This window comes from Manis pentadactyla, chromosome 13 (assembly GCF_030020395.1).
Source record: "Manis pentadactyla isolate mManPen7 chromosome 13, mManPen7.hap1, whole genome shotgun sequence".
Taxonomy (NCBI): domain Eukaryota; kingdom Metazoa; phylum Chordata; class Mammalia; order Pholidota; family Manidae; genus Manis; species Manis pentadactyla.
The window spans coordinates 105,742,903-105,887,081 of NC_080031.1; the positions used below are offsets into that span (position 1 = coordinate 105,742,903).

A 144,179-nucleotide genomic window follows, 5' to 3' on the forward strand; every position below is an offset into this window, starting at 1 on the left:
GCGTGGAAGCCAGTATCTCAGCCCCCTCACCTGTGAAATAAGGCCTGCAAAATTTGTACTATGAGTATATTTAAAAAGTACTTTGAAAAATTCTTGTAAAGGCACTATTTACTGTGATGAAGGCAAACCCTGTTTCATTTCTATCATACTAACAGGTTCCTGCCTCACCTTAGGCCTAATCAAATCACTTTTACAAATCTTTTTTAAAAATTCCTTTCATTTTTGAGTTACACTTCATCTGTACAGTGGAAAGAAGAGAGGGGGGAAATGTGGATAAGCATAAAGAAAGAAGGGAGTAGGAGAGAGGAAAGAAGAGGCAACTGTTGGATGTGAGCAACAAAACCAAAAATATTTATTATCCAGCTCTTTACAGAAAAAGTTTGCCTACACCTGCTCTATGTATATATATCTTTTTATTTTGGGGTGGCCCAGCTCTTTTTCTGAGGTGTGTGCACATCAGGTTATCTTTCAAAATATTATTATAATGCATAATCGCATTAACTGTTGAGCTTTCTGAGAGACTCAATTTGTTTTGCTCAATTGAATCCTAGTGCCTTATACAGGGCTGGCATATAGCAGGTGCTCAGTATTTGTTGTTGAATAAACATTCTAACACCAGTGCCAAGTTAGTAATTTCAAAGCTCCAAAAGGAATTTCTCATTTGGTACAAACTAAGTTGCCTATTTTGGTAATAAGATTAAAACAAACAATTTCTGGAACTTTTTTGCTGACCAAAATTCTCCCCCCTCCCAACACACACAAAAAAAACCCTAGTGAATTTTAGACATGCAACGAAAAGAGAATTTTTTAAAATGTTATTGTAGTTTTCTTTCCTAAGCAAAGCATACATTAAAAATACTGGTAAAATCGTAATGGCCTCATCCTTTTACATCCATTTCCACGTTTTAAAAATGACGATTTTTGGACACCAAGGTGTGGTTGTCAGAAACATTGTGTAATTTAAGCATAGCAGCAAAAAATGCAAACGTGTGTCGAGCAAAATGAGTGTGTGAGGAAAAATAAATGTTTGCATTCTGTGTAATGTGTCGAACGTGAACGTATTGCACGATGTGTTACAGCTTTACTACAGCTGAGTCATTTCGGGACACGAGCGTGTGTTTCCAGGAAAAACGAGAGGAAGGAACTAGGCTGAGGGGCTCGCCGGGTTCCCCCAGGCTCTCCGAGCAGCAGACACCGATATTCCGCGGCGGGAGACGGCGTGGTCAAAAAAGGCGCCGCGGCCCCTTTAAGAGGCACAGCACCTTTTCCAAGATACCATCTTGCACCAGGAGTTCACGTGAGCTCTCCACCTACCTTGCTATATCCCTCCTCCTTAACTGGGTACGACCGGCCGGCGGGGCGAGCGAACCTTTTCGTTGGCTCTGCGCGCACGGCCCTCTCTCTCCTATTGGTTCTCAAGTCCGCCACTCGGCACTACCTCCCGCCCATCTAAGCCGTCGGCTAGGTTGAGTGAGGGCTCTTGGGTTAGTTCCTGTTAGGCCCCGGCCCGGGAGTAGGTTGAAGTCTCGCAAGATGCACGGTGGTCTCGGGCACCGGGAGCTGTGAAGACTGTGTGAGGAAGCGGCGAGGGGAGACCCGCAGGCCTGAACAAGAGCGGCGGCCGAGCGCGCCTTCCCTTCACCATGCTCATAGAGGATGTGGATGCCCTCAAGTCCTGGCTGGCCAAGTTACTGGAGCCGATGTGAGGGAGCCGGGCCGCGCCGGGCCGGCTGGCGTGGGCGTTGGGGGCCCGCGGGGGCGTGGGGGAGGGGCGGCGGCGGCGGCGGGCGGAGGTCCCGGCGGCGTCTCGGTAGTACTACCGCCGTGCGGGGGGCGGCGGGGGGCGGGCAGCGCGGGGGCGGGGGCTGCGCGGCGGCGGCAAGACGGGGCGGGCGAGGGCTTCCTTCGTATAATGTCGGGGTGCTTTAGGGGGTAGCAGCAATGGTGACGGAGTATAAAATAATGTGGGAACGGAGAGCGGTAGCAGGGTTATCGAGGGATTTTTAAATGTGAACATTGGGACCTTGAGGACAGGAGCGGGATATCCAGGGTTTTTACAAACCGTGTAATTCCGCGACTGCGAGGTCTGGAAGCAGAGTATCGAGGTAGCCTTTTTAAAAACATGAGGGCAGAAAGGAATAGTAGGGACCTTGAGGGCTTTGTAGCGACGATTGATGAGCTCTGAGGGTTCAAGAATATTGAAGGATTGGAGAAATACGGGGTAGTTGAAAGGGATGGGTGGGCATTCAAGTGTTTGAGGAATTATTGGGGAGCATGGTATGATATAAAAATTATTAAGGGATTTTAACAATAATATTGAGGAGTCAGTCGATAGTGCTAGGAAAACTATGGCTTAAATTCCATTAGGGTTTGGAAAAAAATTGAGATTGAAAAAAAATAAGTTCGATTGAAGTTTGGTCTACCCTGGCTGATATCTAATACTATTGGAGGAGGATCTGAAAGGGGTATGCCTGCAGCACCCAGGGATTTCTAGATACACGTATTGGAGGAAAAAAGGGATAGTAGAAAGAATGAAGAGTTTTGTAAGTATTGTTGGAAGATCGATAGTGCAACTGAAGATATTAGGATGTAGGATTATTGTTGAGGGGCTGAAAGGAATGAGAGGAGCTTGAAAAAGTATTTTGAGTAGTACTCGTAGAAATGTTAAGGACACTTGAAAGTGATAGCAAAAATATAAACTTTCTTGCTTTATGACCATTTTAAGCGGGTAGGATCGTGAAGTGTTTTTTTGTGACACTGGAATATGTGTAGCTAGTCTTTCAAACATGTCTTCTAATAGGAAGAGAGGGAGGGTTGGAGAGAGATGATATCTTTAATACTCTTGGGAAAGAAGGCAACGGGAGGGATCATTTCCCGCCCCCTTCTAATTTCTGCTTCTTAACTTATCTTCCTGTTGGAGGTAAGGGCTTTCCGGCTGCAACAAGAGGGAGAGAGATGGGCAGACTTTGATTGATTAGATCAGATTGCTTTAATGGAAAAATTGGGTTTTTCAGAAGTGGAAATTAGGAGTAGTTTGGGAGGTGTGTAGGTAGTCAAGTTGAGGCTGTTGAGAGACAACGACTTCCCTGTTTTATTTCCTGGTCCTCCTGAAAAATCTTGTTACCTATCTTTTGTTTTGCTACTTTGCTTTCTTGGGATGGGATGGTAACACCTAGGAAGAGAGTCATCTGTGGTCCAGTGTGTCAGCTTTGTGAGGATAGGATGGCTAAGGGAGACAGCATGAGCGGAATTTTGGTGTTTGAAGTGGTATTTGCATATGAGGATGAGCAGTGTGTAAGTAGAGCCACAAGTGTGAATAAAAGTACACTAGGGCTTCTGCGTTTTAGATTAGTGGTCTAGTTAAAGTGAAAATGTCTTCTGGACACTTGAAATTTTGTAGAAGAAGGTGAATCTCTTGGATGTGCATCATATTTTTTCTACAGTAAAATGTTTTGGAGCCCAAAGATGGAGGTGGATTGTGGTGAGGGTGGGAAATAATGAAGTAATGAATTACATTTAATGAAATTGACCATATGTGGAAAAGGCTGAAGAAAAAGGTCTGTTTAAAAAATTCCTTACCTTTGTTATTTAATATTGAAAAAATCCCCTTCTCTCTTGATTTTTGTACACCTGCTGTTCCTGTTGCCTTTTTAAATTTTGTGACAATTTTGCATACAAGCTCTGATTTTGTTGGTAGAGCTCTTTTTAAAAGTATTGAGTACATATTTTTTGTCTTGTGTGGAAGATGGCAAGTTTTCACATTATAATTATTTGCTTTTTTTTGAGCTTCATAAAATGTTTTACTTGGATGTTTTTTTTTCCTTAACGTCAAAATCTGGTTTAGTTTGAACTTAAACCTCATAAGGGTGTTTTCGCTAGGCTTATTTAGTGATTTATACTGATTAAGTTCATTTCTCCCGTAATTTTCGTAGGCAAAAATTACCTTTGAAAATGATTGAGTTTAGTTTCCCCAGTTGTTCTGAGTTACATGTTCAACTTAAAACACACATCATCCTGCTTTGGTTTCTTTTCCTTCTAAAAAATTTTGGCTACATGTTTAGCCTTTTAAAAGTTCTAAAATCACTACTTAAACTTTAAAGTGGCTTTTTCTAGAACTACAAAATAAAAATACTTTACCATAAACAGTAAGAAAGAGCGAACACAGATATCACATATATTTTCGTTGTTAGTATGTTATCACAGGAGATTATTTTTTGTTTAGACCTCCTAAAATGTATTAGATGATATGCTAAAGTGGGTTGTATTGATAGGTTTACTTTTTGCATATTCCAGATTCAAGAAAATGTTCATGACAGATGGCATGTGGCTTCAGTATAGCATTTCAGAGCAGTTGTTAGGCTTTCAGATAATGAAGTGGCAGTGGGTATATTGGAATCATACTATAGCTGTGCACATGATTTCCTATTGCACTTCCTTATTTAGCCTAATTTGTAGCTAACTCAGTTGATAAGTTTGTAGTATTTAGGGGTTTTTAAGCATGTTGTTACATCTTGTCACTGGTGAAACAAAGGCATGGTAAGGGGGTATTTCCAAACCAGTCCAGTTTACATGTGCATATCCCCTGAAGACAAATTAGAAATACTATGTACTGTTGGAGCTTATCTGTTGTGACCGTTCACTCCTTTTGTAGATGGACAAATCTATTACTTTTACTAGAAGAAAGACAGGAGGAGGGAGCCTGGAAGAAATAACTCCTTAACTAGCTGAGGAAAACCCAGTACCATTTTGTTGGCAGTGCAGTAAAGAGGAGAGAAATCGTCTTAGTCAAGGAGTTTATATCTTCCTACAGCTGCATGAACAGACTGAACACACAGATCTTGTTTGGTCTTGATTTCTCATCTTCCCTGACTTTCAAAATATCCTCGATATCCTAGGCATGGAGACTGCATAGGGGTTATGCGCAATCAGGAGATGTCATGGTTTCTTCCTATCAGAAGTAACTGCTTGTTTTAACGGTGAACCCCTTAGAAGTAAGGCTCTAAGTAAATGTAGGGATAAATGTATCACTGAAGACGTTTCTGCAAGTTTAGAAACAGTTCAGGCATTTTTCAAAAACATGGATTTCTACCAAAAACATGCTATCACAGTGGGGAGTGTTTTAAGTTATTTGTATTATATATAAAAATATATATAATTCACTGCTGCTTGTGTGGCTTATTGTAAAAATTTGTCTTGGTATATGTTTTACACAGTGATGGGGTCTGTAATATTTTTGGACAGTTATATCTAGTAGAGCATTGTTAGGTAAATCAGGGTTTTTAGTTTCTAGTTTTGTTCCTTTGTTTGCTGTGTGACTTAATTGAAATTCTTTAACCTTTCTCTATTAAACAGTTAATTATGTTAGTCTTTACCTCACAAATACGGTATGAGTATTAATGATGCAGACTTATAAATAGTACTTTGTGTACCTTAGAATCATTAAATATAAATGAAATTTTCATGGCTTTCAAAATATGAAAATATAATAAACTTTTTTCTGCAAAAATACTTTACTAATTATAGTGCCACTGACCTTTACAAAATAATAACCACTCCTGTGCATGAGAGGTACAGTCTCATTTCAGGCCCTTATAGGCAGGAATAGGAATTGCTAGGGAAAGCCATACACTTGATGTGCAGTTTCTGTGAATTCAGACCATATTAAGGGCTTTTTAAGTGCAGTAGGAGATTAAATATGTTGTCACCTCTGAGTATAATGAAAAAGGCAGTAGTAAGACGCTCAGACAGATCATGTATTGGCTCAGTGGTCGCCGTGGGGTACACTTAGTTGAACTCTGGAGTTTACATGTTTCTGTGGGTTTGCAGTCCTTACCAGGTTAAACTCTGACTAATAATCTTTGCAGTTGCTCAAATGGGAGGAAAAACCATCACTTAGTAGTTGTTAGACCTGACTTGCCTGATAAATAAACAACTACGATGAAATGAGTAGTTTTAGCATACTAAGTTAAGGACATATTTGTTCTTCTGTCCTCTGGTCTGCCTCCTAAATGTGTCTGACTTCATTCTTCCTGGCCCAATTGCTGTAGGCTAGAAGCCAGAATGCTTTTATAGCCCTGTGTTTCTTACCACTCTGTTATCTCATCCTCGTACAGAATTATTACTTCTTTATTAATCTCATTTTTTTTAACCTTTTGTTATTTTGTACTGTAATTATTTGTTTTCATGCCCATCTTTTGGCCACATTACTGCAGGGCAAGGTCTGTCTTGCTCAAAGTAGTTCTTTTACCCAGCAAGATGCTTGGCACTTGGCACACACTCAGTAAATGTTTAAATGAATCAATATCCTGATGTATATTTAGGTTGGTCAAGAGTCTAAAAACTAAGATTTAAAAAAAAAATAGTCTAGTTTTCTGGGTGTACTTAGCTTGTGGCTGCTGCTCTAGTACTCACAGGTCCAAATATCAAAATGGTGTTTGGGAGAATTTTCTTTATTCTCCCAAAATAAATCTAGGGTAATTTTTTGTCCACATCATGTTCATTCATGAAAGCCCTTAATTCATTAAAGGGAGGAGAAAGTTTTCATTTGAAAAGTAGTGTGAGTACCAATATTTGTGTATTTTAAATGTGTGTTAACAGGTTATTAGAATTTAATAATTATTCACTTACACTCTTTGATAAAATCAGCTCAGATTTTATTTTTCCAGTACTGTTTTATCAAAGAAATCATCTGAACACAGATCTCAGAGTCAGGCACTTTTTTTTTCTAATTTCTTTTTTAGTAAAAATAAAAGCATTAATGCATTACAGAAAATATAGAAAGGAAAGAATAAAATTACTTGTGTATATTATTTCCATTTTCTATGTAGGAGCTTTCATTAGCTATAATCAGACTCAAATGTGAAATTTTTTATCTTGATTTCTCCAATTGACATTACATCAGAAGCATTTTTCATATTTGTGTATTGTTTTTAAACCACTTTGGATGCCTAATATTTCATAAACATTAAAAAATAAGAATTGTTATCTTGACTATATTTCCTGTTAAAAATACTGCTGTTTTCATATAATAAATATGTATATTTTTAGTATCTGTTAGGTACCAGTAATATTTTCTATATATGGCTTTATTTCCTGAGGCTAGTTTTCCATAAGTACAACTACTAGTCAAAGAATATGAACATTTTAAATGGCTGTTTATACACATTCAGAACAGGAGGTTTTTTCCCATGAGGCCTAATAGCATATTCATTAATTGTTTCACCTCTGTAACAAAAATCACACTGAAGAAGAACTTAAAATTGAGCTCCTATTGAAAAACATGTAGATTTTTCTGAACATGGGAACGGTTTAAGTATCCTGGCTTTTTCCTAAAACCAGTAGACTGTAAAGGTTTTTTAGCAGTGTTTCTTGCCTTAGGGTCTAAGGTAAAGAAGGACCTTTACTCTTTGACCTTGGGATAGGGCATATGTCCAAAATCTGTAAAGATGGTGTGCTAGCTCAGCACATATATATGTGCAGTGGAGATGTCATTAAGGAGGAAAAACACAAATCTGAGGATTTTACAGGCAAGACATTTTTAGGGCATTATTTTTGTTAACTTCTGATAATTCATTCTAGCTGATTTTTATTTTTAAATAACTTAGAATTGAAACATGTTCTTAGAACATCATTATGCAAGGTGTCAATTTCAAGGAGTCCTCATATTTGTAACTTTCACTAAACTTTAGATAATTTCTTTTTTTGGTTCTTTATTTTAACTGAAAGGTAATTTTTAGTTGAGACTTAGAATACATTAATTGGTTGTGTATATATACATCAGAAAAGTGTACATGGTATAAAATAGATTTAACTCTGGAATTGTAGTGGAGTTTTAATTCCACAGGTGTGCTGTCTGCCTGATCTTGAGTGGATCACTTAATTTATCTTTTTATATATTTTACATATTTATACAGTTAAGTGTTTGTATAAAACGAATAGTAATTCACTGATCATGATGTTTAGATCTTTTAAAGAGTGTAGTAGAACAGTAATTTTATTTTAGATGAGTGTTTTACCTTTTCTATTTCTCATCTCATTGTTAAATACGAGCCCCTTTTTGTCTAGAAGCTGTGGATGCAAACTTTAAAAATCTCTCATTCCAAAATATGCTTGTTTACAGTTAAGTACAAATGAATTTCCACAAGCTTTAGATACAAGTAAATAGCTTAAAAGGGTTTAAATGGTCTTTTGTGTAAGAGGAGTAAGAAGTGCCCTGCATTTGTCTTGTAATCTGTCAAAGATCTTAGTCATGGTCAGATTTTTGTGACATACTTTGGAAGTCTTGTTGGGCTACTACTACTATGGCATTGGTACCATAGCTAGTACAGTATTGTAATTGTCAGTTTTTAAAGAGTATATGGTGAAGGGTCATGAAAGAATAAATAAGAACAATCATAAAGGTACAGGAAATTACATTATAAACTTCCCAGTATAGTTAAGTTTCACCATTCAATTGGTGTGACTTATTACTTCACACTGGCAATTTCCTTCATAATGCACTTAACAGATTCAAGTTAGGAACTGCTAAATTTAAATGGTCCATTCCTTTGGCCATGAATTTCTTTTTTTATTTGGTGCAGAATTCTAACTTTCAGTTATTAACAAGTTCATTCACATTACAGAAATACTCAGAATCTGTGATTACTCTGTTGGTGTCCAGTCTTTATCTGTTCTTTCACCTCTCATAACTGTTCATTTTGAGTTTTTACACCATCACAACAAGGTGTATTTAATCAGAAGCAGCCTAATTCTGCATTTCTTTGTTTTTTTGTTTTTCAGAGTCTGAATATTAAGTTAATGTATAAGATATCTGGGTTTGTTTAATCTACCTCATTTATCCAGTAATCTGAATGTTTTGCCTGTTTCTCACTAGAAAACTCATATCCTTACCCAGCATTATACCTGTCAGGTCATGAGACTCCTCGAAGTTTCTCATAACACTGGAGAAGCATTGCTTCTTTCTGCCATTCTTTCTTTCGTTGAGAAATCCTTTTCTTTCTATGTTTGGAATATCTTCCTTATCCAGGATCTGAACTTTCTAAGTAATGTGATGTGATTTTTTTTTTTTTATTCTCTTCTCTCCATTTGAATGTTGATTAGACCAGTACTGATCAAGTATCTTATTGTTCTCAGGAGTGAAGTTAAGTCTACCTACACATCTCTATTTTAAGGTATTCATGGATTAGCTAAATTGTGTGTGGCGTGTGTAACGTTTTTTGAAAGTAGAAAGGCTATATGTCAGTTTTATTTTTTATTCCTATTTTATTTCTGTATGATAATTGACATAATACTACATTAATTTCGGGTGTATAACAGTGATTCGATATTTATGTACATTACATAATGGTCCCCATAGTAAGTCCTACTTACCATCTGTAACCATTTAAAGTTGTTAATGTTACTGACCATATTCCTATGCCTTACATCACTTCCCCATATCTTATTTATTTTTCATTTTATGGAAGGTTGAACCTCTTAATCTCTTTTGTCCATCCCCATGTTCCCCTCCCCTCTAGCAACCTTGTTTGTTCTCTGTATTTGTGAATATGTTTGTTTTCCTTTTTAGTGAAATCATACTGTTGTTTGTCTTCTTCTGTCTTATTCATGTAGCATAATACCCTCTAGGTCCATTCATCCATGTTGTTGCAAATGGCAAGATTTCATTCTTTTTTTATTGCTGAGTGATACTACATCATGTTTGTCCATTCATCTGTTGATGGACATTCAGGTGACTTTGTTATCATGGCTGTTGTAAATAATGCTTTGGTGAACATAGAGTGCATATGTCTTTTCAAGTTAGTGTTTTATTTTTCTTTAGGTAAATACCTAGAAGTAGCATTGCTGAGTCGTATATAGCAGGTACATTTTAAATTTTTTGAGGAACCTCTATAAAGTTTGCATAGAGGTTGCACTAATTTTGATACCACTCAGCAGTGCATGAGGGTTCCCTTTCTCCACATCCTCACCAACACTTATTTCTTGTCTTTTTGATACTTGTCTTTTTGATTCTGACTGGAGGTGATATGTTATTGTGGTTTTGATTTGCATTTCCCTGATGGTTAGTGATCTTGAGCATCTTTTCAGTTTTATGCCTTATTTGGAAAAATGTCTATTCAGGTCCTCTGCCCATTTTGTAACCAGATAATTTTTTTATTGAACTGTAATATCTGTTTCAGAATTTAGCAATGGATTTACTTAGGTAATCTGTTCATAATTCTCCAAAATGTAATCTTTTATTTTTTACTTATGAAAAATCCTGGCTTTCCTTTAAATTTAATGTTTTCATTAATATGTAATGCATCATCTTTGACAGTTATATTCTCCTAGGGTACTTCAACCCTTGTCTGTAATTTGTTTTATTAGCTCTTGAGTTTTGTAAAATTCAAGATAGTTGAAATTTGCTCTCTTAGAATTTGGTGTACAAATAGGTGTAGATGTTTAAAGAACCAGTCTTTCCCACATCAATGTTAATACTGGTGATGAAAAAATTGTATTTTAATGAATTATGAACTTTAAAAATACAACTAGAAGATAGTAAAGGTGCTGGTGCTTAGTTTTTCTTTTACTTATCTCATGAAGTTGTTGGAAATGTGATGATGCTCTTGAGCTGAAACTTCTTAACTTTCTAGTTGATAGTGTTGGCCCAAGGATTACAGAACAGTATTAGTTAGATTTCAGTAGTGTTCTATAGGGATATGGTGACCTCCCTTGCGTAATGATTTTATTTACTGTCTTTTTGAATTTTTCATTTTACCTTCACAACAACCCTATGAAGCCACAAAGGATATGTGTTACTTAAATGTACTTTCATGGGTAAAAGAGAATGTTACTATATATGTTTTTTGGTTGTGTGTCACACACACATATATAAATTGAGAACTTTCATGTGGTTAAAATGTTAAGTCTGATGGATTGCTGTATGTCAGGAGTTGGCAACTCAAGGATCATGTGCTGCCCTGTCATAGGAGATGATTTTGAAAGTCAAAGTCAGGTTACTACCGGCAAAAAAAAATTGTGAATCAGATAAAGGTTATTTCTGCCCTACCACCACTTCTCTTATTCTTTCTGTTCTAACTCCCAGATCTTTTATTTCCTGCTTATAGCTGCTAAAGTGTATGCCAATAGTATTTAAGGTGCCGTCCTTTCTGTGTTCTCACTTTTTTAAAAGATCCTTGAGATACTGAGATTAGCAGTGGAATTGATTGCCATTTCCCAATGCTGGTGCCTGGGGTAGGGAATGGGGAAGCCGTCCCATCACTTCCCTCTCATGGTCTCATGTGGAACAGATAGTTCCTGAGGATACTGACAGTGCTTCCACAGGTTCAGAGTCAAGTTACCACTTGGGTCAGTTGCTACCAGAGTAAGTAAATGTAGATTGGGCCCAAAATTCTGGGTATAATTAGAATATTGAAAATAGGAGATAGACTATTTTACAAAAATAGGAAAAGGAAAATCTTACTTGCACTATGTATATGCTCTTTGTTTTAATAGTTGCCTGTGTCTGTGGTTGCTTTTAAGAGAGAGTTTTTGGCTTTTAGCTTTCCAAAATAGGGGTAACTTCATTAATGACATCACTGTTTGAAAAAAAATGTTTAAAAATTTCTGTTTTCTCTTTATCCTACTAGATGTGATGCTGACCCTTCAGCCTTAGCCAACTATGTTGTAGCACTGGTCAAGAAGGACAAACCTGAGAAAGAATTGAAAGCCTTTTGTGCTGATCAACTTGATGTCTTTTTACAAAAAGGTAATTATTGTGGGCCTTCAACCAAGTATTAAAGTAAAGATTTTAAATTTAAAGTTTCCTGATAAAATCTTGAAGGTAAAAGCCTGAAAGGAAAAAATTCATCAGGGTCCTTTAAATACTTTAATATGCCCATTCATGCTTAATAATTTATCATGTATTTTGGCAGAACTGTTTTTTTTTCCCTTTCCTTCTCTGCTGTTTTCCTATATTGAGGCAGTGTTAACTCATTCATGCTTTTTAGGTGAGTGGATCCTTCTTGGCTTGTGATAGAGCCTAGTTGGTAACAATCTAAGGATAATGAAGTTGCTTATTTTTGCTATTTATTAGGACAGCGAAGCTGTTTTTTTCCCTCTTGTTGGGGCTTCTTGATAGTCAAGAAGAGATGGGCATGATCTTCTCTTCGTGCCTTTAACTTCCCATATTGTTTACAAATTTCTTTCCATAGTCTACAGAGCTTGCTCCTCTGACCTCCCCTCCTACCACACCCCCTCACTTGTTCCATTCTGGCCACACTGACCACCTTGCTGTTTGTACAACATGGCAAGCATGTTCTCAATTCAGGGTTTTTTACACTCTCTTCACCCTTGCTTAAAACATGATTTCCTCTGTGATAGTTTCTGATCTCTTCTCAAATGTCATCCTCTCAGAGTAGTGTCCCTTGAGTGCCCTATCTATATACAGGGTAGTGTACTCCATGCCCCTAGTCATTCCCTCTTCTTCCCAGCCTTGCTTTGTTTTTTTTCTTGGCACTTGTCGTTTCCTGACATGTTGTATGTTTGTGTGTGTGTCTCCCCACCTTGTTTGTCTTTCCCTTTGCTGAGAATGGAGGCTTGGCACTTACAGTGCTTGGTACATAGAAGATATTCAATAAATATTGTTGAATAGGTGAACAGAAATGTGGATAACACACACTTTGTGGTTTATTTGACAAATGGTGATGAGAAGATGTTCTTTAACTCAAATATCAATACTGAGAAAGAAAAGATAGTAAATGTGGCTTCTCAAAAAAGGATTACATACTTTTTTTGTGCATTTTAAGGCTTTTTATACAAAAAAATCGAACACGGAATTCCTACCCAGTAGAGAAGAGTATTTTCTTTTCTAAATGTATTAATATTTTACCTGGTATACATTAAAGATGAGTCATATGAAATGTAGCACCATGAGGAAGGTAAAGAAAAAAGGGAATCATAGCGAAGACATCTGGGGCAAGATCAAATGTATGTTTAGACATCTAAGAACTTCTTGTTATAAAAGTTCTGAAGATTTTTAGTAACTTTTTAAAAATTACAAAAGCAGTATACGTGAGGAAGAATTCTAAAATATTTTTAAAAGGAGAAGAAAATAAACAGCCATTAATTTGCTACCAGAGATAAAAATCACTGCTACCTACTTAGATATGTGTGAAGTGGAAATTTGTGCAGAGAAGAGAGATGATCTGTATCTGCCCTTTCCAATTCAGTAGCTACCAGCCACTATTGAGCACTTAAAATGTGGCTAATGTGATTTAGGAACTGATTTTTAAATTTTATTTAAATTAAATAGCCACATGTAGTTCTTGGCTACTATATTGGACATCACAGCTCTAGACTTAATGTATATGTTTGTATTTCATATTAAGGTGGTTTTAAATGATTATACTCTTTTGTAATAATGCTTTTTAAAAAGAAACTTAATAGTGTATCTTGAATATTTAATGTTAGATGTTTAGATATACTTTTTTTCTTCATTGGGTTATGTCTTTTAAATTAGAAAAGTAGTATGTTTTAAAAAGTATTTTAGAAATAGAAGCACATGAAGAAAATTTTCTCATAACTGCTTTTGATTTGCTAATCAGTTTAACAGATTAATTTTATTAATTTGCCCCCTATCATTATTTAATAAACTTAGAAAGGTTTTTGTAGCAGTTAATAAGACCTAACAGTTTTTTTTTTTTTTTTTGGTATAATTACTCTACAATTACATGAGGAACATTATGTTTACTAGACTCCCCCCGTCACCAAGTCCCCCCCACAAACCCCATTACAATCACTATCCATTAGCATAGTAAGATGCTGTAAAATCACTACTTGTCTTCTCTGTGTTGTACAGCCCTCCCCGTGCCCCCCCCCCACATTATACATGCTATTTGTAATGCCCCCTTTCTTTTTCACCCCCCTTATCCCTCTCTTCCCACTCATCCTCCCCAGTCCCTTTTCCTTTGGTAACTGTTAGTCCATTCTTGGGTTCTGTGTTTCTGCTGTTGTTTTGTTCCTTCAGTTTTTTTCTTTGTTCTTATACTCCACCTATGAGTGAAATCATTTGGTATTTGTCTTTTTCTGCCTGGCTTATTTCACTGAGCATAATACCCTCTAGCTCCATCCATGTTGTTGCAAATGGTAGGATTTGTTTTCTTATGGCTCAATAATATTCCATTGTGTATATGTACCACATCTTCTTTATCCATTCATCTACTGATGGACACTTAGGTTGCTTCCATTTCTTGGCTATTGTAAATAGTGCTGCAATAAACATAGGGGTGCATCTGTCTTTTTCAATCTGGGCTGCTGCATTCTTAGGATAAATTCCTAGAAGTGGAATTTCTATTTTGAGCTTTTTGAGGAACCTCCATACTGCTTTCCACAATGGTTCCTAACAGTTTTATAATCATGGAAAATGCTTACTAAACAAATTAATAGCATAAAGAAGTTTATGAAAAGGTGCTTTTCTGAAGAAGAATTAATTTGACCTTTTAGAAATATCTGTTAATGTAAAATGTGTAATAATTGCAGTGTAAGAGAGTCTGTGTTGTGTTTTTAATACGTTCTTGCTGTTCCTTAGGGCAGGACTAACAAAAGTCACTTAAATTTGGTTTGAATAACATAATATAAATATTTTGACATTTGTATTTTTAATAAATTCATCTGGTTCTCCCATTCAGTTAGTCTGAAAAGGTTACAAAATAGACCAACCAGAAATCATTCATATCATTCTCATGCCAAAGGTTTATTCAACATATTTTTAAGTATTTTTAATTAATTTTTTGAGTAGGTGGTAAATTTAAAGTTTTAATAAAAAATTTTCCCTTCCCACCTCTAGTACCCAACTTTGTGATTTTTGTGCATATCCTTCTCAGAATTTTTATGCAAATACAAAAATAAATATTTAGTTTTATATCTCTGATATCTGATATTATTGGTACTCATTCTTTTTACTGCTGTTTATTCTCTTGTATGATTATCATGTAATTTATTTAAATAGTCTTTTATTCATGGAAATTTGGGTTGTTTCCAGTCTTCTGCTATTATGTACTCAGATAATCTTGCCCGTGTATCATTTTTTACATGTGCAAGTATGTCCAAAAGATTTGAAAATCCAGAAGTGGGATTCTCCCCCATAAATGTTAGACCCATTTTTAATTCCACCAGCAGTTATGAGATGTCCCATTTTCCTCAGCTTTGCCAGTAGTGTGATGTCAAACTTTCTGTTTTTTGTTTGTGTTACATTTACTTAAATATTATTTCTTCTCCCTAGAAACTTCAGGTTTCGTGGATAAACTATTTGAAAGTCTCTATACTAAGAACTACCTTCCACCTTTGGAACCAGTTAAGCTCGAGCCAAAACCACCAGTCCAAGAAAAAGAAGAAATTAAAGAAGAGGTATGCAAAGTTTTCTTTTGCTTTGGGAGCTTCGTAGGTCCTATTACCAGTGTCATTCTTAGTTGGATGTTGACCTCATTAGAAGTAATTACAGATCGAAGCTTCTGGGTTTTGGGCATAGTACAGATTCTTTATCAGAGTTTCTTAGGTCCTTGGACTTGAAGAGTTGGAAGAATTTCAGGTAGCTTGTTTAGTGTTCCAAGAAATATTTTAATAATACTGAGGAATTCAGAGAAATCTTTTCCAGTGATTTTTAAAAAAAGAAAACTTGGTTAAATACAGAGACTTGACTGCAAGTAAAGTATTGATGAACCTTAAGAGAAGTCATTAGGTTAACACGTTTTCATATAAATAAACCATTTTCTGTTTTAACTATATAGTTTTTAAAATAGTTAATGTAATTATAAACATCACCATTAACATAGTAAAGAAAAAGAATGTTTTTACAATGTTAAAGTATAAATATGCAATTATAGATGGTAATCTAATTATTTGAACCAAGGAGAGAATCTAAAGAATTTATTTGTAATTCTTTTTATGCATAGCAACATGTTATTATATGATAAAAATGAGTTCTGAAATCAAGCTGCATTAGTTAAAATATAGCTCTAAAATAAACTTCATTTCATTTTCACATCTGCAAATGATAATCATACTAGTATTTACCTCATTGAGGATTGAATGAGATTCTACACACACACACACACACACACACACACCCCACCCCCACCCCCCAGTGCCTGGGACACAAATGTTAGTACTTTTATGGAAGAAGTTCCCGATTTTTGTTTTTCTTATCATTGCTTAACTTTTCTGGGAATACTTTTAAACTTACATAAAAATTACAAGAACTGTATAATAAAAAAGAAAAAAAAAGAAGAGTATCCAGAACACCGATACCGTCTATCTAGATTCACCTATTGAAGATTTGCTCCATTTGCTCTCTTTATATATCCATACCCAGAACTATGTTTTTCTGAACCATGTCGAGTAGTTGGACACATCATGACCATTGACCCCTAAATTCTCAGAGTGTATTTCATAAGAATAAGGATTTTCTTTTACATAGTTATTATAGTGTTAATAGTTTTAGTTAATTTAACATTGATAAAAGAATCTATTATCTATATTCCCAGTTTTGTTAATCGATTCAACAGTGTTGCTTTTTTATAGCATGTTTGCTCTCTCTGCAGTAAAGAATTCATTCTGTGATTCACATATTACATTTAGTTGTCATTTCTGATATGTTTTAAAATGCCAGGCTGACTGAATTGATCCTACATTAAAAGAAAACAAGATGTGGCTATGGGTAATTAAGATCAATTGAGACCACTATCACCTCTTGTTTTGGGCTCATGTTCTCCATGTGTCTCGTGAAGTCTTTCTAAAATAAGAGAGGCTCCCAGTACGTTTCCTCAAGTAATGGAAATAGTACTTGATAGTATATTATTTTTGGTGTATGATACAGGTTAAATTTTTTATAGTAAGTTAAAATTTTTGCAGCCTGTGTGAAAGGAAAGGAGCGACACACAGCAGCAATTCACCGGAGAATTCCGCTTTATTAGGGAAAGGTGCTGGGTTATATAGGAAGGGGCATGGGGTGATTGTGGTGTCACTTCTACGGGGCTGGTGGCTATTGGCTAGGTGCGGGGATTAGGGGGGCGAGGGGTGATTGGGCTTCAGGTGGCGCCGGCGGGAACCGAGGACCCGGAAGAGAAGCAGGAATTTCGCCATCTTATGGGTGGGGGCCCTTCATTCCCCCCTTTCTCCTCTATGGGGTTGTGGACGTTGCTTTCTCTCTGACTGCTTCCTGCTGAACGGGGGCAGAGAAGGGAGTGAGGGCTTGAGGACTGGGAGGAAAGGGTTGATAGGACTCCCCACAGTAAGGACGAGTAGATGTGGACTTCTTCAGGTTGGAAATCAGTGAAGGTTCCCTGTAACCATAGGTCGAGGACTTGTTGATTCCAATGGTGCCAAGAGGATACGGGTGCCAGAAGCCAGGCATCTGCGGCCATTGTTTCCAGGAACAGTTTCCAGCGGAGAGAGGGGTCCATCTCAGCGCGTGGTGAGGAGGTTACGTGAGGGTGAGGGATCTTCTGTGGCTAAAAGCTGGTAGTTTCTGAGTAAAAGCTGGTTGAAAGTTTGATTAGAGATTTTACCAACTTGGGATTTGACAAACTTTACAAGGCAAGAAGAGACAGGCGAGGAGAATGATTATTATAGGGCCTGCAATGGGCCACAGCCAGGCGAGGAAGGGGTTTGGTAGTATTGAAGAGAATGGGTTGGAGGAGTAATACTGTGGGTACCGGGAGTTACCCATGTAGTGAATGGCGCAAGACCTGTAGGGACATCCCCGTAGGTGTCTGGCCATCGCCTGCAACAGGCTTGTTTTTGGTCATAGCGGAAGCAGAGGGAGGGAGAATAAAGGCAGCTGCTAGAGAACACTTCGGTGGAGGGAGGAAAGTGGAGGTATGAAGGCTCGGAGCAGCCTTTCAGAGGGCAGTCTGATGTGGCAATGAGGGCAGTAACTTTTGTCTGATGCTGTGTGTAAGTCTGTCTGACTTTGAATCGCCATACAAAGGAGGCTGGGGTGGCGGGGAAGACAATAGGAATGAGGAAAAAAAAGAGAGCGAGCGAGGGAGCAGTAAAGGAGGAAAAAGTCATGATTCGGGTATGGATGGCAAAGGGGGTGAACGGGATTTTGGAGGGAAGAGGACTGTAAGGTCAGGAGTCTGGAGGGAGGGAGAGTCTGTAAACTTTTGTAGGTTAAGAGATCCTTTAGGTGATGTGGGGACAGAATGGTAAGGGGCGCCCCGAATGTCAGTTTATGAGCTTCCTTCTGCAAGAGCTGTCCAGTGGCTAATGCCAGTAGGCAGGGGGCCCATCCCCGAACTGTGGGGTCTAATTGCTTGGAAAGATAAGCTACTGGGGCAAAGGATGGGCCATAATGTTGGCCTAGGACTCCTAGAGCTTGACTGGACCTCTCATGAATGTATAATGAGAAGGGCTTCGACAGATCAGGAAGATGGAGAGCTGGGGCTTCCTCAAGGGCTCCACGGAGCTTAATGAAGGAGTGCTGGGGTGAGGAGGGTAATGGTTCTTCAGGGGGGCCCTTGCTGAGGTCGTATAGGGGTCTTGCCAACAGGGAGAAGTTAGGGATCCATGCTCTAAAATACCCAACCAGGCCTAGAAAGGAAAGGATTTCTGTCTTGGTTTTGGGAACGGGCAGGTCAGAGAGGAGCCGTTTTCTTTCTAAGGTAATGGACTTTCTTTGTTGAGATAGAAGGAATCCGAGGTAAGTGACAGAAGGGGAAGAGATTTGAGCTTTGACAGGGGATATCCAGTAACCTCTGGAAGCTAGAAGGTTAAGTAGGGAGGCAGTGTCAAGTTGAGACTGTTCCCACGAGGGACTGCAGAGTAGAAGGTCGTCCACGTATTTTAATAAGGTGGACTCGGAAGCCTTGTGGCAAAACTGTCCAAGTGAGTTGTTCAGAATGTCTTGTGTATGGGTCAGTCCAGGTGAAGGCGAAAAATTCTTGGGAGGAGGGGTCCAGAGGGATAGAAAAAAAATGCGTCCTTGAGATCTAGAACTGAGAAGTGGGAGGCCAAGGCAGGGATCTGCGATAAAAGGGTGTATGGATTTGGGACTAAGGGATGGATAGGAACAATGGCCATGTTGATGAGGCGAAGGTCTTGGACGAGGCAGAAAGATCTGTTGGTTTTTTTAACAGCTAATATGGGGGTATTAAATGGAGAGTGAATGGGTCTGAGGTAATTTTGTTTGTTTAAAAGATCTTGAATGATGGGTTGGAGGCCTATGAGGGCTGAAGTGGTTAGGGGGTATTGGGCCTGACAGATATACCGAGAGGGGTCACGTAATTTGATAGAGGCAGGAGCACATAGAGCCACGGAGGGGCTTGTAATGTCCCAAACTCTGGGATTTACAGGGTGTATGAGGGCGGAACTGGAGCATTCATTGGGTAGAGGGGGGTCGTCGGCTATGAGGGCCATCAGAAGGGGAGCACTGGGGGCTGTGGGAGTGGATATAGTTATGGAAACGTGGAGGAGAGAAAGGATGTCCCGTCCTAGTAAAGGGATGGGACACTGGAGCATAACCAGGAAGGAGTGGGAGAAAGGTATGGCATTGTCTTGGATTGTGCATAAAAGGGGGGGTTTAATGGGAAAATCTGTTTACCTCCTACCCCGACTATAGGAGTAATGGCAGGCGTGGTAGGGCCCCGGTATTCCCGCAAGACTGAGAAGGTGGCTCCTGTGTCTAGGAGGAAGGGGATGGGGCGACCGTCTACTATTAAAGTAACCCTGGGCTCCTGTTTGGTGATGGAAATGGTCGGGCGAGAAGCCCCCGGGCCCCGTCAATCTTCCTCTGCCAGCCCCACTGTGGAGGGCTTAGGATGGGGGTTGTTCGTCCAGCCTCCCCTTCAGGTGGCTGGGCAGGCAGACCCCCAGTGGCCCTTTTTGTGGCATCTGGGGCATGGGGTGGTAGGAGATCTGGGGGAGGGGCACACCCTTGACCAATGTCCCTCTTGTGCACACTTGAAACAAGCTCCTGGGGGGGCTTGTTTGTGGAGGGGCGCCCAGGTTGTGGTTTTATCAGCTGGGCCAACATTTGGAAATTGGCCTGATCAGCCTTCTGTTTACGGCGTTCTTTCTCCTCCTCCTGGTTATGCAAGACTTCAAAGGCCACTGTTAGGATGTCAGTCTGTGGGGTAGCGGGGCCCCGTTCTAACTTTTTGAGTTTAGCTTTAATGTCGGGGTAGCTTTGAGCCAGGAAGTGTGTCATAAGGACATGTCTCCCGTCAGGTGTTCCTGGGTCCAGGCTGGTAACTGTAATGGGGCTTGAGGGAGTCTAAGAACTCGGAGGGAGTTTCTTCCCTCCTTTGAATTATGTCTTGGAGCTTTTGAAAATTGACTACTTTACGAGCTGCCTTTTTCAGACCTGCTATTAAGCAGCAGGCGAAGGTATCTCGAGAGCGGAGACCCACGGCGGTGGGGGACTGAAGGGTTCTGGCTCAGTCTGTGGGGGAGAAACAGGTGATGGGGGCGAAGACGGAGGAGGCTCCTGGGACTTAGTTAGAGGGGGGCTGAAAGGCTCAGGCTTGATCTGCAGGGGGGTGAGGTGGGGGAGGAGATGGAGGTGGAGGAAGGGGGAGGGGCTGTGGTAGGAGAGGAGGGGGAAGGGAGTGGGCGGGAGGCTTCTGCGGGGGGGAGACGGCTTGCAGGCTGGGAGAACTTGGGGGTACGCGGGAGGAGGAGGCGGAAAGCTTCGGTATAGGGAATCTCCTTCCATCTTTTCAGGCACTGGCAGTAGTTAAAGGACCACGAGTGATGTCAGGATCAAGAGCTCCCCCTGCGGGCCGTTGGTTGTGATTGTCTAGGGGTATGTCGGCCAATCTTGGGAGCAGTATTTACAGAGAAGTTTTGGTTTTATATCAGGCGTCAGGGAGAGGGTGGCTAGATACTTGAGCAGGCATTCAAGAGGTGAGCTTCCAGGGAGGGACGAGGAGGCTCCCATGGCTAAAGGACAGAGAAGGAGACACACAGGGGAAGACGAACGGAGACCCTCGGACTGGGAGCAGACGGCACGGAGACAAAGGGCGTCCCCGATGATCCTTGGGGGTCTGCGGAAACTCGTATACGAGTCGGTTTCTTAGGAAGTGTGGGTCGTCACCCCGACTTCTCTGAGAAGGCAGAGTGCCGGAGTCACGAGGTGCCTAGTACTAGGAGTTTTTGGCAGAAGGAAAGGAAGGAGGGGGGCGGGGAGAAGGGAGCGTTCTCATCCGCAAAGGAGTCACCTCGTGTATGGCTGTTGGAGGGGGGCCTGGGGGTCCCCCGCAGCCGTGAAGGCCTGAGGCGGGGAGAGCTCCCCCCTCGTCCCTGAGTGTCAGGGCCTTGCCGGACGATCACAGTCAATGGCGCTGCGACAGCTCGGGGAAGAGCGGCCCACTCTGGGGGGAAACTTACCCAAAGGCCGGAGAGGAGCGGTGAGTGTGATGAGCCAGCGCCGGAAAAAGAGGACGAGGGCAAGCTGCTGCTGGTGTCGGGGGAAGACGGGGCCCAGTTGGGGTGTCCCGCCTCTCGGGTTTCGGCACCAATGAAAGGAAAGGAGCGACACACAGCAGCAATTCACCGGAGAATTCCGCTTTATTAGGGAAAGGTGCTGGGTTATATAGGAAGGGGCATGGGGTGATTGTGGTGTCACTTCTACAGGGCTGGTGGCTATTGGCTAGGTGCTGGGATTAGGGGGGCGAGGGGTGATTGGGGTTCAGGTGGTGCTGGCGGGAACTGAGGACCTGGAAGAGAAGCAGGAATTTCGCCATCTTATGAGTGGGGGCCCTTCACTGTGTCCTTTCTACAATGATTGAACATCAGTGGATATGCTAGTTTGAATTTAAAAGAAAAATCATATATGCTTGAGTTGAAAGAATAATTTTTAAAAATTGTACTATTTTACTTTGTAACTTTGTAACCCTAATTTTGAAAATTGTGAAAAATAGATACTAGCTTCTGTGTATACCTATTCCAAATGATACTGCCTGGTATTGCTTCCATTTTCTAAGACTTATGTGTAACTTAATTGTCATTACTGACACAAATAATAGGTCATGTAATAGTGTTTAAATGTAATAGTTTATAGTAGTAATTATGTTAGATAATGTTGAAGGAAAGAGGTTTGAGGAGGTACATACCTTTGACTAATTATCTATTTTTCTGGTCTGTGTCTGGTTGGTGCAGTTGTTGCTCTGAGCAGGGCAGAGGAGCAAATCCATCTAAGGACTAGCCATTTTAACTTTCTCCCTTGGTCCCAGGTACATTGCACCATCAGTTGCACAGTTTGGACTATTGGTTACACAGAACAAGGGGAGAGAATTTAGATCATTGACACAACTCATTCTGGTACTGGAAAAACACTTGGTACATATGTGCCATGATTTACGAAGCACAGTGTGTTTACAGATGGAATTAGTTGTCAATTTGTGTAGTTTTAATGGACTCTTTTTAGGCCCTTTACTGTGAGTTCATGAACTTGAAAAAGAACAATCCACGAAGATAACGGATCTTTGATATTACAATTCCTTGTTCATACTATACCATGAGCATCTGAAATGTTAGAAGGTAGTTTTTCTTACATCCAGTGCATGGATTTATAACTAGAAGTATGAGACCTTCTGGCACAGTTCCACCACACCTTTGGTTGGTCTGAAAATATCTTTATTTTTTTTAAAAGCCTATTATAGAGAATTTTCAACATCAGAAGGAGACAGAATAATACAATGAATTCCTATTTATTGTCACCCAGCCCCAGCAACCCATCAACCCATGGCCAATTCTGCCCCATCCACATACCTGTTACCTGTTCAGTACACTTCTATATCTAAAATAGTCCAGTAGAATGGAGTCTCTCAGACTTATGTAGCCGTGATAGTCCGAGATAATAAATAATGAAAACTTCTTAATTATGTGTGTAGTGATCTGACTTCTAATACAGGATGGTTAAGTCATGTGGCAACATAGAGGAAAAACTTAAAATTGGCATGCCTGATCACAATCTGATCTATTAAGAAGTCTATGCTTCTTAGTCTTATAATAGGATGAAAGCGGGTAAGAGGTTTTGGTGAATGACGTCTTCATATATATTACTAATTTAAGAAATAAGGCAATATAATGCCATATAACTTATTTCAGAATAAGTTTAAAGTAACTGTGGAAAAGCATATCATTGCCATAGGAAGTTCTGAAAAATATATTTAAAATAGAAAAGAATGCAGATTATTTTTGTTTAACTCAAGCCAAAATAATATAATGAACTCCCATGTACCCATCATTCAGCTTCAATGGTTACAGATCCATGAGTGAGTAGTCTTCTTTCTCTACACCTTCAACCACTTTCCATCCTCTTAAGTTATTTTGAAATAAATGCCAGGCATCATATCATTTCATTTATAAATACTTAGTATGTATCTCTAGAAGGTAGTATTTTTAAAACCCCATAATAGTTATTTCATATATAAAAATAATAACTCCTTAATATCATCAGATACCCTGTTGGTGTTTAAATTTCTGATTATTCATAAATATCCAATTATATCTCATTCATTTGAGTCAATATCCAAATCAGGTTGGTTAAAATATCTTTTTTCCTTTTTAATTCCCTTGTCCTTATTCTCTCTCACCAGTGCAACTACTACTCTTTTAATACTATGTACTAGTTTCTCCTCTTTTTTCCATTATGTGTAAAAAGAATCCTACAGTCTTTTGTGTAGCTTCTTTAGCTCATTTTAATGTGACACTTATCCTTGTACATGCCCTTTCACTTTTTTTGAACAACTTTATTGAGATGATTTACCTGCCATACAATTTACCTATTTAAAGTGTATAAACGCTATGGTCTTTATTGTATTCACAGTTTCGCGACCATCACCGCGATCCATTTTAGAACATTTTCATCATCCAAAAAAGAAACCCTGTGCTCATCAAGCCGTCGCCCTCCAAGCTTTCCCGCTCCCAGCCCTAGTCAGCCACTAGTCAGTCTACTTTCTGTATGGGTTTGCATATTGGACTTTTCATAAAATGGAATTATATAGTATGTAGTCTTTTGTGACAGGCTTCTTTCACTTAGCATCATACTTTCAAGGTTCATGTAGGTTGTATTAGTACTTCTTTTTTTAGTGGCTGAATAATCTATTTTGTGGATGTATCACATTTTCTTTATCCAGTTATCAGTTGATGGATATTGGGATCGATAGCCAAGTGGCTAATACCTTTTGACTGTTATGAGTAATTCTGCTGTGAACATGCACAAGTTTTTGTGTGGCCTTGTTTTTATTTCTCTTGGATCCTTTGAAATTTTTTTAAGAGTAATTTCCCATTAGAAATCAACACATGTCCATCAAAAAAACCCTTGGAAAATATAGAAAAGCAAAAAGAAGTTGATCTCTAAGTTATGTCTTTTAAGTTTTAATATTTAAATCTCTCTATCCTACCTACCTTTGTAGGTCTCTTGCTCTTCTTTTCCTCAACCCCCCTTTATCCCTTAAATTTTATTTCTTGAAGAAGCTGTTATTTGTCCTTTTAGGTTTTTTTACACTCTGGGTTTTCCTGATTGTATCCCAGGGGGGTAATATACTCTCTGTATTTCCTGTAAATTGGTAGAATGATTTTTAAATACAATCTAGTGACTATAGTGTTTTTGCCAGCACCACATGGTTGCCATATTGTGGCTGTCATTTATGTTGCCTGAGTCTTATTAAATTGTTATGTCTTGCTCCATTCACTCATTTCCAGGTTTGGCTAATTCTAAGGGAGTTTCTCCATTAGATGGGCACTTGCAAATGACTTTATTTCACCTTTTTCTGGTAAAAGCTGTATGTTTTGAGATTAACTTCTGTTTGAAAACAATAATAAAATCACTGGTTCTCTATTTCTGGTCAACTTTGACTGTTTAGCTTTAAAAGAAGCCTTAACATTTCCAGTAATTCCAGTGCGAGTTTTCTAATGAAATAGTTTTGTATAGCATTCAGTAACCATTTGTGCCTGAAACCTTGTCTATGAAATAAATCTGTAGTCCTCACCAAATGAATTACAGGTGTGAATATATTTTATAATTAGGGAAACATAAACCGTTTACTATACGATTCTTAGAAATAGAGATTTTCTATTTCTGCTCTTTCAACTGAAAGAATGAATTGCTGTTTTTCTCCTACACTCCTACTATCTACCTTAAATTAACATTTAAAGATTAACATATTGCTGTTAGATTAATTTCAGCATCTCTTTTTCTTCTCCCTGTTTCTTGACTTTTTTGGTTGTGATTTGACTTCAGTATTTCAGTACATTTATTTATGCCTTCTCAGGCCAGAAAGATTATCAGGTGGCTGTTTCATAATTTACAGAAGAACTATTCTTCTTTCTAATTAATGTTTTCATATAGGTATTTCAGGAGCCAGCAGAGGAAGAACGAGATGGCAGAAAAAAGAAATATCCTAGTCCCCAGAAGACTCGTTCAGAATCTAGTGAACGAAGGTTTGTGTTTACCTTTAATTAGGAAGACATTGATAATTCACTTTTTAGTTAACTTATAAGGACATTAAAGGGATTTTTAACACGTGCATTGACTCCTCTGTCTCTAAACTGATTAAAGAATGAGAATGTTACCTTTCTTCTTTCCATTCCGTTTTTTTTTTGTCTTTGTCATAGTTTCTCTTCTTTTATAAACAATTCCCATTATGTGGTTTCCCCAAGAGCTCAAGGGTGGGAGCAGCCTCCTTAGAGAATATTAATGAAATGTTCCATTTGGTTAGGGGTGCTCAATATGAAAATCACCCACAGCATTTTATACTGTAAGTAATAGTACAATTTATATGTCAAATCAGCAACCTACCATAAAAAATTTAGTCTTTGTTTTGGAAACATTGTTTTGAGCTCTTTTTCTTTTCTAGTTTTAAATTTGTTTTTCTCCCATGCCTCCCTGTACTTTGGACTCACCTTTTTTTTTCAATCTTCCCCACCCAGTGTACTTGAGGGAATGCTTTTTCATTTTACATAATGGATTAGAGGAATTACGTGGTAGTCTTATGGCTTTCTAAAAAAAGCATAGACATTATGAATTGTGGTGAATCAAGGGGTTATTTTGTACTACTGATTTGTTTGCAGACTTGGCTTCTGTAGCATCCGTATGGCTTTTATATCTGTGTATTATAGGACACGTGAGAAAAAAAGAGAAGATGGCAAGTGGAGAGACTATGACCGGTACTATGAACGGAATGAACTGTACCGTGAGAAGTACGACTGGAGAAGAGGCAGGAGTAAGAGCCGGAGTAAGAGCCGCGGCCTGAGTCGCAGTAGAAGCCGAAGTAGAGGGCGCAGCAAAGACCGGGATCCAAACAGGAATGTTGGTGAGTAAGTGAGGCTTCCCCCTGAAATTTCTACAGTTTTATCTTCCTGTATCACAAGGGTACCAGAACGTCGCTTAAAGGTAAATGTACTTTTAATATGTATGAGCAATGTAAAATCTATAATTATCTTGAAAAGCTTAATATTGATTTTGTTACAAGGAGATAAGGGCTCTATTCTCAGGATGGAGTCAAAGGAGTTTGACTAAAAAGAAGCTCTTCATAAGTATATCGTAGTACATGTCTAGACTTAAGTCATTTATGTAATTGAGATAAATGTCCTTTAACCAACAAAGCTATCACTGGAGGAAGAGGATTACCTGCTCCCTTCCCCACCCAGTAATTCAAATAATAATTGAAATAATTCAATTACTGTTTCAGTATTAATTGAATCATTTAAAATTTAAATAATATTTAAAATAATTCAGGTATTTCAAATAATAATTGAAATTAATCCTTTCAGTAATTCAGTAGAAATATTTGAAATATTTTCAGTTAAAAATAATTTGCTTTAAAGTTGCCTAGAGTTTACAACACTCAAAGAAAAAATTTGAGTAGATTACTGGGATCCCAACCACTGATCTGGGATATCAGTTTGGAAGTCAATTCTTGGATAACATTCTTCCTAAATATCAGTGGAGAAGCTGGTCTTTATTATATGTTAATGTTGATGTTATAAAAGATGATTTTATACAAGTTACTGGAGGATGTATTATTAATATTGAGAGTACTTTGAAATACGGGTATTTCAAATATCTCAAAGTTTACTTCAATATTCTCAGCTTTACTTTTTTTTGTAAATGAGAAAAAAAGCATGAATGTCTGATCTCATTTGTTTCTTCTTGTTATTTTGTCTCTAAAGCAGAACACAGGGAAAGATCAAAGTTTAAGAGCGAAAGAAATGATTTGGAGAGTTCCTATGTGCCTGTTTCTGCACCACCTCCAAACTCTTCTGAGCAGTATTCCTCTGGGGCCCAGTCTATTCCCAGCACTGTCACTGTGATCGCACCTGCTCACCACTCTGAAAACACAACGGAGAGCTGGTCTAATTACTACAACAATCACAGCTCTTCCAACTCCTTTGGTCGAAACCCACCACCAAAGAGGCGATGCAGAGATTATGATGGTAAAAATCCTTTTCTTTCTGATGTTGTACCCAAAAGTACTAATAAAGCAAATGTTACTAATACTGCACACTTTTCCATTATATAGTCCACATTTTGTTAAAAGGGATGAATGAGGAGGAGAATCTCTCTTGGCATATGTTTATTGTTTGGTTTAATAGTACGGCTTTTGTTAAGAGAATTGTAATTTCCCTGTGATGTTTGGTGCTGGGAATTTGTTAAGCCTGTATAACCTACTTATAATGTTAATTTGTTGATTTTCCACTTGAATGACCCAATATGTATATGTGTATTTTAATTTTTCATTATGGAATTATTTAAACATTTATAAAGCTTGATAATATAATTAATCCTAGTTATTCATGACCACACATCAATAATTTTCAACTCTGGGCAATCTTGTTCTCATCTATACTCTCACCAGTTCTCCTTGGTCTGTATTATTTGAAGCAAATGGCAGATATCCTAACTTTCCTATAAATATAGAATTTATGTCTTTACATTTGATTTATTGTTAAGGGAATAGAATCACATCATAATTCAAAGGTCACCTTGCTCTCACCCTGGTCTGCCAGCCACATACTATCTCCTTCCTGAGGGAAATTTAATGTTACCAGTTTCTTGTGTAACTTTCCAAACATAGCCTAGTACATAATAAACATAATCAGATAAATATATTCCCCATTTTCTTTTTTATATAAGTGCTAGTATACTATCCAGTCTCTTGCATGTTTTTTTCACTTAGCACTATTTCTAGCAGTCATTCTATATTAATACATAATGAGCTTCCTTGATATTGTTTTAGGTTAGATGTACAAAGGTATGTTTAACCTATTCCTTCTTGAAGCACTTTTGAGGTGTTTGTAATATTTTGCTGTTACAAACAATGCTGCAGTGAATAACATGGTACATAATGCCCACTTGAATAAACTAAAGCTTCAACTTGTAGATGCAGAAAGAATTGTTGCTATAGAATAATATCATGAAAGAATATAGTTAAAATTAGATCATCTAGTCCAAATCCTTTATTTCCCCCATAGCCTTTGCTAAATTGATATTTGCTTAAAATATCTGAGTTTTTATTGTGAAAACTTAACAGCAAATGGGTTATTCTGATAGTGGCTAGTAGCCTGTTTTTAACCCTATTATTTGCCATGTTAACAAAGCATAATCTCATGGTACAGAAAGTAGAGAGTACACCTGCCCCTACTTTAGGGATACGTGATGATTATAACAACACTAAGGCTTTAGACTGGTTGGAGAAAAAACACTTTGTAAATCAGATTGGTGGATTTTTCAAGGACTTGTTTTATTTGTTTACTGAGTAGGTCATAACAAGATGATTCTTCTATTCTTACAGAAAGAGGATTTTGTGTACTTGGTGACCTTTGTCAGTTTGATCATGGAAATGATCCCTTGGTTGTTGATGAAGTTGCTCTGCCAAGCATGATTCCTTTCCCACCGCCTCCTCCCGGGCTTCCTCCCCCCCCACCTCCTGGAATGTTAATGCCTCCAATGCCAGGCCCAGGTCCAGGCCCTGGCCCAGGTCCAGGCCCAGGTCCTGGCCATGGTATGAGACTTCCTGTTCCACAAGGACATGGCCAGCCTCCTCCTTCTGTTGTGCTTCCCATACCAAGTAAGTATATGTTCCTAGGGTATTTCTTTAGGGAAGAGTTATATCTAGAAGAACAATCCTTTTTAGCTGACTTGGCATTAAAGTTTTTGAAAGCTAAATATAATAATGGAATTTGGAATATATGCCCATTATTAAGATGCTGTTCTTTCCTTTTTTCCATCCATTGTTTCATTAGTTGTAGTGCCTCCAAATGTAAATTTTATGAATACTGGCCTAATCTGTATTGACCTGGAGTCAAAATCTTGTTAGTTGAAAGCATCTTAAGAAAGCCAGTGTTTTGAGAATGTTAGAAGAACATGCCAGTAGTTTTAATGCAATTGCGAGTTTTTAAAGAAGATGTCTTCAAGAATATTGAAATAATTTTTCAAACCTTTTATTATGGAAATTTTCAGGTGTACACAGAGGTAGAATAATGATATATATATATAACATGTGTACCATCATCCAACTTAAGTGGTCATCGGTATTCAGTTGTTTTTGTTGGTTTTGGTGTTTGTTTGTTTTTAAATAATGAGCAATATGCTATTACTGCATCTATCAAAATTAAGAGTAAGAAATGTTTAAAATGATCATTTAAAAAGCCTTAACAGTTGCTGGGTTAGCTGACACAGAAGTAAGACTGAATTTTTTTTATGCAATTGAAGTGGTGAACAGTTTATAGATGTGCCAAGATACAAGAAAATACCTACTTGAAGACATTTAACATTATTAAGTGATGGCAAATTGTTATTTTTAAAAGAAGATTGTCATTCAGTTTATGTAAGTGGTACTCAGTTTTCTTTTTTTTTAACTTTTATTTTTGAAATTAGAGACTCACAAGAAGTTGCAAAAATAGTTTAGCATGATCCTGTGTATCCATCATCTAGCTTTCCTGCAGTAGAACATAATTCATTAAAGTTGAAAAAGGGTTGGAGACATTTAACACATATATTTGGTCAATAGAAATATGGTTCTTCTAATAGCATTTGTGAATATTCAATATTGTCACATAAACACTATAATTGTGAAGTTGAAATTTTATTCCCCAGATAAAACATCTTCATATATAAAAATTCTCATAATAAAAAATACCTCAATGTGGAAACATCTGTTTAAAAGTTAAATCCCAGAATGTCATTTTATCCCAGCATTTTTTGCAATGCAAAAATTTCAAGTGATCAGGAGAGCTGAAAGAATTGTGCAATGAACACCCACATACTTACTATCTAGGTTCTACCTTTTACTATATTTGTACAATCACATATCTTTTTGTCTCTCCATTATTATTTTTGGCTCATTTTATAGTCATTGCAGACATCAGTACACACACTTAAATATATTCGTCATTGACTGAAAAATTCTGTAGAACTTCATCACCCCCAGAAAGTTTGTTCAAGTCCCTTTACTGCCATTTTCCCCTCCCACCCCCAGAAGCAACCAATTCTGCTTTTTTCCATTGGAGATTAGTTTTTGTCTGTCCTAGAACCAAAATATCATTTTAATTGTGCAACTCACAGTGCCTAAGCTTGTGTATATCAGATTTCTTGTGTTCCAGGCCAAAGTAGGCATTTTAAGTATCAATATCTATAAATTAGCACTGGTATGTTAAGTATTTTTATTAGGAAACATTAATACGCTACTTTTCACTTTGTGTTACCTGTAGGGCCACCCATAACACAGTCAAGCTTGATAAACAGTCGTGACCAGCCTGGGACAAGTGCAGTGCCCAATCTTGCACCAGTGGGAGCAAGACTACCTCCTCCTATACCCCAGAACCTCCTTTATACAGTATCAGAGCGTAAGTAAATGTTGTTTGACTTAAAATTGCTAGGGTATAGAAAAGCCAGATTTCAGTGTTACACTTTTAAAAATACAATTTCTGTTCTTATGGTCCGTATAAAAATTATATTTGTATTCATAAGGCAGTTTACTGTGTGGTTATACTATATGGCTGTCTTTTGTGAGATAATGGGAGACAAGGCCAAGGCCTTCTGAATTGCAGACGTCTATCCTGCCATAGAGTACCAACATTTGTTGTCTTGTAAAGGAAATTTATTTTGAAGCTCCTTTTCAAAAATTGTTCCTCTGATTTAATTTCTAAAACGTAAGGCTTATCATCTCCTAAGAATATACGAAAGGCCAGATGAAATGTGTGTAATTATTATTTAACTTGGATGCTGACATGACGATAGCACCAAACTAATGTTGAGTGGCCAGGCTGTTTGTAACATTTTATGTTTAACTGCAATGATGTATTTTTCTTGAATCCTAATGGTTTTTTATTGCTTAGGTGTCTTTGTTGTTTTTAGGTTACTAAAGCCTTTTAAAAATTCCATTCTCCAAAAACATAAAAATAAGGCAGTTGGTTGTTAAAAATATCATAATGTAATATTTTTTTGTACAGAGCTAGATAACTTTATGGATAAATTCATCTTTTATGTAACTGTTTATTGTAACCATTTCTTCATTTCTGTCATGTCATGGAGAGAAAGTTCAGCAAATAATTATGTCCAGGTTCAAATCCTAGTTCCATCACTTAACATCATTGTGAAATTGGGCAAGACCTTGTATCTCAGTTCCCTCTTTTGTACTATGGAAATAATAATGTTACTCATCTCATTAAGGTTCTTTGAGGAATAAATGAATTAATACATGTAAAGTATCTAGAACAGTACCTGGCATCTAGTAAGGTATATATAAAGATCAGTCATCACGTATTGTAGTTGTTACTATCTCCTTCAATTTGAACCTCTTTGAAATCAATCCTGTTATCTCCAGGTCTCTACCTCCACCATCCCTCTTTCTCTGTCAGTGGAAATAACACCCACTTAATCACCTTGAATTGAATCCTTGACATGACTTACTGCTTTGCTTTTTTATATCTAGTTTAAAAATCCTTTCTTTTTCTTTAAATTATTCTTTTCCCTGTTCCTGCTGTGGCTTCTGCCCTCATCCACACAGTCACCTCACATTTGGATTCTTGCTGTAATCTTGACTGCGTTATGTTTCACCATGCACACCTTCCCCCACCCACCTAAACCATAGATGAACCCCTCTTTATGGCTTCTAACTCTTTCTGTAGTCTATTCTTCCCTTCTTAGTAATGTTTTTCCTCTATTACCCATATGATTTTTCTCTGATCAGACCGATTGTACCCTGTCTATACCCATGTCATGACTCAACTTTCTTTTCCTATCTTTACTTCTAGTAATATGCCCTCTCCTTTTCTTTCAAGGTCCAGATCTTCTAAGTACATATGAATATAAGTGCTCTATTCTGTGCTACCAAAAAGTATTTATTACACAATAACAAGTAATTGTATAAAGGACTAGTTTGATTTCTTTTCATTTATGTCACTCTTATGTTCAGCTGATCTTCAGAACCACATTTTAAAATCTCAGTCTTCTAATTAATAGTGTCTTTTTATAGTACATGTTTGTTTCAAAGCTTCTCTCATTTTTTAATTATGGGAAATTTCAAACATAAATAGAAAAGGAAGTATAATGAACTTCCATGTACCCATCACCACCAAGCTTCAACATTTATCAGTCCTGTTGCATCTATCCCCCTGAATCTGTTCTTAACATTATTTCTTAATGACTTGGAACTTAAAAATACGAAAGTGGGTTATTTATCTCAGAGTCCATTGCAGATGGCACGTTTTCATATTGTCAAATTTAGCATTGTGACTCATGATAAAAATTCCATTTTTTTTAATTTTTAAAAATTTGGCAATTATCTTATTTTAATATTAAATTTCACAGTACAATTTCGCTTTATAAAAATTTCATTGATTTTAATTTAAAAAATCTGGCAGTTACCGTTTATTTCAGTGACATGGTTTAATATTTATTAAATCAGCAAATATGTAACTGAGTGCCTGCTATGTGCCAGGCTTTGTGCTACAGACTATAGGAAGCAAAGTTGAAAAAGATATTTGACCTTGTTACTTGAAGACTATTTTTCTGTTGTTGTTAAGGCAAGAATATTTTGTGGTATGTAGAAAAGGCCTTTTAGAACAGAAGTTCCAAACTTCTGTTTTTCAGAAGCTGGTAACATTCTAGGAAAATTTTTGAGGGCCAATACACATAGCTTCTTTTCTTGCTATGTTAAAAGACTACATATGAAAACATTGAATATCATTTCAATTTTTAAAATACATTTTTCACCAAAAAAAGACTGTCAAAATACAGGACTTCCTTTTGTATTTGTATTTATGAAATATCAGTTACATTTTTTGTTCCATTTTTGTCACAGACTAATAAAAGGCTATGTAACTTCTTATAGGCATTTGTGGATTACTGCTTAGAGGAAAGTCTTATATGCTGTGTCAGTGTTTATAAAGAGATTTAGTTGGTTGGTAACTGAATATTTTGAAAGTTACAAATTATATCGGGCATTTTAAAACTCTACTATGTAAACTACTTTCTTCCTTTCTTGAGTTAAAACTTAATTCTGAAATTCTGGAGAAATTTGAAAACCTAGGAGATAGACCTGATAGAAATCTAAATAGTAAAAATTTTTTGGTGCAGTACAGTTTGTCAGGTAAAAATTTTTTTTTATCTTGTCTAAAAAAATCGCGTTTTTTTTTTTTTTAGGTTGCCCTTGAGACACAAGTTGAATCGTTCAAATTGTTTGGGTTTACTTTGCTAAATATTGTAATTGATAACTTAAAAAAAATTAGAACTGCTTCACTTGAAGTAAAAAACTGTATGTGTGTTTGCAATGTAATATAGAAAACTTGAGCTATCCTCAAAGTTTAACAAATTGGGAAAGTTTAAATTATGGATATTTTATTGTCGTTAAGATTATCATTAAAATTCACAGCATAGGAACTGCTTATAAGTGAAAAAGAGCATATCAGTGGTATTTAGTTGTGAAAATTTTGTCAGGGACTCAAAAATGAAATCTGCATTTTGGAAGGTTGATTAGGAGTCTGCATAATGCTAGGGACAGGGCGTATACAGATGCATAAGAAATGATTCTTCTAAAGCTAAAAAGCTAATAGTAGGAAAGATATATGTAAAAAAGAAACCACAAAAACCAATTACAGTGTGTTTTGATGTTAAAATTAAATGAACAGAGTGCCTCAGAAACACAAGTGACAAAGCAACTAATTCTGCCAAAAATAAAGCAGGCTTCATCTATTCTGTAATTATCACTTGTTTTGGAAGAGGACAAGTGAATGCTAAAATAAAAGAGTTACCCCACTGTAAAACAGAGTGGGCTGTATGTGGTTCCTGGTAGTGCTATTTATTTTATTTTATTTATTTATTTATTTATTTATTTTTGTCCTGTGTTATGTTTACATTTTTATTGAAGTATAGTTGATAATACAATATTATATTGGTTTCAGGTATACAACATAGTGATTCAACAGTTACCTACATTATTAAATCCTCTGGTAGTGCTATTTTAAAGTCAATGTCGGATAGTAACTGCACTAGTTGGGGTGAGGATTTAACTATATAGGTAACTGTTGAATCACTGTTTTGTATACTTGAAACCAGTATAAGATTGTATATCAACTATACTTCAATTTAAAAAAAAGTTGATTAAGTCAAATGGTTATAGTTTGGAAAACCATTGAAATTTTGTTTTGGTTGAGTTAAAATGACATGGATACTCTGAAAAGGACTTAAATAATGAGGTGTGATTGGAATTGTGTGGAAAGACAGCAATATCATCTATTAAAATCAACTGTTTTATTTCCTCTGTTGTACTTAAACATTTTACCCAAATTTGAAGTCTACCAATTAAATGTGGGGTTTTTTTTGTTTTTTTTTCTTGTTTTCACAGGACCATTTTAAAGTGTACTTCCCTTTTCTGCGATAAATTTGGTCTGTTTCTTCTGATTCTTTGAAGAAGTCATAATAGAAATGTTTTAAAAGTGCTAAATAAGCTCACTGTACTGGGTGTGTGAAAAAGTAGTATTAGCACATGCCATCCTGGATTCTAGAGACTGATTCTGAGGTTGAAGGCATGTGTGTCAATCTTAAGATGAATTTACATAAATCATCTTTATCTTTCTGCAAATAACTTCTACTTTCAGCTGTGCAAAATTAATAAGACACTATATTTTAGGAAAACTTGAGATTCCTCATTTCATTCTGTAGAATGCATAACATTCCTCTGTGCAGAAACATGGATTTTGTTCACAAAAGTGAGTCTCCTAGAGTCATTGTATATTGTCTAGAGTTCATCTCCGTTTGTGTTTTAATTGGATTTGTGTTGCAGTGGTTGTCTGTCATACTGCCTATGGAACACGTAGATACTCATCTACAGAAATACTTAATTGTCTCCAGGATACTTTAAATAAATAAGCTTTAATCCCTATAAGTGACTCTTAATTGAGTTCCTACTATGTGCCAGGCACAACATTTAGGCCCTGGAACTTTAGAAGGTGTGCCAGGGACCTTGGATTCTCCTAGAGAAGACAAATGCTAAATATGGCCAATAATTGGAAGGTGTAGCTTTTTATTTTTTTCTATTTGAGCTTTTAGTTTAAAGCTTACCTTCAGATTTCTTTTCCCTGTGAATACTCTGAATAATCAGGAAAATTACAGAGTAGCTAACATTTCAGTTTGAATAAAGACTATCTTCCACTGACTAGAGTTAACATTAAGTACGTGAAAATGTTGCTATCTACTATGTAAGATACATGAATAACAAGATAGGAACATGAATTTGGGATGTTTGCAGTTTGGAATTACCCAGTCACTCTCTACACTGATCAAAACCTAAATTGAATGAATATCAATTGTGACTAGCTCATGGTCACCATTATTGTAACTTGTTTGATTTCTTAAAACTTTTTATAACAGAAAATTTTAAATATAACTAAAAGGTGAGCAAATACTATAGTAATCTTCACATATTCATTTTCCAGCTTCAGCATTTATAAACATTTTGTTCATCTTCATCCATAACTTACTTCTGACTTGATTATTTTAGAACAAGTCCCAAATAGAACATTTCATCTGTAGAAACTATTATGTATCTCTAAAAGTTAAGGATTAAAAACACACACAATCATAGTACTTTATCCTACTTCCCAAATATTTTAACAGTTGTATCATAGATGTCCTTTTACACCTGGTTCATTTGAAGTGAATCCAAACAAGGTTACGCATTGTTTAGTTGATACATTTAAATCTATAATGATTTACCATATATCTTTTTTTCTCTTTGACATGTGTTAAAGATACAGATAATTTATCCTGAAGAATTTTTTTTACATTCTGAATCTGGCACAATGCATCCTTGGTATCATTTAACACATTCCTCTATCCCCTGAATTTTCCTGTAATTTGAAGGTTAGATCTGAATATTTAATTAGTCACGTGTGGTTTTTTCCTTTTTTTGGCAGAAATATTTTATTGACGGGATTACTTACTTGCTACTGTGGTACATCATGTTGCATGTAATACCTGGATGGCTTCTTTCTGTGTTAGAAATATTGGTCAGTGTGTACAGGAGTTTTCATCCTAATCCATCCCTTTAAAAAGTTGCTCATGGTTTCAGCAGCCATCAGTGATCACTGCCTACATCTGTTATTTTATTAGGGTGTCATAAGCTGTGGTGTTGTCATTCTATAACTTCTATATTTATTGGCTAGCATTCTACAAGGTAAAACTTAAAACTTGGTGGTGTAACCATTTGATTAACTTGATGTGATTTTTATAGGAAAGACAGGATAAGTGCTTGATTCCTTTTACTTACCAGTTTTCAGAATAATGAGTTGGTTTCCTAGCATCTTCCAAGGTGACCACTGTGGTTTTTTAAGTACAATTATGAACTCATGGATTTTTAACATGTTTGATATGTTTCACCCCATTTATAGCCCTTCTTGATGTTCAGATTGTCTCAGCATTGACCAGTGGGGGCTGCTTCATGCTGGCTCCTGTGGGTTGTTTTGTTTTTGACATACCTAATGTTTCATAGCTATGTTAACTTGAATATACCAAGAGGTATTGGGTTCACCTTAGACATTTTCTGCAAAAACCTAGAAGCAGCCTTTTATCCTAAGGAATTGTTTCTTTTTGAAGTTGTATTTAGAGGCCTCACTAGGGGTCGATCAAGAAAATCAGGCTTTATTTGAATAAACAGCCTTCTTAGGTGTTTGAATGCTGTTCATTTGTCATTTATTTTAAAAACACACAATGCAAACTAGCCTTTTAGTTTCTCATTGACTTTGAGACAGTTATTAATTACATATACTTGGTACATTGAGTGCTGTGTCACATTTAAGTTAGTCATATAGACTGAGGTATATTCTTTTTTTCTCTTTAGCTTACTACTTTCTGCAAGGAATTCTCTGCAGTTCATTCTTAAAAACTATTTTCTGATCACTATTCTCCAACTATTTTCAGGTCACTGAAGATATGTTAAATTGTTTTTGCAATGTAATGATTGAGTGATCCTTTTCTACTGTAAATGTTGAAAGGATTGGTGCTGAGTATAGTTACATGGTCTGCTCTGCAGTATGATTTTGTCACCGCCTTGCTCCATATATAGGAAGAGATAGCACATCTGTTTCCTTTACACATTTACTATGAAATCAGATGGTTGTTTTGTGGCTAGTCCTATTAAGGAATATTAACTATCTTCCAGAATTTTACAATTTAAGGGCCTTTCATCAGGTGTAAAAAAAATTCTATATTCATTTTATTTTGTTTTGTATCATAGTGAATGTCTGACTTTAGATGTAAAATACTGGGTAGGCCTTATAAATTGTCTCGTGTGTTAGTCAGTGAAGAAGACACTATTAAAAGACCAACCAAAGGGAAGTTCTGCTCCTTGATGCCTTGTTTTTTCTAATCTTGTTCTACAAAATTTGGCTTTATTGTGTCTGACATTCTTGCATCAGTATATATATAAGCTCTAAATGTGCTTTCTCTCCAAAAGTGGTTCTAAATATCCGTGCTAATTTCACATGTACAGTGGCTGGTCTGTTTATCTGAGGTTTTGTTCTTTCTCTCTTTCTCTGTGTTTGTTATCCACATGCTTACAGGATAACAAATTCTTACTATCTTTTTTCTTTTGAACATGTCTTGTTTTCTGTGAGAGTATGCTTGTGTTTTTTTTTTTAAGTTCCTTTATTATTCTTTTTTTCTGCTCTGAGATACAGGAATATTTTGTGCAAACATGAAATGTGAGTTTGGGGAGGAGTTTTTTTTATTTTTATTTTTTATTTAATGGGTGTGGCAGCCTTCATAACCATGTATCTCATTAGATAGAAAACTCTGCATGAATAATAAATAGCTCAGGGCTCCTTTGTCTAATAATTTGATGTGGTTGATTATTTAGTTTGGGCAAAATTAGCACATATTTATTCCATTTAAGATTATAAAAGATGAAGATTATGCAGTCATACTGCCTAATTCTTATTCTTTCTTCATACCTCAGTGCATCGCAACCAGTTGTATTTCTGTTTCTTGAGTTAGAAAGAATTTCAGTAACATCTTTCTTGACTGGTATGGGTGATGTACTTTCTCTATTCTTGGCTCAAGTCTCAGGAAGTACGTCATTGCCTAAGAGAAGCCTGTGACTCTCAATCCCAGCTGCCCTCCTATTCTTTCCTCTGTAGGACAGCCCATGTACTCTCGTGAACATGGTGCTGCTGCATCTGAGCGACTTCAGTTGGGGACACCGCCTCCTCTGTTGGCAGCTCGTTTGGTGCCACCTCGAAACCTCCTGGGCTCCTCCATTGGGTACCATACCTCAGTGTCCAGCCCCACCCCTCTGGTCCCAGGTAAGCTTTGCTACAGATGGCCATCCACCTCTCTGATCTTTTGTACCATAAGGTGGCCAGTCTAAGAGGTGACCTGGCATCCTGATCTGCTGTCACAAATTCCCAGTAAAGCTCTTAGATAGTTTTATTTTCTCTTCTTCTGTTTCTTTGGTTTATCCCTAGTGGTTGCTAGCTGATTAGGCCTCCTGTGTGTCTGTCATCTCTGGTGTCCTCTGTATATTTACTTCCAGTGCCTCGGTAACAAAAGTTATGCTAGTTTCCTTGAACTAGTTTCTAATCCAACAGATAGGAAGAGAATATCTACTTGAATGTTTTCTAATCAGTTATACATTACAAGAAAAACTCAGTTAATGAAAAAAAAAAACAGTCTGGTTTCTTGCTGATCATGGTTGAACATGTCTTTTTTCACCCCCTCTGCCCCTGGTTATATGGACTGGCTGTATAATGTAGTGATTTCTTGAAAACTCTTCCTTCCTATTGGCATGTACATTTTCAAGATTTATGGAGTATTTTGTGGGTGTCTGATGAGATTTTTACATTCCTTACTTTGCCTTTAGATCTCAGTTCATCATAATTAACTAAAGGACTTTAAAGTTTCTTTGGGTTCTTTGTCATCCCAGGAATTACAGAACAAGGTCATTTGATTGTGTAACTTCTTTAAAACTATAGATGTTCTGTCAATTTTCTGCCAAGAGTACCAAATGGTAACTGAAAACTTTTTTATTGTAATTTGCTGATCTTATACTCTGAGTCGTAGAACTGATTGGCCCGTAATAAAGTACTGAATGTACCTTATCTTATAGTTGAAACTTCACGTGAATGATGTAAGCAATTTTTCCATTAAAAAAAAAAGACATAAGGACTTACAAATCACAATTGAGAAAATCAGTGTCTTCACCTAATCTTAACCCTTTTTTCATTTTATGTAGGATGAAGAGGGTATATGGAATTTGGAGATCTTCACATTCATTCAGAATTTCTTTAACACTAACAAAATAGTCATTTAGCATTAGAATTTTTTAAATGAGATTTTTACTTGTAGAGAAAAAACAGGGAACATGATAAAAGTGGCATTGATGAGGCGGCTGATAGTAAGATAATGATTACATGTATAATATAAAATTTATCTTATTTAGTTGTTAAAACGTTTAAAATATATACGAATTCTGCTGTTATCTCTTCAGTTTTAAGTATAAATAATCAAATTAATAGATATTTTCTCACTAATTAGAGGAATACCTAGAAGTCGCTGAGCCGTGATAGCAGAGGAAACTCAGCCGCCCCTTTATGTGGTGTCCCCTGCATGAGAACTCCTCTTAAACGCGTGCGTTGATGTTTAGGTTAGGTGATTCATATATGGGATTAAAATGACGAGGTAAATGAATCTGGAACTGTTTCAGTAATTAACAATGGATTTGTATTTATGTTTTGTGACAGGAGCATTTTTCTTTCACTTCCAATAAGTCTGTCTGGAACTCAAAACATATGTGGGTTGAGACATTAGTTGAAGAAAATTCATTTTCACAGTTGTTTATTTTATAGTAATAAATTATTTAACTGCTCTCTGATTTTTCATGTGTTTTTTTGTTTTGTTTTCCCTCAGATACCTATGAACCAGATGGTTATAATCCAGAAGCTCCTAGTATTACCAGTTCTGGTAGATCTCAGTACAGACAGTTCTTTTCAAGAACACAGACACAGCGCCCGAACCTGATTGGCCTAACATCTGGGGATATGGATGCAAATCCAAGAGGTGAGAACTCCTTGAACTTTCTGATGATAAGTTTCTGACCTCACTAAAGGTCTGAAAGTACTTACATACTATCTCTTGAAGGGTGCTGTATAATCATCTCAAATAAATGTTTCTTAATAAGTTTATCTCCAAATTTTATTTAAAGATATAATTAGAATATACTTATTCTTAAGTAAAAATAATACTAATGTTATTTAATTGCAATTTTTGTAGGACTTTGAGTTATTTTAGCTCTGTATTGGGCACTGTGCTAGATATTAGATATAGTAAGATAAAATGATACAATCTCTTGCTCTCAGGGAACTGATCATTTAAGGGCCTGCTTTGTATCATAAGAACTGTGCTTCACTCTAATAGCATTGGGAAACTAAAACATTTTTAATTTTTAGTACTTATGTTTACAACCATATATTAGGACCTTTACAAACCATAGTCACAAACCTTAGAAAGAGTGAATGCAAGCATTTATCTTAAATTTGGGTTGAAAATCCTCCCCTCCCTTCAAAAAGTTTGGTTAAAGAGTTAGATGAGATTTCAGTTCACTTATTACAGTTATATTTCCAATATTAATTTCAGTTTGAACAACTGGCCATGAGCCATCCTAACAGTATTTTTCTGATTTAACTATATGTTGGACATTTTCCCATTCTTACCTTCTTTCCTACCTTAATTTGATTAACTTTGCTTTATTGCCATTAATAACACTACTAACCACTACAGGCTGTTTTGTGTCAAGACTAAACCAAATGCCTTTATGTGTATTATTATCTTTCATATTCTTTACCAATAACTTTTTGTCAAAGAGCTTGTATTTTTATTCTCTTTTTACAGAAAAGGAACACTGGGGCTTAGAGAGGTTAAAGAACCTGCCTAAGGTCACATTGCTGATAATGGCAGAATTGGAATTGAACCCATGTCTATCTAATTCCAAAGAATATATTCTTATTTTCTATGCTGTTATGCATATATTATTACTAGTTGACCTAAAACTAAGGGCAAGATCATATTCTCAGAATTTCAAGTCTTCCCTTTGTTACTAGCCAGCTCTGTGTATTCATATAGAGTAATCCATAATCTCTCTGTGAGAAGTCACATGGTTTTTATTCATTGGGCTTGCTTTGTCATTTTGGACAGGTCACCTAACCTCTAGCTATATCTTTTTCCTTTTTTATTATAAAGCATTTCGGTTAAAGAGAAACATAAGGCAGTGTCGGGTGGTAATGATAACTATTTTAGGGGATACATAATAGTGTCTCAAATTTCCAGAATGTTTTGTGCCATCACAATTGCTAACTCCTCCATGAGCTTATTGAAAGTAAAAACACAGACCTAGAAATGCAGGGATCATATTTATTTTAGTCACTAATTTATATTCAATATGTAGTAAAACTGTTGAGCTGTAGCAGCTGCTTAAGGAATACATGTTAAATTAATGAATCTGCATCGTAATTTCCCTGTCACACAGAAGAAGTGGAGCATACCACCCTTTACCCCCATCTGTACCCTAGTGTTCAGCCCTACATATGTTATTCTTTGCTGCTAATTTTACTTTTGGTGGAATTGCTAAAGTTAGGAAAACTATTCAGAGTATAACAGATATTTTGTGTTGTTACTTAACTCTTTTGTTTAACACAACTGTTTCCCAAACCACAGATAACCTATTGTAAGGTCAGTTTCTTACAGTATTTTAGCCTTAACTGTTGCAAATGAAATATGTCAGTTTATAATATTGGCTTTGGATTTTCCTCCTAACTTTTAAGTCAGAAAATTTTTAAACCTATAGAAAATCAAATGAACAGTAAACACCTGAATACATTCACTTAGAGTCACCAATTTTTAACATTTTGTCACCCTTTGGGCATGAACACTTGTGTGTATGCACTCGTTCTCCTCCCACCCCTACCCCCCACACACATTTTTTTCTTTAACCATTTGAAAATATTTTGTAGAGATTATGACACTTTGGATACTTTAGTTTACATCCAAGGATAAGATAGTCCTATATAAGCATAGTATCTTTGCCACACATAAGAAAATCAAAATTGTGTAACACTATTCTATCCAGGTGAACTTTTTGTTGAATCTCATCAAGAGACAGATAATTTCTCTGTATGGTGCTAAGTTTGATTGTTTTCCTAAGGTGATAATGGTTAGATCTCTCCATTGTAAAGTAAGTAATTTATGGAGCAGTACTTTGGCACCAGATAAAATACCTTTTTCTCCAACAGCCTTCCACTGGTTTTTTCCTTCTTTTTTTAGCATCCGTTGATCCTTTCCTGAATCATTTATTACATTAGGGTTGCTTATGACTTTTTCAACTTGAATATTGTATTAATTTTAAAAAGTAGCTGATTATTTTTTCTTGCATTTTTAGGCATTTCTGAAAAGGAAATGGTAGTAGTTGGGTGCCATTCATAGGGCTTTTTAGCTTCTGGACTAAATATTTTAATCATTTGAAATTCCCCAAATATAATGCATTGTATGCATTGTTAGTAACGTTAATTTTTGTTCCCTACAGCTGCAAACATTGTCATCCAGACTGAACCACCAGTTCCAGTTTCAATTAATAGCAACATAACCAGAGTAGTTCTCGAACCAGATAGTCGAAAGAGAGCTATGAGTGGTTTGGAAGGGCCACTCACGAAGAAACCTTGGCTGGGAAAGTAAGATAATTTGCTAATTAGTGACATCTAATTGTATTTTTGTTATTGTTTGCATTAATAAATCTATTTTTAAAAATTGAGAGTTGTAATGAATCAACGATTTTCAAACTCTGTGCCTCAAAGTTAGGTTTCCCAGAGGCAGCATTAGAATTCCTTTAAAATTGAAAAGCTAACAATATTTTTAATAGGTACTAGTAATTTGTACCTATTTATTTCTAGGTCTAACCCAGTATTAAAAATTATTGAGGCATTGGAAATGAATAGAAAAGAAGAAAAAAGTTCTGTACTTGGGCTGAAGTTGAAAATGTGCCATGAAAAATAATGTTCTGGCTTTGCTTTAATGTTAGACTCCTCATAATTGTGGTGCATCTTTTTAGCATATGATTTTTAATCTCAGTTGGGCCTCTTTTTGTGGTCTTTTGCCATTCAGTCAGTATTCTTTCTCTTCACCTGTTCTATTCCCATGTAAAAGTATGATGTGAAAACTATTTAGTAATTTCTGAAGAATGTAAGTGCTTACAAAAGATACTTTAATAAATATAAACTCACATTCTTTGCCAACATATCTCTTAACTAGGAATAAGGTAGGACAATTAACCAAGATCTATTTATACTCTTTTCAGGCAAGGGAATAACAGCCAGAGTAAACCAGGATTCTTGAGAAAGAATCAGTATACAAACACCAAATTAGAAGTCAAGAAAATCCCTCAGGAATTGAACAACATTACCAAGCTCAATGAACACTTCAGCAAATTTGGAACTATTGTTAACATCCAGGTAAATGTGGCTATGTTGGTGACAGAATCCATGTATTTTATACATCTTTGAAAATATTATTATCAGCTCACTTTGCTAAAACGAGCCAGTGATTGTCTCTGCTAAGTGTTTTAAACTCCACTATATAACTGTATACCCAACTTTATGATGGCATTGTTGAGCTGAATTTGTTCTTTTGAATTCTTTTCTGCAACCTCTTCCTGAATGACACTGGGCTAGTTACTGTATTTTTGTTAATAGTTCTGTATCTGGACAAATGACTTTGATCTGCTTTAGTATTCTAACTAGGTAGATGCAATTTTTGGTTGTTTCTAAGATTGTAATTTTGACCCCCTGGCTGACTTTCATATTGTAGGGAAATAGCAATGGCTTAAGGATGATTCTGAGGTTGAGAATTTCAGGGAGTGTGCCATGTTATCTAATGTCAAGTAAATTGTAGCTTTTGTATTTGCAAGAGAGCAAAATAGTAGATACTTGTTAAATGTTTGAGTTTGATTTTGGGTGTTACTCTAACTCAGGGTACTTGAAGGCCTTTTCATGTTGGAATTTCAGTCAGGTATCCCTGATACTTAGTGTTGCCATCAAACCAAAATATGATTTATGTAACTGAGTTTGAAAAGGTAGTATCAGGGGATTTGGTATTTAAGGAATTGAACCAAAGTATTCTTTTTGAGAGGTTTTTAAACAGTTTTTTTCCCCCTGAGTGCAGTACATGTTTAATTTTACAGCTAATTATAAATACATTAAACAAAAGTGGGGAAAAAAATCACTCAAATCTCACTACTTAGCAACAGTAATCTTTTGACGGAAACACATAGTGTATTTGATAATATGGAAGAATACACACACACATCTTTTTAAAAAATGCTTTACACACTTAGAAAATTTTTAAAATGTGATCATACCAAATGTCTCTAACAACCTTTTTTCTTTAAAATTTTTCCTATATCATTATTCTTAATGGCATTTAGAAAAATTTGATTTTTCTGTTTCTTTTGTAAATTCTGTTTTTTATGTCTGTTTTTCTGGTTAGGTTGCCATATTAAGTACTATGGGCTGGGTGACTTAAACAAAAATTTATTTTTTGGCAAGTTCAAGATCAAGGTGATGGCCTGTTTTTGTTCCTGGTGAGGACTGTCTGGCTTGCAGACAGTACCTTCTTGCTGTGTCCTCACATGGTAGAGGGAGAGAGAGAAATACTCGTCCTCTTCCTGTAAGGCCATCAGTCCTTTCTGGTTAGGGCCCCACCCTTATAACCTCAAAACCTTAATGACCTCCTAGAAACTATATCTTCAAATACAATCATATAGGGAGATTAGAACTTAACATAGTATTAGGGGAAGGGCATAATTCTTTCCATAGCTAAGGCCATAATTTATTGAACTGTTCTGTGTTGTTGGGAATTTATGTTGTTTCTGTTATTTTATATAAAAACAATTCTGTAGTAAGCCTCTTTGTGAACAAACATTTCATTATTTTAATGATACATTGCTGAATTAAGGGAAATTTTTAGATTTAAGGGAATTTTGCAGTTCTTTAAGATTTACCTGTCCATTGCCTTTTCCTGTTCCTTATGGCATTTACACTAATGCTTTCCCAGGCCTTTGCTTGTTATATATATTTAAAATGTCTTTTCCATTTGTCAGTTATACTGTTTATGGCATATTTGGACTGACAGAGGTGTAAATTATGTGGTCAAATCTGCTGTTTGTCTTGATGGATCCTACCTTTGTGAGTATGCATAAAAAGACTCCAGATCCTGAGATTACACAGATACTCACTTTTTTTCTTGTGGGTTTTTTATGAATTTTTTTGTTATTATTAAGTATTTTATTTTTCTGGAGTGTATTTGAATGTAAGGTATCAGGGAGGGATCTAACAACTTTTCCCTAAGTAGTTGGATAACAAACATTACTAGGATTATTTGTTAAATCTAACATTCTTCCATACATAATTTTGAAGTGTGTACATCATCTTCTAGGGTATAAAGAACTTTAGAAAGGCTTCACAGTGGGCTTCAGCAGGCTGTTGTCTGCTTCAGAGTTCTTTATCAATGATTTATTTTCATTTAACTGTTTGTTAATTTATTTGTTCTTTTGTTGTTGGTTTTATTTTTTCTTAAAGGTTGCTTTCAAGGGAGATCCAGAAGCAGCCCTCATCCAGTATCTCACCAATGAGGAGGCTAGGAAAGCCATTTCCAGCACTGAAGCAGTTCTGAACAACCGGTTCATCCGAGTCCTGTGGCATAGGGAAAATAACGAGCAGCCCGCGCTGCAGTCCCCCGCACAGCTGCTGCTGCCGCAGCAGACGCTTAGTCACCTGCCGCAGCACCTCCATCAGCAGCAAGTGCTGCTGGCCCAGTCTCCTCCCTCTGCTGTCCACGGGGGTGTCCAGAAGGTAATCTCTGGGTGCACAGGGAGGCGCAGGGCCTCTGGTTCCCCGCTCCTGAGCAGTGTTCCCAATCGGTGCCCTTGGGTCTTCTCCATCAGAGCCCCTCGGTTTGGTCTGCACACCAGCAGCAGCAGGTCTAGGAGCTGATTAAATGTGCAGTTTCTTGCGCTTTCCCCCCAGTTCACTGAGTTAAAATTGCCGTGGGTAGGGTCTCGGAATCTGCGTTTTAACAAGCTTGGTGGGTTAAAGTGTGAGAGTACTGTTCTACATCAGAATCACTTACCTGGGTGCAAATTCCTTGGCTTTATCTTCTCAGACTTATAGTCAGTCTCTAGATATGGACCCATAAATCTACTTACTTAAGAAATAACCATTAGTCATTCTTCTCAATACTATAATATAACAGCTGTCTACCACAGAGCAACCCTGAATCTGGCACTTCTTTGTTTTGTGTTAGAATCAGTCAGTCTTGTACTTACCCTTTTGAGCTACCCTTTACCCTGTAGAAAATTTCAGTTCCTTTTTGAAACTGGAAGGGAAGCTCTAAGAAAATGGGATTTTTAAAAAAAATTCATTTTATCCCTAGTGCCTCTCACCAGAGCCTTTCAGATATTGATGATAATGATAATATCCTGTCCCTTGTTTGGGTTGAGTGCATTCAGCTTAAAAAAGATAAAGCAGTTCTTACAGTACATTGTCTTAACTCCATTCATCATCGTGCTTATTTGCACCTATGTCTACATTTCTTTTATCTATGTCCCCCTTCATGTTAGGCCCAAAGGCGAATGCTCCCCCTAGGTGTTGTCTGAATGGTATGTAAAAGTGTGATACCGTCATCTCTGTGATCCATTAGACTCTGTTCTGTTAAAGCAGCTCAAGACTGCCTTGTTTTTAGGGTGACCATGTCACTGTTACTTGTATTAAGCTGTTGTCAGTTAAAATCCTTCAGTCTTCCAAAGCATTACATATTGACAGGAGCATAGAATATTAAATATTCATACCTGTATCAAGTATATACACATATATGCATGCATATTGTTGTGACCTGTTTCAGACATCCAAAAAAGCATGGATAATAGCAATCCTTTGTATATCCACCACTTCACTTAAGAAGAAAACCTTACAGATGATTGAAGCACCCTGCTTTCCCATTATCTTCCTCTCCAGGGTAATCCCTATCCTAAATTTGTATCATTCTTGTGCACTTTTGAAATTTTTACCACGTATGTGTTTATTTTGTATATGCAGATCATGAGCAAACCACAGTCTTCAGGTGCATATGTTCTGAACAAAGTCCCTGTGAAACATCGTCTCGGACCCGCGGGTGGTGGCCAGAGTGACGCCCCACACTCACTGAGCCAGCCAGCTGGTGCTGGGGAGGGTGGCCAGGTACGTGTTTCTGCGGCCCTCACATGCAGAGTTGTTCAGTGATACAAAGAAATGAACAAATTGGTTATCATCCAGATTTGTAATGTCTTGTTTCCTCAATCAAGGTAAGTGTGATAGCTAACCCAAGTGTGGTACATATACTTCCTTAATTTTCGTGATTCAGCCAGAAATTTGCTAGTTAAACTTTTTTTTCTATTCAAAGCTAGTAGGAACTTGAGAATTTTAGCCAATTTATTGCTAGGTAGATGTCTTGATTAGTCCATTTCTTTTATAATTTTTCCACTTTAATATAATTAAAAACATAAGTAAAACTTTGAAATATGGTTTGGTAGTTTCTTTTGCTTCTAAGAATATATATATATATACACTGACTCTCCAGCATGGTGATTATTTCAAAGAGAGGCAGAAGAAACTGGAGAAGAACAAGGGGGGCCAGTCCTACTAGACACTGATAAGTACTATGAAGTCTGTAAGACTAAGTGGTCTGATACTGGCATGTGAAGAGGCAGACCAATGGAACAGAATAGAAGATTAAGGAATAGGCTTCCTTGCAAATAGATGTCTATTATTTGCCAACATAGTATCTCAGATCATTGGAGAAAATAGGGACTTTTTAGTAAATGGTATTGGGATAACTGGGTACCATAAAAAAGATAAAATTAGTTCCATTTTTAAAATTACATAATAAACCATTTCCAAAGGACCTAAGATTTGGATGATAGAAGTGCTAAGTGGTATAACCCCTATGAAAAGGAATTTATGCATTTACAAACCAGTGATCCTCCTTCTAACAATCTGTGTCAGAGGTACAGCTGTGATAGTCTGTAACTATGAAAGACACATGCAAGGCTAGTAATCGTAGACTCTTTACAGTAGTAAAAGACTGAAAACAACCCGAATGTCCGTCAGAAGGGGACTGGCTACTTAAAATGTAGCACATCCACAAGATAGCATATGTGCACTTTACAGAGGAATGAGAAATATATATATTGTTGGGCAATTATCAGGATATATTAACTAAAAAACCAAAATGAAACAAAAAAATGAGTTGTTAGTCGTTGTTATAAGAAATAGGGGCAGTGAACTCATACAAGTGTTTTCTCAATTTAAAGAGAAGTACGTGCAATCACATTCAGAAACACATTACTGCTAAAAATTAATTTTTGTCTTATCTGCAAGGCAGTTGACTTTATAAAAAACTAGTTTTATGAATGAGGTTTTTGAATAGAAGACTTAAAAAATGAAATACATGCAGTCTTTCTAAAAAATTACGGCAAAGCATACCTAAGATTTAATTTAATCATATTTGTGTTTCATAGATATTTTCAACTCCAAGCCATCCAAAAATGATTTACAGCTCCTCAAACTTAAAGACACCATCAAAACTTTGTTCAGCATCGAAATCTCACGATGTTCAAGAAGTTCTTAAAAAGAAGCAGGTAACGTGTTTCTTCTTTCTGTAAAGAAGAAGGGACCTATACAGTTCTTAAATGATTGTGCTAACACCTTTGAACAGTTCCTGTTGTTATGGAGCTATAGTATAATGTTTACTTAGCTGCTTCTGGATGCAGAGTATGACTGAAAAAAGATGAACAAACAAAAAACTTGTATACTTGCCTTTCAGTGGCTACCTCAAGCACAAGACATTTTTTTCTGTGTACAAGTAAACAGCACTAAGTTGTCCTAATATTTTTTTCTCTAAGGAAGAGAGGCAGATATTTTTATTATTTATTTTCTGTTTTAATCCTTTCTCACTTTATTCATTATCTGTGTTTCACATAAAATATAACACATGTAGTTATTCATAAGTTTCAAATTTATGTTTCATTATCAACTGAAATTTAAACTCACCTAGAATTTTTCAAATAAAATAAAGATATTTATATATATTAATTAAATTGAGATTTAATTAAAAGAGAGAGGGCAGGCAGCATTTTCCTGGCAAAAATCCATAGATTTTGCTATCAGTTCTAAACCACAGCATCCCATTTTTTTTTAACTTCAGAAATAAGGATATATCTGATTACATTGGCAAGTGAAAACAGCTACTTTTATTTCATAAATACATTCAGTTCTTTAAGATGCTTCACATCACTAATCATCAGGGAAATGCAAATTAAAACCACAGTGAGTTATCACCTCACGCCAGTAAGGATGGCCAGCATCAAAAAGACTAAGAATAACAAAACAAATGCTGGCGATGATGCGGAGAAAGGGGAACCCTCCTAACACTGCTGGTGGGAATGTAAGCTAGTTCAACCATTGTGGAAAGCAATATGGAGGTTCCTCAAAAAACTAAAAGTAGAAATACCATTTGACTGGAATCCCACTCCTTGGAATTTACCAAAGAATACAACTTCTCATATTCAAAAAAATATATGCACCCCTCTGTTTATCGCAGCACTATTTACAGTAGCCAAGATATGGAAGCAACCTAAGTGTGCATCAGTAGATGAATGGATAAAGAAGAGGTGGTACATATACACAGTGGAATACTATTCAGCAATAAGAAAGAAACAAACCCTACCATTTGCAACAACATGGATGGGGCTGGAGGATATTATGCTCAGTGAAATAAGCCAGGCGGAGAAAGACAAGTGCCAAATGATTTCCCTCATTTGTGGAGTATAACAGTGAAGCAAAACTGAAGAAACAAAATAGCAGCAGACTCACAGACTCCAAGAAGGGACTAGTGGTTACCAAAAGGAAGAGGTGTGGGAGGGTGGGTGGGGCGGGAGGGAGAAGGGGATGGAGGGGTATTATGCTTAGTACACATGGTGGGGGGGGTCACAGGGAAAACAGTGTAGCACAGAGAAGGCAAATAGTGAACCTGTGGCATCTTACTACACTGATGGACAGTGACTGCACTGGGGTATGGGGGGGACTCGATAATAGGGGTAAATGTAGTAACCACATTGTTTTTTCATGTGAAACCTTCATAAGAGTGTATATCAATAGTACCTTAATAAAAAAATTTTTAAAAACAGTTCATTTAAGTAAGTAAACCTCATAGATACCACTTATTAGGGTTGAGTATTTTAAATATTTTTCAAAGTACAGTTATAAATGCAAACTATTTTATACCATAAGTGCTGGGAAAAATGTATCTAAAGGTTTCATCTCTGGTTTCAACTATTTTTTGATTAAGAGGAAAATCTATCTTATATAGGGGTGATGCAGGAGAAATGAGGTGAAAATACAGTAGTCTTTGTGTATCACTGGCAAGTTTTGTTGCCATTACTAATTTTTTCTTCACCTGTTAATATAGGAAGCAATGAAGCTACAACAAGATATGAGGAAAAAGAGGCAAGAAGTATTAGAAAAACAGATAGAATGCCAAAAGGTAAAATAAGAGCTCATTATTTGCCTGCTGGAATTGATGTATGGAATGGATTTGTATAAAGATATCCCAAACAGTGAAGTTTTTAAGGGTTATGTATATTAAAATGTACTGAACACTGTTTTACTTCTTTATATTTATTTTATAGATGTTAATATCCAAGTTAGAAAAAAACAAAAATATGAAACCAGAAGAGAGAGCAAATATAATGAAGACTTTGAAAGAGTTGGGAGAAAAGATCTCACAGTTGAAAGATGAATTAAAAACATCTTCTGCAGTCTCCACACCCTCTAAAGTAAAGACAAAAACAGAGGTATCTACATTTGTCATTAAACGTAGTGTTTGTTACTGAATGTCTGCTATGTGCTTGGCACTTTGAAAGTAGAGTGGAACTCTTAGGGTGTAAGTCTAATGGGGAGACAGTTATAGTAACAATTTTTTAAATGTTTATAAAGATGCTATGTACTCTCTGAAGAATACATAAAGGTGTAAGTAGATACATAGAGGTATATATAGAGCACAGAGAGGTGATAATAACCTTATTGAGCAAAGATGTGTTTTCCAATTGAATTTTTTGGTTCTCTGTGCTAAAGATGAAACTGCTAGAATGATGGCAAGGAAAGAGATATTTTATATTTCAGTAGTTGTTTTTCTAATTCTATAATAATGATGTAATAAAACCATCCCTTTTAATATTCAAAAGGTATCATTAGCTTTGGTGTAGATACAAATATGACTTTCTGTTGAAAAGAGTAATCAGAAGTTCTAGATCCATTTAAATCTGATTTTGTTTTTTCCCATTTGCCATCAGCGAATACTTGCTTTACACACTGGTTCCATTATACCACCGACCTGTAGTGGGATTTTAGATTAATTTCTGGGCCTTAGGAGAACTGGGAATAAATTTGTCACATACAAAAATGCAAATTTTTATGTAAAACTATTATATTACATTTAAAATTGTGGTTTTCTATTACTATAAGAATGTAAAATGTTTTGTTAAGATGGCTTTTAAAAATATAATTAAAACTTTGTTGAAATTTTTTCTAATTATAGAAAGAACATGTGTACATTTTCTACCTGAAGGCTGATATTATCTCTAACCAAAAAAAAGAATAGCAATAGTTATGGGGTTCAAATATGAAAACAATTACGTAACTGTTATGTTTGTACTAGTAATGAAATTTTACTATGTAATTAATTTTGCCCCATTGTATTTCATTTATGATGCTTTATTATATGAAAATTATTCTCATCTCCCTCATCTCAGGTGATTGTTGGCAAGGTCTGATATTTAGGCCATCTTAAGCAGCAATATTGCTGATTATTTTTACTGATGTCATTATACTTTCTTATGTTTTCCATATGTTTATCTATAAAGTTACATTCCCTAAAGCACCCACATTAATTGCATCCTATCACTCTTGTTTTCCTAAAAGAGATGTATGTCATTCTGTAAGTGTACTATTCTGAAGAAGATCTTGGAAATTATCTGAGAAATTCATTTTTACTCTTATTTCCAAAGGCTCAGAAAGAACTATTAGATACTGAGCTGGACCTTCACAAGAGGCTATCCTCAGGAGAAGACACAACAGAGCTACGGAAAAAACTCAATCAGTTACAGGTTGAGGTGAGATTTACGAGTAACCACTATATTTAAGTAGTCGGCTCAAAAAATAGTTTTCTCTTCCTGTATTTTCCAAGGCTTAGTCTAACAATATTAATTATAATCTATCTTAATTCAGGCTGCTCGGTTAGGTATTTTACCTGTGGGTCGAGGAAAGACCATGTCCGCTCAAGGTAGAGGAAGAGGCCGAGGCCGTGGAGGAAGAGGAAGGGGCTCACTGAATCATATGGTCGTGGACCACCGCCCCAAAGCACTAGCAGTTGGGGGATTCACTGAGGAGGAAAAAGATGAATTACTTCAGCATTTCACAGTAAGTTTTTAAAGTAGCAAATGTTAACTCTTAAAAACACTGTGTTCAGCATTTTCTTGCTGTGTTATGTATAAATAACGTCAAATGTTTCACAGATTAGAAAATTAAGTTGTAAAAAAGTGGATCTTCGCAAATTCTTATTAATAGGTTTGAGGTCGGGAAGCAGCTCATGCCCTGTGATTCCATAATACTCCCATGAATGCATGTGTAGTGATGTTTCTCCAAAGCTGTCATTTTTGTTTTAGAGTTGTTACATGTTTTATCAGATGTTTATAGTCAGTAAGTGAAAATAATCTGGGATAGAGGCAGAATTCAAAGGAAGAATTTCTTAGGGTAAGACATGTTTAGTTACACTGTGTATATAGTGATGACCACTTACTTTTAGATAAACATGCAGATTTACTATAGGTAGATGTCTACTATTTTGAGCATAAATAGACTCCTCTTTCCAACTAAAAGCATTTTCATGCAAGATCTCATTTAATCCTAAGTAACTGTATAAAGTACATGTGGAATCCCATATGTACAGATGGGAAAACTAAAGCTTAACAGGAAGTCATTTAAGATTATACCGTTAATAAGTGGCAGAACCAAGATAAAAGTACACATTCGACTGTTAATATCTATTCCTCAAACAACTTTTTTGAGAGGGAACATTTTTAGCCCTATTAAGTGTTTAAACTGATGAAGGGAATCTTAAAGAACAAGACTACACTCTACAGTTCCTTACTAGTTTGATGGCCATGAATCCTTTTTCACCCTGACTGTTGGAGAATGGGGGGCTGTTGTCAGGTGTCCAGATTTTTTTTTTTTTTTTTTTTTTGTAGATAATTATTATTTATTGAAGGGTAGTTGACACACAGTATTACATTAGTTTCAGGTGTACAACACACTGATTCAACATTTATATACATGGTAATTCTAGGTACCAGCTATCACCGTACCAAGTTGTTACAATATTTTGACTATATTCCTTATGCTATACATTACATCCCGGTTACTTATTTATTTTACCATTGGAAGTGTGTACTTTTTTTTTTTTTTTTTTTGGTGAGGGCATCTCTCATATTTATTGATCAAATGGTTGTTAACAACAATAAAATTCTGTATAGGGGAGTCAATGCTCAATCATCAATCCACCCCAACCTTAATTCTCGTCAGTCTCCAATCTTCTGAAGCATAATAAACAAGTTCTTACATGGAGAACAAATTCTTACATAGTGAATAAGTTACATGGTGAACAGTACAAGGGCAGTCATCACAGAAACTTTCGGTTTTGCACATGCATTATGAACTGTAAACAGTCAGTTCAAATATGAATACTCATTTGATTTTTATACTTGATTTATATGTGGATACCACATTTCTCTCTTTATTATTATTATTTTTAATAAAATGCTGAAGTGGTAGGTAGATACAAGATAAAGGTAGAAAACATAGTTTAGTGTTATAGACAGCAAATGTAGATGATCAGGTGTGTGCCTGTAGACTATGTGTTAATCCAAGCTAGACAAGGGCAATAAAACATCCACGTATGCAGAAGATTTCTCTCAGAAAGGGGGGTGAGGTTCTAAGCCTCACCTCTGTTGATCCCCAATTTCTCACCTGATGGCCCCCCTGCAACTGTGCCTGTCTTAGGTTGTTCCTCCCATGAGGAATCTTACCCGTCTCTGGCTAACCAGTCATCTTCCGGGGCCATACAGGGAAATGTAAAGTTGGTAAGTGAGAGAGAAGCCTTATTGTTTGAAATGGTTAGCTTTTTACTTCTTTGCATATTTATGCCCTGTGGCTTCTATGCCCAGCATTTGTCTTGAGGTATCTTTACCACTTGGAAGAATTATGATACTCGGTAAATTTGATATGAGGCACGAATTCTATTTAAGGGTTGTAATTAGGAAGGAAGAAGAAAAGCTATAGAAGTAGCAGACGGAAGAAAACATGGGAAAATTGATTATTTCTTTGACATATCTTCTTGTAGAGTAACTTCAGCATGTATGGGTTTTAAACTACTAATTAAATTGCGCACACACATTAACATAATAGGAGTATAGTTACATAACCAAAGCATACCTGTAATTACCATCCATCTCCAGTGAAACCAAGGAAACCAGTTAGGCACCTTAGGCATTTGTGAAAACTTATCTATGATATGGTGGATATTGTCCAACTGAACTTGAACAGTCCGAGAGAAATCAGACAAATTAAAACAACCCATTCCTGGGGACTGTTCACATCCCATATGTTCTTTTAACAGTAGATAGTCTGTAGTTGTAAGATTTTGGAGCGCTACAATTTGCACTTCTAATTCTTGATTGAGTTCCAGCAGTATAGATCCAGTCAAATTTGTTGTTTTACTGTATGCACAGGCCAGCTTAGATACCTCCTTCCTCATTCCCATGGCAAGTCCAGGAACCGGTGGGATGAGTGCATCTACAGCTGTAGCAGTGCGTGGATCTTTGTTGGGGTTTTTTGATGATCATCTTCTGGCATGAGTCTTCCAGAGAGTGCTGATGTTGGAAGTTCTTTTTCATATCGTATCTTAGTTGATTTTCGGGGTAGCCAAATTAGGCTTTGACCCTCTGTATAAACACAAACAGGCCCTTTGCCTACACTTTTATATGCCCTTTATACCCTTGTGTAGAACTCATTGGAGGTCACCACACAGGAACTGCCTTTTTTTTTGGTATCATTAATCTACACTTACATGACGAATATTATGTTTACTAGGCTCTCCCCTATACCAGGTCCCCCCTATAAACCCCTTTACAGTCACTGTCCATCAGCATAGCAAAATGTTGTAGAATCACTACTTGCCTTCTCTGTGTTGTACAGTCCTCCCCTTTCTCCCACCCACCCCATGCATGCTAATCTTAATACCCCCCTTCTTCTTCCCCCCCTTATCCCTCCCTACCCACCCATCCACCCCAGTCCCTTTCCCTTTGGTACCTGTTAGTCCATTCTTGAGTTCTGTGAGTCTGCTGCTGTTTTGTTCCTTCAGTTTTTCCTTTGTAGTTTTATTCCACAGATGAGTGAAATCATTTGGTATTTCTCTTTCCCCGCTTGGCTTGTTTCACTGAGCATAATACCCTCCAGCTCCATCCATGTTGCTGCAAATGGTAGGATTTGCCCTTTTCTTATGGCTGAGTAGTATTCCATTGTGTATATGTACCACATCTTCTTTATCCATTCATCTATCGATGGACATTTAGGTTGCTTCCAATTCTTGGCTATTGTAAATAGTGCTGTGATAAACATAGGGGTGCATTGGTCTTTCTCAAACTTGATTGCTGCATTCTTAGGGTAAATTCCTAGGAGTGCAATTCCTGGGTCAAATGGTAAGTCTGTTTTGAGCATTTTGATGAACCTCCATACTGCTTTCCACAATAGTTGAACTAATTTACATTCCCACCAGCAGTGTAGGAGAGTTCCCCTTTCTCCACAGCCTCGCCAACATTTGTTGTTGTTTGTCTTTTGGATGGCAGCCATCCTTACTGGTGTGAGGTGATACCTCATTGTAGTTTTAATTTCCACTTCTCTGATAATTAGCGATGTGGAGCATTTTTTCATGTGTCTGTTGGCCATCTGTATTTCTTTTTTGGAGACCTGTCTGTTCAGTTCCTCTGCCCATTTTTTAATTGGGTTATTTGTTTTTTGTTTGTTGAGGCGTGTGAGCTCTTTATATATTCTGGACATCAAGCCTTTATCGGATCTGTCGTTTTCAAATATATTCTCCCATACTGTAGGGTTCCTTTTTGTTCTATTGATGGTGTCTTTTGCTGTACAGAACCTTTTCAGCTTAATATAGTCCCACTTGTTCATTTTTGCTGTTGTTTTCCTTGCCGCGGAGATATGTTCAAGAAGAGGTCACTCATGTTTATGTCTAAGAGGTTTTTGCCTATGTTTTTTTCCAAGAGTTTAATGGTTTCATGACTTACATTCAGGTCTTTGATCCATTCTGAGTTGACTTTTGTATATGGGGTTAGACAGTGGTCCAGTTTCATTCTCCTACATGTAGCTGTCCAGTATTGCCAGCACCATCTGTTGAAGAGACTGTCATTTCGCCATTGTATGTCCATGGCTCCTTTATCAAATATTAATTGACCATATATGTCTGGGTTAATGTCTGGATTCTCTAGTCTGTTCCATTGGTCTGTGGCTCTGCTCTTGTGCCAGTACCAAATTGTCTTGATTACTATGGCTTTATAGTAGAGCTTGAAGTTGGGGAGTGAGATCCTCCCTACTATATTCTTCTTTCTTAGGATTACTTTAGCTATTTGGGGTCTTTGGTGTTTCCATATGAATTTTTGAATTATTTGTTCCAGTTCATTGAAGAATGTTGCTGGTAGTTTCATAGGAATTGCATCAAATCTGTATATTGCTTTGTGCAGGATGGCCATTTTGATGATATTAATTCTTCCTAGCCACGAGCATGGGATGAGTTTCCATCTGTTAGTGTCCCCTTTAATTTCTCTTAAGAGTGACTTGTAGTTTTCAGAGTATAAGCCTTTCACTTCTTTGGTTAGGTTTATTCCTAGGTATTTTATTTTTTTTGATGCAATTGTGAATGGAGTTGTTTTCCTGATTTCTCTTTCTGTTGGTTCATTGTTAGTGTATAGGAAAGTCACAGATTTCTGTGTGTTGATTTTGTATCCTGCAACTTTGCTGTATTCCGATATCAGTTCTAGTAGTTTTGGGGTGGAGTCTTTAGGGTTTTTTATGTACAGTATCATGTCATCTGCAAATAGTGACAGTTTAACTTCTTCTTTACCAATCTGGATTCATTGTATTTTTTTGTTTTCTCTGATTGCCGTGGCTAGGACCTCCAGTACTATGTTAAATAACAGTGGGGAGAGTGGGCATCCCTATCTAGTTCCCGATCTCAGAGGAAATGCTTTCAGCTTCTCGCTGTTCAATATAATGTTGGCTGTGGGTTTATCATAAATGGCCTTTATTATGTTGAGGTACTTGCCCTCTATTCCCATTTTGCTGAGAGTTTTTATCATGAATGGATGTTGAACTTTGTCAAATGGTTTTTCAGCATCTATGGAGATGATCATGTGGTTTTTGTCTTTCTTTTTGTTGATGTGGTGGATGATGTTGATGGACTTTCGAATGTTGTACCATCTTTCCATCCCTGGGATGAATCCCACTTGGTCATGGTGTATGATCCTTTTGATGTATTTTTGAATTCGGTTTGCTAATATTTTGTTGAGTATTTTTGCATCTACGTTCATCAGGGATATTGGTCTGTAGTTTTCTTTTTTGGTGGGGTCTTTGCCTGGTTTTGGTATTAGGGTGATGTTAGCTTCATAGAATGAGTTTGGGCGTATCCCCTCCTCCTCTATTTTTTGGAAAACTTTAAGGAGAATGGGTACTATGTCTTCCCTGTATGTCTGATAAAATTCCAAGGTAAATCCATCTGGCCTGGGGGTTTTGTTCTTTGGTAGTTTTTTGATTACCGCTTCAATTTCGTTGCTGGTAATTGGTCTGTTTAGATTTTCTGTTTCTGGGTCAATCTTGGAAGGTTGTAGTTTTCTAGGAAGTTGTCCATTACTGCTAGGTTTCCCAGCTTGTTAGCATATAGGTTTTCATAGTACTCTCTAATAATTATTTGTATTTCTGTGGGGTCCGTCGTGATTTTTCCTTTCTTGTTTCTGATAGTGTTGATTTGTGTTGACTCTCTTTTCTTCTTAATAAGTCTGGCTAGAGGCTTATCTATTTTGTTTATTTTCTCGAAGAACCAGCTCTTGGTTTCATTGATTTTTGCTATTGTTTTATTCTTCTCAATTTTATTTATTTCTTCTATAATCTTTATTACGTCCCTCCTTCTGCTGACCTTAGGCCTCATTTGTTCTTCTTTTTCCAATTTCGATAATGGTGACATCAGACCATTCATTTGGGATTGTTCTTCCTTTTTTAAGTATGCTTGGATTGCTATATACTTTCCTCTTAAGACTGCTTTTGCTGTGTCCCACAGAAGTTGGGGCTTAGTGTTGTTGTTGTCATTTGTTTCCATATATTGCTGGATCTCCATTTTGATTTGGTCATTGATCCATTGATTATTTAGGAGCGTGTTGTTAAGCCTCCATGTGTTTGTGAGCCTTTTTGCTTTCTTTGTACAGTTTATTTCTAGTTTTATGCCTTTATGGTCTGAAAAGTTGGTTGGTAGGATTTCAATCTTTTGGAATTTACTGAGGCTCTTTTTGTGGCATAGTATGTGGTCTATTCTGGAGAATGTTCCATGTGCACTTGAGAAGAATGTGAATCCTGTTGCTTTTGGATGTAGAGTTCTGTAGATGTCTATTAGGTCCATCTGCTCTACTGTGTTGTTCAGTGCTTCCGTGTCCTTACTTATTTTCTGCCCGGTGGATCTATCCTTTGGGGTGTTAGTTCTGTTAGTATTTGTTTCACATATGCTGGTGCTCCTGTGTTGGGTGCATATATATTTAGAATGGTTATATCCCCTTGTTGGACTGAGCCCTTTATCATTATGTATTGTCCTTCTTTTATCTCTTGTTACTTTCTTTGTTTCAAAGTCTGTTTTGTCTGATATTAGTACTGCAACCCGTGCTTTCTTCTCGCTGTTGTTTGCCTGAAATATGTTTTTCCATCCCTTGACTTTTAGTCTGTACATGTCTTTGGGTTTGAGGTGAGTTTCTTGTAAGCAGCATATAGATGGGTCTTGCTTTTTTATCCATTGTATTACTCTGTGTCTTTTGATTGGTTATTCAGTCTATTTACATTTAGGGTGACTATTGAAAGATATGTACTTACTGCCATTGCAGGCTTTAAGTTCGTGGTTACCAAAGGTCCAAGGTTAGCCTCTTTAGTATCTTACTGCCTAACTTAGCTCGCTTATTGAGCTGTTATATACACTGTCTGGAGATTCTTTTCTTCTCTCCCTTCTTATTCCTCCTCCTCGATTCTTCATATGTTGGGTGTTTTGTGCTGTGCTCTTTCTAGGAGTGCTCCCATCTAGAGCAGTCCCTGTAAGATGCCCTGTAGAGGTGGTTTATGGGAAGCAAATTCCCTCAGCTTTTGCTTGTCTGGGAATTTTTTAATCCCGCCATCATATTTAAATGATATACGTGCTGGATACAGTATCCTTGGTTCAAGGCCCTTCTGTTTCATTGTATTAAATATATCATGCCATTCTCTTCTGTCCTGTAGGGTTTCTGTCGAGAAGTCTGATGTTAGCCTGATGGGTTTTCCTTTATAGGTGACCTTTTTCTCTCTAGCTGCCTTTAAAACTCTTTCCTTGTCCTTGATCTTTGCCATTTTAATTATTATGTGTCTTGGTGTTGTCCTCCTTGGATCCTTTCTGTTGGGGTTTCTGTGTATTTCCATGGTTTGTTCGATTATTTCCTCCCCCAGTTTGGGGAAGTTTTCAGCAATTATTTCTTCTAAGATACTTTCCATCTCTTTTCCTCTCTCTTCTTCTTCTGGGACCCCTATAATACGGATATTGTTCCTTTTGGATTGGTCACACAGTTCTCTTAATATTGTTTCATTCCTGGAGATCCCTTTGTCTCTCTCTATGTCAGCTTCTATGCGTTCCTGTTCTCTGGTTTCAGTTCCATCAATGGCCTCTTGCATCCTATCCATTCTGCTTATAAACCCTTTCAGAGTTTGTTTCATTTCTGCGATCTCCTTCCTGGCATCTGTGATCTCCTTCCGGACTTCATCCCATTTCTCTTGCGTATTTCTCTGCATCTCTGTCAGCATGTTTATGATTCTTATTTTGAATTCTTTGTCAGGAAGACTGGTTAGGTCTGTCTCCTTCTCTGGTGTTGTCTCTGTGATCTTTGTCTGCCTGTAGCTTTGCCTTTTCATGGTGATAGGAATAGTCTGCAGAGCTGGGACGAGTGACGGCTGGAAGGACTTCCCTTCTTGTTGGTTTGTGGCCCTCCTCTCCTGGGAGAACAGCGGCCTCTAGTGGCTTGTGCTGCGCAGCTGCGCGCAGACAGGGCTTCTGCTTCCTGCCCGGCTGCTATGGAGTTAATCTCCGCTGTTGCTGTGGGCGTGGCCTGGCTCGGGCAGCTGCTCCAAAATGGTGGAGTCGCGTTGGAGCAGGAGCGGCTGGGAGGCTATTTATCTCCGTAAGGGGCCTCCCTGCTCCCTGCAGCCCAGGGGTTAGGGTGCCCAGAGATCCCCGGATTCCCTACCTCTGGATTAAGTGTCCCGCCCTGCCCCTTTAAGACTTCCAAAAAGCACCCGCCAAAACAAAACAACGACCACCAAAAAAAAAGAAAAATGGCCGCTCGTTCGTCTTTATTCTCCGGTGCCAGCCTCAGGCATCTGCTAAGTGGTCTTGCTGCCGTGTTTCCCTAGTACTGGGGTCCCTGTCCCTTTAAGACTTCCAAAAAGCACTCACCTCAACAAAACAACAACAACAACAAAATGGCCGCTCGCTTTTCTTATGTCCTCCGGCACCCGGCCTCCTGTGCCCGCTCACTGTTCTTGCTGCCCTGTTTTCCCAGTATCGAGGGCCCTGCACTCTGGCCTGGATGGCGGGGGCTGGGTGTTCGGCAGTCCTGGGCTCCGTCTCCCTCCCGCTCTGCCTGCTCTTCTCCCGCCGGGAGCTGGGGGGAGGGGCGCTCGGCTCCCGCGGGGCCGGGGCTTGTATCTCACCCCCTTCGCGAGGCGCTGGGTTCTCTCAGGTGCGGATGTGGTCTGGATATTGTCCTGTGTCCTCTGGTCTCTATTCTGGGAAGAGTTGTCTTTGTTATATTTTCATAGATATATGTGGTTTTGGGAGGAGATTTCCGCTGCTCTCCTCACGCCGCCATCTTGGCTCCCCCTCAGGTGTCCAGATTTGAGGGCTGTCTGGGCTGCAGCCTGTTGACTTTTGAGCCAGTCCTTTCATAAGTCCGACCCTTACTTTCTGTTTTTGTGAAGTGGGGGTCTGGCTTTAGGTGACCTCTGAGGAGTGAAGCAGACAACCTGTGGAGGAGCACTCCTCATGTGAAGGGTATTCTTGTGCAGGCTGGGGGATTAATTTTTGTCTTTTAATGCTGATTATATGAAATTAACAATCTCCATATAAGTTGAGCATTTAGACTCAGTGCCACCTTTGTAAGGCAATACTGGATTATGTAAAGCAGAATTTTATAAATTTGATGCTACAGAAAGTAGGTAATTCTGTTAGGTAGGAAACTGCATGCTTTATCCTGAGGGTAACTGGAGACTATATGTAGATGTTTAAGTTTTAAAACTGAGTCATGCTCAAGTGGATCTCTTTCCTTCTCATAAGTAGAATCACTCTAGAGCATCTTAATAATTTCTAAAAATAATACAGATTTATGTACATACATTTGATAAGTCTGAAATAGAGTATTTGGTTCACAGAAAGTGGCATGTCCAGGCTTTTGGGGAAGGAGAAACAAAAGCCAAAGCAGATGGTGTAACTTCAAGAATGAGACACTGTCGATATTTTGATGGTGTTTTGTTTGTTGTTTTGATAGGGCGCTATCAGACAGTATTAAGTACAAGAAGCACACTTAACGCTAATAATTGATACTTAGGTAGTGTAGTACGCTTTATTTAAAAGAAAACAAAGCCTAGACATTATTGATAGACTTGGCAAACTTAAAGAGGAGTAACTCTTTTTCAAGAGTTCTTTTATATCCCATAAAGGCTAAGGTAAAAATGCATACCTTCGATAAATTTTTGGACTTTAATGATTGTGAAAGGATCATTGATGATCCGTATCTATTTTAAAAGATGATAGATGCATTTTAGTGAAGCTGTTCTGAAATATAAGGACTTAATTCTGGAGTACTTCACTTTATTCTTATATTCAGCAGTCCACTCCTAAGAATCTATCAAAAGGGAATTCTTACGGATGTGTCCAGATGAAAGCTCTGAGTATGCTGAGTGTAGCACTCTTTATATAATAGTGAAAATGGGAACAAATTAAACGTTCAACATACTTTGCTGCTATTAAAAACATGTCTTAAAGAATAATGACATGAGACAATTCTCAGGACTGACTTTTAGGTGGGAAACAAGATTATATGTAAACTTGGAATGAAAATGCATTAACTTTTTTATTCTGGGTGGCAGAATTCAAGTTAGTTTTTCTTTTTTGTTGTTACCTTCTAGGCATTTCTCTATTTTCCATGCTGTCAAAATGGACATGTACTACTTTTTTTAAAATCAGACTTTTTAATCTCACATTCACTTAGGATGAATGAAGCATCAGCATTTAATACTGTGTATTTTAAAACCAAATTTGAGAATTATATGTTAATTTTGGGCTTTTAGGTCCCAGGTACCTATATTAAAAAATGTGTGAATTAAAGTACATACAAATATACAATATACAATATACAATTGGACAATACAATAAAACAGATATTATGGTATATAAATATTTTAATGGTATATGTATATCAGAGGTCAGTGGAGTTTTTCTTTAAAGGACCAGATAGTAAATATTTTGGGGTTTTATGATCTATTGTCACATTTTCTCCTCCTCCTTCTCCTCCTCTTCCTCCTTCTGTCCCTTCACCTGCCCCTATCTCTCACTCTTCCTTCTTTACTTTTAATAACCTTTCAAAAACATAAAACCATTCTTAGCTCATAGGCCATCAAATACAAGGTGCTAGGCCACATTTGGCCTGAGGGCTATATAGTTTGCAGACCCTGGTATCCTGGTATATGTTATTGTATTACTTTATATATTAAACATTTAAGCTCACAAATATGAAATTATACGTAAATATAATTTTATGTATTTCAGAGATAAAAATCAGTGAGTGCAAAAAGAACTTTTTTTTAAAAAAAGAATTCTTATTTGTGTAGCTTTCATTTGACTGAGATCTGAGGATATGAAAGACCTTCATGAAGAATTCCCTTTAAGTGTTTTAATAATTGAAGTTTAGGTCGCTTTGCTTAAAGGCAAGAACTAAGGCACATTCCTTGACCCGTGGTTAAAGAGAAGTTTAGCTAGTTTCAACAGGAAAAGTTATTTACTCTAGATATTTGGAATACTTGAACTATATTTTAGCATATTTCAAGTAGTGTGCATCAATTAACTGTAAGATTTTTGAACTGTGGTAATGTGGTTTAGCTGTTGTACTCAGTGATATAGGGTGGAATGTGATTTTTTTTCCCCTTTCCTTATTATGAAGGTAATAATACATGCTTCTCAGGATGAATTTGGCTGCAAGTAACAAATAAATAACCTGGGAAATGTGAACATTTATTTTCTTTACCAGAAAGTATTCCTCCCTCTGTCCCATCCCAAACTACCCCCTCACCCCCAATCCCACTCAGCAAATGTGTTCTTATGTGTCTAATCTCTATTCCGGGAAATGGAATTACCATCATTGAATTAAACCAGTCATGGTTCACCACGTGATAAAAATCAGGTTCTGTTAGAAAGGAAAGAGGTTAAGTAGTTGTTGGTTAGACAACTGACAGTGTCTTCCATAAAGTTCTTTGAAGAAAACTTTGAAAGTATGCCATTATACAAAGAAGAAAACAGCAGCTTTAAGTACCTTGGATTCTTTTGATGCAAATTTTTAGTTTTTATTTTCTTAAAAGTTATACATGCGCATCATTCAGAGAGTCAAATGAACTTAGCCACAAGGTTGTTAAACTGTCTCCTGCATTCTGCCATTTTCTCTTCTTTAGAGATCCCCACCTTTAACTCTTGTAGCTGATTCTTTAGGTATTTTTCATTTCTAGATACTTAGATTTTGCTGTTACATCTTGATTTTAAAATTTTAAGCATTACATATTGATTTCTCAGTAGTACTTCTGCTTCCTAGCTCCTAAGGTTTTCTGGCTTTCTCTTTTCTAATGGATTTTTGCCCTTAAGGAATGAAGCACTTTACTATCATTATGTACTATGGATAGTCAGTCAGTCTTCCATTTGTAGTCAGAGAGCCTTTTGAGTTTTAGGAAAGTAAGAAGTTTAGAAGATTGAGTTTCTATGCCCCCCCAAGTTTATGTAATTCATTTTAATTTTTATGTTCTTACTGGCAAGAACCTCTAGTTCACTCATGCTTGTCATTCCTGGAACTTCATATAAGGAAACTGAGTACTTCTGCTGTAATTATTAAAGACTTCTCACCTAGTTAACTTTTCCACCACCACATTTCTGTACAGGTTGTCTATCTTCCGGGTGTCTGAAAATATATTTGAGAGACTTATTATATATGAAAGTGATACCTTATAGTTAGATAAGTAAATTTCCTTTGTGTTTACCAGCACAAAAATTACCTTTTCTCTGGATTTAACATTCAGAGAAACTTTTATGATAGTGCTTCATTGATTACCTTTCATCAGGTCTTGAAAAAACTTTCAGTAATGGTAGATTTTTGTGAACAACTGATGTTTATTGTCTGTTTGTTAATGGCTGATAGGGTGTTTCCAATTTTTTCATTATTATGAACAATGTTATATACCTCTTAGGGTTGGCATTTTTTAATGGAATGATCTTTTATGTGGGACACTCCTGCACATGGCAGGATCTTTAGTGACACTGGCTCCCATCTAGTAAATGCCAGTAAGAGCTACTTGTTCAGTGTGGCAACCAGAATACCCCCTAGAGTAATGTTACTGTCTCCAGTTGATATCATTGTTCTAGGTTAGTTTGTAGAAGTGAGATGACTGGATCAAAGGCACACATACTTAGAATTTTGGTCCAGCTTGCCAAATGACCCTCAGGCAATGTTGTACTAATATATATTATAGATGCATATATGTATCTGTGTACACACACAAACACACATACATACCCTTGTAATATACATATTAGTATGTAGTGGATGTGAGTACCTATTTGCTGATATCCTCACAGTACTCTTGTTTTAGTTTCAGTTTTGTTTGCTAGTTAGGTGATTGATGAACAATAAGTGGCACAGATTTGGCATCAGTTTCTGGTCTGGGAAAATGGTTATCTAAGTGAATTTCTTTTTGAGGAACTTCTGCCTCTCAGATTCTGAATATCTCTTAAGTTACTGCCTATATTTTCCATTGATGGTATATGATTTATGTGCTTATATTCACATATATATTCATATGTATTAATATTTTGTTTGAAGTCTTTTGGAGGGTAGCACATACATACAAAATGTAAAAGAAATAAAAGTGTACACTGAAAAGTAAGATTTCCTTCTACCCCCACTCAATGTCACTCCTCTTGGCAATCACCGTTATCTGTTTCTCACATAGCTTATCAAAAATATTCTCTGTATGTATATTATTTGATCTCTCTTTTATACAGACCATGACCCATTACACAACCCTTTTGCATATATACTTTCCATTTAATATGTACTAGATGGCTCATTAGGGAATTTTCTGTACTAGTGTAGATGATGTTGCTTTATTCTTTTTAATGGCTGCATGGTATTTCATTGCATAGATGCATAAATGCACCATGCTAGATTTAAATAGTCCTGTATTGATGGACATGTAACTTTTCCCTAATATTTTATTATTTTGAGCCGTATTACATATGTGTGTGTAAGAATGCATAGGTGGGTATAGAAAAATGAGATATTTTAATAAGTATGTGACATTTTAAGAGGCAGTCAAAAATTTTAAAATATTTTTAATTAAAAAAATAAGTGTAAATGGTCAGAAACATGGCAATTCAGAGTAAAAATCTATTTTCTTAACTCTGCCTCCCCTTAAAACGTAGTTACTATTCTTGGATATCTTTGTAGAAAAAAACTGTAAACATAAGAATACATATACATAAGGTCTCTCACTTTAAAAAAGTTTGCCAAAATGGGATCATATTACAAATACAGGGCTGCATTTCAGACCTTGCTTTTTTCACATAAATATCTTAGCTTTTCATGTATTCTTAAAATTCTAAAGGTAATTATTCAATTTAAAATGTTGAATGAAACTATACCAATTAGAAACATACAGTTCACTGATTTACCAGCAAAAAACTCCCATATACCTATCTCTTAGTTCAAGAAACAACATTCCCGAGCACCTCAGAAGCCCCCTCCTACCCCTTTTTAGTCACCATCTTACCTCCTCAGAAAAGTAATCATTATCCTCACTTTAGGATTATCACCTCCTTGCTTGCTTTATACAGTCTATCCTCATTATTCATGGATTCCATATTTGCAAATTTACCTAAAATCTATTTGTAACCTCAAAAATCAGTGCTTGATTTGCTTTTGTGGTCATTCTCAGGTATGCAGAGCTTTGAAAAATTTTAGTTGATCAGTGCGTGTTTCCACTTGAGGTCAAATACAGTGACAACACTCTGCCCTCTTGTTTTGGCTCTCAAACTGTAAATAAGTGTCCTTTTCATAGTCTGTTTTCAGTCATGAGTTGTCTTACTTTTGGCCAGGATTCAATGTCAGTGAATCAATAATATATATTAAATAAGGTGTCTTTAAACATAAAACAATGTTATGTATTGATAAGTTAACAAAAAGGTTTTGACTAGAGGCTCTTAGGAACCTAACCCTCTGTTTCCCGTAGGAGTAATGGCTCAGTGTTTTCTAATTCAGTGCTTGCAGTGAACTTTATAACTACTGCAGATAATGAGAATGAACTGTAGTTTTATCATCAAAATGTGCATTCCTAAATACTATAGTGTTACTCTGCTTATTTTTAAAAAGTTATATGAATGGAACCACAAAGTATGTATCCTTTTGTCTTTTTTTTCCTTAACATTATGTTTATGCGATTCATTCATGTTACCTGTAACAGTGGTTACCATTTTTTTTGCTGTATAATTTTCAGGCAAATAAATATACACTATTTTTCCATTCTATTGATTGGTATTTGGGTTATTTCCACTTTATTTTTATGAAGTGTTGCTGTGGACATTCTTACAAATGCCTTTTAGTATACATTAAGTACACATTTCTGTTGTATATATGTGGAATTGTTGAGTGAACTGCATCAGTTTCATTAGTTTAGATTCCCACCAGTAGTGTGTGAGTTCCTGACTTGGTATTATTAAAATACATTTTTATTCTAATTAACAATCATAATTATTTTAAGGTCAAGTTGTATATTCTTAGTTCTTGACTACATACAAATTAAATTTCTGATTCTTCCTTTAATAATATATATGCAATACATTTAATGCCTTAAAATTCCTTTGGAAGACAGAACTGTTACTCTCTTTGGAGGGTACCTAACTTAATAGAAGTTAAAAATTATTTTTCTGATTGTGGAAGTAATATATATGTATTTAAAAATTCAAATAACAAATAAGGTCTAAGGATCTAATGCTTAATTTAACCTGGTGGCCATAGTTGATGACACTGTATTGTATAATTGAAATTGGCTAGGAGAGTAGAACTTAAATATTCTCACCAAAAAAAGAAAAAAGGTAAATATGTGATGTGATGAATATGTTAATTAAGTGGAGGAATCCATTCACAATATATATGTATATCACATCATCACTTGAAATACCTTAAAATTTTATTTGTCAGTTATACATACCCCAATAAAGCTGGGAAGAAGAATTCAAGTTATATAGAAATGAACAAAATAGTGAAAAAATCTCCCTATAATTGGGCTGTGTGTTAAAGGATAGAGTAAAGGGCAAAGGATGTCTACTACATGTATTACCAGATCTTTTTCCCCAGGTTTATTGAGATATAATTGACATATCACACTGTATCAGTTTAATATGTACCATATAATTGATATACCCATATAGTGTGAGATGATTACTAAAATAAGTTTAGATACATCCATCACCTCACATAGTTACTATTTCTTTTTCCTAGTAATGAAGACTTAAGATCTACTCTCTTAGCAACTACCTGATTTTCAAAAGAAGATAAATATACATTTGAATAGGGCCATTTTGATATATTGATTTAGTGTGTCCCACAAGTCAAAATATTTGGTGTCAGGTTGTTAACATTCAACTCCCACAAGGGATAATGGGAATTTCTCCTTAAATCACAGGCCAATATCTATGCTGACAGTAAATAACTGGTTATGGGTCTGGCCTAATGTACACTCTTACTATGCAGTGATCTAAGTGTTCTCTGAAAATAGTTGGAAAACAGTTCAAGACATTTATCAGCATTTTTCCTAGAAACACTAGACTGAAACCCCTTTTATTATATTTTTTAGGACTGAACCCAGAATTGGGGATATTTTACAATCCACCACCATTCATGGCAGAGCTATGGGAATGACTAAACTCTTACTTTCGTGAAACTTTGGGTCCTTCGTTCTTTTGTCTGTGTCACTTTATCTTTAAAATTAAACTTCTACTTTCTCTTAATGAAATTTGCTGGGGAGGAAAAAATTGTTCAGACTTTAATACCAAGAAACACATTTGAAACTGAACAGTTCTACCTTGAGTTAGGATAGTAGATGTGTTATTAACATTTGTTGAATACATAGAATGTCTAGGGGGGTACTTGTCTTAGTTGTATAGTATTTCAGAAGAGTAGGTGGGAATAACTTTGTGAAATATATGTGGGGCTATACAAGATCTCATGAGATGAGTAGGCAATTAAGAAAGTACTTAAATTCAGTCCAAATATGTAGATTATCAAAGTGAAAGGCCAATAATTGTATTGACAGTATTTTTTTATCCTCATCATGACTTCATTAAGTAGAGTGACTGTATAGTATATCATTCAAACCAAGAAAAATCCTTAAGTTTACATTTGTTGATAATAAATGATGGGCTCTGCTCGACAAACCAGTACATATGTTCCTCTAATTAAAAAGGGTTCATTTTTTCATGTTCTCATTGGAGATTGTAGATCTACTTTAATAGATTTAACAGGACATTATTTTTTTTTAAATAGACACAATTTGAAGAAGTCACTAGTAAATGTGAGTACAAACTCTTGTGTTCTCAAATTTATTTTAGACTGCAAACCAAGGGTCAAAATTCAAAGACCGTCGGCTACAAATATCATGGCACAAGGCCAAGGTGCCTTCTGTATCCACTGAGACTGAAGAGGAAGAAGTCAAGGAGGAGGTAAATTTAACAGTTGAAAATAAGAGTTGAATAGATTATTTTCTAGCTATATATTTTTTCTTGACATTAAAGTAAGTAGCATTAAAATAAGTAGATATTAAATTAAAAAGTAAATACTGAGTTCTTTTATGCATGCAGTTCATTAAGTCGAGTAGTTTATTGAAGAATCAGAACAGATGTAGACATTTTAAAGGCTCTTTGGGGGATATTCTCTGGTATAGCAGAGGCTGTTCTTTTTTTGCATTTATTTGGGCTCTAAGAATTTTTATTCTGGTTATGAGGAGGACATGGTTACATGAGCAAATTAAATTTTAGCTGGTGTTTTTAGCTGTTCATTTATTCAAATTCCATAAGTAATAGATTTGAGTTTCTTGTTTTCCTTCTATGTTACAGTTGGCTAAAATGAGAGTGTAAAGAAGTCTGAGGTGAGAGGGAAGAATAGGACAACCAAGGACTTAAATGATACAAGTACTAAATAATCAGCCTTTTAAAGTATATGAGAATTAAGTTTGTTTTTTACTCCTATATTTCTAGTTAGTTTATTAAAATAGATGCTTACCCAGCATTACAAGTTACTCCTGATTAATTGTAATTTTGGTTTAAAAAGATGTCTAGTGTTTTTGGTTGATTAAAAGTCTTCTGGCTGTATGGGTACTTTTACACAACAAATTCAGAATCATTTCCCATGTTAAAAAAGAAAAAATAATCTTGGTATTTTGGGAATGTTTATAGATACTTCTGCTTTGTGTAAGATTTTAGATTTTTATATGAAATTTGGAATGTCAGTGTCAAAGGGAAGTTAGTATATTTTCCCATCACAAATAATTGGATATAAAATAAAGTTTTAAGAAGTTTAATGGTTATGCATTTTCCTCATTTTTAAGTTAGTGGAATAAAATTAAGTTAATTTTATCAAAAACATTTCACAGATATTTTTTTCTTTCATTTCCCTTACTAAATGTTCACATACTATTTATTTTCATGATATGAAAATGGAAACTATTAAAATTAGCAGAATTAGCAGGGGAAAAGAAAATTTTACATCTAAGAAAATTTTTTTTTTTTCGTTGTTTTATTTTGCCTTGAAAGATACTCTTGAGTGCATCACATGTAAATCCAGCCTGGGCTTTGTGTACTTGTTTGTTTGTTCTTTGGCCTATAAAATATTTCACCTAACTTTCTTGAACTACTAAGCAGATCTTACCTTGTCTTTCTTCAGGAAACAGAAACCTCAGGTTTGTTTTTGCATGATGATGATGATGAAGACGAAGATGAATATGAGTCTCGTTCATGGCGAAGGTGAAACCTGATAGGAGCTGTATGATTTTTAGAAATATTGTTTAGAACAACTTTTTAAAATTATTTAAAGAAGTCAATGAGCCAAAAAATTTTTTTTATTTTTCTTTTCAACACAGTAGGTTTAAGGACAGCAAGTTTGCTATTTAAACACATCTCATATAACTGTTCATGATATTAAAGCACCAAAGGCCTAGTGACTTCAGCACAGTTGTGAAGATCCACAGGAATGACATGGATAATCTCTAGAGCCTTATTTTCCACACCACCTGTTTTTGTTGCTGTTGGTGTTGGATTATGATGTAAATGACAGGGTGTTCAGAAATTTTATTTTGGATTATAATCTGATAAAATTTCATTAAATGTCAAAATTGCCTGGAATCTCTCAACTCTCCACTATTATGGTTGGGTCGTCAGACAGTAGGAGATATTTGTAATTAAAATACCCTTTTGCTTTCAAGAGTTGTCTTGGAAGAAAAGTAAATTTATTTTCATTTTTTTACTGTGGAGGAGTCTAGTTTGTATTAGACCTAATTTTTTGGGGGGATGGAAGAAGGTTGTTTCATGTGAGTAGTAAGTACTATTTCAGTGTCTGTCATAACAAACTGTTCTTAAATGCTGTAATGGAAGCTAGCTCCATGGTGTTTCCATTCCATCATATTAATTCTCCTGGACTTCTCCTGCTACCAGTCCTTAATTCACTTTGAAATTAATGAGCATTGGTTCAGTTGGTCCTTTTTTTAATATTCTCAGAATAGCCTTTCACCTATTGCCCTTTTCTTGTCCCCATTTTCTTTCTCCTACCTTTTTATTAACAGGCCTGACTTACCCATTATTGAGATAAGTGATTCTTTTGGGCCCACCGAAAGTCAGTCCCCAGTAAAAAGTTTAAACCAGCACCTTGATAAATAAGTGATGTTTTGATTAGAATAATGGAAGGATTTGTTGGGGGGTGAGGGTGGGGAAGAGAGTCACCAGCTTTTTTTTCCTTTCTATTTTAAAGCTTCAGTTTAGTTAATAGTTACAGAAAAGTGTTAAAAAGTGTCTGAAGTTCTTTTCCTAAATTTAAACTATGATGGTGAGGTGACTAGGAGTGGGGTGGGGGTGGGGTAAGGGGATGGGTATGTTAATAATAAATGGGAGTCATAACTTGACTTTGATCAGATGACCTTATATTTTCATAATTTTGTAGCTTGTTGCTATCCATGAGCATATGCATCCTTCAGTAGATAGTTTTTTCTTTCACTGTGTGCATTTTTACTGTACACTGTATAGACTAGAATGTCTGTTAAGTAAAATATATATGTAAATTTATGTCCTTGTGTTCTGAATGTCAGATGGAAAAGCAGAGGAGCAACACTACACTGTATTGACCCCTGGGAAATAAAATGATTAATGTACATAGGATGTCACTTTTTCAAAGCTATACACATCTATGTTTTTACCTATGTGTGGTGTGAAAATTTGAAGCTTTCATTGGCTTCAGAAGGTTCTTGGTGATCTCTATATCAAGGATTTTGTTTCCTGAGGTAACGCCTATTTCTCAAAATAGAAACTATTCACTAAGAAACCTACCAGGACTCTAGATTAACTTAGTTGCAAGACGTTAGATCCCATGATCTGATTATCTTTTCTACTTATTTTCCTGGAATGATTTGTCAAACTGGAGTCATTTTTAAGTGCATATAATTCTCCCTTCATGATAATAAGGACTTCTTCCTTTTAGGTTATTATTGTATTTCTGATAACGCTGAAGCTAAAATAAGCTTATAAAAGAAGGAAAACGTTGCAGTGGGGTGACCAGAATAAATAATCTTGCTCCTTCCTCCACCATCATCTCTAATGAAATTTTCCTGGTGTCTGTGGCTCAGTTGGTATATATTTTGAAAGATTCATTGTGGTGAATATTTTGAGTCCTGACAGTTTAAACGTGATAGAGGGAACAAAGGATTTATATATTTTTTGTACAAAGGTTTTTCTTAATCTGTATAATTTTGTAAATAATTTGTTTGGTTTTTTGTGTACTAAAACTACCAGCGTATAGATTTCAATAAGAATTGTTGTATTTTTGTATTTGGAAACTGAAAATTACAGTAAATTAATAGAGCTGTAAGAAAATTTTCAGTAGACTGACAGTTCAACAGAATGAGATTCCTTTTCACATGATTTTTTTAACCTCCAAATTAACATTTTATTCCACTCAGTATAGAGAGAGTTGAGAATTTGACTCTTTAGTTACTGGGGGAGAGGAATGAAGGAGAAGGGTGTTGAAGTGAAGGGTAAATAGAAACAAGATTCGAGGCCCTTTGTGTAAAACTTAGCTTCTAATACACTTCAGATACAGGACTAAAATACTTTCAGAATGCCCTTTCAAAGACTTCTAAAACATGTTTGACTCTCAAAAATGAATTCAAAATTTGGGTTAAATATTAGAAAACTTAAATTTAGGTTAGCATTAAATAGTTTTATATATATATACATATATATATATATACATTTTTTTTTTCTTTCTTACAGGATTTTTTTTATCCCACCCTCAAATCCCCAAGTCAGAATTTCTCTTTAATGTGAATAACTACCATGACTTAATTTCTTGGCATTTTTATTTGCAGAAGTAACATATACAATCTGAGGTAAATTCTGTACTTTTTAAAATGTGTACAACATCTTTGTAAGTAACTGATGAGCAATGACAGCTTCCGATCCAGCCAGGTGACCCGGTTCACTGGATGATGGGATCGCTGCCCATGAGTAACAAGGTAACCCCGGGGAGTGCAGGTTCCCTCCGTTTCTTCATGTCATGACACTGGGACGACATTGTCACTAGCCAGCATGACAAATTGGAGGACAGTCTTGTAGAGGGAAAAAGGCCCACTGGTGATGGATCATCATTTCAAAGAGAGGGAAAAAATCCTGTGAAAAGGAATAGTGGTTCCTCCTGATGTATAGTATGCCTGTATTATAGTTTTTACAAAGATTGTGAACTTGTGTAATAGTATGATAGGAGATATTGTTGAATTTCTAACTGTTTATACATTTAAATTCATATATGTAATGTTTGTTTTATCAATTACAATCTGAATTTCTAAGAAGCATGTTGACTTTTGCAATAAAGATGCAATATGGAATGGTTCACAATTGGAAAAAAAAAAGATAAAAGTATTACAAATTTAAGTAATTTGGAAAACCTATGAACCATTCCAAAAATTATAACAATCACCGAAAGAGCTGTAATTCTGACTTGTTCTGGAAAGAAAGAAAATGTGTGTATGCTTGCCTGTGTGAGAATGAATGAGAGGCGCACATGCATGTGTGTTACATGTTGGGTTTCCGTACGTACATGAGAGAATGCCAGTGAATATGAATTTGGTTGCTGAAGGCACTGGCTATTAAATAGTCAGTAGAGTAACTCTCTCAACAGGGTTGTCTTGAGAATGAGAAGGGTATTAATGTGTTTCTCATAAGTAACTTTGATAGCCATCCATACTGGTTCCTGGGTGGGTCTTGGGATTCCCAACGATAAAGCACAAACAATTTTATGAAAGCAATTATTTAATGTTTTCTTGAGATTATTCAACATATGTGCCAACAGTAGGAAGGGTATTTTCCTTAAGCAGAATAGGGAGAAGGGCAAGAACACCTTGAAGAGATGACTTAAAAATAGGTCAGTTCTAATGTGGTAAACATTTAGAAGGAGTACCAGGAAAAGGAAGTGCTCTTACACACTAAGGATGGGTGTTGATGAGAAAGGGAAGTATATCACTTGGGCTCTTATTTTCTCATTTTAAAAATTGCTCTTTGTAAAAAATTCCCCTTCAATTGATTCTGCATTGTCTGAGAAGAGTCAGTCTTTAAATCTCAGCTTCTACAGGAAAATACTAAAGAATGGGCATCAATTTCATTTTCATTCTTTCCAAATTTTATCTTTATTTTCTGAATTAGGTAAATGGCAAATAAGCTCTCTGTGACCATTTGTTTTGAATAGATGATAAATTATCCTATGTATGTTTATAATAAATATTAATTCTGGGGATTCTTAATTCTTGGGGAGCGAGCGTAATACTGAAACGTCTGTTTAATAATATCAAGTCATGTTTTACTAAGATAGAGCTCTCGTTAACAAATTATTGGTTTTATGTGATGTTTTTACTGATTTTGATGTAAATTACTCTAAAGCCAAGGATAAATTTGGTATCATGAGCCCTAGGATACTGTGGGTCCAATTATGTTACAGTAGACACAAGATAGGAGTGTGTGTATCAGCACGTGGGGTTGTCTTAGATGAGTCAGGGTTGCTGTAAACAAGTGGATTGGCATGTTGCAGGGCGGACCTGTCCATTTTGTATCATTTGTTATCCCAAAGATCTGTTTGAAGGGCCAACCAACACTGACTCCTCCAAAAAAAAAAGCTATATGCTGCTTCTGCATGTGTTATAAATCACCTTAGTTTATGATACTTTGATTTACTGCCAAGTGGTGTTTCTATAGGATCACCTACCGTTTAGCCTCCTGCTTGATTCTGCGATCAACCTTAGGTTAACTGAACCATCCCAGCAGTTCTGAGACAGGTGACAGTACAGGTGGAAACTGAGGTCAGATAGTGTTTTAGGATTGTTAGATACTTGCAGTGTGAGTCTGCTCTTAGGCTTCTGCAAACTTCCTCTTTTTGGTTGTGGTGGTGGTGGTGGTGGTGATGAGCATGATAAACATTGCTGTTACTATTTATTTGTCTTTATGTTCTATTATCTTCAGTCGAAGAGAAAGGAAGGTGGCCCTAGGCTAATGGCCTATTTAGCTTGTTTTCTATTAAAATAAGCCTCTTTTCCTACATCACTTCAGTTTTATAACAACTTCATGGACTTCTACTACTTTGATATAGATAGTGATCCGTTAGTTCTTAAAGTAAGACAGTTGGGGTTATGGTTTAATACTTGGTTGTTCAAAGTTGTTTTTTACTCAATTCTTCGTCAGGGACTAGGTGTAGAAACAAGCCTTTTCGTTGCCTAGCCACGTTTCTGTTGATGAAGTTCTCAGCAGTGCTTTGTAAAAACCTCATAAAAATGAATGTTTGTTAGCAGTTTTCTGAAGTCCTTGTAATTCCATCACTTTGCCCCCAGACAGCTACTCTTGGGGAGTATTGATATATTTCTCCCAATTTTAAATTAGATAATAAGGGTTTACATACACATTGCCAGCTTAATTTTGACTTCTTGAAAATGATTTGGCTTCAGGATTGAGGCTACACACACGTTCAGTTTGAATTCTTAGGACAACCATTGTCTATTTAAGTAAACATCTGTTCTGTATAAACTAGGAAGTCCTAGGTTCTGAACCACCCTCCAACGAAAACGTTACTTACTGTAGGATTCAAGGTTTTAACATGTAGAACCTGTAGAGGGCTCCAGAAGGCAAAACTTAGTGGGCCTTAGAGTGATGACTGGATCTTTCAGTGGAAAACATCTTGCATCGCGGCGCAGTGTCGCACACCCCGAACAGAGGCTTTTACCGAGAGTTCTTACTTTGACGACCCAGTGTGCACCTGGTATTTTTTATTCTACTAGAAATTCTTGTCAGAAGCCATTTCGCTTTCAAAATTGCAGCTTGGAAAACACTAGCTCACTGAGTTGCAGAATAAATTGCATTTTTAAATCATTCACTCCCTGTGACATCATCAATACTATTCTGAGTATAAAATGATGAAATTTTATCTTCTGTGATTTGTTTAGAAAAGTGTAGAGTCTGAAAGTAACCTTTAGTCTAAAAGGTGAAAATAACGTAAAAACCATCTTTTTTTTTAATCACTTGATGCTCTTGAACTTAAAGGTATTCCATGGGTTTTAAATTTTAAGATAGACAATTGTGACTTTGTAAACTTGCCTGCAGTTTTGTATTATTATTTGTCCTGGGAAGGGAATGAAATACTGGTATACTGGTGCTAGTTCTTATGAAATTTAAGTCACTTTGAAGAAGTTATTTATTAAAAAAAAAAGACTGTGAAGTCTATACAACTATAACTACTTAGTGTCTGAATCAAGAAAAGATGATTTGGCTTTGAATTTAATTTTGCTTTTAGGGTTCACCTTAGCTATCAACCATTCAAAACAAACCCAGTTTGCTAACTCTAAGAAAACTGTACCTATTCCAACATTGTGCCATTGAATCTCACCCTTTTCAGACATACTCCCTTGCAGGTTTATAGGAAACAGGTAGTGATGAACCTCTATATAAAAAATAATTACCTTATCCTTGCCACTTCATCTTGGACAAGTGTGTATTTTGTATCTTTCTGTGCCTGAGTTTTTCCAGTTTCTAAAACATGAAAGGTTGGGAACATGTCCATGAGAGTTGCCGTATCTTCAGACGTCTGCGGGAGAAAACTGTTCATCTGCAAAGTAGCGAAATCAGCACTAATCGTGAAAATATGTAGTTTGTACAGTTGAGTATTTCTGTCCTCTTGTCTGTGTACACTCTTGGGATTTCTTAAGCAATAAAACCTGACTTCCCTATAATACCATGGTACAAAGTAAATATTTTGTATTAAAACTGGTAATTTTAAACTATTCACTTTAAAAAAATAATAACGCATGTATTGGTTGCAGACTGTGTACCAGGTAATGGCTCAGTAGTTTGCCTGCACTCTGTGCTTGCAGCAGCCCTGTGAAAAAGGTGCTCTTAGCATCTGTGTTTAATTTAGAAAACTGAATCATGGAGAGACTGACTTAGCAGAAGTCACAGAGCCAGCCTGTAGTGTTGGGACCAGGGTTCGAACATGGGTGTGATGCCAGAGCTCATGCTCTTTACCTCTGCTTCTAATAAAATGGAATGTTGCAAGTCTGGAATGTCACTGGGCTTCTGTATCAGCATCGCTCACTGCCATGTGGCTCCATCTGTCTCATTCGCCTTGGATTGGAGCCAGGCTCCCTTGGGGATACAACACTGTTTTCAGACAGTATATTGGAAACCACAGAGAACAGGATTTATGTATGCTAATTTGTGGGGCAACACTTTATAAAGTCATTTTCTGTGACCTCCATAATGTACAGCCAGCCAGTTTGATAAATTTCATGATAATTTGGTATATCATAACCTATGTTTATTTTATTTTCAACTTATCTTAGATATTTTCCCTGTGGCAAACTGAATTATGATAATCTTGCAGTATTTCTACCTTGCTGCTTTGTGCTTTTCAATATCTCTGGTGCCTTCTTCCTTTTAACCTTTGCATTGAAAAAATCATGTACGTAAATAAGTTTACGTGCTTTAATTTAATGTTTTCATACAGTATACTGAATTTTCTAGGCAGAAAGTGCTGAGAATAGCATTGTTCGTTTATAGTTATGTTTATGCCATAGATTTTTTTTAAGATTACATTCTCAGTGAATAAAACTGATGTTCATGTCAGTGTTCTGTTGTTTATAGAGTTATTTGATTTTGTACATGTTCAGATTCCTTTAGGACTGTCACACTAAGTCCTTGTGGATTTCTAATTTTAGCTATTTTGGCAAACTATGAAATGTTTATTGACTACTAATGGTATGGTAATAATTGTCATACGCAAAAAAAAAAAGTTGGAAGCACCCTTGGGAGAAGAGGGGCTTTTTGTTCTTTGACAACCCCTGAGAAAACTAGGCATGTTCTAATAGATTCAACAGAAAAAGTTTTTTATCTTGATAAATTTAGTAGCCACTAGGGGTATTCCCAATATGGTAACTGTATCAGGGAGATTGCTGACACAAAAGACACAGCATGTTAGACTCAGAATGTTATATAGTGACAACATTCTGCTAATTATGGTACCTGTTTTTAAAAAGACATTACCTCCTAAAAACTGGGTTATGTCAAAAAAATATTTCACTGTCATCAAATGATAAATAAGCAATGTGTGCTGTTTTTAAAGCATCAACATGTTTTATGTTGAAGATTAAAGATGAACTTTCTACATAGAACATAATTTCTTAGTTACAATTTTTTTATTTTTTGAGAAATTTCTACCAATAACTTTGAAGCACTTCTCTCCCTCTGATTTATTTCAATCCTAGTAAATTATACATTTCTGCACTTTAGCCATGCACATGAAAGCCATTAGGAGTCCCCTCAGTAGAACGGTGCTGTGTGGTCTCCTGAGGCCCCAGGTATGTCAAGGAAGTTGCATCCACCCTTAGTTTTACATTCTCAGTGACTATTTTTGTTAAGTTAGATAAAGCTGAAGAAGTCTTCAAAGATTGGAGTAAATGATTAGAATCAACTTGGAAGCGAGGACTTCCTTCTGTAAGGACTCTTTCTGTGGCAAGCTGTGCTGAGGTCATATTTTTGGAAAGCTGTGAGTTGTAGCTACCTATCAATTTCTCAGAAATTGATTTTCAGCTAGAAAAATTATTCGGAAAAAACTGGTACATTAAGACATTCAGAAAACTGAGCATTGTAAAAACTACATAGCAAACTTCTGTTTTACAACTCAGGAGGATTGCCGTTTCAGAAAATTTTCAGGTTTCAATTTTATCACTGGCAGAAATTTTATACTTAATAGGGTGGGAGAACTGGTAATAGTAGATGGGTTTCATCTGTTCTTGTGGCATATGTGTATCAAAATCTAAAGATTTGCATACTTAAGAGAAAAGTATGATGAGTTTTAACGCTGTTCAACATTGTAATGAGCTCATCCTTGACCATTCTTGCCCAGAAACATGATGGGTGTGTGTGTGTGCCGTAAGTAAGAAATTAAGAAAACATTGGATCAGACGGTGGAATATTCTGCACACAGAGCCCTTTAATAACTGTTGAGTTAACGATTTGGGTAATGAGGAGAGGTAGTAAAGAACAATTTATCTCTGCCTTTTATTCGGTTAATTTTCATTTCATTTCACCCCAGTCAACTTTAATGACTGCTAAGAAATGATTATAAACTTGAACTACTATATCCCAGTATATTCCCTATAATTTTTTTTTTTATTTAAAGTCTTGCTTTCTTTAAGCATGTACCATTTTTGTAGTACTTCAGATATCAGTCTTTCCAGTCCTTGAGAGAGATGACAGGCAGAACTCAGCACGCACAGCTGTGATGCAGGTGCCCATCTACAACTGGGGCATTCCTTGGCCATACAGCCATCGCAAGGGCCCCAGCCTTACGGTCAGAATAGCATTGGCTCCCATTTTGGTGCCCACGTACCTGGCTGGTTGGTGTGTTTTCAAGTATTATTCTTTAGTCCTTTCAACAATTCTGTGATGTATACTGTGGTTTTCCCCTTTCTGCACAAGGGGAAACTGTGGCACAAATCATGTCACCCATAGTCAAAGTGAAGCCATGTTATATCTGACTGCAAAGTAAGGCTTTTAACCATTGCTTGACACTGTGTTCATGTCCCAGGTCCTGCTACCTGTGTGAGCTGGGGTTAGCCACTTTGCCTTTTGGAATATTTAATTTACTCACATAAAATTATAATGTTCACCCATTATATATAAAAATGTAAACCCATTTAATGTTCATTTGCAATTGCAATAAGCATTAAGTGAGAATAATATATCTGAAAGACTTTGTAAAATGCAAACCACTATTAGCAGATCTTAGAAGCTTCACTGAATTATCCGAATGGAGTTATTTTCAAATACAATTGAATTTCCTATGTTGGATATTAAATCACAAGGAATTGCCTGAATAAATGTGTTTAGCAATTTTGGAGACAGAAAATTCATACCCAAGTTTGCAATTTATGCTTCTTTATTATGCCACATTAACTAGATAGGACACTTTGTAATCCTTAGCAATTGTAATGCACATTACATGTAGCCACGAGGTGAGTCAAACACAGAATGTTCTGACAGTGGTACTAGTCGCTGCAGATGACTGAAGGGAATCACTTTTCCTGACTGGAATCCCCTTACCAGTCTTCTACAATAAGAACTTAAGTAGTTTTCATGTATTTACGTAGTATACCACAGCGAAGCACAAGTATACTCCCAAAGTCTCAAGCCCTGGGAATTTAAGTCATACGTCAAAATCACCCTCACGGGCTGCTGTTTTGTTGTTTGATATATTATCTCCAGTCCTGACAAATCCTTTCGTGTGCGTGTCTTAGTTACATAAAATGAGATTTTTCCTTGCTTTAACAATTCTGTACAGTGTATGTACCAAAGGTGGCCAATGATTTATGCTTTAGGGTATGACCAAATGAAAGCAACAGGAAAACTGATGAAACTACTTGCATATTATATTTGGGGGACACTAGAATTAGCAATTGAATAAGCTGTATCATCAGTAGAAGGTATGTGGAGTCACTGCACAAATTATTCATGAATTTTGTGTTCATTTTCTCCATCTTTATAAAATTACCATTCAAAAGATACACACCTCAAAGGATCATGTCATTAAAACTACTAAACACTTCTTTGTTGATGGGTTCTGTTCTAACCATTTAAACAAATGTATTGATTTATCGAACATTCTGAAAGATAAAAATGTTTTAAGCATTCAAGTTGAAAATGTACAAACATTCTGTCTGGACAGGATGGAGTCTCCCGGGCTTGCACCCCCCCCTCACTTCTAACTTGGAACCGCACCGTTGATGTGACCAGAGGAGACCCTTTTGTTTGAGACTGTTTCTGTATCTCAATTTTATGCTTCCTCAGGACATCCTGTGTTCACAAAACTCCAAGACTTTTTCTTCCTTTTTTAAACTGCTTCCCTGTAACAACGGTTTCCCTTTGAAAGGAGGCTGGCGCGACCCCTTGCCTCAGGGATCGCCTGGGGCACTGAGCTAAATTCACCTGGAGCCCCTTGCTTTGTTTTCTGTGTTACCCTTCCACATTGTTGGAGTGATTAAGTCAGTGTGACTACCCAGAAGCCAGAGATGAAGATGCCCTTCCAATTTAAAATCAAAACAGGATAGCAGGTGTGAAATTTTTGGTAATGGTTTTATCTGGACTGGATCTGGGGCCTTATCCAGTGGTAATGAATGTCCCCTGTGGATCCCATCACCCACTAACCTGTAACGCAAAAGGATAAACACCTGCAGAAAAAAAGGCCATATATACATAAAGAAAACCAAAACAGTGCTTTTTTCAAGTTATCTAAGGATCATGTATGTAATCATTCAAACGTTTAGGATATTGTAGTCCTTTCCACCCTGCAGACAGATTACATGAGTTTTCGGCTTTTATGTAGGAAATGATCATTTGCTATTGTCATTCCATACCCTGGTAATCCTGAAAAGCAACCTCCAGAATTTTTGAAGAACCTATCATGTGCTGCATTGTGTCAGGAACAATGAATGACCCCTGCCCGTTTGTTTTAGGAGTATATTGAAGTATGTGATAAACACAGATGAAACATCCTTGCCATTTTCTCCCATACCAGTCGATTTTGCATAACCTTATTAGCTCAGATTTTTATAAGAATTATCTTTTTCCAAGCAGTAGGAGGCTGGTGGCACTGGGAAGGAGAACAATTCTAGAATAGCTGTTTAACTGTCTTATTTTCTCCCACTACCTTGTTTAATTGTTATTGCAATACAGTTTGCAGATATTTTAGTAATGGGGGCAATTCTGGATGCTGCATTTTAAAGGTGATAGTGTCTGTCCTAAAGTAAATATACCTGAGTGAAAATTTGTGGAGGTGAGTTAAATAAGTGAATGGTCTGGAAATTATAATTTTGAATATCTTCATAGGCAAATTAGAAACTTTGCTGCAGTGTGGCACAAACACACAAGTACCACCAGTTTTGGCAGTCGGCAAAATATTGATCTGTTCGTTCCTCCCACCTTTGTTTCATCTTATGAAGTGTGATTTGATTTCAGATTCATCGCACTTTTCTCTGAGAGTTTATGTGTTTTAACAGATCACATCGCAAATAAGCATGTCCTTCAGGTTAGAGATGTGTGGAGAACGAAATAGAAACATGACAGGGCGGGTAGAAAGACCTAAATATTCTGCTGCCGTATACTGAGTGGCTCCTTGAATTCAGTTGGTCCGTGTACGGAAAGCAGGGCTAGTTACATGGCCTGACAGGTGGTGGTTAATAAAACAGGAGTGACACACACAGCTCTGCCCGCACAGTGGGTTTAAGTTGGTTGGTACAGCTAATACACGTACTCTTCACTCAGCCCCTGCCTATTTTCCCCACCTTTGGACGAACGAGCCGATGTGCCACTTCCAGAGAGCGTGGCTTTAGGTAATAGGCCCTCCTCTCTGTGGTGGTCCTATTTTGATTTTGCATCCTAGCGACTGATCAGGGCCCACTGATGCTAAAGGAGTGTGCACAGGGGGGGGTGGAAAGCAGGGAGAGGACAGACACTAAAGGAACCCATTGTGCTCGTGTTCTTTTGCGCCTGCTTCCTCTACACTCTCGCGCGGGTCCCTGGCCGGAGCCATCTGGCTGAGCAGACCGAGAGGGGAAGCCGTACAGAGGCACTGAAGAGAGGATAGTGGTGCAGGGGGAGTGCACTCTTGCCGGGGAGAGGTTCTTGTTCGCAAGGTGTGACAGTCATTCTGGCCCAAGGAGAACGTGCTGTTGGTCTGCTGTGCTTGGGGCAGGGTACACCCTCCCCCACGTGGCAGGTGATGTGTAACCCCCCGAGCAATATGCTCTCAGGAGCACACTGTACTAGCTGCTGAAAATAGCAGCCCCCCATCCTGATTTTTTTCTGGTAAGTAAAGCAATATTTCAACCACATTTCTTAACAGCCCGGCAGTGGCACACGCTCCCTGGACTCCTGCAGAGATCAGACAGGGTGCCTCTTTACATACTGGGAATATAACTCCCAAGCAAGAAAGCATTAGCGTAAGGGAGGGAGAGTGACTTCCTTAGAGGGGACAACCTCAAGTCCACCTACTGTATAACAGCAGATCTCTCATAACATTGACACTTTAAATCGTAACAAATGATTCGAGATCCACAAAGGTGCTGTGACCCGGGAGGCTGAGAAATCCTGCCTTAGAATAGGAGCTCCAAGATGTAACTGCACACCAGAAGGTTCCAAGGGAACTTTAAAAAATAGAGGTTCTAGGCCCGAGCTCTGAAGACCCTAATTCAGCAGTACTAGAGAGGGGCTTGAGTACACGTGCACACACACACAGTGTAAAACCATGTATGTTTAAAGCCCCCCAAATGATTCTGGTGTGCAGCATGAGACATGCTTTCTAGGGCCACTGCATACACTGGTGAGACGTGACTCAGCAGGCAGGACGCGGGTGACCTTCCTAAGGGGTAGCATCCCCTCTGGCTCATTGGATACAGAGAGAGGTACAAGAGCCTTGGAAACATCTAATCCTCAGTCCAGTGGGTTGGGAGAGGGGCACTGGGAAAAGGACAGGTTGGCCAACCCATCTTCTGTGGCCCCCCTTTGGGTCGCCACGTTGATGCCAACCGTCCTGCAAACCTTCCTTGGTTTACTCAGAGGAGCGTGAGGAACGGCACCGTGACAGAGCACACGAGTCAGGAGGTCAGCAGGAGCCACTCACTGCCATGCCATCCCAGAAGCTGCCGCTGTACAAAATGCGAATTCTATGTGAAATACCCAGTACCGCCATACACATAAATTTACTGCAATAAAGCTATCTTGAAAAAAATAGGAAAAAAAAAAAAAAAGCAAATATTTTGGGTTGTCCTAAGAGCTCATTTTATAACCGTTTGAGCTGAGTCCTCTTATCTCATTTTGCCAATGAGGAAACTGAGATACTGAGAGGTGAACTTGCCCCAGTCACCAAGCTGGTAAGTGGGAGAGCCAGGACTCCAGTCCCGAAGGCTGGGCTCTCGGGGTCGGCCCCCTGGGATGGCTGCTCCAGGGGGCTGTCAGAACACAGCCTTTGCAACTCAAAAAAGGAACCAACAGATTTTATTCTGACCAAGGTTTTTCTGACTAAATACACATAGGATTTCACAACTATGAATATATATGCTGTCTATATCATTACACATATGATGATACCCTGAAAAGCTGCTTTTAGAACGCTTACAGAAATGGGGAGCTCTCCCAATGCTGCTTTAACGAGTAGCTGACCCTCTTTAATACACATCCTCTTTAAATAAACTGCTCAGATTAATGGTCTCATTCTTTTCATTCCCTACCGTTAGTTGTAGCTCCTATGTATCCAACTCCTCTTGTTATTGCATCACAGAACACTAAAGGATTGGAAGGCATGAACCGAACTTGCTCTGGTCATTTCACCCCGCCTTGCAGTTTAAACAAATACTGTCTTGGGGGCAGTGATGCATCCACTATTTTTGTTTCCCATCATCACTATACATATACTTTTTTTTTTTTCTATTTATGCCTCTTTTATACTCATTCAGTTCTTCGAGATTGTCTTTATGAAGATACATCTGTTTAGCTTTGGTGATTAGCAGAAACATTAGCAGACCTACTGTTTCAGAGCATAAATAATTAATGGATGCTCCTCATTAATTTCTTCTGAAACTGACTCTTGTTAGGCTACAGATAAATACATTTCTTGAATTAAGAGCAGATATAAGGAGCAGGGAGTCTGCCTATTTTGAAAATAGGCCATTTACTTTTGAGGGAAAATTATGGCATCTGAGTCCATCAATGTCAATAAAAGGAGACCTCTTTTAATGAGACGTAACACATGTCTGCTAAGGGCCTTCCATCACAATGGGCTGTGATCTGTTTCTCTAATTTCCAACACAAACATGCCAATTGTTTTTCAATTTCGTGCAAGTAGGAGCTAATTGTATTGGCATATTTACAAAATACTACAACAAACCTGTCTTTTAATCAAACAAACCCAAAACACAAGGATCCTTTCTAGCTCTGTGCTTGACCCCCCTTCCTCCCTTTGCTGTGTGAAACAGCCCAGCCCCATTTTACTACTTGCTGGGGTTTCCTCTAAGTTGATGTATGTACAGTGGAACCCTTGTTCCAATTTAGTTCTCAATTCCCTCTCTTGCTATTTATTAATACACATCCTCTTTAAATAAACTGTTCAGATTAGAGGGCAGAAAATAAAAATACAGATTCTGAGGCAAATAGCCCAGTGAACTATATCCCTAAGAGCTTTAAACTAATTAATGGATTTTCTTCTGTAAGAAAACCCAAATGCACATCAGTGTTTGCCTGATTCTGACATACCCAGAATAGGCAGAGCTCACACCCCAGGTAGCAACCAAATGCCCTCTTGGACATTCCAAGAATCTCAGGAATTATTCAGGCTAGCTCTCAGCGGGGCTGCATTTCACACAACCAAAGGCAAATTGATTTAAGACCAAATTGGTTGATTAAAAACAATACAAAACTAGTAGAATGAGTTTATAATACAGAAGTAAGTGCCCTGAATGTAGTGATCAAGTATCATATCCCCCATAGGGCTATTTATGCCTCTTTTATACTCATTCTGTTCTTCAAGATTGTCTTTCTGAAGATACATCTGTTTAATTTCGGTGATCAGCAGAAATTCTAAGTAATAACCACCATTGCAGGAAGGAAAAGCTGTATTTCTTGGATGTTTTCTTAGCTGTGAGGGCTCCTGAATATTTATCCCAAGGTAATAATGCCAGGTACTAATGAGAAATGTCAGTGTCAACCTGGAAGACTAACATTAGTAGACTGATTAAATAAATTATAGTTTGGCAGTACAACTGAAGAGACCCCACCCATTTTACATAATATTGTCATAATAAAAGTAGCTAACTTTTTGAGCACATTAAACTTAGTGCTAAGTGTTAAATAATACATAGGCTTAAAGGATGTCCGAAAAAATGTCTCATTTAGTTTTCCAGTAATCTTTAAGGTGCATATTATTATCCCCATTCTACACATGAGAACTTAAAGCACAGAAAGATTAAGTAACCTGCTAGGATCACACAGTGAAGAAATGGCAGAAATAGGCTAATAATCCAGGGAAGGAGCAATTGAAAATGTGTCCAAATGGATTGTTCAAGGAGAAAAGGACACCAGGAAACTGATTATTCAGTATGCTCCCATTTTAATTTTTAAAAAGACAGTTTTTATTTTCTTCTTTGATAGTGACCATATATCACTTTTGCATTTTTGGAACTGGAAAAATTTACTTTTTTATTTGAGATAAAATGTGTTGGGTTATATTTGACGTAAAACAAGTTGGCTGTTTATAGCACTACCCTACAATATCTATTTAGCATCTGCTTAATGGTGTTAAGATGACATTGCTTGAGCTTACCATCTAAATTCAGAAAAAAAGCGGGCAATTAGTACAAAACTCTGGGAAGAAGTATAAAGCTTTAGTTTGCAGTTGAATTTGTTTCCACTGTAGTTTAGAATAGGTGCATAAAGAAAAAGCTAGGCAAGGACTCTCACAGGTCGAACTGCTCTGTACCCCGCAGGCTGTGGCCAAGAGTCTGGGGGGCCGGAGTCGGGTGAAGGGGCACACACGCCGGTGCACTCACAGCTCAATCTCAATATTGGTTTCTTTAATAAATGGCGCCATAAAGTTGTATTGAAGTGAATATACATTATTAGCATCGCTTACCATGTTTATGATCCACTCCACATGAAAGTGACATAAAAAGCAGAGTTAGCACCAATTAATATCCAATTGCTCATCAAACTTTAATTTGTATTTGCTTTCCCCTGATTGATACATCTTTTATAACTGAAAGGCTCCATCTCTTTATAACATATGCTATCATTCAAGGCCACTTGTTCTAATCACTCTGCAAACCAGCATGAAATTGTCTAATAACTCACCTAGGTCAAGTTACAGCGGCCTTCTAGAAGGAGCGGGGCTCCTCAGAGCAGCTGGAATTATTAACACGGCAGCTCAGATCCCTGACTTGGAAGCAATCTCGTCCAACTGATTGATGAATAAAATGCTGGGTTTTTTCAAAGGCGAGGCGTTTATTTCCCACTGGCTTGGGTTTTGTTAATTCCATGTGCAGGGCAGCAGAGTGGACGGGGGTGGGGGGGCGCGCTGGGGGCTGGGGAGCAGGTCTCGGGGGAGGGCTGCGGCCGCGGGGGGCCGTGTGTCGGCTGGGGCCCACCGCGGCAGCTTCCAGCAGCCCCCCGCCCACGGCCGGGGCCAATTTGGACCGGACCCAGGGTAAAAACCAACCAGCCAACCCTGGTATCTTTCCTGCCCCCTCTCGTCGGAGCTTCTACAGACCGTGAATAGAGGACCGGCAGGGGCTCCCTCTGTCCGGCTGCTGCCGGGCCCGGAGGGGCTTCCCGGCTCGCAGGGCGGTGGCCGCGGCCCGGCCCTTCCCTCCCCGCAGAGCCCAGGCCAGGCCTCCGCGCGGTCCGGCCACCGATATGTTAAAAAACAAAAGAAACGCCAAACTGAGAATATGAAATCGGCATATTTTAAACTCTTACATTAAACAGTATAAATGCTTTCAGCATTTAAAGACGAGGAAGGAGAGAAGGAGAAACTAAGTATAAACTCAAGTGGAGAGAACCCCCAAAGGGGCCCAGGCCGCGCCCCCGGCAGCCCCCGGGCCCGCAGCTGCGGCGCCCCCCGCCCGCGCCGGGACAGGCCGAGGCGGCGCCCGGTTCGCGGGGCTGGAGGCCGTGGGGGCGGGGCGGGGCGGGGCGGGGCGGGGCGGGGCCCCCGGCCCGCTTGGGGGCGAAGCCCCGCCCGCCCTGAGGCGCCCTCCCCTCCGAGGCCCGGGGAGGGGACCTGCGAGGGGACCGGCGCACGAGCGCGCCCAGACCGGGCATCCCGCCCACGGCCCTGCCTCCCCCCACATGGAAGAGCGCGCCCTGGTGGCGGGAGCAGGAACCCCGCCGCCCGACGGGGCTGCCTCCGCGCCCCCCTGCGCGCCTTCCCGGGCCCAGGGGTCGCCGGGTCAGCAGGCGTCTGGGCCGCATTTCTCAGCTAAAAACGCAGGGTCATCGTGACACCCTCTCCCTGCCGTGGTGTAACGGAGACTAAGTGAGATCACCCTCTCCGAGTGCTTGGCACAGCGCCTGGCACAGCACGCACGTTCAGTAAACGCAACTGGGTATTATTATGAACCTATTAGCTGCTGAGCGCAGCCTGCAGAGCCGGGACTGTGGGTGGGTGGAGAGCTGCGCTCGGTGACCGACCACCTATTGCTGCAAGAAGCACTACCTGTCCAGGAAAACCCCCCAAACACCCCTCGTTTTATTTTTTTAAATCATGAAATATTTCAGACTTCTATAAAGCTCAGAAAAGAATGCAGTGCCAAAGGTACACAGCGCTCAGCTTAAGAAATAAAACCTTATGAACAGTAAAATGCTGCACAACTGTGGAAGTGAATGAACTAGAGCGACGGGGATAAATCTCAAAAACATAATGCCGATCAACGAGAGCAAGTGGCAGTGGATGCCTACAGTACGATGCCCTTTACATCAAGTGTACGAACTTGGGCAATGAGTGAGGCCTACACAGGCACTGAAAGTGTCCAGACATGCAGGCGAGTGAGAAGTCCTAGGAAAGCTTTGAAGGATGGGGGCTCATTAATTCTCAGGTGTCCTGGCTTTGATCTCAGCAGGGTGCAGACAAGGCGCTCCCCTCCCTCCTGTCCAACACAGAGGTTAGCCCCTGTGGAGGCAGAACTCTAGGCAAACAGTGTAAACACACTGAAAGCAAAATTTTCCCTTTCTATGTACCCCGATCGCATTAAAGTCCAGCGGCACCTTCCCTGCAGGTCCATCGCACATCATGGCAGGACATGTTCAACCCGAGTTCTGACGGTTGGATGTAACATAAAAGCAGCCAACCAGCAGCATAAATGTATATGAAATGAGATCAATAAAATGTATTTTTTTCCTCTATTGAAGATAGTCCCTGGAGGGGTACATGGCAGGAGCCAGGGCAATGCCAGGGAGAATGCTAGCAGGGCAGTGGGGAGCGGATGGGAGGGCGTCCGGCAGCGGGTAGTGTTCATCCTCACTGTGTGCAGCAGGGTTCAGTGAGCAGTGACTTCCTTTCCTCTCATCACTTTAAAAGAATAAATAAATTATCAACGCTTCTATGAAGACATACAGATTTGTTTTGTTCGTCCCACTTTATCCTAAGAGGTCATCATAATAAAGAATTATTTTTGAGATGATTAATGTCACAAGAAAGTGGTATCAGATTATGAGTTTATGATGGTTTAAACGCTGAAATCAAGCAGAGAGAAATTCTTCTATTCATACATTTTTTTCCTGCCATACCAGTGGAAATTTTGTATCTTATAAAAACGAAATGCCAGCCACTACAACGAGTCCTTTGCATGGGTATTTCATGCATCTGTGATAATAAACATATGAGGTGGCCCTGCAGAGCGGGTGTGAAACCAGAGGTACACGGAGGGCCAGGACTGGACTTGGGGGTCTGAGGCCAGCATCTGTGCTGTTCACCATGCCATGTACCGACCCTCAGGGAAACACACCCTTCGGAGAAACGTCCTTTGCGGCCTAAGAAAGCCGTCCTCGGCCTGTACTTACACTTTCCCACTGAGCTCTAACGATGGTGGGGCTTCGGAAACAATCTCACACGGCCCGCTCTGTCACAAAGGCTGCATCTAAGTGACAGTGTGGTCTGGTAGTTGAAACAGTAGTCTGGGAACTGGGGGTCTGTCTTCTGATCCCCTCTCTTGTTCTGAGGTTACTCTGCAGCCGCGGATGCCCCTTTCCTGGCTCTTGCCGCCCCCTTTCCTAACTGCCTTCCCCCGCAAACCCCACAACCAGGGCCGGCTTCTGCATCCTTCTTTCTGCAACAAGGCCTTGTCTTTCTGTGACGTCAGGTGGCTGAGCCGTGGGTGGACGTCTGACCTGGGCAAAAGCAGTCTTGGCGGGCAGAATCAGCCAGAACGTCCTCTGGGAATTTGGCCAAAGAAAGGGAGTGCTGAGGGGCGCTGCTGCCGCCTTTCTAGATCTGAGTGATGGCCTTTCGAAATGCCTGGAGGCACCAGCCTCATAATTACACCCTAAAGGCCACTCTTGATTCCCAGCGGAGAGCAGTTTGCATGTGGAGTTGGCCCATCTGCTTCCTCCAGCCCTGCTCCCTTTCCAGAACCCCCATCCCTTACCTGGGGGTGATGGGGCTAAAACCTTTGCTGCTACTGCATCACCGCTTTGGGGCATGTTTTCCAGGATTTCAGTTTTGCATTAGTTCAACTTTAGAATGTTTTTCTTCTTATAGCAAACGGTGGGCGGGGCTGGTGGGAGCTCCTCTTAGCCTCCACTGTGCTCTCTTCAGGGCACTGTTTGCTGTATATATGTATACACTATACCCATGTATAGGTTTGTATTCATTTCATTTCCAGGGAATAATATTTCTGACCTCTTGTCTCCAGATTCCAGGCACGCACGTGTCATCACCAGTGTCATCTTGTGACTTTGCAGAGACTCTGAGAGCTGAATATGAAAGTGGCCCCGGAAGCAGGAGCTTTGTATATCTTTGGGTGCCTTGGTTGGGAGCAATAGAAACTAAATCTGGCTTACTTAACTAAAAAAGGAGTTTACTGGAAATACAGAGTAAAATACAGAATTGAAGAAGAGGCTGCACTTTTCAGGGATGTCAGGAAGCAGGCAGTTCTGAGGCACAGGACTGAAGGGGCTGCACCTCCAGGGTCTGCAGTCTTCACGGCTGAGCCCGGACAGCCCTTTTCAGCACAACCAGCCCTCAGGGTCCATGCTGAGAACACGTGCCTGGCCCACCTTAAGTCATGTGCGAAACCGTCAGCCAGATGAGGGTGGGACTCTTGATGACAGCCCTGCCAAGATCGTATTCAGTCAGGCAGAGTTCGTTCCCCAAAGCGGATTGGAGTGTGGAACAGTGGAAGAGGAATGAATGACGGTCGGGTTCAAAAGTTGTTCATTCTATTCTTGCCACATGTCACTGGATCCCTCCCCAAGTGTGGTATGAACAAGCGGTGTATAAGAAGAGCCTCTATGTGCAGGCTTGCGATCACCGTAGTCATGGACCAGCCCCACGCAGCTCTGTGGAGCTCAGTAGGGCAGCCTTGTCCCTGGTACACGAGGACACATGGGCTGTGCCACGACAGCCCTGCAGACCTGCATGGAACTGCACAGGGCCAGGCGCTGGGTCGGCAGTGCTAGCCTAATGTGAAGAGATCATCAGCCCTGTGATTGAAACTAAAATCCACATTATTTGCAGAAGAGAAGAAGCATCTGATCCGTAACAACATCTAGAGACAGTGTTCTAAGTGGTGATACAAAAGTCAATAGCTACTCCTTCTCAGGTCCCCAAACTGTCTCCTTCAAGTCAGGAGATGTCTCTTCCCCTTGATTTACTTACTTCTTTCCAGTGAAAACAAATATTTCATCTTACTCAGTTTTGGATTATGTCCATATATATAATATAAAAGCTTCCCGGTTTATTCTCTATTTAGGTTCTCAAAGATCATTGTCCTCTAAAATATTTATCACTTACTTTAAAGTAATTTTTAGCACTCAAGTAATTTATGTTCATTGTAGAAAAATCAGAAAACAGAGATTGGCCAAAAGGAAGAAAATGAAAATCCACAAGCACTGGATGATTTTTGATGTGTATACCTCCAGCTTTTTTTCTCTGTTTAATATATTTACATACATATGTGCTCATATATAAATAAATATAAAAAATATGGAATATTGTTGATCATATTGTCTTCATTATCTTTTTCATTCAACAGTAAGTTGTTATTATCTTCCCATAATTATAAAAAATATTTCCTCTACCTTGTCTCTTCATACTTCCAACGACCTTCATATTTTAATATCATTTTTGCTCATTGGTTCATTGTGGAGACAAAGAAAAGACCATCTACCACATTTCTTACTTCTCACTGGAGTTTTCATTTTGATGTGTCCTCTGGATGGACCATGAAATCTAGATTTTTTCTGAAGCCATACAACACAATCTCTGCCCCATGGTGGTTCAAAAAACATTAATTGCAATTGCCCTGAGCAACAAAGTTTCCTTTATGGATGGGCAGACCTGTTAAACGTCTTTAAGCGCTTGGGTGTATTCTTTTTGTAGAAGAAGGTAGTATTGCTGTCTCTATTTTCCCACTAAGAAAAAGGAGACTGACAGTATTGCGTCCATGGGAGAAGCCCCTGGCGGGGCCCAAAAGAGAACCTGAGGCTCTAATGGCCCCGTCCTCTAATCACACCGCAAAGCCACAGTACTTCCCTTTCCGCTGCCTCGGGGCTGGGCTCGGAGAGGAAAGTGCTGCCTCCCTCTGAGGGCTGAATGGTGATCTGCCATTCACAGCCCAGGGTGCTCTGTCAAGACAGGCATAGACTCCCCAGCTCTCAATTGCGGGAGAAAGCTTATTATCGTGTGCAGGACCCATTGATCTGTTTCGACAATGACTCTTGAATTATACGGCCCCTAAATGTTTGCTGCCAGAGAGATCTATACCGTGGATGTGATGATGGGTACTTACTGGAAACTATTGCCTGATGTATGGGTTTTGCTGTTTTGTCTCAATGAAATATCCTTGTGCACTTGGAGCGCTCTCTCCTTCCAACTCATTCCCTCGACTCTAGTGTAGGGTATTGTGCCAGAAAAGAGTGCAATAAAATAACTTCTGAAAGTCTTAACATTTGAAGTAAAGCCGTGTTGGTTGTGTGAGTACAGAGCAGCAGAAGCTTGATTCTTGATTCTTCGTGCCAAGGATGATTTGTCAATTCATTAAAAAAAATAAGAAGCTTAAAAAATGTGTACCCATTTACGCAGCAATTGTGTTTTGAGTAATTTACCCAAAGTAAATAATGGCGGATGAGTGTAAAGACCGAATCACAAGGGTCTTCCCTGTAGCATCATTTACACTGGTGAAAAAAGACTGAAGCCATTTCAAAACAGAACAATAGGAGACTGTTTAAATGAGTTATGCTTTGGTTATATAACGATTCTATGCTGTCATTAAAAATAAGTTGTATCAGTGTCCATAATGAAGAGGGCAGTTGTTCATGATATAATGTTAAGTCAAGAAAGATAGGCTATGAAACAATTTGGTTTTGATACCCGCTTTGTAAAAACAACACACGCATGCACGTCCTCGCCGGCAGACAAAGGCGCCCGCACCCAGGCCTGGGCCTGCCTGGCTCTCCCGCGTCTCCAGCTGGTCTCCCCGACTCCTTCGACGGCTCCCCCTATCTCAGGCCCGTCCCCTGGGACGTTTCCTCTCCTTGAAACATCTCCTTCTCTGTTTAGTTACATGTCCTTTAGATCTCAGCTCTAACGTCCCTTCCCACAAGTAGGGCTCAGATCCCTGTTCTGTGTTCTCAGAGAAAGGCGTCTTCTGGTAGCCGTGTGAGAGTCCTTCGTGCCGTACACCACATGCGTGGTATCCAAACGTCGGCAAACAAGAAAACACAACTCCGTCATGAGTTATAATATCAATAAAGTACTCATTATGGGTCCCCTATGTGCTCAGACTTTGCGGACACCCTGTGCTTCTGATTCCCCCGTCCAGGTCAGGCCTCTCTTGCTTGCAGGGAGTCAGGTCTGGCCATGCGACCTGCTCTGCCCCATGACAGGAGCAGAGATGACATGTATCAGCTCCCTGTAGGAGCCTTTAAGGAACAGTCCAGTTTGCTCTAACCTCCCCTCCCGGCCATGGGCTTGCAACTGTCCAGGGGTGGACGTTCAGTCGGCCTTCATTGCGGTGTGAGAGCAGACGCCTGAGCAGAGGCCACCATCCATCCTGCCTGGTGCACGATGGATGTGTATCGTGAGAGAGAAGCAATTCTTTGTTTTTTGAGATGACCAGCTATTTGTAAAAATAACCCAGCCTATCACAGCTGTAGTTTAACTTCTGCTAGTGCAATTTTTAACCTCAGGTGTGGTGCATATCCTTAGGAGACAAACACTCTACTAGATCGTGGGACCTCGGCGGCAAACCAGGTAAACAAAGTCCCCTGCTTGCACGGGGTTCATTCTGCTGAGGGGGCAAGACCTCAACCAATAAAGCAGAGACCGGCATGAAAACAAGCCAGGTGCTCGGCTTGGGAGCAGAAGGATTCAGACGGGAGGATGAGTGACTCAGAGTGGGGCCTGCTGTTCCGGAGGCTGGGTCAGGAAGCAGGACAGAGAGGGGGTAGTGGGGAGGAAGAAAAGATCGGGGGGCAGGCAGTGGGGGAACGGAGTTGACCACAGGACTCTGTGGGCCCTGGGGAAGTCTTGGGGTTTTATTCTGAGTGTGATGCAAAGTTATTAGAAGGTTTTGAGCTGGGGTATGATAATGAAACTCTTTTAAGAAAGGGCCTCTCTGGTCGTTGTTGTAAGCACTGGCTAGAGAGGCAGGGAGGTAAGGGCGGAAGTTGGGGGGTCAGTTAGAAGTGGTGGTCTCGGCCCTGGATGCAGATCCATCTGGAAGCAGGAAAGATGAGATTTGTCAGTGGGTTGGATGTGGGGTGTGCAGGAGAGGCAACAAATGTCACTCCTAGATTTTGTCCTGAGCAACAAGGCAAATGGTGCTGCCAGATTTGGGACACAGGCAATACTGGGCGAGAAGAGGGCACGGAGGAAGGTGGTAGGAATCAGCGCTGTATGAACGAATCCGAGGGTCCGGAAGAAAAAAGGTAGAATGATGTGTGCTGAAATGCTAGAGTACTTGAAGACTTATATCGCCGTCTTCGTGTTCTAATGTTTCTGTAATGAGCATACAACAAGAAAACAGTATTTTACAGAGTAGTTATTTTTCCAGTTGTAACGTGGAGATTGTGGGAGTCTGGCAAAGTGCGCTGGCAGCCCTCGCCAATCCTATGACCTTTTTATTTAGAGAAATAATATTTTTAGGGTAAAAGTGAGTTTTTAGCCACAAAGTTGTTTAACCATGGCATATGCTTGAACAAATTTATTTCTGCCTGTTCTAATGTTCTAAGGCTTTATGCACTGCTAGAGGCAGCATTTTTAGGAGGGCGCCTTCTGCTGTCACTCCCGCCTGGGTTCAAGTCCAGATTCTGAAGCTTCCTGCCTCCGTTACTATAGTTACTTAACTATCTGCGCCTCTATTTGCACACTTGAAAATGGGGATACAAACAATACCTGCTGCCGAGGCTTGTGTTGGGATCAAATCTGATAGTGCCCGTAAGTGCTCAGTACCGTGCCTGCCTGCGGGGGATGCTTGGTACATGCCAGCTACTGTGCAGTGCTTGTTTCTATCATGTGTGATTTTCGGGGAGCATAACTACTGGTAGAATAACTCCACGGACAGGGACGTGCTTCTTTATCTGCACCAGTGGTAACAGGCATTCACCCCCAGCCCTGGGAGGCAGATACTAACAGTCGTCCCTATTTTACAAATGAGGAAACTGAAGCTCAGAGGGGTTGATTTGCCACAGGTCACACAGCTGGGGGCTCTGGTGCGCCTGCCTCTAGAGCCGATGATCTCACACGTGCACCCCGTGGAGCCCACCCAGGTGCCTGCTCTCCGCACGGAGTCGTGTGTGTACCCACCGGGCCCCGTTTAGGAGAGGCGTGTTCCTTGTTGCCCACCCGCCATTCCGCTCGTTGTGAAGGCACCTGACACGGCATGTTGCACTCACAGGACTGCTGGCCAGAGGCGGACGGAAGGCCCACTGTCTTCTCTGCACCTACGGTTTTCAGCCCCGCCGCCACTGCGGGCCGAGCCGGGCAGGGGCCCTCCGGGACAACTCCGTGACTGCTGCGCGTGTCTCCTTCAAGTCTGCGAACTGCAACACTGTTTGGAGGTCCTGTGTTGGGAGTCGGATCCATCACCCCCCGCGCATCCCGCTCTGTTGCAAGGGCCGGGCTCAGGGCCCCCGCTCTGCCGCCGCCCCTGACCACCCGCTCTCGGCACAGACAGAGCTCGGCCCTGCTCGCGGGCGCGCAGACCCAGGTCCGGAGGGCCCCGGGCGGGGTGCACCAGGACGCTTCCCCCCAAGAGCAGAACGGGGCTCTCCGGGAATGGCCGTGGGGCGTGCATGACGGACGGGGGGGGGGGGACCGGAATAGCCCTTGGCAGCGCGTTGCTGAAGTTGCCTAATGAGCCTCCTCCCTCCCTCGTAAAGCCTCGGGGTGGCCGAGTGGCTAGAAGGAGGCGGGCGCCACACCGGAACCAACGGGAAGACACAGAAACTGGCGGCAAAGCTGCAACTTGTTCCCCCAGTTAGAAGAGAAACAGGTGTCCCAGTGCCGCTTCCAGGGATTCGCGAGAAAGCCTTCAAACCTCTATGAAAAAAATTAAGTGTTTTGCATCATTTCTGAACCAGGTATGTAATACATTCAATTTGCCTTAAGAAAAAAATCATATTGGGAGAAGAGAGCCATTATAGTAGGTTCCGCATACATTTAAAATACGTAAGGAGCTTCCTTTCGGGGCTCCAACTCCCAGAACGAAGGTGGCACGTAGTCATTGACACTCACACGTGTGTGTGCGGCTTCTTCAACAGCCCGGCGGCCTGTTCCACCTGAACAGACACTGTTGAGGCCACATGCTCACATAGGGTCGGGGCTAAAATTCATACTCAGGCTCTTCATGACATCAGTTAACTAGCCAAGCATAACATTTATGTTTGCAGTCTGAGCACTGCTAAACGTTGCAAAGAAGAAAGAGATCAGATTTTCTGGTTTAGAGGAGCGTCCCCATGTGCTAGGTCCCTGTGGGATGGTTAATTAGTAATAAAATGGGGAAAACGTTTTTGTTTGTTATTTAAAGATCAGGCTAGGTGAGCCTTTCTTCAACAATCCTAAACTGGTATTTCACTTATATCTACAAGTGTGTGTGTTTAATGAGGACTTGCAATATCCGATTATTTGGTTTTTTAGTAGCAAGAACAAGTGACTGCAGGTACCAGTCTTTAGAAATATTTTTCTTATTACTTATGTGATACATGATAATCATTCTCAGAAATTCAGAAACTACAGGTGAATAAATAAGCAATGAAATATCCTTACAGTGGAATGCTATGCAGCCATGAAAAGGCTAAGGCAGAGCTTTGTGTATCGATGTGGAAGGGTGGACATGAGAACCACTGCCTCCACTGTGACAGAGGCAGCAGTGCCCATTAATGGAGGTCCACATGCTCCAGGCACTGAGCCCTTTGCACCCATTCATGAAATTTTTTCCCTTAGAGCAACCCTATGATTAGATACTAAGTATTATACTCTGAATGCAGATAAATTACTCTCTAACTTTCCTACGCAAGGTAGGACTTTCTGTCCCCTTAACTTGGGCCGCATTTGGGACTGCACAGCTGAGCTCCATGTGGCCATACTGGCTGCCTGCAACTGTAACCGTGTGTCAACTGTGTCACATCATCCACCTGTAATTCCACCATATTATCACTTTGTGGGAAAAATAGACACAATGGAAGATGTGAAGTCTCCACAAGATATTTTGAGACCAGGGACTCTAAGGGGGCTATCACTTCAAACTTTACCCAAAGTTCTATGTCAGAAGAGTTCCTTTTGGTGGTCTAGGCAGGCCCAAGCATCTGCACTATATATAGAATTTAGCTAGTTCTTGAGAAGCATATGATGGGAACTTCTTAAAATTAATGTTATTTACCTGCTAGGATGTAAATGCTGAAAGGATGTGGTCTACATTACGGACAAGGGCTCTGTAAAATGTGATATTAGAAAATGGAAATTTTATGAGTTCTGGGAACCAACACAGGTGATGTGAGTGAAGTGGGAGAGAAATTCTAATTTTTGCTGCATTGCTAGAACTTAATCCAAAGTCCTTTAAAAAAAATCATGAATAATAGAACTACAAGATTCCTGGATTAATGTTGCTCTCTTTGCCTCCCTGAGCTGGCTGTTCCTGGAAAATAACCCTTCTTAAAGCAGCGGTCCTTTCCCCCCATGTTCACGGGGCGAGAATCACAGAACTCCAAGCTGCTGAGGCACTGGGTGGGGGGGGTTGGTCCAACTCCTCGCCCAGGGCAGGAAACACTCTTTGTTGGGGGGTTATAACGTCTCACGCGGAGACTTCCCGGATGGGGGCAGGAGACGTAGTGGATAAGACCTCCACAGAGTGTGCTTTCTGATGGTCCTTGTTAGCTCTGGGACCTTGGGTGCTGCATAGCCTCTTAAGACTTCGGTGAACTCACATCTAAAATAAGAATACCTCACAGGACTGCTGGCAGGATTAATGAAGAACTCTTGGTAAAGCCCTTGGTGAGGCGCCAGACACGGCATCAGCACCTGTCTTTGTCTCCATCTTCATTACCACCACCAGCCCCACGTGCAGGAGGAGCCTTGAGCTGCCATGCTGGGGGGAGCACCTCCTGCTGCTGGGAGTGAGAAGGCCCTTGGGCTGCATCAGGTCATGAACCATCCCCCTTATCCGGAACTGGGGGCCAGCCTTCATTAGCCCCACTCTCCCTGGACTCTTGTGAGAATGGTTCCCCTCATTTTATTTTTATTTTGGTATCATTAATCTACAATTACATGAGGAACATTATGTTTACTAGGCTCCCCCCTTCACCAAGTCCCCCCACATACCCCATTAGTCACTGTCCATCAGTGTAGTGAGATGCTGTAAAGTCACTACTTGTCTTCTCTGTGTTGCACAGCCCTCCCTGTGCCACCCACACACATTATATATGCTAATCGTAATGCGCACATTCTTCCCCCACCCCCCCCATGCATGCTAATCTTAATACCCCCCTTCCTCTCCCCCCCTTCTCCCTCCCTACCCACCCATCCTCCCCGGTCCCTTTCCCTTTGGTAACTGTTAGTCCATTCTTGGGTTCTGTGATTCTGCTGCTGTTTTGTTCCTTCAGTTTTCCTTTGTTCTTATACTCCACAGGTGAGTGAAATCATTTGGTACTTGTCTTTCTCCACCTGGCTTATTTCACTGAGCATAATACCCTCTAGCTCCATCCATGTTGTTGCAAATGGTAGGATTTGTTTTCTTCTTATGGCTGAATGATATTCCATTGTGTATATGTACCACATCTCCTTTATCCATTCATTTACTGATGGACACTTAGGTTGCTTCCAATTCTTGGCTATTGTAAATAGTGCTGTGATAAACATAGGGGTGCATCTGTCTTTTTCAAATTGGGCTGCTGCATTCTTAGGGTAAATTCCTAGGAGTGGGATTCCTGGGTCAAATGGTATTCCTATTTTGAGCTTTTTTTGAGGAACCTCCATACTGCTTTCCACAATGGTTGAACTAATTTACATTCCCACCAGCAGTGTAGGAGGTTTTCCCTTTCTTCACAACCTCCAACATTTGTTGTTGTTTGTCTTTTGGATGGTGGTGATCCTTACTGGTGTGAGGTGATACCTCATTGTGGTTTTAATTTGCATTTCTCTGATGACTAGCGATGTGGAGCATCTTTTCATGTGTCTGTTGGCCATCTGAATTTCTTCTTTGGAGAACTGTCTGTTCAGCTCCTCTGCCCATTTTTTAATTGGATTGTTCGCTTTTTGTTTGTTGAGGTGTGTGAGCTCTTTATATATTTTGGATGTCAACCCTTTATTGGATCTGTCATTTATGAATATATTCTCCTGGTTCCCCTCATTTTAAAGGAAATCTTATGCTACTCTTCTCCTATTTTGAATATTCCATGACATCCAAAAGGTCTACCCAATGCAAATGCTTTCTGTAGTCCAGACAGAACAGAAGAACAAAAATAAACCTGTAAGAAAAGGAAGCAAGCTGATTGATTCTCTCCTCCCCCCAGATTAAAGCCCAAAATTTGATTTCCTGCAATATAAGTATGAGGTGTAAACACTTTCTCATATTTTATTTCATTCAGTTCTTATCAACAAGTGGGAGGAAGATAGAGCAGCACATACATTATTATCCATGTTCTGTAGGTAAGGAAGTTGAGAAAGAGAAAACAACTAACTTGTGTAAGATGCACAGCTGTTGACAGAAGTAAATCAGAGTCTCTGTGATAGGCTCCAGCCTGCTGTCTTTTCGCTGCACCAGAGAAAGGAAGCATGTGCAGCCCCTCTTGTTCGTCACATGAAACAGACGTCGCTAATCCATCACAGCATTCTTCCTCAGCCCCTGAACTCATGCTCAGTCATTTCCTGTCAGTGTTCCTGGTGGCCGTCACCAGCTGAGTTAGGTGACCCTGGAATCAACAAGTGAATCAGCCCTTCCTGGACAAGACGGTCCAGCCTTTGCCATGGATCTCATGTAATTCACTCGGCGAAGCTGGAGGGACGATCTTCTCCTTAGAAATCTTACACCAGGTCCATGTCCAGGAGGCATGCGGTCACCATTGATCGTGAGCTCCTCCGGGCTGGAATCCAGGTCATTTTCACATCCCCTAACCTGGGATGGAACCTAATGCACAGAGACATTAAAGCGTGTTTTGCTGGCTGGCTGGCTGGATCTAGCGATTGAACAGGCCCATAGAAACGGTTCCAAGATAGAAAAGCACCTCCAGTACTGATGGGTTATAGACTTGCTTCACCTTCTGCTTCTCGGATTGGGCTGTCAATCTTGAAAGCACTGCCCACCTTCCAAACACTATTTATCTCCACTTATCAGAGGATATTATTAGACACTGTCCTGCTGAGGTAGCATATTAGTTAAGGCTTTTAGTTCTGGGTCTGTGATAAGGATTTGGGGAAATGTGTTCGGCCAGGGGAGGGCAGGCACATGGTCTCTCTGTTACTCTGGCCTGGCGGTAGCTGCTAGCTCTCTGCTGAATGATCAATAACTGGCTGCCAGTCAGTTACTCCTTGCTGGCTATTTTAAGGACGGCCACAGAGCCCCACCATGGACTCCTGAGGAAATACTCTGAAACAAGAAAGCCCATTGCTTCTCCTCCCTACCAGCGTTGACCTCGGTGGCAGAGCGCAGGAATGCACGCACACCTAGGAGTTCCTTCAGAGGGGTACCACTGAAAGCCTTTATGGGGGGGCAGAGGATCGGCCATGCCCACACGCCTAGCCATCGATCAGGGTGCTGCCCGTCTGGCACCTAGGCTGGCATTGTTGGTGAGCGGCTGAGTTCCAGCTGTTTCTGCCTTCCCTGGATTGCTTTTCATTTTAGTTGCCTCTTTCCCAGATAAAGGGAATTTTCAAGAGGCCCAGCCAGTCGTCAAAGAGTCCTATTTTACAAGAAGAGTTGCTTTTTGCAAGGGCGTATTTTTAAAAATTGCATTTCTTTCCTTTCCTTACTTCTTTATATACAGAATCTCTGGGAAGAATTTATACACTGAGGAAAGTTTTTAACTTCATAAAATTTTTTATGGGCTTGGAGTTTATTTACCCTGTAATGTGTGATAGAATTGGGACCACATACGTATTCTCATTTCCTGTACTCTCTTGGAGAACAGATGTTATAATCTTTCTTACGGTAATGATGACTAATAAAAAATACTTAGCATAGACTTCAGCTAACTTTATTTCATAACAACTGGAATTTAGCCCTTCAAAAATAAGAAAAGGTATAGAGAATAAAATCAACCCATGCATCCATCGCCAGCTTAGAAATAAAGCATCATGAAAACAGTTGAACCTCCCAGAGAGATTCTTTACTCCAAACCTCACCCCTACCCCCAGGGGAGATACTATACTGATTCTGGTATGTTTCATTCCCACACATGCCTTGATGCTAGATGTTTACATCAATAGACAATAACAATATTTTGCATGCTTTAAAATACTATGTAAGTGGCATCAAACCAAATGTTTCTTTGGCATCTTTCTGCCAAAAGAAACATGCCATCTTTCTGGGCATGGACTTACTGAACTTATCAGTATATAAAATATATTTTTTTTCCACGAGTACATGGAATTCAAGTTAATTTTTGACTTCAAGCAATACATTTTTCCAGAACTGATTGAGATCCCAAGAGAGGAGGATTCTCCGATCCTCAGACCAGGTGAGATCTCCCTGTTACGGAGATCTCCACACACTCCTCGTCTCTGTAATGTTTAATTGCAGCGCCCTTAATTACTTTTGCTTCTTGATTGAGTACTAAATCATTATGTTTTCCTGTCATGTCTGTCTGCCCTGCCGGAGGTGAGCTCTCTGAGGACAGGGGCCGTGTACATCTGCTCGCTGCTGTAACCGTTACACTGAGGTTCAGTGCCTGGCACAGAGCGGGCAGATAAACAGAGGGCACACTACTGCCCCCAGGATAAATTCAGCTTCCTTAGAGTTAGAGACAAGGTATTTCCCCATCTGGTTCCCTCTGCAGTTTCTGGGCCTGATTCCCGCTCTCCTGTGACCTGCGCCCTGCCTTTTAGTCCTGCTACACCATTTGCGGTTCCTGAACTCTCTCGGGCTTTTTGTTTTCGTAGATCCTGGCCCCTCAGACGGAACCATCTACCCACCTTGGTTAGCCTGTCAAGCTCCTTCTCATACCCCAGTTCCCTTTATCTGGGAAATGGCCCCTCCTCTGGGAAGCCACTGGAAGCAATATTTCAGGCAAATGCTGTGTCCCTTGTTCATGCTCCCACAGCACTGTCAGATTTCTCTAGTATTTTATTCATTCATTTATTGAAAAACATTTACTGTGCTCCTACTATGAGCCAGGCCTTTCTCTGCGTTCTAGAGATACAGAGATGAGCAAGGCAGGGTATCTATTGCTTCCAAATAAGCCAACAGGATCTATGAAGGCACTGAGTGGGGTGAGGGCACGCGTCACTGGCCGTCTTCTGTAGGGAGGGCAGTGGAGGACAGCCGGTCTGAGGAGCTGACATTTGAGCTGAGACCTAGGAAGACATGAACAAGTCAGTCCCGTGAGGGGCTGTGGCAGTATTTTCCAGTATTTTCCCCACACCCTGAGGATAGGAACTGCTTGGAGTTACCTGCTTCCCCAATGCCAGCAAACGGCCACCAAAGTATTTCATGAATGAATGAATGAGCCAAATCATGTTGGCTCAGCATGAACCTCAGTTCACATGAAATATTCACACCAACCCAAACCAGGCCCTTCTCAGGTGCTAATAGCTGTGGGAAGAAAGGAATTCCAGCGAACCCTGTGACCAGGTGACACCCAGGTGCAGAGAGAAAGCCGTCTGCCTTGTTTTGGAGTTTGCCTGCTTAAGTCACCCCATGCGGACACTTAGCACCGGGCCAGCGGCAGGCTTGCTTCTTTGTCACTAACTTGTCATTAACATTTCCACAGCATTAAAGATAATTATCGCCAGTGGAGTGGTGAGCGTATGCCAGGCATGATCTCTCTTAATCCTTATTTCACTCCTATTTTTATCTCGGAGGGAATGGAGACTCACTGAGGCCTTAAGGGTGGCAGAGATAAAGCCAGGTGACAGTGGAGTCCATCTCCCAGGGAAGACTGGGCGCTTGGTCCTCCAGCCCAGAGGTGTGTAACCGGGGCTGTTGCACAAGCCTTCTTAAACCCAGAAGGGCCCTTTGCTTGCTTTAACCTCTGCTGTCGCCATCGAGAAACTCTTAATCATTTTTGAACAAGGGGACCTACATTTCACTTTGCACCAGGCCCTGCAAATTATGTAATTGATCCTGTGCACACCACAGTACGTCCCACAGGAACATACTGGGTGTGGTGAGCGCCCCGAGTTCTGGATAAGGCCGTGTCAACCGCTGTGTGTGTGGCAGCCCAGAGTAAAAACTTTCCTCAAAATCTAGATGTTCAATTCTGAAAACATGTAAATCTTTTTTTTTTTTATTGTAAAAGTAATACAGATGAGTACTAGGAGTAGTAGTCAAGGAGACTATAGTTTTATTTGCATTGGACCATGTTTTAGTAGGGAGAAAGGTAATTATGTTCAGCATATAAAGCTTTGTGTTCTCTGTAGAAACCTTTGAATCCTATTTATGAATTTCCCTATCCTTAGAATGGTTTCTACGTTCCCTCTCCGATGGCTGCCAGAAGAGAGAATCCAAGAATTTGCAGTACCCAGGGGAATTTTTTGTTATACTTTTAGTCTACTTTTGTTCAATTATATGCTCAATCAGCATCTTTGGCTTCTAACTAAAATATTAATTAATACATGTTGTGAAATATTCTTACTCCTCCTGGTAAACATCGCCCTCATTTGGAAAATGTGACTTGGCTTGTATCGTGCATATTTCTTCTGCTGCCCCTACACCCAGCTTATCCGCCTGCAGCCCCCTTCCCTCTGGCGAAGCTGAAACCAGGCCCAGCGGGGCCACCACTTGATCTCCAGGGCCGGTGATCCCTGGGCCCTCTCTCGCCATGAAAAGACTCATATTGTGGATGCTGCAGTGTTGTGGGCTGGTCAGGTAACTTCTGTTACTTAGCAACTTTCTCCTCTTTGTTAAGTCGGGCTGTTCAATCTCCTTAATGAATAAGAGCATCAAGCCAGGTAATTGATGCCTGGACATTTAGCTCATGAATAATTGACCGTCTGGGTAATCCTAGATACATTTCCTCGATCAGATTGTACAGTGGAACAGTCATGTCATAGCCAGTGTCAAGTTGTTTTTCTTTTTTCTTTTTTCTTTTTTGTCTTATTGAGTTTTAGGATGTCAGAAACCTGCTTTCTTGACCCAACGGCTCAGGTGAACAATGGCAGCAGCGATCCTCCCAAAGCTGAGCCATGTTCCTCTTTCCTCCACAAGAGCTCAGCGTTTCCCCTGCAGTCGGGGCTTAGAACTGAGTTTCAGCTCGTCTCATTTATCTTTTCAGGTATCTTTTCCCACATACATCGGGAAGGCAGTGGTCTAAAGGGGAGGAGGGAGATGGGAATCGGATTTCCTGGGCAATGCCAACCACTAACTCTGCAGCTCTAGACCAACCTTCGCTTGTCTGACTTATTTACCCATTCATGCTTTCATTCATTGTACATTTCGAGTGCCTGCTGTGTCAAGCCCTGGAGATCCCATGAGAAGCCAGGCTGGCCTTGTCTGCCTGCATGGAGCTTACGTTCTGTGAAAACACATGGGTGATAAACGGATGAACAAGGAAACGAAGAAGTGATTTTCATAGTGCACATAGTGGCACGTGCTAGGTTGCAAAACAAAAATGGAGTGATGAAAGAGAAAGTGACCAGTGGGACAATGGGGCAGATGGAATAAAATTTGAGTGGGTCGTCAGGGAAGGTCCAAAAGTCTGTCTGATGGAGTGACATTTGAGCTAAGGACTGAGCAGCAAGGAGGAGCCAGCCAGGTGAAGAGATGCAGGACAAGATTTTAGACGGAGGAGCATGAAGGCAAAGGATCCGAGATGGGAACGGGCTTAGCATGTGTGAGGGACAGAAGGAGGGCTATGGGGCCAGGGCAGAACGACAGGGAACACAGGACAAGTGGGCTGGTGCCCACAGTGGCCACTCACCTTTCATACCTTCTAAAACCACAAAACCTGTGTGACTTCCCTTAGTCATGGGGGCCTGAACAAGGGGATACGGATGGAGCCCACCTTTCAAAATAGCTGCCTCACCAATGGTACGGGCAGTGTCATTCTTTGTTTAAAAAAAAAACAAATGTTATCAAAACTCAGCTTGGGTTAATTCATTTATTCCACACACATTTCTTGAGCTCTAGGAAGTATTTGTGACCTGAGGTATATAGAAATGACTAAACTCAAGTCCCTGGGCTCATCGAACTTAACAGTCTATTAGCAAAATAAACAATAAACTAAAAATAAAAGTAAAATACAGGTATAAGGTATATAAGATAATGAGTACTGCGGGGACAAATAAAGGAGAAAGGGGCACGGAAAGTGTGGGAGGGGGCAGGATAGTTGAAATGTTAAGTAGAGTGGTCATGGGAGGCTTTATTGAGAAGAGGACGTCTGAGCTGACACCCGACGTGGGTGTGAAAGTGAGTGTGCTCTGGGGGAGAGGGGTGCAGAGGGAACAGCAAGAGTACCTCTTTTTTTTTTTTTTCAGTAAAACCTCCCTGCCACCAGCCAGCCTCTAGCCTGGGTTGTGTCTCCTTTTATGAGACTTTGTTAAAATACTCATCAGTCTCCTGCTTGAAACCTTTCCCTATGCTTGGAGTAAAATTCAAGTTTCCTACCATGGCTTAAAAGGTCCTGTTTGACCCCTTCACTTCTGCAAACCCATCTCCCTCTCCTCTTGCTGGGCTCCTCGTCTCCAGCGACAGCAGCCTTCTTCCCGATCTTTGCACAGACAGACTCATCTCACCCCAGCCTAGGGCCCAGCATTTAACTTCTCTCTGCCTAGAAACGCTTCCCAGAGGTTGCCACGTGGCGGTTCCTTCTCCTCTCTCAGGGCTTACCAACTCAACCCTCTGGCTGTTTCCTGTCACACAGCCACTCCCGGCTCAGGGCAGTTATCCGAGGCTCGCCAACCAGGAAGACTCACCACTTACTCCACTTACTCACAAAGGATGCGGTCATTTCCTCCTGCCCTGAAACTGGCCCATTACGTGTAACATGCTCTTTGGAGAAAAAGGAGGCTATAAATGTAAAATGAAATTGTAACAGAGTACGCACCTACCATATCGTTAAACAGCCTTTAGAATATGCCATTCACTTCCAGTTCCTTCTATTTACCACCAGACCTGATTTTGAATTTTAGAAGACTCAGTAGCAAATGTACGCAGAAGTCTGTGCACTGCTCAGGATGTAGGACGAAGAGCAGAAGAGACGGAGGAATGGCCATCTGCACAGGAAGAAAGAAGTGTCTGAGAAAAGAGTAAAGAAGAGCTTCCAGGGTCTTTGTATTTAGAATCTACTAGAACTTGGATGCTGACCCCAGAGAAAGTGCCAAAACTTCTTTGTCCTATTTGTTATACTAAGGAATTGTTTGAGAAATATAACAAATGATAGATAAATATACATGGCAAGAAATGGAATGGGGTAGTATTTGTTTTGTTTGTGAAATGGTGAGTTTCAGTAAACAGAAGGCAGCTGTCTGTAAGACCCTTCTCGGCTAATCTGTTACCGTGGCAATGGCAGCGTCAAATTGTGTCAAAAGCTGAAATAATCTTTCATCCCAGTTTACCCAAATATCTTGGAGGACGAGGTCCTGACCACCACCAGCACCACCCAGAGCAGCAATGTCACTTCCCTCTCAGGTCCCATAAATGAATCCACTAGGTCAAAATATCCCAGGGCCCCAGGATGGCATTTCTTCCAGTGGCACTATGTTCAGGGCCATCACAGACAAGCAAAAAACATACACACACTTACCGTCCAGCTCCAGTGGAGTGACTAGGTAGCTGTGCAAGTTTCTTTTAAACCCACTCTTCAGTGGTACTTTATCGTAGCACGGGAGATTAAAGAGCTTTAAAAAGGGAGCTGGACAGCTTTTCCTCAGCAAGGAATGCCTCCCTCTGACGCCCCAAGGAGGAGAAAGGAGTGTGTTTCGATGGGGAGGTTCTGTCCGCCCTACATCTTGACACAGCGCCGCTCAGCGTGGCCTGGCTGGACGGGAGGCCCACGGGAGGAAGACAGCCAAGGTGGCTGCTCCGTGTCCCCCGGCCTGCCCACCCTCCGCCCGCTGCACAAACACACCCTCTCCTCACTTCCAACCACAACCCGGAGCGAGTCAACACTAGTATTTCCAGTTTGGTAGATTTTTTTATTTTTCAAGTTCAGGAGCCCATCAGTTGTGTAGGGCTCAGTGACGATCTTAGGCCGTGACGCCTCTGCAGGCCTGCATGGCGTTTCTGGAGGCAAACCAGCTGGCCTTCCCTGACTTGTTCATCCCTGGGCCTCTCTCCCAGCTTGTAAGGTGTGGCTGCCACAGAGAGCGCCAAAACCATCAATATTTCACAGCCTTAATTAAAGTAAGCCGAGAGCTGTCGGCCTCTGCAACTGGCTTCCTTTTCCAAAACAAGCGCCTGGCGTCTTGAGCAGGGGGCACAGACAGAGAAATGGGAGTTTGGCTAAAGTTGGGGTGGAGGAGGGATGAAGCCCAGTTCATTTACCAGGACCTTGTGGGCTTATAAACCCACTGGATTGGAGTGGTAAATCCCTGGGGCGCTGCCCACAGGACAGAAAGAGGGCAGGGGGCCTCCTCTGGAGCCAACTTTGCCAACTCCTGAAAGGGACTAGAAGTTGGGCAGTTGGAACCACAGCCCACCTTCAAAATGCACCGACCAGTCTAGTAGGAGTTAGCTCTGGGGCCCCAGGGAAGGCTTCTGCACCACCAGGGTGGGGCCGGGGGTGGGGTGGGGATGGTGCAGGTCTCTTTCCGGTGGTTGCGCACCCAGTGCCACCCCACGTGCCCAGGCCAGAGCCGCCATCCAGCCCTGCCCGCAGGAGAGCCTGGAGCCCTGCAATTTATACATCTATTAATTACCTCCAGCATGGAAGAACTGCCTATAAATACTGTGGCACTTCAGATAAAACTTTCATGCAGCTATTTAGATCCTTTAAAATATAAATGATTTCCTCTAAATTTTTTATCATAAATCAGGGCATGGAGCTAGGCGACAAGACGCCGATTCCCCCCCTGATGGGAGCAGAGCCTCTGCTTGTTTTCCCTCTTTCTTTTTCTCTCCTGCCTTTCTTTTCCTTTTTCTTCTTTTTTTTTTTACCTCACCAAGGCTGGCTTCTGGCTCCGCTTCTCTTTGCTGCATCCAGGGGCTTGAGGGGAGGTAAACAAGGGGCAGGACGCTTGACCCCCTTTTCTAGGGGCTGCCCAGTGTGTGTGTGGGACAGCGCGTGGTCTCCCACCGCCACCCTGGGTTCAAATCCTATGGCTGCCACTTATTCCTGTGTGGCCTCGAGGAACACAGGATTTTTTTTGAGCCCTCTGTGAACTAAAGGTAATGATAGTGGTTATAGTGGGTGGGTGTTAAGATTAACTGAGAGAAGGCAGAGAGCCGTGCAGACAAAGGCAGAGCTCAAGAAACAATGAGCTGTGCACCGGTGAGCAAGTCACTCCTCCTCTCTGAACCTCAGGTTCCTTACCTATAAAGAAAAGGTAGAAGGGACAAGTCACTTCCGGGGAGTTACTGTGAACACCGAACAAGAGAACATTGAGTCTAAGCTTATTGAAGCAGGGGCCACGTAGAGCTTGTTCATCACTATACTCCAGCCCAGCGTGTGCTCGGCCCCGAGGAAGTGACCAGCAGGCATGTGGTCAATACATGAAGCGGCAGAGCTCCTGCTCTGCTCTTGGGGCCTTAGAACTTGCTTTCCATCTATGGTGATGGATTTGAACCCTATCCTCTTTCCAAGACCCACTCTTAGAATCTTGACGTATCCATACAGAGGGGGTCTGTGAGCCTGTCCCCAGCCCTCCTGCAGTCATGGCCCAGAGCTCCTGCTTGGTTTGTCCAGGCGTGCAGAGCCGGTTACTAATCCATGTTTGCGCCTAGACTTCCTCCCTGGCTGCCTCTTCACAGCCACGCTGACTGGGTAAGAGAAATGGCCCCATCCCTTGGTCACGGAAGGGATGACAACCAACGAGGCCACATGGGGTTTGACTTGACAACTTTGAACCCTAGGGTGCCTGTGAACCGGAGAAGGCAAAACCGGTCCTCACGTGCCGGGAATGGAACCATGCGTTTACTGAGCCCATATTCTTGAGGACAAACACAGGGCTGGCCAGGCTTCTGCTGCCGCACATGCCCTCAAGTCTAGAGCTCCAAGACAAGGCCGGCGGGACTACACTGGGAGCGCAAAGGGGGACGACGCAAAAGCCAAGCGCTTAGGAAGGTCTCCTGGGTAGTGGCACCTCAGATTCAGACTGTCGGCTCCGATTCTGCCTGAAGCAGGAGACTAAACCCAGGAGGCTGCGGTCTCTCTTCTTCTCTGGACCACCGCGCCCCGAATCCTGCCCAGCCAGTGGAAGCAGACCTCAAATCCTTTCGCTGTGCTGCTTCGACACTCCTGCGGCTGCCCACTCCATGGGGCGAAAGCCAAGGGCCCTGCAGAACCCGGAGCCTGCCTCCTGACTGTCACCCCCCCATGCGCGGCCCCCTCGCCCCGCCGCACCACCCCGGCCTTGCTGCTCTTCCCCAGCGCTAGGCCTGCTCCTTTCGCACCTGCTGTTCCCCTTACTCCCAGTTTCTGTTCCCGGCCTGGGCTCCAAGGCCCGCCTTCCGCTCACGCCCGCGCGCGCTCGGTCCCGGGGCCCTGCTTGGAGCTCCCCGGACAAGCCACCACGACTCCAGGCTGCCCTTCCCATCGCTGTCCTCTGCCGAGGCGCGCGTTCCGGGGGTCGGGGGGTGGTGCTTGAGTGGGGGGCGTCCTGCCCTGCTGGCAGCGGGGACCCGCCTGGAGCACCACTGCCCCGGGGCTGGCGGGGGAGCCCAGGGCGCGGGGAGGGCTCGCGGCGCGTGCCAGTCCCGCCCCGGCGCCCGGCCTGGGCCCCCGGGTCCCTCGGGGCGTCTCGGGTGGTCGGAGCCCGCGCACAATGCGAGCGGCGGCCGGCGGCGGGTCCGGCAGCAGCTGCGCAGGCGGCGGCTCACGTGGGAGGCCCGGGAAAGCGGAGGCAGGCCGGGCGGGCGGCTGCCAGCACCTGGCCGGGCGGCTCCGCCAGCTGCTCCCGCGGCGGCAGGTTGAGTTCGGGCGCCCCGCCGGGCCGTCTCCGCTGCACCCCCTCGCCTCCCCCCTCTCCCAGGTGCAGCGCGGCCCGGGCGGGAGGTGGGTTGGCGGCTGCTGGCTCCGCCGGGCGGCCTCTACCGGAAGCAAGCCTGGAGGCCGGCCAGGCTCCCGGCCTCTGCCGCGGAGGCCTTCTCGCCTTCCAGGAGGAAAGCAAAACCCGGCTCACCGCACCCCCTCAGCCCCCGGGCTTGGGCGGCGGGAAGCTGGTGCCAACCCAGGATGGTGGTTCCAGGCGTCGGCTTGGGTCAGAAGAACCTGTGTCCCCACCCTGCCGTGCTTGGCTGTGTGACCTTGGACAGCTCAGCCTCTCAGGGCCGCAGCCTGCTCGTCTGTGAAATGGAAATGACAATAACCTCACAGGCTTGCTGTGGAGATGCAGGTACACGCAACACTTCTAAAGCACATAGCCCAGAGCCCTGCACACAGGAACCACCCCGCCGATTGCTCTTCCTGTCCACCATCACCACAGACCAGAGTCCTGGAGAGGACATTGTTCATGCACGCATCCACTCAACACAGATCAGTACAGTAAGCCTCTACGTGGGGCCTGGCCTGCAGACACAGGCACCGGGGGGCGCCCAGGGACAGGTAAGACTCACCCTCAGAGGGGACCCAGAGTCTCTGAAGGAGCAGAGACCATAAAACTTCACGTTCTTACCAAGAAATAATAGAGGAAGCTGCAAGAGACTCAAAGACGGAAAACTCTCCCTTCGAGTCTTGGTGAAACTGACATAATTAGGTCAGGTCTTAACAGCAGTAACAGTAATAATTAGTGTCAGGTAACAAGTTTCCAGAGTAAGTTTTTCAAAGTTGAGCACCCCAGATCACCTGGATTCGAATCACAGATGTCTATTAAAAGCACCTTAGTCCTGCAGGAGGAAAGTGACGGGTGAGGGATGCCCTTTATCTTATCTGGACTGTAGTAATGTTCTCCCAGGTATACGTACGTATACCAACATTTACCAAGTCGTACACTTCAAATGTGTGCAGTTTACTGTATGTCACTTACACCCCAACAAAAAGCCATTTGCTGGCTATCAGATTTTCAGTGTCTGTAAAATAGGGAAAATAGTAGCTATCTCATAATTTTGGCATGAAGATTAAGTGTGCAAAGAGTGAATGGATGAAGTGAGATGATATTTTGCTTTGATTCAACCAAAAGCTGCAGTGTCGCACTGTGCCCCTCCCTCTCCTGTACCCACATTCCGTCCATGGGCGTCTCCCTGGATGACTGATAGTGTGGGAGAGGGCGGGGAGGGGCAGGAGGGGCTGTGGCTTGATGACTTGATAGCTGCTTCAGTGGGTACAGGAGAGATCAGTATATTGTTCTTTCTACTTTTGTGTATGTTTGCATTTTCTGTAGCTATAATTAAAAAATAAAGAGTGGCTTCCCATTTCACTGAGGGAAAAAACCAAAAAAAGCACCTTAGTCCTTGTGGTCAAAAATCTCTGGGTGTGGTCCCAGGATGTTGTAATTTGAGAGGCTGCAGATGAAAACCCCTGGCCCCCAGGAAAATGCCTCTGCTCACCCAGCACCCCTACAGGGCTAGTTCTTCTGGGGGACATAATGCTCTGCGTCCTGACTTAGAGTTCCATGTGGCAGTTTTATATCCAGCCTAGACTCTGAGCTCATGAAGCAGTGTGCTTTATGCCTGCAGAACCCACCGCAAGACCCAGCTGTCAGTAGGTATTCTGGAGTGACTGTAAAAGGAAAAAAATGCCCCTTTTAGTGAGTGTCACTTCCATAAACGCCCTTGCGGTCCTAAGACCCTCAGACAGATTTTGTCCTGAACATGGTGTGTGTTTTCATTGTAATTCAGTGCCATGCAGGTGAAGGTGGGGCCTGTGCTCTCAGTTTACCACAGTCCCAAGCTTTCCTTTTATATACCCAGCTAGTTCATTTTACTGGAATTGCCCCTGTCAGAAATTTGCAATTTCTGTAAAGTGTAGAGGATGTTATCAGTTGCGTGGAAGGCTCTCCTTGCAACTGCTTTCCGTATGGTCTTTTCCTCCTCTTGTCTCCAGCCTGTTATCTTCAGGACCTTCTCCGAAAGACTAGTCCCTAAGGATGGGTGTCACCTTACTGCTGGCTGCCTAGGGCTGCTGGTAGACCTTCCTGAATGGAAGGATGGCAAAACCCAGCGAGCACAGGTTCCTGATGTCAGCGTGGTTTTTGATTTGTAATCCTAATCCTGGTGATGCTGGAGTGCGGGCTGGTGAGCTGAGAGTCAGCATCGTAGGCCTTCCGAAGGGGGCCAGTTGGTTTTGCTGGGTGATCCCTGAGTGACCTCTACCCTGGCTAGTATCTCCCAGGCCCCTGAGGGGTCAAAGCCGAGAAGGATGGATGCGGATGACCTCTTCCCTCTGTGTCTGGGGTTCAGCTTCACAGACAGCTAGACATGGAGTGACTGTGGATATAAGGCACCATGTGGCCATGCAATTTACAGATTCTTCTCCAAGGAGGATCTAGTATTCTCACCTTCCCTTTCCCTTTTGCCTTCTACTTTGGGCAGAAAACAGGAATGAATGGTCCTACATGCTGGTGAGTAATAAAATAATGCTTCTGGGCAGCTAAGGGTCCCAGGAGAGAAACTCCTGATTAGCTCAAGAATGAGTTGCATTTAAATTAACCAGAATGGCAGTCTTCTGCTACCACTGGAAACATTTAGCAGTCATCTCATCCAGCCCTCTCTGTGGGTAAACTGAGGCCCAGCCAGAGTCACATAAGGCCCAGTGTTGGAATGCTGTCCCAAACCCAGCCCTCCTGAGGCCCATGGTTCTGGAGCGTATTTTGTATTTCAGGAATCCCACCAGCCCTGCTCTGCGTCCTGTGCGTGAAATCTACATCTTGTCCACTGCAGTGCAAGTTTACAGACAATTTCCTACAGTGGATTCTAGACCAGTGACTGTGAGGGCAGGGATGGAGACTCACATCTGTATGCCAGCGCTCTGCATGGGGTCTGGTGCAAAGCAGGTGCTGCCCTGGAGAAGCAGAGCAAGGGGCCAGGCTGTTCCTGTAGACAAACTATGCTCCAGGGAGGTGACCCTGGCCGCTTCCATTCCCACGTTTTCTCTTTAAGTTGAGGGAGGAAAAAGAGAGGAACATTTATTTCATAATTCCAACCTGCCAGGCATTGCGCCAAGTGCTTATCGCAGTGCACTCCTCACAACTGTCAGTGAAGGAGAAACTGAGAGGTGGAGACGCTTTTGAATCAGAGTGCAGGGCCTGCGCCCCTAAGCATCAGGCTGTGAGGTTCATTGAGCCCTAGGTTCTGTGCTCGGTGCTGTCCTTTCTACTCTAGTTCCAAACGTCTTCACCAGAACCCAGGAAGGCAAATAGTAGCAGAATTCCCATTTTAGAGTGCAGGAAACCGAGGCCCAGAGTTTAGTGAAAGGGCACGCAGGCCTCCCGCACCTGGGCTGGGTCCTTTTTCCCATCCCAGGACGGGACCCAGGAGGGACTGGGGAGGACCCGAGGGTGGGGAAACCGGACCTGGGCAGGGCTTCCTGTTAGGCCAAGAGGTGGTCCCTCCAGCACCCAGGCCAGCACTCCTTACACCCAGCTCCACGTTAACATTCTGGCAAACCAGGTGCCCACACCCGGGCGCAGAGGGCTTAGCCCGCAGGCTGCTCGGATGTTTGAAACCCCCAGGCCGGAGGCTGCGTTCGCCGCGAGGGGGGCTCAGCTGCGCGCAGGGCTTCTCTCTGAACCCGGAGCGCCGCGCGGCCCGCGGCCCCAGAATTCCCCATCCATTATTCACGATGTTTACTAGCGCGGGGAAAGACGACTAGGGAAGAGGGAAGGGAACAGGTCGAGAGCGGGAGGAAGCGGGGGCTGGGCAGTGCTGCCCACGGGGCGCTCGGTCCCGAGAGTTCGGGAAGGAAGACAAAGTAGCCCAGTGGTTAGGGGTCTGGGAAGTTAGACTAGGAGCCAGGCACAGGGCAGACCCCCAGTGAACGCTGGTGGAACGGGCAAGGGAACAGGCAAGCCCGCAAGTGAATGGCTCTGCTCCCAACCAGCTATGCGCAATCTTACCCCCTCTGACCCCCGTTTTCCTCATCTGCAGGGCGGAATAACAGTCCCTGCCCCATAGGGTGAGAGGGTACCACGAGCTAACTCTCTATATTGCCCAGCACAAAAGGGGAGCTAAAAAATCATGGCGAATGGGTCTTACAAGCGTCGGCAACCCAGAGGAAGCGCACGGACCCCCAAGACCTCTGTACAGCTCTTCAGCGAGTTTATTCTGAACACTAGTCAGTAAGCTTCCTTGGACTGGGGGGTCGCGGGAAGGCGGGGCGGGGCAACTAGTCTTTCCGGTGAAGGCAGGACTGGGAAGGCGGCTGCAGGCCCCGTGGGCTGGGCAGGCAGGCACTTCCCCGACCTTCCCTGGCGGGTGGGGGCGGGACGGGGGGCCACCGGGGGTTAAGCTGGCCGCCCCTCACGCTCCCTGGAGCTCGTCTGGGCGCGTGGAGGCGCCTCCTCTCTGCGCGCCGGGGCCGGGCTCCAGTGGACAGCTCGGGCGCGGGGCCAGGAGCGCCCTGGAAATGGGCAGTTTGGCGGCAGCCGGGCCGACAAGGAGTGTGTGTGTGTGTGTGTGTGTGTGTGTGTGTGTGTGTGTGTGTGGAGTAGGGGCAGCTTCCTGGCCCCGCTCAACTCGGGGCTACCCTTCCATCTGGGCAGTGCCAGCTGGGGCAGGGCGGAGAGGTTGGGGGCTTTGGCGGGGGAGGGAAACGTCCACGAAAAGAAGAGAGAATCTGGAGAGTCTCGGGGGCCGGGGCCAGGCGGGGCGGGGCCGACCGGGGAGGCTCGGCCGGGCGCGGGTATAAATGCCGCGGCGGGCGCAGCGGGGCGCGCGGAGAGCTGCCGCCCGGCCTCGCCTCCCTCCCCGGCCGCCCCTGCTCGTGCCCCGCGCGTGAGCACGCCTGCGCGCGCCCGGGCCCTTCCTGGCAGGCGGCGTGTAAGACGAGTGAGGACGCGGGCGGGGAGCGCGAGGGGAGCGCGGGCGCTGAGCGGCGCTCACTTGCAGCGCGGCGGGCGAGCGGGACGAGCCGCTCCATGCCCCTCGCTGCCTCCCTGCCCGGCGCGCGAAGATGATGGCCATGAACGCCAAGCAGCCGTTCGGCATGCACCCGGGGCTCCAGGAGCCCAAGTTCTCCGGCCTGCACCCCGGCTCCGAGGCCATGCGCCGCGTCTGTCTCCCGGCCCCGCAGGTACGTACGTACTGGAGCATAATCACCGCTCTAAGGCACATTTTTTTTTGACAGGCACTCGCTTCATGTTTTTTTCATGTCGCGCAGAACAATCGCCGCTGTCTGAACCCCGCCGCGCGTGTCCCCCGCGCTCTCTCCCGGCGCGCGCGCTCTCACTCGTGTGTCTGATCCGCACGTCTGTTCCCGCGGAGCCTCTGTCTCCGTATTAATTTTTATGACCTGGGCTTTGAGGAGCGGCATCTCAGTTGCTTGAAAATGTGTTGTAATCCTGAGCTGACGGTATTCCCCACTGACCGTGCCGTGCGCCCTCTCGCTTGCAGCTGCAGGGTAATATATTTGGAAGCTTTGATGAGAGCCTGCTGGCGCGCGCCGAAGCTCTGGCGGCGGTGGACATCGTCTCCCACGGCAAGAACCATCCGTTCAAGCCCGACGCCACCTACCATACCATGAGCAGCGTGCCCTGCACGTCCACTTCGTCCACCGTGCCCATCGCCCACCCGGCCGCGCTCACCTCGCACCCGCACCACGCCGTGCACCAGGGCCTCGAGGGCGACCTGCTAGAGCACATCTCGCCCACGCTGAGCGTGAGCGGCTTGGGCGCCCCCGAGCACTCGGTGATGCCGGCGCAGATCCACCCGCACCACCTGGGCGCCATGGGCCACCTGCACCAGGCCATGGGCATGAGCCACGCGCACGCCGTGGCGCCTCACAGCGCCATGCCCGCCTGTCTCAGCGACGTGGAGTCCGACCCGCGAGAGCTCGAGGCCTTCGCCGAGCGCTTCAAGCAGCGGCGCATCAAGCTGGGGGTGACCCAGGCGGACGTGGGCGCGGCTCTGGCCAACCTCAAGATCCCCGGCGTGGGCTCTCTCAGCCAGAGCACCATCTGCAGGTTCGAATCCCTCACGCTGTCGCACAACAACATGATCGCGCTCAAGCCCGTGCTGCAGGCCTGGCTGGAGGAAGCCGAGGCCGCCTACCGAGAGAAAAACAGCAAGCCGGAGCTCTTCAACGGCAGCGAGCGGAAGCGCAAACGCACGTCCATCGCGGCGCCCGAGAAGCGCTCGCTCGAGGCCTACTTCGCCATCCAGCCGCGGCCCTCTTCCGAGAAGATCGCGGCCATCGCCGAGAAACTGGACCTTAAAAAGAACGTGGTGAGGGTCTGGTTCTGCAACCAGAGACAGAAACAAAAACGAATGAAGTACTCGGCTGTCCACTGACTGCGGCGGGCCTCGGCGTCGGGTCGGGAGGGCCGCGTGTGCGTCCCCCCGGAGCGGGGCGGAGGCGGTGATGGGGGACAGGTCAGGCTCCCCCCCCCCCGAGGCCGCAGACTTTCTCCTTTATCCCACCTGGTGGCCTCCGGCCTTCTCTTTCTCTTCTTTCCCTTCTATTTCTACCAGAAAAGTTTTGGCGCTAAGAAAAAAGTCACGCAGGGCCAGGCTTGGAGGGACTGCTGTCCGTGGTGCTGAAAACCACCCTCGAGGGCCGGACTGCGCAATCCAGGGCAGGAGCCCAAATGCACGGGCCCGACCGCACGACCGGGCGGTGAAGCCGCCGCTTGGCTGAGCGTGATTAGACAAGGCCGAAGGGAGGGGAAGGCAGTGGTAAATAATGATACAAAGTCTAACCGGGGCACAAACATGTACTGGAGATTTATTTAGAGTATATAAAATACGTGTATGTTTCGAAAGGATAAGCCTTATATATTCCTTTCCCGGCCTAAATGTTATCCATCTCATCCTTTGGTTTTCTGTAAGTTCTCTAAAGTAGCGTGGATTAGGTTCAGGAAAAGTATGCGGGGTTTTGCTGGCTCCGAGCTGTTCTCTGAGATGAGTTCGGCTCCAGAAAAAGTGGGCCCAATTCGGTGACTGAAAATTTTGGGATCTTGTAGCTGTTTGCAAGCAGCCGCCGGCACCTGATCTGAGGTATCCTCCCCGATATGCTGGCGTCCGAGGGGGTAATCACCGCCAGTGAAGAACGGGGCATTGGTTGGTACAGCTTGGCACCGACTGAGGACTCTCCGACGTACCAGCTCGCCGCTCCGGCCCGGCTCCCAGCGCAGCGCAGAGGCGGCTGCTGAGAAGTCCTAACTTCTCCGAATCATATGCAGGCCCTTCCAACATGTCTCACCTCGTTGCGCTTTTACTATTGTTGTTAGCATCATTCTTGCCTATTATTTATTTAACTCCTCTTCTTTGCATCCCTTTATATGGGTGTCTCTTGGTGGAGGTGCACTTACAGTTTTGGGCAGAAAGAGGGGTCAGATCTTCCTCCTGAACCCTTCTTACTCCAGTTTCTCTGGCACCCCTCACATTTTATCTTTAGTTGCTTTATGTAACTTGCGTGTTGCTGTGTGACCTTTGGTTTCATTTTCCGAATAGATACAAATAAAATATTAAGTATTCTTCTCTCTTACCCCTTGACTTAAGTTCTAAAATAAATGCTTTATTTTTCAACCCGAATCGCAGTACTTTTCTTTCTCAGAGGCTCAGCAGTGCGTCCTGGAAAGGATTTAAAAATGGGACCCCAGAAAGGCTGGGACGTCACTGCCGGCGGGTCCCTGTCCCCTCTCCTCTCGCCCCGCTGCCTCGCCTTCTCACCGGGATCTCTTCCAGGGGGGGTCCCGCCCCGCCATCGCGGCCCCAGGGTTTCAGGGCCTGGCTCTCCGCGCCTCCCCGCGAGCAAGTCCAGCAGCCTTCTCGCCCCACCTCAGCTTGTCTCAGACCGCAGACTTTAAAGCCTGACCGACGGGGGAGAGGAGGCCCCACTATCTCCACTCATTGGCTGGGCGCTCCCGAAGCCAGGTTCTAACTTCTCTGAGCCTCGCTCGCTTCTCTGCAGGATGAAGGTGCTGATGCTTAGCTCACAAGGTTACTCTGGAGACTAAGATGGTTTACTTAAGGCGGCAGTGCTTGGCGCTTACTAGGACACATTGTTGTTTTAGAAGATTCAAAGGGCTAGACAGGAGATGAAAGGGTAAATAAATACAGAGGGGCAGGAAAATGTCCCATTGGGGTCCCTCCAGGATCGCTTCGGAAATCCATTTGGAATTGTCACCCAAGAGATGACTCACTCCACGGTCTGTTTCGGCTTTTCTTTGTGGGTGGGGGGAGAAAAGAGATTTCTGCTTCCAAGACCCCACGTGGCGCCCTGTACATAGTAGGCGCCCAACAGATGCCAGTTCTTCTCTCTCTTTCTCTCTCTCTAAAAGGGGGAGGAAACCTTTTTATTTGTGAGCCACAGAAACACCTTCATTATTTAAAAATGAATGTTCCAAGTCCGGGAGTCGCCTGTACATTTGCCCACTGTGTCTTCAAAGAGCTCTGGGCCATCACATCTGACGCGAAATTCTGAGCAGACAGGGTCTGCTCTCCGCACGGTGCACCCCTCCCCACTGCAAAGCAAGCCTGGGGGTCGCCTCCAGCCCCAGGGCCTCAGCCCCTCGCCCCCGCCTTGCGCAACAGCCCCAGCGATTCCTCCACCTCCCTCTCATTCGGGTGTCCTTTAATAATAAATGCCCTTATGCCATTACATTATATTGTGGGTTTTGAAAATTTAAAATACAGCTGATGCAATATTAATTGCCTATAGTGGTATAAAACACAGGGCCGGAGCCTAGCCGGGCTGCAGAGGAGGCGGCTGTGAGCGTGCCGCGTCGAAGTGAAGCGCTCCAGACAGACGCGCCTTTGCGGGCTGCATAGTTTCCTGCAGGTAAGAGCCCTTGCCTTCTCTGGCTGCGTAAAGAACCCGATATCCGCCTCCATCTCCTTTTTGAAAAGTACCCTCCTGTTATTAAATATACATATAACCTCAAAAGTTTGGGAAACTTTTTTAGGGAGGACTAGGTGAGCCGCCAGAACGCAAGACCTACGTCAGAGTTTGGCCCTGCTAAGTTGTGAGCGGAACCTGCGCTTCTGTGCTCCCGGTCCGCTTCAGGAGCCGGGGGGCTGCTAGCGCGCGCAGGAGTTTTTAACCACTTTGTACCTGCGGGCGGGCGCTGCGGCCGGGTCACCACGGGCCCCACCCTCTCCTGCCCACTGAGCGCGCCGGGTCGGCGCCAGTGCCTCCATGCTCGGGCTCGCTCAGGAAGCAACGGGAGCTGTGTGGTTTCTCCGGAATTGTGCAGTCGCCTCTGCCACTCGTCCTGGGGAGGCAAAGACCTCTCCAACGTTGGGGGCGGGGGGTGAGTAGCAGCCGGTTTGGGGTTCCAACAGGCCTGGGTTGCATCCGGGTGGGCCATTTCCTAGCCCTGTGACCTTGGGCGAGTCACATCGCCTCTCTAAGCCTCTGCTGATGGCTGTAAAACCGCACAAGAATTATTTTTAAGAGTAATTGGAAAGTACTCTGGAGCGAATTTCCTTTCCTCAATCCCACCAACTATCCAAAATTCAGTTCAAGGCCCAGCTGGGAGTTTGTTTAAACTGCACCAGGAGAAAAGGGAGGCCAATGTTCAGGGCTGTTTGTATGGAAAGCTGCATTGGGCGTCTCCAGGTGGGACTTGGAGAGTCGTCTGTAGACCAGGGAGAAGTCCTCTAAGGACCTGGCTGGGTGGAACCAGGGCCTGACCAAGAATATGGGCCCTGTAGACGGAGGCCAGCATGGCTGATGCCCTCGCAAGCAAGAACTCGCATGTAGGAATCCTGAGCTCCTGAGTCTGAGCTGTGTGATCTCTGGCCAAAAGCTTCCTTTCTCTGCCTAAGGTAGTGCCAGTTTTGTTCACTGTTTCATGCCCAGTGCCCACCTCAGGGTCTGGCCTAGAGTGGCAGACAATAGGTATCTGGTGAATGAATGAATGAATGAGGTTTTTGTTTTGTAAAATGAGAGAATCCCTCCCAGCCCTATCAGCTCTGGATTCTGGGGACGGTAGGGACACACAGAGAACCATCAAGATTAGAGAAGCCTCCCTGGGAGCAGTACGCTGCTCAAGGTGGTCTACATCTCAGGCTTCTGTTCAAAGGCAGCCAGTTTCCTTCCTGTTTACATTGAAAGAGGCCTTGCCTCATTGTATGGTGATGGAGCAGGTGCTCTGTGACAGGGGCCCCTGGAACCTAGAGGAGGAATCAGTGGGTGACGGGCCCTGCTGAGTGTGTCTGCCCCGCTCTTCACCCTGCTTTGAGCCTGGGTTATTTTACTTTCCTGCTGAGATGGAAACAACCCTGGTCCGGAGTAGACAGATCTGGGGTAGAAAGTCCCCTCCATCTCTTACTTGAATCAGTGATTTTACCAGACTGAGCCTCGGTGCTCTCAATTGTAAAATTGGGGAAAAAAAGACTATCGTTTGGGATTGCTCCAATGAATGAATGAAATCACATAAGCCCAGGGCATGACACATAGCAGGCACTAAAGGATACTTCGGCTCTTTAAAACATTACTTATATTCAGAAAAGTGAGAGGTAGTGTTTCAGGGGCAAATTCAGAGCTTGGAGTCAGGTAGGATCAACATTTCCCTTTGGGGGCCACAGTTTATTCATTTATAAAGTGAAGGTAAGAGCAGTGCCTCCCGGCTTGCAACGTGGCTGTCAGGGGTAAGACAGCACCACACAGGAAATCTCTGCCCGCTGTTCGCCCCATCTGCGGAGGGGACCATGCGTTCGCCGTCTAGGAGTCCAAGCGCGAACACGCATTTCCGGTGAGAAGCCTGGTCCCAGTCCTCAGATCCTCGAACTCGAGCCTCACCCCCTGCAGAACCGAGGCAAGCCTCACCGTCTGTGATGGAGACTCAGCGCCGAGCTGCCTCGCGAGGGGCGGGCCTCCAGCGCGCAGGGGCGGCGCGTGCACCGCAGTCTCTGGCTCCCTCTACCCGCAGTCCCACCTTTGGGCCCCGGCGCCACAGTGCGTTAGCTGGAGGGCAGAGCGCCTTAAAAGCCCCTCTTTTTAGTCAAGGAGAGCCCGAGGCTTGGAGAGGGCCGGAGGCTCCCAGCTGGCTCCTGTCTTAAGTTGCCCCTTTCCAAAGCCAAGATACCATCCCACACCGTCGTATTCCTATCAGTCCTCATCATCCCTGATAGCGTCCTATTTATTTACTTATTTAGCAGTAAATACTCGCGGGGGGAGCCAGCCCCCCGCTGCTCCCTGGACCTGGCGCGGGGGCGCGCACTGAGGGAGCGCTTCACACGTGTTTGTTGGATAAATGAGTAATAATGATATCTAATATAATAATATCTAATAATAATATCTAAGGGCTTTCTTGTGGCCGGTACTGTACCAAGCACTTTATGCGTATTAATTCATTAATCCTCAAACAACACCATGAGCAGGTACCCTTTTTAATCCCATTCCAGAGGTGAGAACTTGGAGGCACAGAACTTCAGGTAATGTGCCCAGGGCAGGTCGTGACCGTCCGGCGGAAAGATCTGGCAAAATGCCCACCGGAACCCAGGGGAGGCGCGGCCCCGGCAGGCGGGAGGGGCGCGTGGCGCGTGGCGCGGAGGCGCGCAGGGCTCGTCGGGTCCCGCCGAGGACGCGGGGCGCAGGGGTGGCTGGGGTCCGGGCCCTCCGCTCGCTCCGCCCTGCGCGTCTCTCCCGCGTCGGGTCCTGCGCCTCCGCCCCGGGCGGGGGCGTCTGCTCGCGCCCCCTGCGCTCCGCCGGCCTCGGCGCCGGAGCGCCGCCTCCACGGACAGCCCCTCCCCGGCGCCTCCTCCGCGCTGCGGATGGACGGAGCCGCCGCGGCCCCCGGCGGGGAGGAGCCTCGCCTTCGATCGCCCCTGCCGGTCAGGTCAGAGTTCCCGCCGCCCCCCGACGGCGCTTCCGCCCCGCGCGGCTCCCGGGGCTGCCCCGGCGCCTCCGGCGGGCCTCCCTCCCCGCGGCGGCCCGGCGGGGGAGCCCCGGCACGGGGAAGGGAGGGGGAGGCGGGGATGCGCGGCCCGGCCCGGCGCCCCCAGGCCCTCCCGCCCCTGCCTGTCGCCCGCGCGCGCGGTGCTGGTCTCCGTACAGCGCCCGCCCTCCTCGCCGCCCTCCGCCCGGCCCTGCCCTGCCCGGTGCTGGGGGCAAACAGGTGCGGAAAGAGGCTTTTTCTCTCTCGTTCTCGTTTCTTAGGATTTCACACACACACACACACACACACACACACACACACACACACACACACAGCAGGGTTCATCTTGTGAAAATCAAAATTTTGTCGGACTTCTTTATACATGTGTAGGATTAATTCTGTTTTTACTTTGAATTTCATAGTGAGGGGCCATTACCATAATTTCAGGAGGTCTCTGGCCGAACCCCTCTTATCTTGCCTCCCCTCGAAGCGCCTCCCCTCCGCTCACACACCCACATCTGCCCAGCTCCTAACCCAGCATCCCCACCTGCCACAGCACCTCCCACCCCGCCCCCCAGCGCCTGGGGCGTTGCTAGGCAGCTCACCTCTTGGCAGATATAGTTAATGTCCAGTCCTCATAAATCAAGACCATAAAAAGCTTACTTTCATATGCACTCAATTTCTACCAAACCTAAACTAATTGCATAAATTCCTTTAGGCCACTCAGAGCTGCTCTCTGGGTTGGGATCTGATCAATTAGTCATTAGGCACTCCATTAGCTGGGGCTTAAGCTGCCTTATATAAATGTCTCCTGTCAATTTGCTTGTAATTGAATGAATAAAAAAGGGTACAATTATTAGCAGAGGATCAGAATGAGGGGAGGTCAATTTTATTCAAATATTCTAAAACTGTCTTAACTAATAATAATAATAACATTAACAGCAACCATCAGAAGGCATTTAGACACCAGCCACTCCAGGAGCCTCTGTCCATGTGGAGGAAAGCTCTGGCTGGAGACACAACGATTTGAGTGGGTATCTATGCTGTGCCCTCTTGGGAAACTAGCCTCTCTCACCCTCAGCACCTCATTTCTTTACCTGGAAAACGAGTTGGTTGGAGGTGGTTTCCTTTTCATTTTTTAAAAAATAGTTTTGTAGTTTGTCAAAGTAATTGATGCATATAGTTAAAAACTGAATACAGATGGGCACCCCCCTGTACACCCGCAGCCACTTTTAACTGTTTCTTTTGGAAGTTAATTACATGTGTAAATAATATTTTTTGATGCTTTTCTCTCTTTAAAGTTCAAGGTTTATTTCTTAATATTTTGGTTAAATAATACGTGATTCAAATTCAAAAGAACTAGAAGACGTGCAGTGCAAAGTCTTTCTCCCATCCTTGACCCAACTAACCCACTTTCCTTTGTTGAAGGCAAATAACAGTATCAATTTCTTGTGTATATTCCAGGGATATTTTATTGGCTGCCATTTCTTGATTTGTCATTTTCAGTCATTGTGCATTAAGTCCTTGCTATGGTATCAGACAGCTAGAAATGTAATAATTTTAAAAAATCTTCCCACACCAAGAATCTGAGGAAGTTTTATATAAAATCAATAACATAAAAATATGAACTGAATGGGTGGTTTAAAATTCTGATTCTTTTTTTTTTTCGGTTGACCAAAACTTAATTTGATGGTGTGGACACCACTATAAAAACTGCCTACTCATAACGTAAAGAGTGTTTATAGGTTGATTTGTGTTCTATCCCATTTCCTTTCAAATGCCATTTAAAATAGCCTATCTGTTCTTACTGTGGAATTAGACACCATACCTATAATGGAGGCGCCTTTTTCTATCGGATACATCACTTCATACAGCACCTGGTTTTATTAGAGTCTGTTAAAAACATGCCTTCATTCCTTTACCTCTTCCAAGTGAACCCGTTTCTACAGTGAGGCGAGTTTCTCTTCGGTGTACACAGCTGGGACCGGACTGGGGAAGACATTGATGACATCATTTAACAGTCCACCAGGGACGGGGGCTGAGCACCAGAGGGCAGAAGTCCCAGCCGAGCGACCACACGTGAGGGAGCTGGGAGCCTCAGAACATGAATTCTGTTTCTCACAGAGGTCGGAGGTGGCGGTCCTGCCCGACTGCTGGGGGACGCACGGGGGGCCGTTGTTCCAAGGCCGGGAGTGATCTGTATCAATGAGTCCCTCTTGTAGTGGAAGGCATGGATGGGAGGCGTTAACCAGGAGAACTGGCATCACCTCTGGTCGGCATGCCGAGTGCAGGGCACGTGGTACGGTGAGAAAGAACCAGAATGTGCACAAAGAGATCTGAGCTGCAGTAGTTGTTTTGTTCTGTGTGACCTTGACACCTCTATTTACTTCTCAGTGCCTCAGTTTCCCCAACTCTAACTTGAGGAAATTGAATGAGATAGTAGTTCGAGTTTGGTGGGGATTCATGGACTCCCTTGAAAATCTGAGAAAAACAGTTTTCCCAATCCAGAAAAATGCACATTTGTACACTCAATTTTCGCTGACTTTTTAAAGTTCAACCATGAATCCCCTGGGTTCAACTAATGAGTCTATGGGTCCCAGGTCAAGATCCCCTGGACTAGGTCATTAAAGCCTATTCTTAATGTGACTATCTAAATTTATGGTCAGATACCCATAAGAACTGAAAACAGTTTAGCAAACTGGGAAGAACTTTACTGAAGCCAAAAATAAAGTGTCAATTAGAGTGTGAGCCAATTGTCAATAAAGACTCCAAATGGCTTTGGCAAAATTATTTTTCAGATAAATAGTCAGTCTCCCAAGAGACAGTGTAGTGGAGTGAAAAAAGCAGTACATTAGCGGTCAAAATCTAGGATTTTTAAATAACTAGAATTGAGATTTTGAGCTGGGGATTTCCCTGCTCTGGCCCCCTCTTTTTATTTATTTATTATTAAGGTATCATTGATATACAATCTTATGAAGATTTCTCATGAGCAACATTGTGGTTACTACACTCCCCCCAATTCTCAAGACCCCCAACATATCCCATTACAGTCACTGTCCATCAGTGTAGTAAGATGCTACAGAGTCACTACTTGTCTTCTCCATGCTCTACTGCCTTCCCCGTGACCCCCCCTACATTATGTGTGCCAATCATAATGCCCTCAATCCCCTTCTCCCTCCCTCCCCACCCACCCTCCCCAGTCCCTTTCCCTTTGGTAACTGCTAGTCCATTCTTGGGTTCTGTGAGTCTGCTGCTGTTTTGTTCCTTCAGTTTTTGCTTTGTTCTTATACTCCACATATGAGTGAAATCATTTGGTACTTGTCTTTCTCCGCCTGGCTTATTTCACTGAGCATAATACCCTCCAGCTCCATCCATGTTGTTGCAAATGGTAGGATTTGTTTTCTTCTTATGGCTGAATAGTATTCCATTGTGTATATGCACCACATCTGCTTTATCCATTCATCTACCGATGGACATTTAGGTTGCTTCCAAGTCTTGGCTATTGTAAATAGTGCTGTGATAAACATAGGGGTGCATCTGTCTTTTTGAATCTGTGAACTTATTTTCTTTGGGTAAATTCTTAGGAGTGGAATTCCTGGGTCAAATGGTATTTCTGTTTTAATTTTTTGAGGAACCTCCATATTGCTTTCCACAATGGTTGAACTAGTTTGCATTCCCATCAGCAGTGTAGGAGGGTTCCCCTTTCTCTGCATCCTTGCCAGCATTTGTTGTTGCTTGTCTTTGGGATGTTGGCCATCCTAGCTGGTGTGAGGTGATATCTCATTGTGGTTTTAATTTGCATTTCCTTGATGATTAGTGATGTGGAACATCTTTTCATGTGCCTGTTTGGCCCCCTCTTTTCTTATCAGTAAAATGAGAGGGTTGGACTAGATGACTTCTGAGGCTGCCATTATGTGAGCTTATGTGTGTAGGCATTGGCGTGTCTTACATTTGACATGTTTGGGCCTATTGTATTTTCTGTTATGTTTTCAAAAGGATGGTTGTACAATCAATGTAGAACTGGAAGGAGGGGCTACCAAGTGTGGTATCTCCTAGGTTCCAGAAATGAAGCTTCCAAAACCATGTGGCAGAAACACAACCTCCACCTCGTAATGAAAAAATGGAAATACCAACAGTTTGTAAGTTTAAAAATTAAAAGCAGGATGGGTGTAGGAGGCAGGATGAAATTAAAACGTTTTGTTAGACTAAATAGTCCTGGCTCGGCCATGCCAGGTAATCAGCTGGTCTGGGGCGACCCAGCAGGGTGGGAGCAGAGGGGTTGGACGTCTTTGTGGGCTGGGCAGGGTGGCCCTGGGCACCCAAACCAATCCCGGCTCTGGCTGGAATCCATAGATGGGAGAATGTGGACCAGGCTCTGTTCTCTGCTTGCAGATGTTCATTTTCTGCCCTTCTCACTTGGGTTGATGTTTGTAGCTGTGAGCGCTCTCAGCCTTTGAGGGTCTGTGTTATTGGTCATATTGCTCAGATAAAATGATTGTAACTTTGACCACCTATCAACCCTTCCACCTCCAACTTCCCAGTTTCTTCTGTTTCATAGGATCTCCCGCAGTTTTACTGAGATGTAATTGACATATAACATTTTGTAAGTTTAAGGTGTACGACATAATGATTTGAAATTATGAAATGATTACCACAATCAGATTCCATCACTTCATGTATAGTTTATTTTTTTTCCCTTGAGGTAAGAGCTTTTAAGGTCTACTTTCTCAGCAACTTTCAAACATGCAATACTGTATTGTTAACTATGATCTTCATGTTGTACCTTCCATCCTCAGAACTTACTTATTTTATAACTGGAAGTTTGTACCTTTTGACTACCCCCACCTAATTCCCCTGTTCTTAGTTTCTGCTTGGGATTTTCACTGGTGGTATTTCACTATTGCTTAGAGCTTGGGATGGGCAGGCCCTTTGTCTTCCAATGCTGTTAGGCTCTGGAGGGGGAGGGTTGGTATTTCTTGACTGTCATAGGAGGGTTTTTCCATCATAAGAGGAGTTTTAATAGTATTTATTCAAATGCTTTATATTGCCACTGTTAGGCACATAGACTCCTAGAATGTGAGCTGAGAAAGGGTGAGAGGGCCTCTGACTGGGGACAGAAATCCATAGATGAGAGAATGCTGGCCCGTACGCCCAGAAATCTATACTTTTCACAATTTTGACTCTGATCACTTACCGAGATTTAGGAAGCTGTTTCTTACACTTTTTTTTCCCCATGACAGTGCTCTACAATGGAGTTTGGGTATACAGGCTGAAACACAAAGATTCTTTCAGTTCTTTTTTTCACTAAAGGTGATATAAATTTTGCATCCCATTTCGCAAGACATCTGTGGTTGCTTTGCCCTCCCAACCATTGCTGTTAGTTTACTCATCATGGAATGAATTGTTGCAGCGCCCAGAACCTTTGGCTGCAGCCACGCCCTGCACACTAATAGTAGCCCATAAGAACAAGTAGCCTATTTGGACAGTAAATTCTAGTGCAAATATTCTTTAGTGTAGGGCAAACATGAGACCTGGAAGCAATTTAGTAAATACATGGTAAATAAGGGTAAAGCAAGCAACATCGCTGCCGATCACATTAGAACGGTAGATATCTAACAGATTATTTGAAACCGAGTCTGTGAATAAGCTCTTCTTGCTTGTTATCTTCCTGACCACATACCCTCCCCCAAAAGTGGTGGAAGGAATGGAGGGAATTTAAGATGTGGGGTGCCCCTATATTCAAAGTGCTGCCCCTTTTAAGATGTTTTACACACCTAATTAAATATATGTACATTATGATCTGTATTTTCCAAATAAGGTATCAGAAAGGTTAAACAACTTGTCCAAGGTGATACAATGAATAAATGATAGAACCTAGGAGTTAACCCCAGGATTGTCTGTCTCCGGAGCTGTGCTCTTTCCCCTAGGCCATGCTTGCTCCTGTAGATGAAAATGGACTTTTCCATGTTCTTTGTCAGGAATGTACACTTTCCTGTCCGGGTGGCTGTTGCTTCCTCTTGTCATTAAAAAAAAAAAATCATAGTCAAGTTCCATAACATGGTGCTCAGGCGATTGTCTGTCTCTTCTTTTCAGCGTCCACGACTTTTCTCTCTGAAGAGGAGAGAAGCAGGGTAGGAGAAGAGCCTCCGTAAGTTCCACAGTGTGGTAACAACATGTCCAGAAGGGTTGGGGCTGGTTCCCAAACACTACAGACAGTTTAGGATCAGGTTGACCTGGTCAACACCCAACAAATACATTGGTGTATATATAAACAAACAATATTTTTGGAACTGTCTCATCCAAAAGCATGTACAACTTCCTTAAAAATGAGTGGAAAATAAATACCATTTAAGAATTTTAATTCTTTGCATTTGCCGTTTGGAATACCCCTACCAGCAAAAACATTAAGCTCAGCTCCTTTATCAACTTACTGCATTAGAAGAATCCAACACCACTTAGCCGTCTGTAGTGTTATCATGGAGGGGGACTCTGGAGACCTCGGGGGACATGGGAGCTGTTACTTAGAAATGGTTCCGCAGGGCAGGGACGGGGTTGGGGCCTCGATTGCCTTTTCCTACTCGTGTGGCTTTTCTCCTCTCCCATCTTTTCCCTCTTAAAAAAAGAAGGCCTCTCTTCCGTTGTTCCTTCAGTTCTTCCCCGTCTCCCTTTCTCCTCCCTGATCACAGTAGCAAAGTGCTTGGGAAGGCTGGCTACTATTTTTAAGTCTTTCATTGAGATCCTTGAGTGTCCCAGAGGTGTCAGGCAATATAGAACATTCTAAGTCAGGGCTCCCTTACCAAAAGGTAGACCAAAACAAGAAAAGATGTTTTGGAAGACATCAATGTTCGCTGTTTTAAACAGCATCCTAGTAGCCAAGTTCAGAATTGTGCTGGACTTCCTCCTATGCATTTTTTGTGATAGTGTTTTTTATTTTGTATAGGTGAAGGGATAACATGAAATGTTCAGTGTGTAAAGCTTCTAAATATCGTAGTTTGACAGAACATACAATAAATACAATCATAAAAATGATTATGAATGTCCTGAACTGTGCTTTTTAAAAATTCTCTAGCACAGGTTGACCAAAGGACTGAAGAAAAGGGGGGGTCTCTTTTGATTTCTGTGTAGATGCCTGGCTGCATCAGAAAGAGCTGGGCTCTGGAAACCTAAAGAGTCAGTCCCACAAATACTGTTATGCCTCCACTCTGTGACAGGTCCTGCTCAAGGTACTAGCGACTCAGCAGAGAGCTTGGGGCTCAGCTCCTGCCCACATGGCGCTTATACTCAAAGTGGGCACTAGTGATATCTCATGCCTCACACTCAGGACCGATCTGTTTTTTAGGTTTCTGACCAGGTTAACCTGACCTGTACCTGTCTATAGGGTGGGAACCAGCCCCAACTTTCTGATTATCTCTTTAGTATACTATGGAGCCTACGAAGGCTGTTCTCCCCTGCTCCTCTCCTCTTCAGAGAGAAAAAGCCATGTTAGCTGAAGAGAAGACACACAATCGCCTGAGCATCCGCTGCCACCATGTTGTGGAGCTTGACTGATTTTTTAAAGAATGACAAGAGGAAGTAACAGTCACCTGGACAGGAAGGTGTGTGTTTCTAGCAACCACTCGAGGCCACGAAATTGATGGAGCCAATTCCTCTGTGTTCCCACTGGCCACCGATCACACGGATGCAGCTCCTCCCATTTGTCCTTGACGTGCTGAGATGACACATCTCTAGAACAAACCAGTCGCTGCCCTGTATGTAGCTGAGCTCTTCAGAGTTTAAACAAACCCAGTTCAAATGATTTCATAGGCTTGGGGGGCCCATAAGAAGAGCTGATTTTTTCTTTTTTTTTGAAGAATGAGAGGTTTGATGTCAACAAGGGCACGCAGGCTGTGTTCTAGGACTGAGAAGGTTAGGAGCTAGGTGATGCTTCTGTTATTCCCAAGAGTCAGGGCGAATCTCTTTTCTTTTTAATTTATTAAAAAAAAAGTTGTATGTGTCCATAGTTTCAAGATTCAGATAGTTTGGTAAGGCTTGATATGATAAAGAAAACAAAATGAATCCTTTGGTTTTCTACTTAGAGTGACCTGGCTGGGCTGTGTCCTTGGGGATTCTTTAATGGCAGTTTTTTGGTATTTTGTCTTTTTCTTCTTTGGGCTGGTTGATTCCCAGAGAATTTCTCGGTTTCCCGTTTAGAAGGTAAGGGTCTGGCTGCTCATGTTCAAGATGCTGAGTGAGGGAAAAGGAATGGAGTTTCCAATGTTTAGAATGTTTAATTTAATTCTTCTGTTTTCACATGGTTGCCCACCCTTAACTATGGTTGAGGTCCTGAATACTTAACTTAATACTTGACTTAATTTTTTTTTCCTAATGAATAAATGGCCAGCATGCTGCCAGTTCCGGGTGAAGCAGTTGCCCATTTGTACCAAGTGGCTGAGGCAATTTGAGGGTCTAACAGCTTCTCCAACCACCTGTTTAAGGCTCTCAAGCAAGCCACCCATTTCCTCGTCTTAATTCCCACTTCCCAGAGAGGTGTGGTGCTATCACTCGGCAGGTCTTTTAGGGCATCTGCTGTCATTTCAGGTTGCTCTTCGGCATTTCCCACTGCTGACTTAGGATTCAGCTTTCTTGAGTCTATTATTAATTGCCAATTATCTAGCTGTTTTCCAGTATCAAATATTTTGTTTTTGCAATTGTTTCCTTTCATTCTCTTTATCCCTGTAGGCTTATGCTTTAAATATCCTTTAATCCTCATTTTAAGGTGAGGTTTTGGGAGACAGTGGGTATGATGTGTATGTCCAGGCTCTAACTGGGAGTCTTGGGAGCAAGGATTCTGAACGAAGGTCTGAGGACCCCTGGAGGAGTCAGGGATGCGCGGTGCTGGACGGGGTCGTTGTGCCCTCCGAAGCTGTGTGCAAAATTAGGTGTCTTTATATGTATGTTCCCACACTTATGAAGTGTACAGCTTTAATCACATTCTCAAAGTGTTCTGTAACTTCCTTAAAATCTAAGTACCCTTTCTCTAGAGGCCAAGTATATGTTCCACTGGGAAGAAGATGGTCAAATTTAGGAAAATGTCAGACCAGCTCCAAATTTTTCAGCCCTGCTAGTAGGTAAAGTTTCCAATTACAGGGACTAAACAATCCTTGAAAAGCAATTCATCCCTATTCACTGTGCCCCAGAGTACACAGTTCTCGCCTACGTCCCAAGAGCCTCTGCACTGTCCCTGGGGAGAGAGCGCTGGCATGCTTGAAGTCATCATGCAGCCTTTGAGGTGACGCTTTCAGAGTAACAGACTCAAGTGCCAGAAGGTCGGTGACAACAACGAGCCAACACACAGGGAGGCAGAAAGTGCTACAGACTGTGAACCAGAGGAGGGCACGTGTCTGGTCTAAAGGGGGCAGAAGCTACTCAGCATCGGTCAGTGACTGCCAGGTGGGGAATGAGTCCAACATGAGCAAATTTTCTGATTTTTCAAGAGAAGCTGGAAATTTAGGTTTCTAAAATGTGATTATCTCCTTCTCTCTCTTTCCTTAAAAAAAAAAAAAAAATCAGGTAGGCCAAACTAAACCCGTATGCAGGCCGGATTCAGCTCGCACACCACCTGTCTGTGATACCTGATGTTCGTCATTCCTCTTTTGCATATTGGGAGCCAGCTGTCCAGGACCAGCAAGCTCCCATTTCCAAGTTGTCCAGGAGGAGGTTCAGGATGATCCTCGGACCCCTGAGGGCGGCCCTGGACCCCTTGTGTGTAGAGCAAAGGGCGGAAGTTGGTGGCAGTGGAGTGTGTGTGTGTGTGTGGAAGGGGGGAGCTCCGGTGAGGAGGCGACTTGAGGCGGTGTTGGCCTTGGCCCCTACAGCTGCCCTTCTCAGTTTGCTGGGTGACTTTACAGAATTGAGTGGGGATGGGACTGTAAGGGCGACGACAGTACTGAGCAGTTTTAAAAGATTCTAGAAAGGTCCAGTGCTGTCCAGTAAAATTTTTGAGATGATGGAAATGTTCTGCATCTGCACAGTCCTGTATGGTAGCCACCTAGCCACACGGAATATTGGAATTGTGGCTAAGGCAACTGAAGAACTGAATCTTAATTCAATTTAAATTTAAAAACTGCCTATGACTAGTGGCTCCTGAAAAATATGTCTGTATTTGTAGCTACACCCACCCCCCTACACACACACACACACACACACACACACACACACACATCAAGCGCATATTTCATAGATACTGTTTCTTGGTTGAGACCAAGTTTTAAAAGGGAGTAAATTTAAGAAAAATGTTTAGTAAACATTTTTAGTAAATGTATTTAATAAATAGTATTTGGGTGGTATATACACACATATGGCAATTACCATAATGATCATACAAATAACTAAAATTTGGGAAACAGTGAGCTGTATAGATAGTCATCAAACTGTGGTCCACTCACCACTGATAACTTGTGAAATATTATTTCAGCATAAGGAGTATCTTACCGGCAAGTGAAATATGTTTGGGAAATTTCCGGAGAGGTTTTTTTTGTAGTTGTTGCTATTTGTTTTAACTGCAGAACTTTTCAGTCTTTTGTAAGTTGGAATGAATGAATCACCAGGAAAGGAATGTAGAATGAAGCATTTCTGAAATATATTTGACCAAGGGATGACCCCTTTCCTGTTTTTTCTTAATGGTCCCCATTGTTTTGGGGGTTGCTAGCAGTTCCTTAGAGGCCAGATTGGAAACAATGTAGCATATTTTCTCTGTATGGGTCAAACAATAAATATTTTAGGCTTTGTGGCCATATAGTCTTTGTTGAAACTACTTAACTCTACAATCATAGTGCAGAGGCAGCTGTAGATGATACACAAACAGGCATGGCTGTGTTCTCATAACCCTTATAAAACACTCAGTGGACTGGGTTTGCACAGGATCCTTGGACATCTTTCAGTGTCTCCTAGATCATTTCTGCATCTTTTCTATCCCAGATCTTTCCCAATCTTCGTGGTTCTTAGATCTCCCAGCGGCCTCTGAAGGCCTCCTGAATGCTTGCCTGTTGCTCTGAGTCTTATGTGATCCTCATGGGATCTTTGGGAGATACCTCAGTCCTGGAAAATGCTGAGGTTGAAGTTTGTGGATTTTCACTTTTGAAAACCTCTGTGGTCCACAGAGCATTATCCCCACCCACCCCAGCAATCTGCACGCCTTCTGATTTTAAAAATCCCCTTCAAACAGGGAGCAGCTCATTCTCCTACAAGAGGACTGAGAATTTTACCCAACAACACTGTGGGTCAATGAGAAATTCCCTGCGGAGCCCTGGCAGCCGTCATTTTGGAACATTGAAAAACCAAGCCAAGTGTTACAAAAATTTGTTCCAAACTCCTGGCAAACAAACCTGGAGTGGAGTCATTGAAACTCATGCGCCCCATCGTCCTGTGCAGAGCTGGCCCCTTGGCAGCCCTGTGCCCTGCAGAAGCCTGCCTTGAACTCGGCGTGGAGAGCGGGGGGGGCCGCCTCTGAGGACTGGGCACTCAGTCAGGAGCACCTGCTGAGAATGGGAGCCCCAGATCTTGACCACTGTCAGACCATTAAAGTGGGCATAAAAACCAGAGGACGTGGCACAGGGAGCGGGCCCTGGGGGACTCCTCGCCAGGTTCGGCCCTCATGGCAAGTTGGAAGCAGGGGGAGTAGAGACAGTGAGGGTCTCGGAGTCAGGGAGACTTGGGAGTGGATGCCAGCCAGCCACCCGCGGGCCATGCCACCACGGGAGAGCCTACGGCTCAACCTTTCCGCCTGCTCTGGAAGATGAGCCTGGTGACCGCCACGGGGGGCGTGCCCACTGTGTGCCACGCGGGCACGCTGCTAGGCTCCGGACAAAGACGGGCGGCATGCTGCCCTCATGGAACCTACGGTTTACCTGGGACCGGCAGGACTCAGGTGATTTAGGAAAGTGCACATCGTGATACACACGACAGAGAGCAGCGACTAGGGGTGGCAGTGCCCACCTTACCGGGGTGAAGGAGCGTGGCCCGGCTGTGGAGGTGATCTTTAAGCTGAGGACAACTTCCATTTATCGAGTCGTTACCACGCAGCGGTCACCTATTCTCTCTCTCTTTTTTTTTAATTGAAGTATCATTGATATGCGATCTTGCGTTGGTTCCAAATAGACAACACAGTGGTTCAGCGGTCCCCCATATTATTAACCCCTCAGCCCCACTACTGCAGCCACTACCTGTCATCACAGGAAGATGTTACAGAACCACTGGCTATATTCTCCAGGCTGTACTCCTATCCCCCTAGGCACCTACTCTTTATGCAGGACCCCATTTAAGGTAAGTACTAGTTATCTCCATTTTGTAAGTGAGAAAGCTGCGGCCCAGAGAGGTTAGATATCCTACCCAAGGGCACACAGCTAAGAAGGGGCCAAGCAGGGACTTGCACTAGGACTTTCTGAAACCAAATCCCCTTCTCCTTCTAGTTCACTGTACCTACCTCACAAGGGGAGCTGAAGCTCAGTAAGAATGTATGGGAAGCGCTCAGCCTGGGATATACCAGGTGCTTATTCCATGCCAGCCCCGCCCTTAATGTCACCACTCCACATCTGATCCTGCAGGGCGACTTTCCTGAGGTTTTCAGGGTGCGCTACCTCAGACCCCCAAGCCTTGATCCCGGAGAGCCCTGTGGATCTCTACGCTGAAACAAATCTGAATGATCTGGAAGAGGTTCTGCAGCTGGGACCTCACCCCTCTTCTTGACGGCAGCCCAGCAAACGGGCAAGGGAAGGAGGGATCAGGTCAGGGCAGGACGACACTGATCCCTGCGTGGACGCCCAGGTAAGCTCTCAGAATGTTCCCGGGACCAAAGGCGACCGATGGGCTAGATCTCTGAGGATGCATCGTCCCCCCCTCCCTTTCCCCCTCCGGGGTGCTCCCTGATGTCCTCTGCACCCCTCGAGAACTGGTGCCTTGGACATGAAAGCCAGGAGAAAGCAACAAGCCGTCGGCGGCGCTCACTCAATTGATTTTTACACAAAATTTGCCTTCATGCACGAAGGATGGAAAAATGATCCCATAAATAATGGATAACAAAACAAATGCCGGGAGGAAATCAATAGCCACACACTTGATACCGCAGGGAGAGGGAAGAGGAAAATGTGGAGCCCGATCCAGCTCAACGGCACCCCGGGGAACCCCTTTCTAGCACTTCCTGCTGGGGAGGGAGAGGCCCATCTTGCCCCACAGGCCCTGGAGCCGGGGAGCTAAATCCCGGGGGTGGGGGGAGCTGGGAGAGTTGCACTTGATGGAGCCTCGGGCTGCAGGGGGTCTTAGTGGGGTCTGGGCGACCCCCTGTGTTCCACAGTCTGGATGTTGGAACGGGCTGCTCCTCAAGGGTCACCCTGGTACCCACCCACAGGATGAGGTGCATGCCAGGTTCTTTTCCTGAGCCGCCCATGGCCGCAGGCGGCCCCGAGGTCTTTCAGAGATGCCCACAGGCTTCCGTGCTGTCTCTGGGGCTCCTTCTTTTTCTCTCACGTCAAGTTGCCCAGATCTGGTCACTCCCCCTGGTGCTACAAAAGCCCCCCGAGTGGCATGGGGTAGGGGTTAGAAGCCTGGTTCTCCCATTTCCTCCACCTGTGTGACTCTTGGTAAGTCACTCAAACTCTCTGAACTTTAGTTTCCTCATCTGTAAAATGAGGCAAGTGAAATCTTTTATGCTTGTAGGATGGATTAAATGACTTAATGTGTATAAAGTGCCTGGCATATAGTAAATGCTCAAAATAAAGAAGGTAAAATCACCCTCACATGACACCTGACGTCTGTGCCTTTCTTCCGTGCTCACTTGCGCTGACCTGGGGCTTCGCTGTCTCGTGGCTGGGTGGGTGCAGTAGCCTCCTGATTAGTCTCCTGCCTCTGGTCTCTTTCCTCTTGATTTATTTTCTCCTCATAATCCTTACCTTCTTGAGAAACATGGTTGATTATGTCACACCTTCTTGTTGTTCATTTTAATCGTATTCAATTTACTTGACTAGGTGGTACACTCGCATGGTTCAAAATTGAAAGGGTGTAAAATGGTACAAAAAATTCCTCTGACTTCTTTCATATCTTCCCAGCCCTGTTATCAGTTTCTTGTGTATCTTTCCAGAGAAATTTTATTAATAATAAGCATATGCATTTTCTTGTGTACATATGTATGCATGTATGTGTATATAAATATATACTCATGTCTGTGTGTTTCCATGTGTTGTTCTTTTTTCTTTAGATGGTAGCCAACTATGCATACATTTCTATACTTTTCTTATGACACTTCATGTATCTGGGAGCTTATTCCCTGTCAGTATATGAGGGGTTTGCCCGACCCCCTTTTCTCTACAGCTGCTCATTATACCATTGTATTCCATTCTAAGGATGTACCCTAATTCATTTAACCAATCCCTGTTGGTGGAATTGGGTTTTTTCCCCCCGTCTTTTGCTTTTATGAGCAATGCTGTGATGAGTTACCTCATACGTATGTGATTTCCCGGTGTATCTCTAGGATAGATTACTACCAGGTGTGTGATTGCTGGGTCAAAGGGGATGCGCGTTTTCATTCCTGATAGATACAGCCAGCGTGCTCTCCAGGAGGGTCGTGCCTCGAACACACCCGACAGTGGTTCCAGCTCTGCCAGGGCGCCGTCAGCGTGCCTTGCGCCTTCCTCTCCCTGTCTGTCCAGCCTCCACCCCGCATCCTCAGGCTCTGCACGGACTCTCTGCCCCAAACACGAGAATCATCGCTGCCTCCCCAGGCACAGCTTTCCCATGTGGTCCCCTCTGCCTGGCAAAGGGCCTTGCGCAATGCCACTCCCTCTGTAATGCCTCCCGTCGCCGGCTCCTTCCTCTGGTCTCCCACACCACGTGCCACCTGTGCAGCACGCACCACACGTCATGCTTGTTCATGCACTTCTACCCCAGGCCTTCCTCATCTGTGTATCTCGGTGAGAACTATAAGCACCCAGTTAGTGTTCTTGTGTGAATGTGCAAAGTGCTGCACTAACCTCTGCTGGGGAAACAGTGCGGGAACCAGCGGCGTCCCTGCACTGGGGGAGCTGGCAGAGCGTGTGAGAACTCTCTGGTCCTGGAAGAGGGGGTGCCTGTTCATTTGAATGACTTCTGTAGCTGCCCCAGAATGTATACGAACTCTGCCACGAACTGCATGCCAAGTGAGGGAACGTGCGTGTGCCCAAGAGAGCAAAGGATACGCGCGCCTTCCCGTTCTCATCTGAAGTCAGTTTTCTTTTCTCGCCTTCTTTCCTTCCTTCTGCCTCAGTCCCTTCCCTTCCTCCATCTCTCCCTCCCCTCCTTTCCATTCTTTCTTCCCTCCTTTTTTTCTTTCAGGAGCAGTTGAGGAAAAAATGACTTTACCAAAGTAAACAGGATACTCTGAAATGTCAGGCACAGGACAAAAGGCCTTGTCCTCCTTTTGGCTGCTAGGAGGACATATTTCACCATAAGACCGAATCCAATAGATCCCAAGAAGAGGTGGCAGCAAATACAGTCCATAGTCTGAGGAACCACAATAAGGTAGAGGAAAAGTTATAGGAAAGAGAGAAAGGCGATACGAGAAAAAAGGAAATACTGACAAGTTAAGCCCGAGTGTGGCAGGACCGGTCTGACCTAGAAGAGAATTTTGAGCTCCTCATTCTCTTGGCTGCCTGATTTGAAACCCCAAATCTATCAGAGGAGATTGATCCTTAGTGTGGATTATTTTTTTATAAATTATTAAGAAGAGCAATAGCTCTCCATTTACTGAATGCCATAACAAAAGAAATAGGAGGGAAACCAAGACATTGTCTACCCAAAGAGCCCAGCATTTGGACAGTGTAAAGTCACTAAATAATTCAGCAGCTATTTGAAAGTATAGTATTTTGTAATTTCGACTGAACCGTCTTAGTCTGGCTCTCTGTAGAGCAGAATTTTAAAAAGATGCTCGCCTTCGTGACCATCTATTTCTAGGAGAAATGAGAGCCTGGTGGAAGCCCTGGTCAGGAGAAGGAAAGCTGTCTAATTAGAGAGCCTTGTGTTTACTCTGACTTTAAACTTTCATGAGACTGCCAAGGGTGAGGGCCAGCCATTTCCTAGCAATATCTTTGATTTCTTTCTCTGCATCCACACACGTGTGCTCTAACTGTACACATCTGTGTCCCGTAGACCCACAGACAGGGACGCCACTGTGTATGAAGTGGTTGTAACATACTGACAGAAAGGAGAATGGAACAAACAAATGTGCCCCCCACCTCAAAAAAAAAAGCTGTTACAATGTGAGGCTGATCCCGTCTGGGCTGGCTTGTTCAGAGCGACCAGAAACACCAGCTCAATAAGCGTCTGCAAGAAGCTGTATCCTGAGAGGGCTGGCAGGGCGCAGGAGGACTGATCCTACAGGGAGGAATTAATGGGTAATCTGGGGGGGGTGGCTTATGTGTATCTGACCTACTACAGGGAGAACTTCACACCGTTTGCCATGGTACATCAAACTAAACAAACCACTCTGAGTATGACTGGAGGCAGAATGAAGAAGAGAGCCCTTGGTGGATATCTAAGCCCTCTACTCCCTGGCTACGTGACCTCGGGCAGGTGACTTCATCTCGGGTGTGCCTCAGTTTTCTGATCTTTAAGATGCAGATCTTACCTCCCAGGGTTGTTGTGAAGATTACACCAGAAAATAATGTAAAGTAGCAGAACAGTGCCTCGTGTGCAGTAAGTGCTCCGTTGATGTGTATGTGTCAGTTGCTGTTATTCCACTGCCCTTAATTCCTTTGACCCCCCCAAGAATTGAGGTGGGCAGGCAGCTAGTTACAGAGAGCAGAGCTCTGTGTTTGATGGGGCCCTGCAAGTCCTTATTGGCAAGGCAGACTCCTATGGATGAGTTATGTCAGCGGCATCCCAGAGGTCCCGGCATGGATGCAAACCAATTAAGTTAAGCACTTACCGCAATCACAAGGGCAACTCATAGGTTTAAAAGTGGGAAGAGAGTGTATGTGAACTTGGCTTCGTAGTACTTTGCTTTGTCAAATCTACTAGAAATAGAGCCTGTGCATTCTTCACTCTTGTTCTTCTGAATTCTGGAGCACATTTTGTCTAGTGAAGTATAGAATTCTGGATCTACCTTTTCCTAGAGGTGTAGTCTTGGACATCTATTTATACTGTCTTAAGACTCAATATCCTTACTTGTTAAAAAAGGTTCAGTGGACGAAGCAGACGTCACCCTAGGAATTTTGAAGCACAGGGACTTAATACTGGGAATTAAGTACTTATAAATTTATTGGAAGGGTAGAAGGCATGGGCTGTAGGTTGGTCATGTGAGGATGACTCCCAGAATATTATAGGGGCTCTGACTTTTGTCACAGTTGGGGCAAATGAGTAATCAGCACCTCGACACTGGAACAACTGAGGCCCAGAGCACACCATCTTGGCGGCTGGAGCTCAGGAAAGCATCCACTGCCAGTGCAAGTTCCAGCAGGACACTGGGCCACTGAAGCCACTGCCACTCCCAGGACAGCTGCCTCTGGAAGCTGGAGATGAGACATTAGTATCACCAGACTTTTTCCTGCCAGGTGAAAACAGCAAATGTGCAGGAAACTGCCCTCCATTTCTGCCTTCTGAGTTTTGCTTGAGTGCATCTAGCTCATGAAATCTATCTCACCCCTAGAACCCTAGCTGCAAAGGAGTCTGGAAATGAGTTACTAGCTTTCTAGCCTCTCAGGACTAGGAAGGTACCTGAAAGAAGTTGGAAATTGGTGCCAAGTACCAAATGACCTTATCCAGCCCAGAAAACAATAATGTGGGGATTAAATAAAACAATGAACTCATTTGAACACTCCCCAGCAAAATGTAGGCAATCAGTGAGTTCATTAGTTCTGACACCATTACTGCCGTGGGATTCAAGGCTTCATCTTCTAAAAATACCCAAAGGGAATCGTTCTTTCTTCAGATTCCAGGCTGAATTTCCTGTGAGAATGTGAGAATTCTCTGCTGAGCTCCATGTCTTCAATGGCTCCCCACCTTACAGCACAGATGCCTGTTAAAGTGCTTCTTGTCCATGTGTCAGTGCTTCAGGAAACTCTTCCAGGCCATTCTTCCTGTTCTCCACTGAAAACCCTCTCTCTCTATTCTGGACTCGACAATTCCCATCCTGTTGCTTCAGGCCAAATTTCTGATTCTCTGCTTGCCCCTCTCATGGTGAGACCAAGTAGAATGACTTGCTGGGCTTGATCTCTGTTGCATCTCTGTTCCCACTTCATACTCAGCCCAGGCCTTAGAACCTGTACCTAAGGAATGGAGCCTAGGACCCCACTTGTCATCAAAGGATACTGCCTATAATAACAGGCAGCTTCCTAATAAATAATTAGGAAGAAGATGGAAAAAAGTACCAAGACTTCCAAGATTAAGCTCTAACAGAATAGGTTGGTGTAGGGCAAAAACATAGAGAAAATTTATCTTCAGCGTCTTCCAACTCCCATTTTGTTGCTGTTATGTATTTTCCACTTTAATACTGAACTTCGGGGTTGGCTTTCTACTTGGGATCACAATAGACATTGTCAACAAATCTTACCTGTGCTACATCTCATTTTGTTCAGGGTCTTATAAAGTGGCTGATTGGCTCAGGGGTTCTGAAGCCTGCCTGAGCCTGAGCTCAGCTCAACTGATTCAGAATCTCAGGGGGACACGTGAGGACTGGGCAGCAGTTTTTTTTAAAGCTCTCCAGAAATAATAATTACGAAGTGCAGCCAGCACTGAGAACCACAGGGCGATCTAATCTGACACCCCAAGGAGGGCGGTTCTCTCTCTTTCACAAGGACTATTAGCAGGCAGTGTCATAGCTCAGAGAGTAAATGGGTGATTGCCTCTCCAGGCCCCAGGGCAGGGTAAAGTGATAAGTAAACTTTTGGGGTCAGGACAACATTTTAATAACCCTCAGGTTATACCATTCAAGCAGGTGACTTTTTCACCTATGTGTAGAACCAGTTCTGGTGTTTAATATTTAATTCTTGATAACAAATAATGTTATTTTATGACATGAAATTCTATTTTATTCTCTATCCTTCTGTATAATCCTGTACAATTGACCTAACCGCTCGGAGCCCCCATTTCTTCATTTATTCACTGGGTATGATAGTAACAGGCAGCTGCTTGGAGAGCTGTGCTGTGGCAGTTATATGTGATTGATGACATGTGCAAACTCTCTGGCACTTTAGAGGCAGAAAACAAATTTGATCTGTTTTTACTATTATTGAATGATCGTTTATTCATTGGCCTTGTGTTTAGAAGTTGTTTGAAAACTAGGTGATGTCAACAAGTAAATAGACTGCACACACCCAGGTCTGTGGTCGGGGGGTGGGGGTGGGGGGAGGAATTAAAATACATCCCCTCCAGGAAGCCCTGGAGTGCTACTCAGCATGGAAGAACCTAAATGGAAATTCCCAGCAGGGATGGCCAGTGTAGGGTTCCTTGTTTGGTTTGCTTATCCAGGTTGAGCTGCTCCTGCTTATCAGCTGCGGAGCCAGAGAACTAGGTACTGTGTTCTGGGTCGTTGGCTCTGCTACTTTTTGCGTGAACTGGATTGCCAAAGTTCATTATATGAATAAGGCCAATGTAGATGCAGGGAGGGAAGGGGTGGCGGAAAATCCAAGGTGTTCTAAATACCATATGTTTACAACAGCATGAATGACAGTCTTGAAAATTTGGGAACAATTCACAGGTAGCCATATAAAAATGCCAAAGTAAACTATAGTGTGTTTGCTCATCAATGTAGTGAGCCTTAATGAATGCTTACTGTGTGCCAGGCACTGAGCTAGTACTATGAAAAAAAGAGAAAGATAAACAGGCCATAGACCCAGCCCTCCAGAGGTTGGGACCCTCGGGGAATGACAGATAAAGAGATAGTTATTAAACACTGCTATTGACAGTAATGGTTTTAGGATAATTTGATAACATCGAAATAAGGAGACAGTAATTAAAAAATGTAAGATATAAAGTGGCATTTAGAGTTTAATTCTCTTGATTCTAAAATATGCCTACAAAAAGACTGAACTGAAATACAATTTATAAAGATGACATCTAGTAATTCTGTGATGGTGGTGGTATTCTGGCTGGATTTTCCCCTTCAGTTCTCTAGTTTCCAAATGTTCTCTATTTTTTAACATATTATTTTCTTAGTGAAAAATTTAAACATAAACTATTTTAGAACAATGCCCTGGGACTGACCAGAAATGATCAACCTTCTCTCTCTTTGTTACCTACAGCTTCCTCTCTGCCTCGGTTTAGGTTTCCTAAAAGCAAAAACCGAGAGACAAGGGTGGGTGCAGGTATTCTTTTTGGGAGGTGATCGCAGAAGGCTGACTGAAGGGAGGAGAAAAATGAGAGACAATGAGGAAAAGCTACTACAGACAGGGGACTCGGGAGCCCAGCCTCCCTGGGGGTCCTCAGCTGAACCGTCCCTCTGAGAGGCAGGAAGGACACCGGGCATTTATCCGATGACTCCTGTGCCCCGCCGATGGAGGATTGCTCTTGGAAGCTTTACCTGTCCCAACTTCCGGGCCTGGCCAAGTGGCCATCCTTGGCCTTGGAGAAAGCCTGGTGGCACATAGCAAGGAGACACCAGAGAGGATGTTAGGTGCTGACCGGGAGCACGGA

The 144,179-nt window shown here is 41.8% G+C and overlaps 2 protein-coding genes and 1 long non-coding RNA gene across 7 annotated transcripts; 2 read left to right on the top strand and 1 right to left on the bottom strand.

The window, feature by feature from the left end:
* Window positions 1–1,448: 1,448 nt before the first annotated feature.
* On the top strand, window positions 1,449–72,681 carry RBM27 (RNA binding motif protein 27). 4 transcript variants are annotated; one of them, XM_036894816.2, is made up of 21 exons: window positions 1,449–1,702; window positions 11,625–11,743; window positions 15,257–15,381; window positions 25,331–25,422; window positions 26,101–26,294; window positions 27,157–27,417; window positions 28,776–29,051; window positions 30,694–30,828; window positions 38,620–38,784; window positions 40,388–40,537; window positions 43,056–43,200; window positions 43,824–43,977; window positions 46,102–46,374; window positions 47,617–47,757; window positions 49,077–49,196; window positions 51,026–51,100; window positions 51,246–51,410; window positions 52,623–52,727; window positions 52,843–53,034; window positions 69,875–69,985; window positions 71,205–72,681. In XM_036894816.2, the coding sequence occupies exons 1-21, from the start codon at window positions 1,644–1,646 to the stop codon at window positions 71,286–71,288; spliced, it is 3,141 nt and encodes a 1,046-aa protein (XP_036750711.2). In that variant the 5' UTR covers window positions 1,449–1,643; the 3' UTR covers window positions 71,289–72,681. The 4 variants fall into 4 exon arrangements, with proteins under 4 accessions (XP_036750711.2, XP_057347036.1, XP_036750732.2 ...); XM_057491052.1 differs by having other exon boundaries at window positions 1,450–1,702; window positions 27,154–27,417; XM_057491053.1 differs by lacking the exon at window positions 38,620–38,784 and having other exon boundaries at window positions 27,154–27,417.
* A 30,919-nt stretch (window positions 72,682–103,600) lies between these two features.
* On the bottom strand, window positions 103,601–108,550 carry LOC130680447 (uncharacterized). 2 transcript variants are annotated; one of them, XR_008993478.1, is made up of 3 exons: window positions 108,215–108,550; window positions 107,520–107,684; window positions 103,601–103,826 (listed from the first exon to the last, which is right to left on the bottom strand). It is a non-coding gene; the product is annotated as an uncharacterized LOC130680447 (long non-coding RNA). The 2 variants fall into 2 exon arrangements; XR_008993479.1 differs by having other exon boundaries at window positions 107,516–107,684.
* Window positions 108,551–116,458: 7,908 nt separating this feature from the next.
* POU4F3 (POU class 4 homeobox 3) lies at window positions 116,459–118,315 on the top strand. The gene is made up of 2 exons (XM_036894074.2): window positions 116,459–116,794; window positions 117,115–118,315. Exons 1-2 carry the CDS (start codon window positions 116,675–116,677, stop codon window positions 118,009–118,011), a joined length of 1,017 nt encoding a protein of 338 aa, XP_036749969.1. The 5' UTR covers window positions 116,459–116,674; the 3' UTR covers window positions 118,012–118,315.
* The last annotated feature ends 25,864 nt before the right edge of the window (window positions 118,316–144,179 follow it).

Bases quoted from the DNA above. Each gene is read 5' to 3' on its own strand.
- RBM27 (XM_057491052.1), top strand. From the start codon at position 1,644: ATGCTCATAGAGGATGTGGATGCCCTCAAGTCCTGGCTGGCCAAGTTA. The intron at 25,423-26,100 runs GTTTGTGTTTAC...TGTGTATTATAG, and splicing joins TCAGAATCTAGTGAACGAAG to GACACGTGAGAAAAAAAGAG. The intron at 49,197-51,025 runs GTAACGTGTTTC...CTGTTAATATAG, and splicing joins AAGTTCTTAAAAAGAAGCAG to GAAGCAATGAAGCTACAACA.
- POU4F3 (XM_036894074.2), top strand. From the start codon at position 116,675: ATGATGGCCATGAACGCCAAGCAGCCGTTCGGCATGCACCCGGGGCTC. The intron at 116,795-117,114 runs GTACGTACGTAC...TCTCGCTTGCAG, and splicing joins TCTGTCTCCCGGCCCCGCAG to CTGCAGGGTAATATATTTGG.